Source organism: Chiloscyllium punctatum, chromosome 36 (assembly GCF_047496795.1).
Source record: "Chiloscyllium punctatum isolate Juve2018m chromosome 36, sChiPun1.3, whole genome shotgun sequence".
Classification (NCBI taxonomy): domain Eukaryota; kingdom Metazoa; phylum Chordata; class Chondrichthyes; order Orectolobiformes; family Hemiscylliidae; genus Chiloscyllium; species Chiloscyllium punctatum.
Genome location: NC_092774.1, coordinates 37,109,845 through 37,234,583, shown reverse-complemented (window position 1 = coordinate 37,234,583; position 124,739 = coordinate 37,109,845). Strand labels below are relative to the sequence as shown.

General features: G+C 46.6%; 28 non-coding genes across 28 annotated transcripts; all 28 read left to right on the top strand.

Moving 5' to 3' along the window:
• The first annotated feature begins 16,022 nt into the window (after positions 1 to 16,022).
• trnan-guu (transfer RNA asparagine (anticodon GUU)) lies at positions 16,023 to 16,096 on the top strand. Its single transcript has one exon. It is a non-coding gene; the product is annotated as a tRNA-Asn (tRNA).
• Positions 16,097 to 19,367: 3,271 nt separating this feature from the next.
• trnan-guu (transfer RNA asparagine (anticodon GUU)) lies at positions 19,368 to 19,441 on the top strand. Its single transcript has one exon. It is a non-coding gene; the product is annotated as a tRNA-Asn (tRNA).
• A 3,286-nt stretch (positions 19,442 to 22,727) lies between these two features.
• On the top strand, positions 22,728 to 22,801 carry trnan-guu (transfer RNA asparagine (anticodon GUU)). Its single transcript has one exon. It is a non-coding gene; the product is annotated as a tRNA-Asn (tRNA).
• A 3,271-nt stretch (positions 22,802 to 26,072) lies between these two features.
• On the top strand, positions 26,073 to 26,146 carry trnan-guu (transfer RNA asparagine (anticodon GUU)). The gene has a single exon. It is a non-coding gene; the product is annotated as a tRNA-Asn (tRNA).
• A 6,644-nt stretch (positions 26,147 to 32,790) lies between these two features.
• Positions 32,791 to 32,864, top strand: trnan-guu (transfer RNA asparagine (anticodon GUU)). The gene has a single exon. It is a non-coding gene; the product is annotated as a tRNA-Asn (tRNA).
• Positions 32,865 to 36,150: 3,286 nt separating this feature from the next.
• Positions 36,151 to 36,224, top strand: trnan-guu (transfer RNA asparagine (anticodon GUU)). The gene has a single exon. It is a non-coding gene; the product is annotated as a tRNA-Asn (tRNA).
• Positions 36,225 to 39,509: 3,285 nt separating this feature from the next.
• trnan-guu (transfer RNA asparagine (anticodon GUU)) lies at positions 39,510 to 39,583 on the top strand. Its single transcript has one exon. It is a non-coding gene; the product is annotated as a tRNA-Asn (tRNA).
• A 3,285-nt stretch (positions 39,584 to 42,868) lies between these two features.
• trnan-guu (transfer RNA asparagine (anticodon GUU)) lies at positions 42,869 to 42,942 on the top strand. The gene has a single exon. It is a non-coding gene; the product is annotated as a tRNA-Asn (tRNA).
• Positions 42,943 to 46,227: 3,285 nt separating this feature from the next.
• On the top strand, positions 46,228 to 46,301 carry trnan-guu (transfer RNA asparagine (anticodon GUU)). Its single transcript has one exon. It is a non-coding gene; the product is annotated as a tRNA-Asn (tRNA).
• A 3,286-nt stretch (positions 46,302 to 49,587) lies between these two features.
• trnan-guu (transfer RNA asparagine (anticodon GUU)) lies at positions 49,588 to 49,661 on the top strand. The gene has a single exon. It is a non-coding gene; the product is annotated as a tRNA-Asn (tRNA).
• A 3,285-nt stretch (positions 49,662 to 52,946) lies between these two features.
• Positions 52,947 to 53,020, top strand: trnan-guu (transfer RNA asparagine (anticodon GUU)). Its single transcript has one exon. It is a non-coding gene; the product is annotated as a tRNA-Asn (tRNA).
• Positions 53,021 to 56,306: 3,286 nt separating this feature from the next.
• Positions 56,307 to 56,380, top strand: trnan-guu (transfer RNA asparagine (anticodon GUU)). Its single transcript has one exon. It is a non-coding gene; the product is annotated as a tRNA-Asn (tRNA).
• Positions 56,381 to 59,665: 3,285 nt separating this feature from the next.
• On the top strand, positions 59,666 to 59,739 carry trnan-guu (transfer RNA asparagine (anticodon GUU)). The gene has a single exon. It is a non-coding gene; the product is annotated as a tRNA-Asn (tRNA).
• Positions 59,740 to 63,024: 3,285 nt separating this feature from the next.
• trnan-guu (transfer RNA asparagine (anticodon GUU)) lies at positions 63,025 to 63,098 on the top strand. Its single transcript has one exon. It is a non-coding gene; the product is annotated as a tRNA-Asn (tRNA).
• A 3,285-nt stretch (positions 63,099 to 66,383) lies between these two features.
• On the top strand, positions 66,384 to 66,457 carry trnan-guu (transfer RNA asparagine (anticodon GUU)). The gene has a single exon. It is a non-coding gene; the product is annotated as a tRNA-Asn (tRNA).
• Positions 66,458 to 69,742: 3,285 nt separating this feature from the next.
• trnan-guu (transfer RNA asparagine (anticodon GUU)) lies at positions 69,743 to 69,816 on the top strand. The gene has a single exon. It is a non-coding gene; the product is annotated as a tRNA-Asn (tRNA).
• A 3,285-nt stretch (positions 69,817 to 73,101) lies between these two features.
• Positions 73,102 to 73,175, top strand: trnan-guu (transfer RNA asparagine (anticodon GUU)). Its single transcript has one exon. It is a non-coding gene; the product is annotated as a tRNA-Asn (tRNA).
• A 3,285-nt stretch (positions 73,176 to 76,460) lies between these two features.
• trnan-guu (transfer RNA asparagine (anticodon GUU)) lies at positions 76,461 to 76,534 on the top strand. The gene has a single exon. It is a non-coding gene; the product is annotated as a tRNA-Asn (tRNA).
• A 3,285-nt stretch (positions 76,535 to 79,819) lies between these two features.
• Positions 79,820 to 79,893, top strand: trnan-guu (transfer RNA asparagine (anticodon GUU)). Its single transcript has one exon. It is a non-coding gene; the product is annotated as a tRNA-Asn (tRNA).
• A 3,285-nt stretch (positions 79,894 to 83,178) lies between these two features.
• trnan-guu (transfer RNA asparagine (anticodon GUU)) lies at positions 83,179 to 83,252 on the top strand. Its single transcript has one exon. It is a non-coding gene; the product is annotated as a tRNA-Asn (tRNA).
• Positions 83,253 to 86,537: 3,285 nt separating this feature from the next.
• Positions 86,538 to 86,611, top strand: trnan-guu (transfer RNA asparagine (anticodon GUU)). The gene has a single exon. It is a non-coding gene; the product is annotated as a tRNA-Asn (tRNA).
• A 3,285-nt stretch (positions 86,612 to 89,896) lies between these two features.
• Positions 89,897 to 89,970, top strand: trnan-guu (transfer RNA asparagine (anticodon GUU)). Its single transcript has one exon. It is a non-coding gene; the product is annotated as a tRNA-Asn (tRNA).
• A 3,285-nt stretch (positions 89,971 to 93,255) lies between these two features.
• On the top strand, positions 93,256 to 93,329 carry trnan-guu (transfer RNA asparagine (anticodon GUU)). Its single transcript has one exon. It is a non-coding gene; the product is annotated as a tRNA-Asn (tRNA).
• A 3,285-nt stretch (positions 93,330 to 96,614) lies between these two features.
• On the top strand, positions 96,615 to 96,688 carry trnan-guu (transfer RNA asparagine (anticodon GUU)). The gene has a single exon. It is a non-coding gene; the product is annotated as a tRNA-Asn (tRNA).
• A 3,285-nt stretch (positions 96,689 to 99,973) lies between these two features.
• trnan-guu (transfer RNA asparagine (anticodon GUU)) lies at positions 99,974 to 100,047 on the top strand. The gene has a single exon. It is a non-coding gene; the product is annotated as a tRNA-Asn (tRNA).
• Positions 100,048 to 103,333: 3,286 nt separating this feature from the next.
• On the top strand, positions 103,334 to 103,407 carry trnan-guu (transfer RNA asparagine (anticodon GUU)). The gene has a single exon. It is a non-coding gene; the product is annotated as a tRNA-Asn (tRNA).
• A 6,645-nt stretch (positions 103,408 to 110,052) lies between these two features.
• trnan-guu (transfer RNA asparagine (anticodon GUU)) lies at positions 110,053 to 110,126 on the top strand. The gene has a single exon. It is a non-coding gene; the product is annotated as a tRNA-Asn (tRNA).
• Positions 110,127 to 120,364: 10,238 nt separating this feature from the next.
• trnap-cgg (transfer RNA proline (anticodon CGG)) lies at positions 120,365 to 120,454 on the top strand. The gene is given in 2 exon segments: positions 120,365 to 120,400; positions 120,419 to 120,454. It is a non-coding gene; the product is annotated as a tRNA-Pro (tRNA).
• Positions 120,455 to 124,739: the final 4,285 nt, after the last annotated feature.

Genomic DNA, 124,739 nt, shown 5'->3' with positions numbered 1-124,739 from the left:
TTTGAGGCTATGAGCAAAGTGTTTGGAAATGAGACTAGAAGAGTGAGGTGCTTGAAATCGTGATCGAAATGAAGCAGGCACCTGAGGACAAGGGTGTTTCTTTTGCCAGTGAAAGATACTGCTTCACCAAGTTGGGCCTGTGGAAGGGAATCAGTGACGGTGATTATCTTTGGTTGTTCGCCTTGTGAATGAACCCATTGCTGCGCATGTCCGTGCTAACGTCAGAACTCTGCAGCATGGTGGCGTGAGATACGCACAGGGCCGGGGCCAATGGATGATGCATCTGACTCCACCTCCCTGTTTGAAATGCAGCTCACAGCTTCTTCACACACCCCAATTAATCTTTCTCATTGTCCTGTAGCCGGCATACGGTTTGAATTCCCGATCTGCGGGAATGAGAATCCTTTCACTGTCTCGCGTCAGTAAATGTCCCTGAGAACATCTGAGTCAACTCACAGCGCAGTCATATGAGGGGAAGCTGAAATAGCCCCACATGCTGCTCACGGGCACATTTTATTCTCCCCAACTCAACGCCTCAAACACTGCGGCTCCTGGGAGTGGAAAAGAAACAATCACCAAAACCCAGTCCAAGCTCTGTGAATCTTCAGAAAATCAGCAAACGTTCATCCCTTCGGATTTTCTATCCTGGGCTGACAGGGATGGGTTTTGTCACTCTTTTGTAGGACATTGCAAGTGGATGTTTTGCAAACATGCACTACAATGCAATCTGATTAATCAGGACCTGGATGTTTTCGGTCTTTGAATGTATGTGTTGTGCTCCAGAACTTTGCTGTTCACAGTTTATAATACTTATCTTCCCAGTCCCCTGTATCACTTGTCGAAAATGTTTAATTTGTGTCTTGTAATCCTTTCACTGTCTGCTAATGAGGATAGCGTTTCCGTGTTTTACCTAAATTATCTTGACCTTGCATACCTCAAGCCTCAAGCGAATTTCACGAGAAACCTTCTCCAGTTCAAAAGCCAACTGTTCATGATGGCTCTGTTCCTTGTCACGTGTCCAATTTCAGATCGATGTTGTTAATGTCCCTTCTACTCCTTCAGATCCAGGTTTCGCTCACAGGGCTAGAACAGAACTGTCACCAAATACATTTACCAATCTACGTTCATCCTATCGATTGTATTAGCATCATCAACACTTCTCATCAAAATAACTCGAGAGACTTTCATCACAATTTTCTGTGAACAGTCATACATTAGCTTTGCTGAATGAACCCCAAATTTCTTGAAGTGGCTCCTTATTTTCGGCCCTGATTATTAATCTCTCTACGCATGGGAATGGATCCTTCCCAGCCGCTCTATCTCTCATCAATGTGTGTAGTTCAATTCGATCTCCCATCAGCCTCCTCTGTCCTGATCAAATCCAGGGCAACAGGAACCGTTGGGGCTATGGCGCGGACAGGACAATCCCAATACTCACCTTTCCTGTTAGAACTATTCCATGAGAAAGTTTAGACCACAACTTTGGGCGTGTAGTTGTGGCCGAACACTTAAGGTGTTGGCGTAGAGATCCTTTGGGGCTCCCCGCCCAGGGTGGTAACCTGCTGGCTATGATTTCTTCGCTGGCGATTTTAAATGACTTCCTGTTGGTTGCATTATCGCTCAAACTTCACAAAACCCGTCTCAATAAAGACCCGTTTTCTCATGTCTGGGAATTGATTGCCATGCAGGAAACTCGGGTTCTGAACAAACAACGTACCAGACTCACAACGTCAGCTCTGTTTCCCTTTCCACAGATGCTGCTCGACCCGTTGGCTTTCTGCAGTATTCTCTGTGTTTATTAGGCACAAGTGCTGCTTTTCATTCAAGAACTTCAATCCCTGTCCTCTGGTAACTGACTCTGGTCAGTGGCAATTGGTTCTTCTGATCATTAAACTGTCCATTCCCACCGCTTCTTCCTCCATCGTGACCAACAGCCCCAGGAAATCTCCAGTTTTCCTTCTTTGCTCCAAAGCGAACATTCTCCACCTTGGGAATGTCTCCCCAAAATGGAAATTCCTCATCCCTGGACATGAGGCAAGGCGTACAATTGGAAGAGATTTTGGCAAAATATTGTCAGTTAGGAAATGGAAAAATGTTCAAATGTTCATGAAGCAACACAGAAATCCCAGTCTCCAGCTTTGTGAACCTTTAGAAACACTTTGCGAAGCGGATTTCGAGGAGAATGAAAGATGACCGGTCCGATTGAGCAGAGACAGTCCAGACACCGTCCCCTTGTTGACGAGGCCGGGAGGTTGACTCTGATGTTCTTGGCACATGAACTGATCTGAGACAATGAAAGAATTGTCGTTCCTGCACATCATGAATTCAAACCCCTTCTCCCCTGCGAGCCAACGAGAGAACTCGGAAACAGGCAAAACACTGAAAGGCTGGAAGGGCGACGGCCCCGGAGTAAGAAAGCTAGTTCCTCGTGACATGGATGTGTCTGCAGACTGTCCCCGGTATCTCCACAAGAGATCTCCCAGGCTTGATTATGGAAAAGTAAAACTGATAGACGACAACTGTAATTCTCGGCGGGGAGGCTGAATTATAAAATCACCAGGCGATGTGCAGCCCAAGTCAGCGCCTGTCTCTGTGGCGCAATTAGTCCGCGCGTTCGGCTGTTAACCGAAAGGTTGGTGGTTCGAGCCCACCCAGGGGCGGTGTGTTCGCTGCCCTTCTTTGGCTTCGAAGCTGTGCGCTTTTAATGGCGTCAGGAAAATTTTCCCCCAACGGAAATCTTCTCCACAAAGGGGTTTCTGAATTGAATTGATGTCTAACGGAAGGGACTGCGTTTGCTGAGAAGACGAGACCAAAAGAGAAACTAGGCAGGTTTGACAGTACCTGTCGGTGAAAACACAATTTTGAAATGTTGCCTCTGATTCTCTTTCCACAGATGTTGCCTGACCTGCTGAGTTCCTCCTGCAATTTCTAACTGAAAGTTCATTTCATCTTTTGGGGTGAAACACCGAAATATCTGCAAACACCATGTGCCGATATTTAACCCTTTCGAATCACTGTGAAGTGATTGGATTCAAACAAACTCTGCGATGATTCACTCTTTCTCAGCTCCATAGGCAGACAGGCCTGGGAAGTCAAGCTGTCAGTGTGGTTCTGTATTCGTGGGCCGAGTGGTTAATGCGATGTACATGAAATCCATTGCGGTTTCCCCTCGCAGGTGTGAACCCTGCCGAGTACAAAATGAGAAATGTCGTCGAAAAGAAAGGGAGCTTGCTCCCCGGCTTCTTCTTTAAGATTCAAATCAGTGGAGGGGGAAAAATATTTCACTCAAATTGGGACTGGTGGGAATCTGCAACCCACTGCCTGTTCGGGTGGAACAAGCAGATACCCGCAGAGCTTCTTTTGAGGCTATGAGCAAAGTGTTTGGAAATGAGACTAGAACAGTGAGGTGCTTGAAATCGTGATCGAAATGAAGCAGGCACCTGAGGACAAGGGTGTTTCTTTTGCCAGTGAAAGATACTGCTTCACCAAGTTGGGCCTGTGGAAGGGAATCAGTGACGGTGATTATCTTTGGTTGTTCGCCTTGTGAATGAACCCATTGCTGCGCATGTCCGTGCTAACGTCAGAACTCTGCAGCATGGTGGCGTGAGATACGCACAGGGCCGGGGCCAATGGATGATGCATCTGACTCCACCTCCCTGTTTGAAATGCAGCTCACAGCTTCTTCACACACCCCAATTAATCTTTCTCATTGTCCTGTAGCCGGCATACGGTTTGAATTCCCGATCTGCGGGAATGAGAATCCTTTCACTGTCTCGCGTCAGTAAATGTCCCTGAGAACATCTGAGTCAACTCACAGCGCAGTCATATGAGGGGAAGCTGAAATAGCCCCACATGCTGCTCACGGGCACATTTTATTCTCCCCAACTCAACGCCTCAAACACTGCGGCTCCTGGGAGTGGAAAAGAAACAATCACCAAAACCCAGTCCAAGCTCTGTGAATCTTCAGAAAATCAGCAAACGTTCATCCCTTCGGATTTTCTATCCTGGGCTGACAGGGATGGGTTTTGTCACTCTTTTGTAGGACATTGCAAGTGGATGTTTTGCAAACATGCACTACAATGCAATCTGATTAATCAGGACCTGGATGTTTTCGGTCTTTGAATGTATGTGTTGTGCTCCAGAACTTTGCTGTTCACAGTTTATAATACTTATCTTCCCAGTCCCCTGTATCACTTGTCGAAAATGTTTAATTTGTGTCTTGTAATCCTTTCACTGTCTGCTAATGAGGATAGCGTTTCCGTGTTTTACCTAAATTATCTTGACCTTGCATACCTCAAGCCTCAAGCGAATTTCACGAGAAACCTTCTCCAGTTCAAAAGCCAACTGTTCATGATGGCTCTGTTCCTTGTCACGTGTCCAATTTCAGATCGATGTTGTTAATGTCCCTTCTACTCCTTCAGATCCAGGTTTCGCTCACAGGGCTAGAACAGAACTGTCACCAAATACATTTACCAATCTACGTTCATCCTATCGATTGTATTAGCATCATCAACACTTCTCATCAAAATAACTCGAGAGACTTTCATCACAATTTTCTGTGAACAGTCATACATTAGCTTTGCTGAATGAACCCCAAATTTCTTGAAGTGGCTCCTTATTTTCGGCCCTGATTATTAATCTCTCTACGCATGGGAATGGATCCTTCCCAGCCGCTCTATCTCTCATCAATGTGTGTAGTTCAATTCGATCTCCCATCAGCCTCCTCTGTCCTGATCAAATCCAGGGCAACAGGAACCGTTGGGGCTATGGCGCGGACAGGACAATCCCAATACTCACCTTTCCTGTTAGAACTATTCCATGAGAAAGTTTAGACCACAACTTTGGGCGTGTAGTTGTGGCCGAACACTTAAGGTGTTGGCGTAGAGATCCTTTGGGGCTCCCCGCCCAGGGTGGTAACCTGCTGGCTATGATTTCTTCGCTGGCGATTTTAAATGACTTCCTGTTGGTTGCATTATCGCTCAAACTTCACAAAACCCGTCTCAATAAAGACCCGTTTTCTCATGTCTGGGAATTGATTGCCATGCAGGAAACTCGGGTTCTGAACAAACAACGTACCAGACTCACAACGTCAGCTCTGTTTCCCTTTCCACAGATGCTGCTCGACCCGTTGGCTTTCTGCAGTATTCTCTGTGTTTATTAGGCACAAGTGCTGCTTTTCATTCAAGAACTTCAATCCCTGTCCTCTGGTAACTGACTCTGGTCAGTGGCAATTGGTTCTTCTGATCATTAAACTGCCCATTCCCACCGCTTCTTCCTCCATCGTGACCAACAGCCCCAGGAAATCTCCAGTTTTCCTTCTTTGCTCCAAAGCGAACATTCTCCACCTTGGGAATGTCTCCCCAAAATGGAAATTCCTCATCCCTGGACATGAGGCAAGGCGTACAATTGGAAGAGATTTTGGCAAAATATTGTCAGTTAGGAAATGGAAAAATGTTCAAATGTTCATGAAGCAACACAGAAATCCCAGTCTCCAGCTTTGTGAACCTTTAGAAACACTTTGCGAAGCGGATTTCGAGGAGAATGAAAGATGACCGGTCCGATTGAGCAGAGACAGTCCAGACACCGTCCCCTTGTTGACGAGGCCGGGAGGTTGACTCTGATGTTCTTGGCACATGAACTGATCTGAGACAATGAAAGAATTGTCGTTCCTGCACATCATGAATTCAAACCCCTTCTCCCCTGCGAGCCAACGAGAGAACTCGGAAACAGGCAAAACACTGAAAGGCTGGAAGGGCGACGGCCCCGGAGTAAGAAAGCTAGTTCCTCGTGACATGGATGTGTCTGCAGACTGTCCCCGGTATCTCCACAAGAGATCTCCCAGGCTTGATTATGGAAAAGTAAAACTGATAGACGACAACTGTAATTCTCGGCGGGGAGGCTGAATTATAAAATCACCAGGCGATGTGCAGCCCAAGTCAGCGCCTGTCTCTGTGGCGCAATTAGTCCGCGCGTTCGGCTGTTAACCGAAAGGTTGGTGGTTCGAGCCCACCCAGGGGCGGTGTGTTCGCTGCCCTTCTTTGGCTTCGAAGCTGTGCGCTTTTAATGGCGTCAGGAAAATTTTCCCCCAACGGAAATCTTCTCCACAAAGGGGTTTCTGAATTGAATTGATGTCTAACGGAAGGGACTGCGTTTGCTGAGAAGACGAGACCAAAAGAGAAACTAGGCAGGTTTGACAGTACCTGTCGGTGAAAACACAATTTTGAAATGTTGCCTCTGATTCTCTTTCCACAGATGTTGCCTGACCTGCTGAGTTCCTCCTGCAATTTCTAACTGAAAGTTCATTTCATCTTTTGGGGTGAAACACCGAAATATCTGCAAACACCATGTGCCGATATTTAACCCTTTCGAATCACTGTGAAGTGATTGGATTCAAACAAACTCTGCGATGATTCACTCTTTCTCAGCTCCATAGGCAGACAGGCCTGGGAAGTCAAGCTGTCAGTGTGGTTCTGTATTCGTGGGCCGAGTGGTTAATGCGATGTACATGAAATCCATTGCGGTTTCCCCTCGCAGGTGTGAACCCTGCCGAGTACAAAATGAGAAATGTCGTCGAAAAGAAAGGGAGCTTGCTCCCCGGCTTCTTCTTTAAGATTCAAATCAGTGGAGGGGGAAAAATATTTCACTCAAATTGGGACTGGTGGGAATCTGCAACCCACTGCCTGTTCGGGTGGAGCAAGCCGATACCCGCAGAGCTTCTTTTGAGGCTATGAGCAAAGTGTTTGGAAATGAGACTAGAAGAGTGAGGTGCTTGAAATCGTGATCGAAATGAAGCAGGCACCTGAGGACAAGGGTGTTTCTTTTGCCAGTGAAAGATACTGCTTCACCAAGTTGGGCCTGTGGAAGGGAATCAGTGACGGTGATTATCTTTGGTTGTTCGCCTTGTGAATGAACCCATTGCTGCGCATGTCCGTGCTAACGTCAGAACTCTGCAGCATGGTGGCGTGAGATACGCACAGGGCCGGGGCCAATGGATGATGCATCTGACCCACCTCCCTGTTTGAAATGCAGCTCACAGCTTCTTCACACACCCCAATTAATCTTTCTCATTGTCCTGTAGCCGGCATACGGTTTGAATTCCCGATCTGCGGGAATGAGAATCCTTTCACTGTCTCGCGTCAGTAAATGTCCCTGAGAACATCTGAGTCAACTCACAGCGCAGTCATATGAGGGGAAGCTGAAATAGCCCCACATGCTGCTCACGGGCACATTTTATTCTCCCCAACTCAACGCCTCAAACACTGCGGCTCCTGGGAGTGGAAAAGAAACAATCACCAAAACCCAGTCCAAGCTCTGTGAATCTTCAGAAAATCAGCAAACGTTCATCCCTTCGGATTTTCTATCCTGGGCTGACAGGGATGGGTTTTGTCACTCTTTTGTAGGACATTGCAAGTGGATGTTTTGCAAACATGCACTACAATGCAATCTGATTAATCAGGACCTGGATGTTTTCGGTCTTTGAATGTATGTGTTGTGCTCCAGAACTTTGCTGTTCACAGTTTATAATACTTATCTTCCCAGTCCCCTGTATCACTTGTCGAAAATGTTTAATTTGTGTCTTGTAATCCTTTCACTGTCTGCTAATGAGGATAGCGTTTCCGTGTTTTACCTAAATTATCTTGACCTTGCATACCTCAAGCCTCAAGCGAATTTCACGAGAAACCTTCTCCAGTTCAAAAGCCAACTGTTCATGATGGCTCTGTTCCTTGTCACGTGTCCAATTTCAGATCGATGTTGTTAATGTCCCTTCTACTCCTTCAGATCCAGGTTTCGCTCACAGGGCTAGAACAGAACTGTCACCAAATACATTTACCAATCTACGTTCATCCTATCGATTGTATTAGCATCATCAACACTTCTCATCAAAATAACTCGAGAGACTTTCATCACAATTTTCTGTGAACAGTCATACATTAGCTTTGCTGAATGAACCCCAAATTTCTTGAAGTGGCTCCTTATTTTCGGCCCTGATTATTAATCTCTCTACGCATGGGAATGGATCCTTCCCAGCCGCTCTATCTCTCATCAATGTGTGTAGTTCAATTCGATCTCCCATCAGCCTCCTCTGTCCTGATCAAATCCAGGGCAACAGGAACCGTTGGGGCTATGGCGCGGACAGGACAATCCCAATACTCACCTTTCCTGTTAGAACTATTCCATGAGAAAGTTTAGACCACAACTTTGGGCGTGTAGTTGTGGCCGAACACTTAAGGTGTTGGCGTAGAGATCCTTTGGGGCTCCCCGCCCAGGGTGGTAACCTGCTGGCTATGATTTCTTCGCTGGCGATTTTAAATGACTTCCTGTTGGTTGCATTATCGCTCAAACTTCACAAAACCCGTCTCAATAAAGACCCGTTTTCTCATGTCTGGGAATTGATTGCCATGCAGGAAACTCGGGTTCTGAACAAACAACGTACCAGACTCACAACGTCAGCTCTGTTTCCCTTTCCACAGATGCTGCTCGACCCGTTGGCTTTCTGCAGTATTCTCTGTGTTTATTAGGCACAAGTGCTGCTTTTCATTCAAGAACTTCAATCCCTGTCCTCTGGTAACTGACTCTGGTCAGTGGCAATTGGTTCTTCTGATCATTAAACTGTCCATTCCCACCGCTTCTTCCTCCATCGTGACCAACAGCCCCAGGAAATCTCCAGTTTTCCTTCTTTGCTCCAAAGCGAACATTCTCCACCTTGGGAATGTCTCCCCAAAATGGAAATTCCTCATCCCTGGACATGAGGCAAGGCGTACAATTGGAAGAGATTTTGGCAAAATATTGTCAGTTAGGAAATGGAAAAATGTTCAAATGTTCATGAAGCAACACAGAAATCCCAGTCTCCAGCTTTGTGAACCTTTAGAAACACTTTGCGAAGCGGATTTCGAGGAGAATGAAAGATGACCGGTCCGATTGAGCAGAGACAGTCCAGACACCGTCCCCTTGTTGACGAGGCCGGGAGGTTGACTCTGATGTTCTTGGCACATGAACTGATCTGAGACAATGAAAGAATTGTCGTTCCTGCACATCATGAATTCAAACCCCTTCTCCCCTGCGAGCCAACGAGAGAACTCGGAAACAGGCAAAACACTGAAAGGCTGGAAGGGCGACGGCCCCGGAGTAAGAAAGCTAGTTCCTCGTGACATGGATGTGTCTGCAGACTGTCCCCGGTATCTCCACAAGAGATCTCCCAGGCTTGATTATGGAAAAGTAAAACTGATAGACGACAACTGTAATTCTCGGCGGGGAGGCTGAATTATAAAATCACCAGGCGATGTGCAGCCCAAGTCAGCGCCTGTCTCTGTGGCGCAATTAGTCCGCGCGTTCGGCTGTTAACCGAAAGGTTGGTGGTTCGAGCCCACCCAGGGGCGGTGTGTTCGCTGCCCTTCTTTGGCTTCGAAGCTGTGCGCTTTTAATGGCGTCAGGAAAATTTTCCCCCAACGGAAATCTTCTCCACAAAGGGGTTTCTGAATTGAATTGATGTCTAACGGAAGGGACTGCGTTTGCTGAGAAGACGAGACCAAAAGAGAAACTAGGCAGGTTTGACAGTACCTGTCGGTGAAAACACAATTTTGAAATGTTGCCTCTGATTCTCTTTCCACAGATGTTGCCTGACCTGCTGAGTTCCTCCTGCAATTTCTAACTGAAAGTTCATTTCATCTTTTGGGGTGAAACACCGAAATATCTGCAAACACCATGTGCCGATATTTAACCCTTTCGAATCACTGTGAAGTGATTGGATTCAAACAAACTCTGCGATGATTCACTCTTTCTCAGCTCCATAGGCAGACAGGCCTGGGAAGTCAAGCTGTCAGTGTGGTTCTGTATTCGTGGGCCGAGTGGTTAATGCGATGTACATGAAATCCATTGCGGTTTCCCCTCGCAGGTGTGAACCCTGCCGAGTACAAAATGAGAAATGTCGTCGAAAAGAAAGGGAGCTTGCTCCCCGGCTTCTTCTTTAAGATTCAAATCAGTGGAGGGGGAAAAATATTTCACTCAAATTGGGACTGGTGGGAATCTGCAACCCACTGCCTGTTCGGGTGGAACAAGCAGATACCCGCAGAGCTTCTTTTGAGGCTATGAGCAAAGTGTTTGGAAATGAGACTAGAACAGTGAGGTGCTTGAAATCGTGATCGAAATGAAGCAGGCACCTGAGGACAAGGGTGTTTCTTTTGCCAGTGAAAGATACTGCTTCACCAAGTTGGGCCTGTGGAAGGGAATCAGTGACGGTGATTATCTTTGGTTGTTCGCCTTGTGAATGAACCCATTGCTGCGCATGTCCGTGCTAACGTCAGAACTCTGCAGCATGGTGGCGTGAGATACGCACAGGGCCGGGGCCAATGGATGATGCATCTGACTCCACCTCCCTGTTTGAAATGCAGCTCACAGCTTCTTCACACACCCCAATTAATCTTTCTCATTGTCCTGTAGCCGGCATACGGTTTGAATTCCCGATCTGCGGGAATGAGAATCCTTTCACTGTCTCGCGTCAGTAAATGTCCCTGAGAACATCTGAGTCAACTCACAGCGCAGTCATATGAGGGGAAGCTGAAATAGCCCCACATGCTGCTCACGGGCACATTTTATTCTCCCCAACTCAACGCCTCAAACACTGCGGCTCCTGGGAGTGGAAAAGAAACAATCACCAAAACCCAGTCCAAGCTCTGTGAATCTTCAGAAAATCAGCAAACGTTCATCCCTTCGGATTTTCTATCCTGGGCTGACAGGGATGGGTTTTGTCACTCTTTTGTAGGACATTGCAAGTGGATGTTTTGCAAACATGCACTACAATGCAATCTGATTAATCAGGACCTGGATGTTTTCGGTCTTTGAATGTATGTGTTGTGCTCCAGAACTTTGCTGTTCACAGTTTATAATACTTATCTTCCCAGTCCCCTGTATCACTTGTCGAAAATGTTTAATTTGTGTCTTGTAATCCTTTCACTGTCTGCTAATGAGGATAGCGTTTCCGTGTTTTACCTAAATTATCTTGACCTTGCATACCTCAAGCCTCAAGCGAATTTCACGAGAAACCTTCTCCAGTTCAAAAGCCAACTGTTCATGATGGCTCTGTTCCTTGTCACGTGTCCAATTTCAGATCGATGTTGTTAATGTCCCTTCTACTCCTTCAGATCCAGGTTTCGCTCACAGGGCTAGAACAGAACTGTCACCAAATACATTTACCAATCTACGTTCATCCTATCGATTGTATTAGCATCATCAACACTTCTCATCAAAATAACTCGAGAGACTTTCATCACAATTTTCTGTGAACAGTCATACATTAGCTTTGCTGAATGAACCCCAAATTTCTTGAAGTGGCTCCTTATTTTCGGCCCTGATTATTAATCTCTCTACGCATGGGAATGGATCCTTCCCAGCCGCTCTATCTCTCATCAATGTGTGTAGTTCAATTCGATCTCCCATCAGCCTCCTCTGTCCTGATCAAATCCAGGGCAACAGGAACCGTTGGGGCTATGGCGCGGACAGGACAATCCCAATACTCACCTTTCCTGTTAGAACTATTCCATGAGAAAGTTTAGACCACAACTTTGGGCGTGTAGTTGTGGCCGAACACTTAAGGTGTTGGCGTAGAGATCCTTTGGGGCTCCCCGCCCAGGGTGGTAACCTGCTGGCTATGATTTCTTCGCTGGCGATTTTAAATGACTTCCTGTTGGTTGCATTATCGCTCAAACTTCACAAAACCCGTCTCAATAAAGACCCGTTTTCTCATGTCTGGGAATTGATTGCCATGCAGGAAACTCGGGTTCTGAACAAACAACGTACCAGACTCACAACGTCAGCTCTGTTTCCCTTTCCACAGATGCTGCTCGACCCGTTGGCTTTCTGCAGTATTCTCTGTGTTTATTAGGCACAAGTGCTGCTTTTCATTCAAGAACTTCAATCCCTGTCCTCTGGTAACTGACTCTGGTCAGTGGCAATTGGTTCTTCTGATCATTAAACTGCCCATTCCCACCGCTTCTTCCTCCATCGTGACCAACAGCCCCAGGAAATCTCCAGTTTTCCTTCTTTGCTCCAAAGCGAACATTCTCCACCTTGGGAATGTCTCCCCAAAATGGAAATTCCTCATCCCTGGACATGAGGCAAGGCGTACAATTGGAAGAGATTTTGGCAAAATATTGTCAGTTAGGAAATGGAAAAATGTTCAAATGTTCATGAAGCAACACAGAAATCCCAGTCTCCAGCTTTGTGAACCTTTAGAAACACTTTGCGAAGCGGATTTCGAGGAGAATGAAAGATGACCGGTCCGATTGAGCAGAGACAGTCCAGACACCGTCCCCTTGTTGACGAGGCCGGGAGGTTGACTCTGATGTTCTTGGCACATGAACTGATCTGAGACAATGAAAGAATTGTCGTTCCTGCACATCATGAATTCAAACCCCTTCTCCCCTGCGAGCCAACGAGAGAACTCGGGAACAGGCAAAACACTGAAAGGCTGGAAGGGCGACGGCCCCGGAGTAAGAAAGCTAGTTCCTCGTGACATGGATGTGTCTGCAGACTGTCCCCGGTATCTCCACAAGAGATCTCCCAGGCTTGATTATGGAAAAGTAAAACTGATAGACGACAACTGTAATTCTCGGCGGGGAGGCTGAATTATAAAATCACCAGGCGATGTGCAGCCCAAGTCAGCGCCTGTCTCTGTGGCGCAATTAGTCCGCGCGTTCGGCTGTTAACCGAAAGGTTGGTGGTTGGAGCCCACCCAGGGGCGGTGTGTTCGCTGCCCTTCTTTGGCTTCGAAGCTGTGCGCTTTTAATGGCGTCAGGAAAATTTTCCCCCAACGGAAATCTTCTCCACAAAGGGGTTTCTGAATTGAATTGATGTCTAACGGAAGGGACTGCGTTTGCTGAGAAGACGAGACCAAAAGAGAAACTAGGCAGGTTTGACAGTACCTGTCGGTGAAAACACAATTTTGAAATGTTGCCTCTGATTCTCTTTCCACAGATGTTGCCTGACCTGCTGGGTTCCTCCTGCAATTTCTAACTGAAAGTTCATTCCATCTTTTGGGGTGAAACACCGAAATATCTGCAAACACCATGTGCCGATATTTAACCCTTTCGAATCACTGTGAAGTGATTGGATTCAAACAAACTCTGCGATGATTCACTCTTTCTCAGCTCCATAGGCAGACAGGCCTGGGAAGTCAAGCTGTCAGTGTGGTTCTGTATTCGTGGGCCGAGTGGTTAATGCGATGTACATGAAATCCATTGCGGTTTCCCCTCGCAGGTGTGAACCCTGCCGAGTACAAAATGAGAAATGTCGTCGAAAAGAAAGGGAGCTTGCTCCCCGGCTTCTTCTTTAAGATTCAAATCAGTGGAGGGGGAAAAATATTTCACTCAAATTGGGACTGGTGGGAATCTGCAACCCACTGCCTGTTCGGGTGGAACAAGCAGATACCCGCAGAGCTTCTTTTGAGGCTATGAGCAAAGTGTTTGGAAATGAGACTAGAACAGTGAGGTGCTTGAAATCGTGATCGAAATGAAGCAGGCACCTGAGGACAAGGGTGTTTCTTTTGCCAGTGAAAGATACTGCTTCACCAAGTTGGGCCTGTGGAAGGGAATCAGTGACGGTGATTATCTTTGGTTGTTCGCCTTGTGAATGAACCCATTGCTGCGCATGTCCGTGCTAACGTCAGAACTCTGCAGCATGGTGGCGTGAGATACGCACAGGGCCGGGGCCAATGGATGATGCATCTGACTCCACCTCCCTGTTTGAAATGCAGCTCACAGCTTCTTCACACACCCCAATTAATCTTTCTCATTGTCCTGTAGCCGGCATACGGTTTGAATTCCCGATCTGCGGGAATGAGAATCCTTTCACTGTCTCGCGTCAGTAAATGTCCCTGAGAACATCTGAGTCAACTCACAGCGCAGTCATATGAGGGGAAGCTGAAATAGCCCCACATGCTGCTCACGGGCACATTTTATTCTCCCCAACTCAACGCCTCAAACACTGCGGCTCCTGGGAGTGGAAAAGAAACAATCACCAAAACCCAGTCCAAGCTCTGTGAATCTTCAGAAAATCAGCAAACGTTCATCCCTTCGGATTTTCTATCCTGGGCTGACAGGGATGGGTTTTGTCACTCTTTTGTAGGACATTGCAAGTGGATGTTTTGCAAACATGCACTACAATGCAATCTGATTAATCAGGACCTGGATGTTTTCGGTCTTTGAATGTATGTGTTGTGCTCCAGAACTTTGCTGTTCACAGTTTATAATACTTATCTTCCCAGTCCCCTGTATCACTTGTCGAAAATGTTTAATTTGTGTCTTGTAATCCTTTCACTGTCTGCTAATGAGGATAGCGTTTCCGTGTTTTACCTAAATTATCTTGACCTTGCATACCTCAAGCCTCAAGCGAATTTCACGAGAAACCTTCTCCAGTTCAAAAGCCAACTGTTCATGATGGCTCTGTTCCTTGTCACGTGTCCAATTTCAGATCGATGTTGTTAATGTCCCTTCTACTCCTTCAGATCCAGGTTTCGCTCACAGGGCTAGAACAGAACTGTCACCAAATACATTTACCAATCTACGTTCATCCTATCGATTGTATTAGCATCATCAACACTTCTCATCAAAATAACTCGAGAGACTTTCATCACAATTTTCTGTGAACAGTCATACATTAGCTTTGCTGAATGAACCCCAAATTTCTTGAAGTGGCTCCTTATTTTCGGCCCTGATTATTAATCTCTCTACGCATGGGAATGGATCCTTCCCAGCCGCTCTATCTCTCATCAATGTGTGTAGTTCAATTCGATCTCCCATCAGCCTCCTCTGTCCTGATCAAATCCAGGGCAACAGGAACCGTTGGGGCTATGGCGCGGACAGGACAATCCCAATACTCACCTTTCCTGTTAGAACTATTCCATGAGAAAGTTTAGACCACAACTTTGGGCGTGTAGTTGTGGCCGAACACTTAAGGTGTTGGCGTAGAGATCCTTTGGGGCTCCCCGCCCAGGGTGGTAACCTGCTGGCTATGATTTCTTCGCTGGCGATTTTAAATGACTTCCTGTTGGTTGCATTATCGCTCAAACTTCACAAAACCCGTCTCAATAAAGACCCGTTTTCTCATGTCTGGGAATTGATTGCCATGCAGGAAACTCGGGTTCTGAACAAACAACGTACCAGACTCACAACGTCAGCTCTGTTTCCCTTTCCACAGATGCTGCTCGACCCGTTGGCTTTCTGCAGTATTCTCTGTGTTTATTAGGCACAAGTGCTGCTTTTCATTCAAGAACTTCAATCCCTGTCCTCTGGTAACTGACTCTGGTCAGTGGCAATTGGTTCTTCTGATCATTAAACTGCCCATTCCCACCGCTTCTTCCTCCATCGTGACCAACAGCCCCAGGAAATCTCCAGTTTTCCTTCTTTGCTCCAAAGCGAACATTCTCCACCTTGGGAATGTCTCCCCAAAATGGAAATTCCTCATCCCTGGACATGAGGCAAGGCGTACAATTGGAAGAGATTTTGGCAAAATATTGTCAGTTAGGAAATGGAAAAATGTTCAAATGTTCATGAAGCAACACAGAAATCCCAGTCTCCAGCTTTGTGAACCTTTAGAAACACTTTGCGAAGCGGATTTCGAGGAGAATGAAAGATGACCGGTCCGATTGAGCAGAGACAGTCCAGACACCGTCCCCTTGTTGACGAGGCCGGGAGGTTGACTCTGATGTTCTTGGCACATGAACTGATCTGAGACAATGAAAGAATTGTCGTTCCTGCACATCATGAATTCAAACCCCTTCTCCCCTGCGAGCCAACGAGAGAACTCGGGAACAGGCAAAACACTGAAAGGCTGGAAGGGCGACGGCCCCGGAGTAAGAAAGCTAGTTCCTCGTGACATGGATGTGTCTGCAGACTGTCCCCGGTATCTCCACAAGAGATCTCCCAGGCTTGATTATGGAAAAGTAAAACTGATAGACGACAATTGTAATTCTCGGCGGGGAGGCTGAAGTATAAAATCACCAGGCGATGGTGCAGCCCAAGTCAGCGCCTGTCTCTGTGGCGCAATTGGTCAGCGCGTTCGGCTGTTCACCGAAAGGTTGGTGGTTCGAGCCCACCCAGGGGCGGTGTGTTCGCTGCCCTTCTTTGGCTTCGAAGCTGTGCGCTTTTAATTTTCCCCCAACGGAAATCTTCTCCACAAAGGGGTTTCTGAATTGAATTGATGTCTAACGGAAGGGACTGCGTTTGCTGAGAAGACGAGACCAAAAGAGAAACTCGGCAGGTTTGACAGTACCTGTCGGTGAAAACACAATTTTGAAATGTTGCCTCTGATTCTCTTTCCACAGATGTTGCCTGACCTGCTGAGTTCCTCCTGCAATTTCTAACTGAAAGTTCATTTCATCTTTTGGGGTGAAACACCGAAATATCTGCAAACACCATGTGCCGATATTTAACCCTTTCGAATCACTGTGAAGTGATTGGATTCAAACAAACTCTGCGATGATTCACTCTTTCTCAGCTCCATAGGCAGACAGGCCTGGGAAGTCAAGCTGTCAGTGTGGTTCTGTATTCGTGGGCCGAGTGGTTAATGCGATGTACATGAAATCCATTGCGGTTTCCCCTCGCAGGTGTGAACCCTGCCGAGTACAAAATGAGAAATGTCGTCGAAAAGAAAGGGAGCTTGCTCCCCGGCTTCTTCTTTAAGATTCAAATCAGTGGAGGGGGAAAAATATTTCACTCAAATTGGGACTGGTGGGAATCTGCAACCCACTGCCTGTTCGGGTGGAACAAGCAGATACCCGCAGAGCTTCTTTTGAGGCTATGAGCAAAGTGTTTGGAAATGAGACTAGAACAGTGAGGTGCTTGAAATCGTGATCGAAATGAAGCAGGCACCTGAGGACAAGGGTGTTTCTTTTGCCAGTGAAAGATACTGCTTCACCAAGTTGGGCCTGTGGAAGGGAATCAGTGACGGTGATTATCTTTGGTTGTTCGCCTTGTGAATGAACCCATTGCTGCGCATGTCCGTGCTAACGTCAGAACTCTGCAGCATGGTGGCGTGAGATACGCACAGGGCCGGGGCCAATGGATGATGCATCTGACCCACCTCCCTGTTTGAAATGCAGCTCACAGCTTCTTCACACACCCCAATTAATCTTTCTCATTGTCCTGTAGCCGGCATACGGTTTGAATTCCCGATCTGCGGGAATGAGAATCCTTTCACTGTCTCGCGTCAGTAAATGTCCCTGAGAACATCTGAGTCAACTCACAGCGCAGTCATATGAGGGGAAGCTGAAATAGCCCCACATGCTGCTCACGGGCACATTTTATTCTCCCCAACTCAACGCCTCAAACACTGCGGCTCCTGGGAGTGGAAAAGAAACAATCACCAAAACCCAGTCCAAGCTCTGTGAATCTTCAGAAAATCAGCAAACGTTCATCCCTTCGGATTTTCTATCCTGGGCTGACAGGGATGGGTTTTGTCACTCTTTTGTAGGACATTGCAAGTGGATGTTTTGCAAACATGCACTACAATGCAATCTGATTAATCAGGACCTGGATGTTTTCGGTCTTTGAATGTATGTGTTGTGCTCCAGAACTTTGCTGTTCACAGTTTATAATACTTATCTTCCCAGTCCCCTGTATCACTTGTCGAAAATGTTTAATTTGTGTCTTGTAATCCTTTCACTGTCTGCTAATGAGGATAGCGTTTCCGTGTTTTACCTAAATTATCTTGACCTTGCATACCTCAAGCCTCAAGCGAATTTCACGAGAAACCTTCTCCAGTTCAAAAGCCAACTGTTCATGATGGCTCTGTTCCTTGTCACGTGTCCAATTTCAGATCGATGTTGTTAATGTCCCTTCTACTCCTTCAGATCCAGGTTTCGCTCACAGGGCTAGAACAGAACTGTCACCAAATACATTTACCAATCTACGTTCATCCTATCGATTGTATTAGCATCATCAACACTTCTCATCAAAATAACTCGAGAGACTTTCATCACAATTTTCTGTGAACAGTCATACATTAGCTTTGCTGAATGAACCCCAAATTTCTTGAAGTGGCTCCTTATTTTCGGCCCTGATTATTAATCTCTCTACGCATGGGAATGGATCCTTCCCAGCCGCTCTATCTCTCATCAATGTGTGTAGTTCAATTCGATCTCCCATCAGCCTCCTCTGTCCTGATCAAATCCAGGGCAACAGGAACCGTTGGGGCTATGGCGCGGACAGGACAATCCCAATACTCACCTTTCCTGTTAGAACTATTCCATGAGAAAGTTTAGACCACAACTTTGGGCGTGTAGTTGTGGCCGAACACTTAAGGTGTTGGCGTAGAGATCCTTTGGGGCTCCCCGCCCAGGGTGGTAACCTGCTGGCTATGATTTCTTCGCTGGCGATTTTAAATGACTTCCTGTTGGTTGCATTATCGCTCAAACTTCACAAAACCCGTCTCAATAAAGACCCGTTTTCTCATGTCTGGGAATTGATTGCCATGCAGGAAACTCGGGTTCTGAACAAACAACGTACCAGACTCACAACGTCAGCTCTGTTTCCCTTTCCACAGATGCTGCTCGACCCGTTGGCTTTCTGCAGTATTCTCTGTGTTTATTAGGCACAAGTGCTGCTTTTCATTCAAGAACTTCAATCCCTGTCCTCTGGTAACTGACTCTGGTCAGTGGCAATTGGTTCTTCTGATCATTAAACTGCCCATTCCCACCGCTTCTTCCTCCATCGTGACCAACAGCCCCAGGAAATCTCCAGTTTTCCTTCTTTGCTCCAAAGCGAACATTCTCCACCTTGGGAATGTCTCCCCAAAATGGAAATTCCTCATCCCTGGACATGAGGCAAGGCGTACAATTGGAAGAGATTTTGGCAAAATATTGTCAGTTCGGAAATGGAAAAATGTTCAAATGTTCATGAAGCAACACAGAAATCCCAGTCTCCAGCTTTGTGAACCTTTAGAAACACTTTGCGAAGCGGATTTCGAGGAGAATGAAAGATGACCGGTCCGATTGAGCAGAGACAGTCCAGACACCGTCCCCTTGTTGACGAGGCCGGGAGGTTGACTCTGATGTTCTTGGCACATGAACTGATCTGAGACAATGAAAGAATTGTCGTTCCTGCACATCATGAATTCAAACCCCTTCTCCCCTGCGAGCCAACGAGAGAACTCGGGAACAGGCAAAACACTGAAAGGCTGGAAGGGCGACGGCCCCGGAGTAAGAAAGCTAGTTCCTCGTGACATGGATGTGTCTGCAGACTGTCCCCGGTATCTCCACAAGAGATCTCCCAGGCTTGATTATGGAAAAGTAAAACTGATAGACGACAATTGTAATTCTCGGCGGGGAGGCTGAAGTATAAAATCACCAGGCGATGGTGCAGCCCAAGTCAGCGCCTGTCTCTGTGGCGCAATTGGTCAGCGCGTTCGGCTGTTAACCGAAAGGTTGGTGGTTCGAGCCCACCCAGGGGCGGTGTGTTCGCTGCCCTTCTTTGGCTTCGAAGCTGTGCGCTTTTAATGGCGTCAGGAAAATTTTCCCCCAACGGAAATCTTCTCCACAAAGGGGTTTCTGAATTGAATTGATGTCTAACGGAAGGGACTGCGTTTGCTGAGAAGACGAGACCAAAAGAGAAACTAGGCAGGTTTGACAGTACCTGTCGGTGAAAACACAATTTTGAAATGTTGCCTCTGATTCTCTTTCCACAGATGTTGCCTGACCTGCTGAGTTCCTCCTGCAATTTCTAACTGAAAGTTCATTTCATCTTTTGGGGTGAAACACCGAAATATCTGCAAACACCATGTGCCGATATTTAACCCTTTCGAATCACTGTGAAGTGATTGGATTCAAACAAACTCTGCGATGATTCACTCTTTCTCAGCTCCATAGGCAGACAGGCCTGGGAAGTCAAGCTGTCAGTGTGGTTCTGTATTCGTGGGCCGAGTGGTTAATGCGATGTACATGAAATCCATTGCGGTTTCCCCTCGCAGGTGTGAACCCTGCCGAGTACAAAATGAGAAATGTCGTCGAAAAGAAAGGGAGCTTGCTCCCCGGCTTCTTCTTTAAGATTCAAATCAGTGGAGGGGGAAAAATATTTCACTCAAATTGGGACTGGTGGGAATCTGCAACCCACTGCCTGTTCGGGTGGAACAAGCAGATACCCGCAGAGCTTCTTTTGAGGCTATGAGCAAAGTGTTTGGAAATGAGACTAGAACAGTGAGGTGCTTGAAATCGTGATCGAAATGAAGCAGGCACCTGAGGACAAGGGTGTTTCTTTTGCCAGTGAAAGATACTGCTTCACCAAGTTGGGCCTGTGGAAGGGAATCAGTGACGGTGATTATCTTTGGTTGTTCGCCTTGTGAATGAACCCATTGCTGCGCATGTCCGTGCTAACGTCAGAACTCTGCAGCATGGTGGCGTGAGATACGCACAGGGCCGGGGCCAATGGATGATGCATCTGACTCCACCTCCCTGTTTGAAATGCAGCTCACAGCTTCTTCACACACCCCAATTAATCTTTCTCATTGTCCTGTAGCCGGCATACGGTTTGAATTCCCGATCTGCGGGAATGAGAATCCTTTCACTGTCTCGCGTCAGTAAATGTCCCTGAGAACATCTGAGTCAACTCACAGCGCAGTCATATGAGGGGAAGCTGAAATAGCCCCACATGCTGCTCACGGGCACATTTTATTCTCCCCAACTCAACGCCTCAAACACTGCGGCTCCTGGGAGTGGAAAAGAAACAATCACCAAAACCCAGTCCAAGCTCTGTGAATCTTCAGAAAATCAGCAAACGTTCATCCCTTCGGATTTTCTATCCTGGGCTGACAGGGATGGGTTTTGTCACTCTTTTGTAGGACATTGCAAGTGGATGTTTTGCAAACATGCACTACAATGCAATCTGATTAATCAGGACCTGGATGTTTTCGGTCTTTGAATGTATGTGTTGTGCTCCAGAACTTTGCTGTTCACAGTTTATAATACTTATCTTCCCAGTCCCCTGTATCACTTGTCGAAAATGTTTAATTTGTGTCTTGTAATCCTTTCACTGTCTGCTAATGAGGATAGCGTTTCCGTGTTTTACCTAAATTATCTTGACCTTGCATACCTCAAGCCTCAAGCGAATTTCACGAGAAACCTTCTCCAGTTCAAAAGCCAACTGTTCATGATGGCTCTGTTCCTTGTCACGTGTCCAATTTCAGATCGATGTTGTTAATGTCCCTTCTACTCCTTCAGATCCAGGTTTCGCTCACAGGGCTAGAACAGAACTGTCACCAAATACATTTACCAATCTACGTTCATCCTATCGATTGTATTAGCATCATCAACACTTCTCATCAAAATAACTCGAGAGACTTTCATCACAATTTTCTGTGAACAGTCATACATTAGCTTTGCTGAATGAACCCCAAATTTCTTGAAGTGGCTCCTTATTTTCGGCCCTGATTATTAATCTCTCTACGCATGGGAATGGATCCTTCCCAGCCGCTCTATCTCTCATCAATGTGTGTAGTTCAATTCGATCTCCCATCAGCCTCCTCTGTCCTGATCAAATCCAGGGCAACAGGAACCGTTGGGGCTATGGCGCGGACAGGACAATCCCAATACTCACCTTTCCTGTTAGAACTATTCCATGAGAAAGTTTAGACCACAACTTTGGGCGTGTAGTTGTGGCCGAACACTTAAGGTGTTGGCGTAGAGATCCTTTGGGGCTCCCCGCCCAGGGTGGTAACCTGCTGGCTATGATTTCTTCGCTGGCGATTTTAAATGACTTCCTGTTGGTTGCATTATCGCTCAAACTTCACAAAACCCGTCTCAATAAAGACCCGTTTTCTCATGTCTGGGAATTGATTGCCATGCAGGAAACTCGGGTTCTGAACAAACAACGTACCAGACTCACAACGTCAGCTCTGTTTCCCTTTCCACAGATGCTGCTCGACCCGTTGGCTTTCTGCAGTATTCTCTGTGTTTATTAGGCACAAGTGCTGCTTTTCATTCAAGAACTTCAATCCCTGTCCTCTGGTAACTGACTCTGGTCAGTGGCAATTGGTTCTTCTGATCATTAAACTGCCCATTCCCACCGTTTCTTCCTCCATCGTGACCAACAGCCCCAGGAAATCTCCAGTTTTCCTTCTTTGCTCCAAAGCGAACATTCTCCACCTTGGGAATGTCTCCCCAAAATGGAAATTCCTCATCCCTGGACATGAGGCAAGGCGTACAATTGGAAGAGATTTTGGCAAAATATTGTCAGTTAGGAAATGGAAAAATGTTCAAATGTTCATGAAGCAACACAGAAATCCCAGTCTCCAGCTTTGTGAACCTTTAGAAACACTTTGCGAAGCGGATTTCGAGGAGAATGAAAGATGACCGGTCCGATTGAGCAGAGACAGTCCAGACACCGTCCCCTTGTTGACGAGGCCGGGAGGTTGACTCTGATGTTCTTGGCACATGAACTGATCTGAGACAATGAAAGAATTGTCGTTCCTGCACATCATGAATTCAAACCCCTTCTCCCCTGCGAGCCAACGAGAGAACTCGGGAACAGGCAAAACACTGAAAGGCTGGAAGGGCGACGGCCCCGGAGTAAGAAAGCTAGTTCCTCGTGACATGGATGTGTCTGCAGACTGTCCCCGGTATCTCCACAAGAGATCTCCCAGGCTTGATTATGGAAAAGTAAAACTGATAGACGACAATTGTAATTCTCGGCGGGGAGGCTGAAGTATAAAATCACCAGGCGATGGTGCAGCCCAAGTCAGCGCCTGTCTCTGTGGCGCAATTGGTCAGCGCGTTCGGCTGTTAACCGAAAGGTTGGTGGTTCGAGCCCACCCAGGGGCGGTGTGTTCGCTGCCCTTCTTTGGCTTCGAAGCTGTGCGCTTTTAATTTTCCCCCAACGGAAATCTTCTCCACAAAGGGGTTTCTGAATTGAATTGATGTCTAACGGAAGGGACTGCGTTTGCTGAGAAGACGAGACCAAAAGAGAAACTCGGCAGGTTTGACAGTACCTGTGGGTGAAAACACAATTTTGAAATGTTGCCTCTGATTCTCTTTCCACAGATGTTGCCTGACCTGCTGAGTTCCTCCTGCAATTTCTAACTGAAAGTTCATTTCATCTTTTGGGGTGAAACACCGAAATATCTGCAAACACCATGTGCCGATATTTAACCCTTTCGAATCACTGTGAAGTGATTGGATTCAAACAAACTCTGCGATGATTCACTCTTTCTCAGCTCCATAGGCAGACAGGCCTGGGAAGTCAAGCTGTCAGTGTGGTTCTGTATTCGTGGGCCGAGTGGTTAATGCGATGTACATGAAATCCATTGCGGTTTCCCCTCGCAGGTGTGAACCCTGCCGAGTACAAAATGAGAAATGTCGTCGAAAAGAAAGGGAGCTTGCTCCCCGGCTTCTTCTTTAAGATTCAAATCAGTGGAGGGGGAAAAATATTTCACTCAAATTGGGACTGGTGGGAATCTGCAACCCACTGCCTGTTCGGGTGGAACAAGCAGATACCCGCAGAGCTTCTTTTGAGGCTATGAGCAAAGTGTTTGGAAATGAGACTAGAACAGTGAGGTGCTTGAAATCGTGATCGAAATGAAGCAGGCACCTGAGGACAAGGGTGTTTCTTTTGCCAGTGAAAGATACTGCTTCACCAAGTTGGGCCTGTGGAAGGGAATCAGTGACGGTGATTATCTTTGGTTGTTCGCCTTGTGAATGAACCCATTGCTGCGCATGTCCGTGCTAACGTCAGAACTCTGCAGCATGGTGGCGTGAGATACGCACAGGGCCGGGGCCAATGGATGATGCATCTGACCCACCTCCCTGTTTGAAATGCAGCTCACAGCTTCTTCACACACCCCAATTAATCTTTCTCATTGTCCTGTAGCCGGCATACGGTTTGAATTCCCGATCTGCGGGAATGAGAATCCTTTCACTGTCTCGCGTCAGTAAATGTCCCTGAGAACATCTGAGTCAACTCACAGCGCAGTCATATGAGGGGAAGCTGAAATAGCCCCACATGCTGCTCACGGGCACATTTTATTCTCCCCAACTCAACGCCTCAAACACTGCGGCTCCTGGGAGTGGAAAAGAAACAATCACCAAAACCCAGTCCAAGCTCTGTGAATCTTCAGAAAATCAGCAAACGTTCATCCCTTCGGATTTTCTATCCTGGGCTGACAGGGATGGGTTTTGTCACTCTTTTGTAGGACATTGCAAGTGGATGTTTTGCAAACATGCACTACAATGCAATCTGATTAATCAGGACCTGGATGTTTTCGGTCTTTGAATGTATGTGTTGTGCTCCAGAACTTTGCTGTTCACAGTTTATAATACTTATCTTCCCAGTCCCCTGTATCACTTGTCGAAAATGTTTAATTTGTGTCTTGTAATCCTTTCACTGTCTGCTAATGAGGATAGCGTTTCCGTGTTTTACCTAAATTATCTTGACCTTGCATACCTCAAGCCTCAAGCGAATTTCACGAGAAACCTTCTCCAGTTCAAAAGCCAACTGTTCATGATGGCTCTGTTCCTTGTCACGTGTCCAATTTCAGATCGATGTTGTTAATGTCCCTTCTACTCCTTCAGATCCAGGTTTCGCTCACAGGGCTAGAACAGAACTGTCACCAAATACATTTACCAATCTACGTTCATCCTATCGATTGTATTAGCATCATCAACACTTCTCATCAAAATAACTCGAGAGACTTTCATCACAATTTTCTGTGAACAGTCATACATTAGCTTTGCTGAATGAACCCCAAATTTCTTGAAGTGGCTCCTTATTTTCGGCCCTGATTATTAATCTCTCTACGCATGGGAATGGATCCTTCCCAGCCGCTCTATCTCTCATCAATGTGTGTAGTTCAATTCGATCTCCCATCAGCCTCCTCTGTCCTGATCAAATCCAGGGCAACAGGAACCGTTGGGGCTATGGCGCGGACAGGACAATCCCAATACTCACCTTTCCTGTTAGAACTATTCCATGAGAAAGTTTAGACCACAACTTTGGGCGTGTAGTTGTGGCCGAACACTTAAGGTGTTGGCGTAGAGATCCTTTGGGGCTCCCCGCCCAGGGTGGTAACCTGCTGGCTATGATTTCTTCGCTGGCGATTTTAAATGACTTCCTGTTGGTTGCATTATCGCTCAAACTTCACAAAACCCGTCTCAATAAAGACCCGTTTTCTCATGTCTGGGAATTGATTGCCATGCAGGAAACTCGGGTTCTGAACAAACAACGTACCAGACTCACAACGTCAGCTCTGTTTCCCTTTCCACAGATGCTGCTCGACCCGTTGGCTTTCTGCAGTATTCTCTGTGTTTATTAGGCACAAGTGCTGCTTTTCATTCAAGAACTTCAATCCCTGTCCTCTGGTAACTGACTCTGGTCAGTGGCAATTGGTTCTTCTGATCATTAAACTGCCCATTCCCACCGCTTCTTCCTCCATCGTGACCAACAGCCCCAGGAAATCTCCAGTTTTCCTTCTTTGCTCCAAAGCGAACATTCTCCACCTTGGGAATGTCTCCCCAAAATGGAAATTCCTCATCCCTGGACATGAGGCAAGGCGTACAATTGGAAGAGATTTTGGCAAAATATTGTCAGTTCGGAAATGGAAAAATGTTCAAATGTTCATGAAGCAACACAGAAATCCCAGTCTCCAGCTTTGTGAACCTTTAGAAACACTTTGCGAAGCGGATTTCGAGGAGAATGAAAGATGACCGGTCCGATTGAGCAGAGACAGTCCAGACACCGTCCCCTTGTTGACGAGGCCGGGAGGTTGACTCTGATGTTCTTGGCACATGAACTGATCTGAGACAATGAAAGAATTGTCGTTCCTGCACATCATGAATTCAAACCCCTTCTCCCCTGCGAGCCAACGAGAGAACTCGGGAACAGGCAAAACACTGAAAGGCTGGAAGGGCGACGGCCCCGGAGTAAGAAAGCTAGTTCCTCGTGACATGGATGTGTCTGCAGACTGTCCCCGGTATCTCCACAAGAGATCTCCCAGGCTTGATTATGGAAAAGTAAAACTGATAGACGACAATTGTAATTCTCGGCGGGGAGGCTGAAGTATAAAATCACCAGGCGATGGTGCAGCCCAAGTCAGCGCCTGTCTCTGTGGCGCAATTGGTCAGCGCGTTCGGCTGTTAACCGAAAGGTTGGTGGTTCGAGCCCACCCAGGGGCGGTGTGTTCGCTGCCCTTCTTTGGCTTCGAAGCTGTGCGCTTTTAATGGCGTCAGGAAAATTTTCCCCCAACGGAAATCTTCTCCACAAAGGGGTTTCTGAATTGAATTGATGTCTAACGGAAGGGACTGCGTTTGCTGAGAAGACGAGACCAAAAGAGAAACTAGGCAGGTTTGACAGTACCTGTCGGTGAAAACACAATTTTGAAATGTTGCCTCTGATTCTCTTTCCACAGATGTTGCCTGACCTGCTGAGTTCCTCCTGCAATTTCTAACTGAAAGTTCATTTCATCTTTTGGGGTGAAACACCGAAATATCTGCAAACACCATGTGCCGATATTTAACCCTTTCGAATCACTGTGAAGTGATTGGATTCAAACAAACTCTGCGATGATTCACTCTTTCTCAGCTCCATAGGCAGACAGGCCTGGGAAGTCAAGCTGTCAGTGTGGTTCTGTATTCGTGGGCCGAGTGGTTAATGCGATGTACATGAAATCCATTGCGGTTTCCCCTCGCAGGTGTGAACCCTGCCGAGTACAAAATGAGAAATGTCGTCGAAAAGAAAGGGAGCTTGCTCCCCGGCTTCTTCTTTAAGATTCAAATCAGTGGAGGGGGAAAAATATTTCACTCAAATTGGGACTGGTGGGAATCTGCAACCCACTGCCTGTTCGGGTGGAACAAGCAGATACCCGCAGAGCTTCTTTTGAGGCTATGAGCAAAGTGTTTGGAAATGAGACTAGAACAGTGAGGTGCTTGAAATCGTGATCGAAATGAAGCAGGCACCTGAGGACAAGGGTGTTTCTTTTGCCAGTGAAAGATACTGCTTCACCAAGTTGGGCCTGTGGAAGGGAATCAGTGACGGTGATTATCTTTGGTTGTTCGCCTTGTGAATGAACCCATTGCTGCGCATGTCCGTGCTAACGTCAGAACTCTGCAGCATGGTGGCGTGAAATACGCACAGGGCCGGGGCCAATGGATGATGCATCTGACTCCACCTCCCTGTTTGAAATGCAGCTCACAGCTTCTTCACACACCCCAATTAATCTTTCTCATTGTCCTGTAGCCGGCATACGGTTTGAATTCCCGATCTGCGGGAATGAGAATCCTTTCACTGTCTCGCGTCAGTAAATGTCCCTGAGAACATCTGAGTCAACTCACAGCGCAGTCATATGAGGGGAAGCTGAAATAGCCCCACATGCTGCTCACGGGCACATTTTATTCTCCCCAACTCAACGCCTCAAACACTGCGGCTCCTGGGAGTGGAAAAGAAACAATCACCAAAACCCAGTCCAAGCTCTGTGAATCTTCAGAAAATCAGCAAACCTTCATCCCTTCGGATTTTCTATCCTGGGCTGACAGGGATGGGTTTTGTCACTCTTTTGTAGGACATTGCAAGTGGATGTTTTGCAAACATGCACTACAATGCAATCTGATTAATCAGGACCTGGATGTTTTCGGTCTTTGAATGTATGTGTTGTGCTCCAGAACTTTGCTGTTCACAGTTTATAATACTTATCTTCCCAGTCCCCTGTATCACTTGTCGAAAATGTTTAATTTGTGTCTTGTAATCCTTTCACTGTCTGCTAATGAGGATAGCGTTTCCGTGTTTTACCTAAATTATCTTGACCTTGCATACCTCAAGCCTCAAGCGAATTTCACGAGAAACCTTCTCCAGTTCAAAAGCCAACTGTTCATGATGGCTCTGTTCCTTGTCACGTGTCCAATTTCAGATCGATGTTGTTAATGTCCCTTCTACTCCTTCAGATCCAGGTTTCGCTCACAGGGCTAGAACAGAACTGTCACCAAATACATTTACCAATCTACGTTCATCCTATCGATTGTATTAGCATCATCAACACTTCTCATCAAAATAACTCGAGAGACTTTCATCACAATTTTCTGTGAACAGTCATACATTAGCTTTGCTGAATGAACCCCAAATTTCTTGAAGTGGCTCCTTATTTTCGGCCCTGATTATTAATCTCTCTACGCATGGGAATGGATCCTTCCCAGCCGCTCTATCTCTCATCAATGTGTTTAGTTCAATTCGATCTCCCATCAGCCTCCTCTGTCCTGATCAAATCCAGGGCAACAGGAACCGTTGGGGCTATGGCGCGGACAGGACAATCCCAATACTCACCTTTCCTGTTAGAACTATTCCATGAGAAAGTTTAGACCACAACTTTGGGCGTGTAGTTGTGGCCGAACACTTAAGGTGTTGGCGTAGAGATCCTTTGGGGCTCCCCGCCCAGGGTGGTAACCTGCTGGCTATGATTTCTTCGCTGGCGATTTTAAATGACTTCCTGTTGGTTGCATTATCGCTCAAACTTCACAAAACCCGTCTCAATAAAGACCCGTTTTCTCATGTCTGGGAATTGATTGCCATGCAGGAAACTCGGGTTCTGAACAAACAACGTACCAGACTCACAACGTCAGCTCTGTTTCCCTTTCCACAGATGCTGCTCGACCCGTTGGCTTTCTGCAGTATTCTCTGTGTTTATTAGGCACAAGTGCTGCTTTTCATTCAAGAACTTCAATCCCTGTCCTCTGGTAACTGACTCTGGTCAGTGGCAATTGGTTCTTCTGATCATTAAACTGCCCATTCCCACCGTTTCTTCCTCCATCGTGACCAACAGCCCCAGGAAATCTCCAGTTTTCCTTCTTTGCTCCAAAGCGAACATTCTCCACCTTGGGAATGTCTCCCCAAAATGGAAATTCCTCATCCCTGGACATGAGGCAAGGCGTACAATTGGAAGAGATTTTGGCAAAATATTGTCAGTTAGGAAATGGAAAAATGTTCAAATGTTCATGAAGCAACACAGAAATCCCAGTCTCCAGCTTTGTGAACCTTTAGAAACACTTTGCGAAGCGGATTTCGAGGAGAATGAAAGATGACCGGTCCGATTGAGCAGAGACAGTCCAGACACCGTCCCCTTGTTGACGAGGCCGGGAGGTTGACTCTGATGTTCTTGGCACATGAACTGATCTGAGACAATGAAAGAATTGTCGTTCCTGCACATCATGAATTCAAACCCCTTCTCCCCTGCGAGCCAACGAGAGAACTCGGAAACAGGCAAAACACTGAAAGGCTGGAAGGGCGACGGCCCCGGAGTAAGATAGTTAGTTCCTCGTGACATGGATGTGTCTGCAGACTGTCCCCGGTATCTCCACAAGAGATCTCCCAGGCTTGATTATGGAAAAGTAAAACTGATAGACGACAACTGTAATTCTCGGCGGGGAGGCTGAATTACAAAATCACCAGGCGATGTGCAGCCCAAGTCAGCGCCTGTCTCTGTGGCGCAATTGGTCCCCGCGTTCGGCTGTTAACCGAAAGGTTGGTGGTTCGAGCCCACCCAGGGGCGGTGTGTTCGCTGCCCTTCTTTGGCTTCGAAGCTGTGCGCTTTTAATGGCGTCAGGAAAATTTTCCCCCAACGGAAATCTTCTCCACAAAGGGGTTTCTGAATTGAATTGATGTCTAACGGAAGGGACTGCGTTTGCTGAGAAGACGAGACCAAAAGAGAAACTAGGCAGGTTTGACAGTACCTGTCGGTGAAAACACAATTTTGAAATGTTGCCTCTGATTCTCTTTCCACAGATGTTGCCTGACCTGCTGAGTTCCTCCTGCAATTTCTAACTGAAAGTTCATTTCATCTTTTGGGGTGAAACACCGAAATATCTGCAAACACCATGTGCCGATATTTAACCCTTTCGAATCACTGTGAAGTGATTGGATTCAAACAAACTCTGCGATGATTCACTCTTTCTCAGCTCCATAGGCAGACAGGCCTGGGAAGTCAAGCTGTCAGTGTGGTTCTGTATTCGTGGGCCGAGTGGTTAATGCGATGTACATGAAATCCATTGCGGTTTCCCCTCGCAGGTGTGAACCCTGCCGAGTACAAAATGAGAAATGTCGTCGAAAAGAAAGGGAGCTTGCTCCCCGGCTTCTTCTTTAAGATTCAAATCAGTGGAGGGGGAAAAATATTTCACTCAAATTGGGACTGGTGGGAATCTGCAACCCACTGCCTGTTCGGGTGGAACAAGCAGATACCCGCAGAGCTTCTTTTGAGGCTATGAGCAAAGTGTTTGGAAATGAGACTAGAAGAGTGAGGTGCTTGAAATCGTGATCGAAATGAAGCAGGCACCTGAGGACAAGGGTGTTTCCTTTGCCAGTGAAAGATACTGCTTCACCAAGTTGGGCCTGTGGAAGGGAATCAGTGACGGTGATTATCTTTGGTTGTTCGCCTTGTGAATGAACCCATTGCTGCGCATGTCCGTGCTAACGTCAGAACTCTGCAGCATGGTGGCGTGAGATACGCACAGGGCCGGGGCCAATGGATGATGCATCTGACTCCACCTCCCTGTTTGAAATGCAGCTCACAGCTTCTTCACACACCCCAATTAATCTTTCTCATTGTCCTGTAGCCGGCATACGGTTTGAATTCCCGATCTGCGGGAATGAGAATCCTTTCACTGTCTCGCGTCAGTAAATGTCCCTGAGAACATCTGAGTCAACTCACAGCGCAGTCATATGAGGGGAAGCTGAAATAGCCCCACATGCTGCTCACGGGCACATTTTATTCTCCCCAACTCAACGCCTCAAACACTGCGGCTCCTGGGAGTGGAAAAGAAACAATCACCAAAACCCAGTCCAAGCTCTGTGAATCTTCAGAAAATCAGCAAACGTTCATCCCTTCGGATTTTCTATCCTGGGCTGACAGGGATGGGTTTTGTCACTCTTTTGTAGGACATTGCAAGTGGATGTTTTGCAAACATGCACTACAATGCAATCTGATTAATCAGGACCTGGATGTTTTCGGTCTTTGAATGTATGTGTTGTGCTCCAGAACTTTGCTGTTCACAGTTTATAATACTTATCTTCCCAGTCCCCTGTATCACTTGTCGAAAATGTTTAATTTGTGTCTTGTAATCCTTTCACTGTCTGCTAATGAGGATAGCGTTTCCGTGTTTTACCTAAATTATCTTGACCTTGCATACCTCAAGCCTCAAGCGAATTTCACGAGAAACCTTCTCCAGTTCAAAAGCCAACTGTTCATGATGGCTCTGTTCCTTGTCACGTGTCCAATTTCAGATCGATGTTGTTAATGTCCCTTCTACTCCTTCAGATCCAGGTTTCGCTCACAGGGCTAGAACAGAACTGTCACCAAATACATTTACCAATCTACGTTCATCCTATCGATTGTATTAGCATCATCAACACTTCTCATCAAAATAACTCGAGAGACTTTCATCACAATTTTCTGTGAACAGTCATACATTAGCTTTGCTGAATGAACCCCAAATTTCTTGAAGTGGCTCCTTATTTTCGGCCCTGATTATTAATCTCTCTACGCATGGGAATGGATCCTTCCCAGCCGCTCTATCTCTCATCAATGTGTGTAGTTCAATTCGATCTCCCATCAGCCTCCTCTGTCCTGATCAAATCCAGGGCAACAGGAACCGTTGGGGCTATGGCGCGGACAGGACAATCCCAATACTCACCTTTCCTGTTAGAACTATTCCATGAGAAAGTTTAGACCACAACTTTGGGCGTGTAGTTGTGGCCGAACACTTAAGGTGTTGGCGTAGAGATCCTTTGGGGCTCCCCGCCCAGGGTGGTAACCTGCTGGCTATGATTTCTTCGCTGGCGATTTTAAATGACTTCCTGTTGGTTGCATTATCGCTCAAACTTCACAAAACCCGTCTCAATAAAGACCCGTTTTCTCATGTCTGGGAATTGATTGCCATGCAGGAAACTCGGGTTCTGAACAAACAACGTACCAGACTCACAACGTCAGCTCTGTTTCCCTTTCCACAGATGCTGCTCGACCCGTTGGCTTTCTGCAGTATTCTCTGTGTTTATTAGGCACAAGTGCTGCTTTTCATTCAAGAACTTCAATCCCTGTCCTCTGGTAACTGACTCTGGTCAGTGGCAATTGGTTCTTCTGATCATTAAACTGCCCATTCCCACCGCTTCTTCCTCCATCGTGACCAACAGCCCCAGGAAATCTCCAGTTTTCCTTCTTTGCTCCAAAGCGAACATTCTCCACCTTGGGAATGTCTCCCCAAAATGGAAATTCCTCATCCCTGGACATGAGGCAAGGCGTACAATTGGAAGAGATTTTGGCAAAATATTGTCAGTTAGGAAATGGAAAAATGTTCAAATGTTCATGAAGCAACACAGAAATCCCAGTCTCCAGCTTTGTGAACCTTTAGAAACACTTTGCGAAGCGGATTTCGAGGAGAATGAAAGATGACCGGTCCGATTGAGCAGAGACTGTCCAGACACCGTCCCCTTGTTGACGAGGCCGGGAGGTTGACTCTGATGTTCTTGGCACATGAACTGATCTGAGACAATGAAAGAATTGTCGTTCCTGCACATCATGAATTCAAACCCCTTCTCCCCTGCGAGCCAACGAGAGAACTCGGAAACAGGCAAAACACTGAAAGGCTGGAAGGGCGACGGCCCCGGAGTAAGAAAGCTAGTTCCTCGTGACATGGATGTGTCTGCAGACTGTCCCCGGTATCTCCACAAGAGATCTCCCAGGCTTGATTATGGAAAAGTAAAACTGATAGACGACAACTGTAATTCTCGGCGGGGAGGCTGAATTACAAAATCACCAGGCGATGTGCAGCCCAAGTCAGCGCCTGTCTCTGTGGCGCAATTGGTCCGCGCGTTCGGCTGTTAACCGAAAGGTTGGTGGTTCGAGCCCACCCAGGGGCGGTGTGTTCGCTGCCCTTCTTTGGCTTCGAAGCTGTGCGCTTTTAATGGCGTCAGGAAAATTTTCCCCCAACGGAAATCTTCTCCACAAAGGGGTTTCTGAATTGAATTGATGTCTAACGGAAGGGACTGCGTTTGCTGAGAAGACGAGACCAAAAGAGAAACTAGGCAGGTTTGACAGTACCTGTCGGTGAAAACACAATTTTGAAATGTTGCCTCTGATTCTCTTTCCACAGATGTTGCCTGACCTGCTGAGTTCCTCCTGCAATTTCTAACTGAAAGTTCATTTCATCTTTTGGGGTGAAACACCGAAATATCTGCAAACACCATGTGCCGATATTTAACCCTTTCGAATCACTGTGAAGTGATTGGATTCAAACAAACTCTGCGATGATTCACTCTTTCTCAGCTCCATAGGCAGACAGGCCTGGGAAGTCAAGCTGTCAGTGTGGTTCTGTATTCGTGGGCCGAGTGGTTAATGCGATGTACATGAAATCCATTGCGGTTTCCCCTCGCAGGTGTGAACCCTGCCGAGTACAAAATGAGAAATGTCGTCGAAAAGAAAGGGAGCTTGCTCCCCGGCTTCTTCTTTAAGATTCAAATCAGTGGAGGGGGAAAAATATTTCACTCAAATTGGGACTGGTGGGAATCTGCAACCCACTGCCTGTTCGGGTGGAACAAGCAGATACCCGCAGAGCTTCTTTTGAGGCTATGAGCAAAGTGTTTGGAAATGAGACTAGAAGAGTGAGGTGCTTGAAATCGTGATCGAAATGAAGCAGGCACCTGAGGACAAGGGTGTTTCCTTTGCCAGTGAAAGATACTGCTTCACCAAGTTGGGCCTGTGGAAGGGAATCAGTGACGGTGATTATCTTTGGTTGTTCGCCTTGTGAATGAACCCATTGCTGCGCATGTCCGTGCTAACGTCAGAACTCTGCAGCATGGTGGCGTGAGATACGCACAGGGCCGGGGCCAATGGATGATGCATCTGACTCCACCTCCCTGTTTGAAATGCAGCTCACAGCTTCTTCACACACCCCAATTAATCTTTCTCATTGTCCTGTAGCCGGCATACGGTTTGAATTCCCGATCTGCGGGAATGAGAATCCTTTCACTGTCTCGCGTCAGTAAATGTCCCTGAGAACATCTGAGTCAACTCACAGCGCAGTCATATGAGGGGAAGCTGAAATAGCCCCACATGCTGCTCACGGACACATTTTATTCTCCCCAACTCAACGCCTCAAACACTGCGGCTCCTGGGAGTGGAAAAGAAACAATCACCAAAACCCAGTCCAAGCTCTGTGAATCTTCAGAAAATCAGCAAACCTTCATCCCTTCGGATTTTCTATCCTGGGCTGACAGGGATGGGTTTTGTCACTCTTTTGTAGGACATTGCAAGTGGATGTTTTGCAAACATGCACTACAATGCAATCTGATTAATCAGGACCTGGATGTTTTCGGTCTTTGAATGTATGTGTTGTGCTCCAGAACTTTGCTGTTCACAGTTTATAATACTTATCTTCCCAGTCCCCTGTATCACTTGTCGAAAATGTTTAATTTGTGTCTTGTAATCCTTTCACTGTCTGCTAATGAGGATAGCGTTTCCGTGTTTTACCTAAATTATCTTGACCTTGCATACCTCAAGCCTCAAGCGAATTTCACGAGAAACCTTCTCCAGTTCAAAAGCCAACTGTTCATGATGGCTCTGTTCCTTGTCACGTGTCCAATTTCAGATCGATGTTGTTAATGTCCCTTCTACTCCTTCAGATCCAGGTTTCGCTCACAGGGCTAGAACAGAACTGTCACCAAATACATTTACCAATCTACGTTCATCCTATCGATTGTATTAGCATCATCAACACTTCTCATCAAAATAACTCGAGAGACTTTCATCACAATTTTCTGTGAACAGTCATACATTAGCTTTGCTGAATGAACCCCAAATTTCTTGAAGTGGCTCCTTATTTTCGGCCCTGATTATTAATCTCTCTACGCATGGGAATGGATCCTTCCCAGCCGCTCTATCTCTCATCAATGTGTGTAGTTCAATTCGATCTCCCATCAGCCTCCTCTGTCCTGATCAAATCCAGGGCAACAGGAACCGTTGGGGCTATGGCGCGGACAGGACAATCCCAATACTCACCTTTCCTGTTAGAACTATTCCATGAGAAAGTTTAGACCACAACTTTGGGCGTGTAGTTGTGGCCGAACACTTAAGGTGTTGGCGTAGAGATCCTTTGGGGCTCCCCGCCCAGGGTGGTAACCTGCTGGCTATGATTTCTTCGCTAGCGATTTTAAATGACTTCCTGTTGGTTGCATTATCGCTCAAACTTCACAAAACCCGTCTCAATAAAGACCCGTTTTCTCATGTCTGGGAATTGATTGCCATGCAGGAAACTCGGGTTCTGAACAAACAACGTACCAGACTCACAACGTCAGCTCTGGTTCCCTTTCCACAGATGCTGCTCGACCCGTTGGCTTTCTGCAGTATTCTCTGTGTTTATTAGGCACAAGTGCTGCTTTTCATTCAAGAACTTCAATCCCTGTCCTCTGGTAACTGACTCTGGTCAGTGGCAATTGGTTCTTCTGATCATTAAACTGCCCATTCCCACCGCTTCTTCCTCCATCGTGACCAACAGCCCCAGGAAATCTCCAGTTTTCCTTCTTTGCTCCAAAGCGAACATTCTCCACCTTGGGAATGTCTCCCCAAAATGGAAATTCCTCATCCCTGGACATGAGGCAAGGCGTACAATTGGAAGAGATTTTGGCAAAATATTGTCAGTTCGGAAATGGAAAAATGTTCAAATGTTCATGAAGCAACACAGAAATCCCAGTCTCCAGCTTTGTGAACCTTTAGAAACACTTTGCGAAGCGGATTTCGAGGAGAATGAAAGATGACCGGTCCGATTGAGCAGAGACTGTCCAGACACCGTCCCCTTGTTGACGAGGCCGGGAGGTTGACTCTGATGTTCTTGGCACATGAACTGATCTGAGACAATGAAAGAATTGTCGTTCCTGCACATCATGAATTCAAACCCCTTCTCCCCTGCGAGCCAACGAGAGAACTCGGGAACAGGCAAAACACTGAAAGGCTGGAAGGGCGACGGCCCCGGAGTAAGAAAGCTAGTTCCTCGTGACATGGATGTGTCTGCAGACTGTCCCCGGTATCTCCACAAGAGATCTCCCAGGCTTGATTATGGAAAAGTAAAACTGATAGACGACAATTGTAATTCTCGGCGGGGAGGCTGAAGTATAAAATCACCAGGCGATGGTGCAGCCCAAGTCAGCGCCTGTCTCTGTGGCGCAATTGGTCAGCGCGTTCGGCTGTTAACCGAAAGGTTGGTGGTTCGAGCCCACCCAGGGGCGGTGTGTTCGCTGCCCTTCTTTGGCTTCGAAGCTGTGCGCTTTTAATGGCGTCAGGAAAATTTTCCCCCAACGGAAATCTTCTCCACAAAGGGGTTTCTGAATTGAATTGATGTCTAACGGAAGGGACTGCGTTTGCTGAGAAGACGAGACCAAAAGAGAAACTAGGCAGGTTTGACAGTACCTGTCGGTGAAAACACAATTTTGAAATGTTGCCTCTGATTCTCTTTCCACAGATGTTGCCTGACCTGCTGAGTTCCTCCTGCAATTTCTAACTGAAAGTTCATTTCATCTTTTGGGGTGAAACACCGAAATATCTGCAAACACCATGTGCCGATATTTAACCCTTTCGAATCACTGTGAAGTGATTGGATTCAAACAAACTCTGCGATGATTCACTCTTTCTCAGCTCCATAGGCAGACAGGCCTGGGAAGTCAAGCTGTCAGTGTGGTTCTGTATTCGTGGGCCGAGTGGTTAATGCGATGTACATGAAATCCATTGCGGTTTCCCCTCGCAGGTGTGAACCCTGCCGAGTACAAAATGAGAAATGTCGTCGAAAAGAAAGGGAGCTTGCTCCCCGGCTTCTTCTTTAAGATTCAAATCAGTGGAGGGGGAAAAATATTTCACTCAAATTGGGACTGGTGGGAATCTGCAACCCACTGCCTGTTCGGGTGGAACAAGCAGATACCCGCAGAGCTTCTTTTGAGGCTATGAGCAAAGTGTTTGGAAATGAGACTAGAACAGTGAGGTGCTTGAAATCGTGATCGAAATGAAGCAGGCACCTGAGGACAAGGGTGTTTCCTTTGCCAGTGAAAGATACTGCTTCACCAAGTTGGGCCTGTGGAAGGGAATCAGTGACGGTGATTATCTTTGGTTGTTCGCCTTGTGAATGAACCCATTGCTGCGCATGTCCGTGCTAACGTCAGAACTCTGCAGCATGGTGGCGTGAGATACGCACAGGGCCGGGGCCAATGGATGATGCATCTGACTCCACCTCCCTGTTTGAAATGCAGCTCACAGCTTCTTCACACACCCCAATTAATCTTTCTCATTGTCCTGTAGCCGGCATACGGTTTGAATTCCCGATCTGCGGGAATGAGAATCCTTTCACTGTCTCGCGTCAGTAAATGTCCCTGAGAACATCTGAGTCAACTCACAGCGCAGTCATATGAGGGGAAGCTGAAATAGCCCCACATGCTGCTCACGGGCACATTTTATTCTCCCCAACTCAACGCCTCAAACACTGCGGCTCCTGGGAGTGGAAAAGAAACAATCACCAAAACCCAGTCCAAGCTCTGTGAATCTTCAGAAAATCAGCAAACGTTCATCCCTTCGGATTTTCTATCCTGGGCTGACAGGGATGGGTTTTGTCACTCTTTTGTAGGACATTGCAAGTGGATGTTTTGCAAACATGCACTACAATGCAATCTGATTAATCAGGACCTGGATGTTTTCGGTCTTTGAATGTATGTGTTGTGCTCCAGAACTTTGCTGTTCACAGTTTATAATACTTATCTTCCCAGTCCCCTGTATCACTTGTCGAAAATGTTTAATTTGTGTCTTGTAATCCTTTCACTGTCTGCTAATGAGGATAGCGTTTCCGTGTTTTACCTAAATTATCTTGACCTTGCATACCTCAAGCCTCAAGCGAATTTCACGAGAAACCTTCTCCAGTTCAAAAGCCAACTGTTCATGATGGCTCTGTTCCTTGTCACGTGTCCAATTTCAGATCGATGTTGTTAATGTCCCTTCTACTCCTTCAGATCCAGGTTTCGCTCACAGGGCTAGAACAGAACTGTCACCAAATACATTTACCAATCTACGTTCATCCTATCGATTGTATTAGCATCATCAACACTTCTCATCAAAATAACTCGAGAGACTTTCATCACAATTTTCTGTGAACAGTCATACATTAGCTTTGCTGAATGAACCCCAAATTTCTTGAAGTGGCTCCTTATTTTCGGCCCTGATTATTAATCTCTCTACGCATGGGAATGGATCCTTCCCAGCCGCTCTATCTCTCATCAATGTGTTTAGTTCAATTCGATCTCCCATCAGCCTCCTCTGTCCTGATCAAATCCAGGGCAACAGGAACCGTTGGGGCTATGGCGCGGACAGGACAATCCCAATACTCACCTTTCCTGTTAGAACTATTCCATGAGAAAGTTTAGACCACAACTTTGGGCGTGTAGTTGTGGCCGAACACTTAAGGTGTTGGCGTAGAGATCCTTTGGGGCTCCCCGCCCAGGGTGGTAACCTGCTGGCTATGATTTCTTCGCTGGCGATTTTAAATGACTTCCTGTTGGTTGCATTATCGCTCAAACTTCACAAAACCCGTCTCAATAAAGACCCGTTTTCTCATGTCTGGGAATTGATTGCCATGCAGGAAACTCGGGTTCTGAACAAACAACGTACCAGACTCACAACGTCAGCTCTGTTTCCCTTTCCACAGATGCTGCTCGACCCGTTGGCTTTCTGCAGTATTCTCTGTGTTTATTAGGCACAAGTGCTGCTTTTCATTCAAGAACTTCAATCCCTGTCCTCTGGTAACTGACTCTGGTCAGTGGCAATTGGTTCTTCTGATCATTAAACTGCCCATTCCCACCGTTTCTTCCTCCATCGTGACCAACAGCCCCAGGAAATCTCCAGTTTTCCTTCTTTGCTCCAAAGCGAACATTCTCCACCTTGGGAATGTCTCCCCAAAATGGAAATTCCTCATCCCTGGACATGAGGCAAGGCGTACAATTGGAAGAGATTTTGGCAAAATATTGTCAGTTAGGAAATGGAAAAATGTTCAAATGTTCATGAAGCAACACAGAAATCCCAGTCTCCAGCTTTGTGAACCTTTAGAAACACTTTGCGAAGCGGATTTCGAGGAGAATGAAAGATGACCGGTCCGATTGAGCAGAGACTGTCCAGACACCGTCCCCTTGTTGACGAGGCCGGGAGGTTGACTCTGATGTTCTTGGCACATGAACTGATCTGAGACAATGAAAGAATTGTCGTTCCTGCACATCATGAATTCAAACCCCTTCTCCCCTGCGAGCCAACGAGAGAACTCGGAAACAGGCAAAACACTGAAAGGCTGGAAGGGCGACGGCCCCGGAGTAAGATAGTTAGTTCCTCGTGACATGGATGTGTCTGCAGACTGTCCCCGGTATCTCCACAAGAGATCTCCCAGGCTTGATTATGGAAAAGTAAAACTGATAGACGACAACTGTAATTCTCGGCGGGGAGGCTGAATTACAAAATCACCAGGCGATGTGCAGCCCAAGTCAGCGCCTGTCTCTGTGGCGCAATTGGTCCGCGCGTTCGGCTGTTAACCGAAAGGTTGGTGGTTCGAGCCCACCCAGGGGCGGTGTGTTCGCTGCCCTTCTTTGGCTTCGAAGCTGTGCGCTTTTAATGGCGTCAGGAAAATTTTCCCCCAACGGAAATCTTCTCCACAAAGGGGTTTCTGAATTGAATTGATGTCTAACGGAAGGGACTGCGTTTGCTGAGAAGACGAGACCAAAAGAGAAACTAGGCAGGTTTGACAGTACCTGTCGGTGAAAACACAATTTTGAAATGTTGCCTCTGATTCTCTTTCCACAGATGTTGCCTGACCTGCTGAGTTCCTCCTGCAATTTCTAACTGAAAGTTCATTTCATCTTTTGGGGTGAAACACCGAAATATCTGCAAACACCATGTGCCGATATTTAACCCTTTCGAATCACTGTGAAGTGATTGGATTCAAACAAACTCTGCGATGATTCACTCTTTCTCAGCTCCATAGGCAGACAGGCCTGGGAAGTCAAGCTGTCAGTGTGGTTCTGTATTCGTGGGCCGAGTGGTTAATGCGATGTACATGAAATCCATTGCGGTTTCCCCTCGCAGGTGTGAACCCTGCCGAGTACAAAATGAGAAATGTCGTCGAAAAGAAAGGGAGCTTGCTCCCCGGCTTCTTCTTTAAGATTCAAATCAGTGGAGGGGGAAAAATATTTCACTCAAATTGGGACTGGTGGGAATCTGCAACCCACTGCCTGTTCGGGTGGAACAAGCAGATACCCGCAGAGCTTCTTTTGAGGCTATGAGCAAAGTGTTTGGAAATGAGACTAGAAGAGTGAGGTGCTTGAAATCGTGATCGAAATGAAGCAGGCACCTGAGGACAAGGGTGTTTCCTTTGCCAGTGAAAGATACTGCTTCACCAAGTTGGGCCTGTGGAAGGGAATCAGTGACGGTGATTATCTTTGGTTGTTCGCCTTGTGAATGAACCCATTGCTGCGCATGTCCGTGCTAACGTCAGAACTCTGCAGCATGGTGGCGTGAGATACGCACAGGGCCGGGGCCAATGGATGATGCATCTGACTCCACCTCCCTGTTTGAAATGCAGCTCACAGCTTCTTCACACACCCCAATTAATCTTTCTCATTGTCCTGTAGCCGGCATACGGTTTGAATTCCCGATCTGCGGGAATGAGAATCCTTTCACTGTCTCGCGTCAGTAAATGTCCCTGAGAACATCTGAGTCAACTCACAGCGCAGTCATATGAGGGGAAGCTGAAATAGCCCCACATGCTGCTCACGGGCACATTTTATTCTCCCCAACTCAACGCCTCAAACACTGCGGCTCCTGGGAGTGGAAAAGAAACAATCACCAAAACCCAGTCCAAGCTCTGTGAATCTTCAGAAAATCAGCAAACCTTCATCCCTTCGGATTTTCTATCCTGGGCTGACAGGGATGGGTTTTGTCACTCTTTTGTAGGACATTGCAAGTGGATGTTTTGCAAAAATGCACTACAATGCAATCTGATTAATCAGGACCTGGATGTTTTCGGTCTTTGAATGTATGTGTTGTGCTCCAGAACTTTGCTGTTCACAGTTTATAATACTTATCTTCCCAGTCCCCTGTATCACTTGTCGAAAATGTTTAATTTGTGTCTTGTAATCCTTTCACTGTCTGCTAATGAGGATAGCGTTTCCGTGTTTTACCTAAATTATCTTGACCTTGCATACCTCAAGCCTCAAGCGAATTTCACGAGAAACCTTCTCCAGTTCAAAAGCCAACTGTTCATGATGGCTCTGTTCCTTGTCACGTGTCCAATTTCAGATCGATGTTGTTAATGTCCCTTCTACTCCTTCAGATCCAGGTTTCGCTCACAGGGCTAGAACAGAACTGTCACCAAATACATTTACCAATCTACGTTCATCCTATCGATTGTATTAGCATCATCAACACTTCTCATCAAAATAACTCGAGAGACTTTCATCACAATTTTCTGTGAACAGTCATACATTAGCTTTGCTGAATGAACCCCAAATTTCTTGAAGTGGCTCCTTATTTTCGGCCCTGATTATTAATCTCTCTACGCATGGGAATGGATCCTTCCCAGCCGCTCTATCTCTCATCAATGTGTGTAGTTCAATTCGATCTCCCATCAGCCTCCTCTGTCCTGATCAAATCCAGGGCAACAGGAACCGTTGGGGCTATGGCGCGGACAGGACAATCCCAATACTCACCTTTCCTGTTAGAACTATTCCATGAGAAAGTTTAGACCACAACTTTGGGCGTGTAGTTGTGGCCGAACACTTAAGGTGTTGGCGTAGAGATCCTTTGGGGCTCCCCGCCCAGGGTGGTAACCTGCTGGCTATGATTTCTTCGCTGGCGATTTTAAATGACTTCCTGTTGGTTGCATTATCGCTCAAACTTCACAAAACCCGTCTCAATAAAGACCCGTTTTCTCATGTCTGGGAATTGATTGCCATGCAGGAAACTCGGGTTCTGAACAAACAACGTACCAGACTCACAACGTCAGCTCTGTTTCCCTTTCCACAGATGCTGCTCGACCCGTTGGCTTTCTGCAGTATTCTCTGTGTTTATTAGGCACAAGTGCTGCTTTTCATTCAAGAACTTCAATCCCTGTCCTCTGGTAACTGACTCTGGTCAGTGGCAATTGGTTCTTCTGATCATTAAACTGCCCATTCCCACCGCTTCTTCCTCCATCGTGACCAACAGCCCCAGGAAATCTCCAGTTTTCCTTCTTTGCTCCAAAGCGAACATTCTCCACCTTGGGAATGTCTCCCCAAAATGGAAATTCCTCATCCCTGGACATGAGGCAAGGCGTACAATTGGAAGAGATTTTGGCAAAATATTGTCAGTTAGGAAATGGAAAAATGTTCAAATGTTCATGAAGCAACACAGAAATCCCAGTCTCCAGCTTTGTGAACCTTTAGAAACACTTTGCGAAGCGGATTTCGAGGAGAATGAAAGATGACCGGTCCGATTGAGCAGAGACTGTCCAGACACCGTCCCCTTGTTGACGAGGCCGGGAGGTTGACTCTGATGTTCTTGGCACATGAACTGATTTGAGACAATGAAAGAATTGTCGTTCCTGCACATCATGAATTCAAACCCCTTCTCCCCTGCGAGCCAACGAGAGAACTCGGAAACAGGCAAAACACTGAAAGGCTGGAAGGGCGACGGCCCCGGAGTAAGAAAGCTAGTTCCTCGTGACATGGATGTGTCTGCAGACTGTCCCCGGTATCTCCACAAGAGATCTCCCAGGCTTGATTATGGAAAAGTAAAACTGATAGACGACAACTGTAATTCTCGGCGGGGAGGCTGAATTACAAAATCACCAGGCGATGTGCAGCCCAAGTCAGCGCCTGTCTCTGTGGCGCAATTGGTCCGCGCGTTCGGCTGTTAACCGAAAGGTTGGTGGTTCGAGCCCACCCAGGGGCGGTGTGTTCGCTGCCCTTCTTTGGCTTCGAAGCTGTGCGCTTTTAATGGCGTCAGGAAAATTTTCCCCCAACGGAAATCTTCTCCACAAAGGGGTTTCTGAATTGAATTGATGTCTAACGGAAGGGACTGCGTTTGCTGAGAAGACGAGACCAAAAGAGAAACTAGGCAGGTTTGACAGTACCTGTCGGTGAAAACACAATTTTGAAATGTTGCCTCTGATTCTCTTTCCACAGATGTTGCCTGACCTGCTGAGTTCCTCCTGCAATTTCTAACTGAAAGTTCATTTCATCTTTTGGGGTGAAACACCGAAATATCTGCAAACACCATGTGCCGATATTTAACCCTTTCGAATCACTGTGAAGTGATTGGATTCAAACAAACTCTGCGATGATTCACTCTTTCTCAGCTCCATAGGCAGACAGGCCTGGGAAGTCAAGCTGTCAGTGTGGTTCTGTATTCGTGGGCCGAGTGGTTAATGCGATGTACATGAAATCCATTGCGGTTTCCCCTCGCAGGTGTGAACCCTGCCGAGTACAAAATGAGAAATGTCGTCGAAAAGAAAGGGAGCTTGCTCCCCGGCTTCTTCTTTAAGATTCAAATCAGTGGAGGGGGAAAAATATTTCACTCAAATTGGGACTGGTGGGAATCTGCAACCCACTGCCTGTTCGGGTGGAACAAGCAGATACCCGCAGAGCTTCTTTTGAGGCTATGAGCAAAGTGTTTGGAAATGAGACTAGAAGAGTGAGGTGCTTGAAATCGTGATCGAAATGAAGCAGGCACCTGAGGACAAGGGTGTTTCCTTTGCCAGTGAAAGATACTGCTTCACCAAGTTGGGCCTGTGGAAGGGAATCAGTGACGGTGATTATCTTTGGTTGTTCGCCTTGTGAATGAACCCATTGCTGCGCATGTCCGTGCTAACGTCAGAACTCTGCAGCATGGTGGCGTGAGATACGCACAGGGCCGGGGCCAATGGATGATGCATCTGACTCCACCTCCCTGTTTGAAATGCAGCTCACAGCTTCTTCACACACCCCAATTAATCTTTCTCATTGTCCTGTAGCCGGCATACGGTTTGAATTCCCGATCTGCGGGAATGAGAATCCTTTCACTGTCTCGCGTCAGTAAATGTCCCTGAGAACATCTGAGTCAACTCACAGCGCAGTCATATGAGGGGAAGCTGAAATAGCCCCACATGCTGCTCACGGGCACATTTTATTCTCCCCAACTCAACGCCTCAAACACTGCGGCTCCTGGGAGTGGAAAAGAAACAATCACCAAAACCCAGTCCAAGCTCTGTGAATCTTCAGAAAATCAGCAAACCTTCATCCCTTCGGATTTTCTATCCTGGGCTGACAGGGATGGGTTTTGTCACTCTTTTGTAGGACATTGCAAGTGGATGTTTTGCAAACATGCACTACAATGCAATCTGATTAATCAGGACCTGGATGTTTTCGGTCTTTGAATGTATGTGTTGTGCTCCAGAACTTTGCTGTTCACAGTTTATAATACTTATCTTCCCAGTCCCCTGTATCACTTGTCGAAAATGTTTAATTTGTGTCTTGTAATCCTTTCACTGTCTGCTAATGAGGATAGCGTTTCCGTGTTTTACCTAAATTATCTTGACCTTGCATACCTCAAGCCTCAAGCGAATTTCACGAGAAACCTTCTCCAGTTCAAAAGCCAACTGTTCATGATGGCTCTGTTCCTTGTCACGTGTCCAATTTCAGATCGATGTTGTTAATGTCCCTTCTACTCCTTCAGATCCAGGTTTCGCTCACAGGGCTAGAACAGAACTGTCACCAAATACATTTACCAATCTACGTTCATCCTATCGATTGTATTAGCATCATCAACACTTCTCATCAAAATAACTCGAGAGACTTTCATCACAATTTTCTGTGAACAGTCATACATTAGCTTTGCTGAATGAACCCCAAATTTCTTGAAGTGGCTCCTTATTTTCGGCCCTGATTATTAATCTCTCTACGCATGGGAATGGATCCTTCCCAGCCGCTCTATCTCTCATCAATGTGTGTAGTTCAATTCGATCTCCCATCAGCCTCCTCTGTCCTGATCAAATCCAGGGCAACAGGAACCGTTGGGGCTATGGCGCGGACAGGACAATCCCAATACTCACCTTTCCTGTTAGAACTATTCCATGAGAAAGTTTAGACCACAACTTTGGGCGTGTAGTTGTGGCCGAACACTTAAGGTGTTGGCATAGAGATCCTTTGGGGCTCCCCGCCCAGGGTGGTAACCTGCTGGCTATGATTTCTTCGCTAGCGATTTTAAATGACTTCCTGTTGGTTGCATTATCGCTCAAACTTCACAAAACCCGTCTCAATAAAGACCCGTTTTCTCATGTCTGGGAATTGATTGCCATGCAGGAAACTCGGGTTCTGAACAAACAACGTACCAGACTCACAACGTCAGCTCTGGTTCCCTTTCCACAGATGCTGCTCGACCCGTTGGCTTTCTGCAGTATTCTCTGTGTTTATTAGGCACAAGTGCTGCTTTTCATTCAAGAACTTCAATCCCTGTCCTCTGGTAACTGACTCTGGTCAGTGGCAATTGGTTCTTCTGATCATTAAACTGCCCATTCCCACCGCTTCTTCCTCCATCGTGACCAACAGCCCCAGGAAATCTCCAGTTTTCCTTCTTTGCTCCAAAGCGAACATTCTCCACCTTGGGAATGTCTCCCCAAAATGGAAATTCCTCATCCCTGGACATGAGGCAAGGCGTACAATTGGAAGAGATTTTGGCAAAATATTGTCAGTTCGGAAATGGAAAAATGTTCAAATGTTCATGAAGCAACACAGAAATCCCAGTCTCCAGCTTTGTGAACCTTTAGAAACACTTTGCGAAGCAGATTTCGAGGAGAATGAAAGATGACCGGTCCGATTGAGCAGAGACTGTCCAGACACCGTCCCCTTGTTGACGAGGCCGGGAGGTTGACTCTGATGTTCTTGGCACATGAACTGATCTGAGACAATGAAAGAATTGTCGTTCCTGCACATCATGAATTCAAACCCCTTCTCCCCTGCGAGCCAACGAGAGAACTCGGGAACAGGCAAAACACTGAAAGGCTGGAAGGGCGACGGCCCCGGAGTAAGAAAGCTAGTTCCTCGTGACATGGATGTGTCTGCAGACTGTCCCCGGTATCTCCACAAGAGATCTCCCAGGCTTGATTATGGAAAAGTAAAACTGATAGACGACAACTGTAATTCTCGGCGGGGAGGCTGAATTACAAAATCACCAGGCGATGTGCAGCCCAAGTCAGCGCCTGTCTCTGTGGCGCAATTGGTCCGCGCGTTCGGCTGTTAACCGAAAGGTTGGTGGTTCGAGCCCACCCAGGGGCGGTGTGTTCGCTGCCCTTCTTTGGCTTCGAAGCTGTGCGCTTTTAATGGCGTCAGGAAAATTTTCCCCCAACGGAAATCTTCTCCACAAAGGGGTTTCTGAATTGAATTGATGTCTAACGGAAGGGACTGCGTTTGCTGAGAAGACGAGACCAAAAGAGAAACTAGGCAGGTTTGACAGTACCTGTCGGTGAAAACACAATTTTGAAATGTTGCCTCTGATTCTCTTTCCACAGATGTTGCCTGACCTGCTGAGTTCCTCCTGCAATTTCTAACTGAAAGTTCATTTCATCTTTTGGGGTGAAACACCGAAATATCTGCAAACACCATGTGCCGATATTTAACCCTTTCGAATCACTGTGAAGTGATTGGATTCAAACAAACTCTGCGATGATTCACTCTTTCTCAGCTCCATAGGCAGACAGGCCTGGGAAGTCAAGCTGTCAGTGTGGTTCTGTATTCGTGGGCCGAGTGGTTAATGCGATGTACATGAAATCCATTGCGGTTTCCCCTCGCAGGTGTGAACCCTGCCGAGTACAAAATGAGAAATGTCGTCGAAAAGAAAGGGAGCTTGCTCCCCGGCTTCTTCTTTAAGATTCAAATCAGTGGAGGGGGAAAAATATTTCACTCAAATTGGGACTGGTGGGAATCTGCAACCCACTGCCTGTTCGGGTGGAACAAGCAGATACCCGCAGAGCTTCTTTTGAGGCTATGAGCAAAGTGTTTGGAAATGAGACTAGAAGAGTGAGGTGCTTGAAATCGTGATCGAAATGAAGCAGGCACCTGAGGACAAGGGTGTTTCCTTTGCCAGTGAAAGATACTGCTTCACCAAGTTGGGCCTGTGGAAGGGAATCAGTGACGGTGATTATCTTTGGTTGTTCGCCTTGTGAATGAACCCATTGCTGCGCATGTCCGTGCTAACGTCAGAACTCTGCAGCATGGTGGCGTGAGATACGCACAGGGCCGGGGCCAATGGATGATGCATCTGACTCCACCTCCCTGTTTGAAATGCAGCTCACAGCTTCTTCACACACCCCAATTAATCTTTCTCATTGTCCTGTAGCCGGCATACGGTTTGAATTCCCGATCTGCGGGAATGAGAATCCTTTCACTGTCTCGCGTCAGTAAATGTCCCTGAGAACATCTGAGTCAACTCACAGCGCAGTCATATGAGGGGAAGCTGAAATAGCCCCACATGCTGCTCACGGGCACATTTTATTCTCCCCAACTCAACGCCTCAAACACTGCGGCTCCTGGGAGTGGAAAAGAAACAATCACCAAAACCCAGTCCAAGCTCTGTGAATCTTCAGAAAATCAGCAAACCTTCATCCCTTCGGATTTTCTATCCTGGGCTGACAGGGATGGGTTTTGTCACTCTTTTGTAGGACATTGCAAGTGGATGTTTTGCAAACATGCACTACAATGCAATCTGATTAATCAGGACCTGGATGTTTTCGGTCTTTGAATGTATGTGTTGTGCTCCAGAACTTTGCTGTTCACAGTTTATAATACTTATCTTCCCAGTCCCCTGTATCACTTGTCGAAAATGTTTAATTTGTGTCTTGTAATCCTTTCACTGTCTGCTAATGAGGATAGCGTTTCCGTGTTTTACCTAAATTATCTTGACCTTGCATACCTCAAGCCTCAAGCGAATTTCACGAGAAACCTTCTCCAGTTCAAAAGCCAACTGTTCATGATGGCTCTGTTCCTTGTCACGTGTCCAATTTCAGATCGATGTTGTTAATGTCCCTTCTACTCCTTCAGATCCAGGTTTCGCTCACAGGGCTAGAACAGAACTGTCACCAAATACATTTACCAATCTACGTTCATCCTATCGATTGTATTAGCATCATCAACACTTCTCATCAAAATAACTCGAGAGACTTTCATCACAATTTTCTGTGAACAGTCATACATTAGCTTTGCTGAATGAACCCCAAATTTCTTGAAGTGGCTCCTTATTTTCGGCCCTGATTATTAATCTCTCTACGCATGGGAATGGATCCTTCCCAGCCGCTCTATCTCTCATCAATGTGTGTAGTTCAATTCGATCTCCCATCAGCCTCCTCTGTCCTGATCAAATCCAGGGCAACAGGAACCGTTGGGGCTATGGCGCGGACAGGACAATCCCAATACTCACCTTTCCTGTTAGAACTATTCCATGAGAAAGTTTAGACCACAACTTTGGGCGTGTAGTTGTGGCCGAACACTTAAGGTGTTGGCATAGAGATCCTTTGGGGCTCCCCGCCCAGGGTGGTAACCTGCTGGCTATGATTTCTTCGCTAGCGATTTTAAATGACTTCCTGTTGGTTGCATTATCGCTCAAACTTCACAAAACCCGTCTCAATAAAGACCCGTTTTCTCATGTCTGGGAATTGATTGCCATGCAGGAAACTCGGGTTCTGAACAAACAACGTACCAGACTCACAACGTCAGCTCTGGTTCCCTTTCCACAGATGCTGCTCGACCCGTTGGCTTTCTGCAGTATTCTCTGTGTTTATTAGGCACAAGTGCTGCTTTTCATTCAAGAACTTCAATCCCTGTCCTCTGGTAACTGACTCTGGTCAGTGGCAATTGGTTCTTCTGATCATTAAACTGCCCATTCCCACCGCTTCTTCCTCCATCGTGACCAACAGCCCCAGGAAATCTCCAGTTTTCCTTCTTTGCTCCAAAGCGAACATTCTCCACCTTGGGAATGTCTCCCCAAAATGGAAATTCCTCATCCCTGGACATGAGGCAAGGCGTACAATTGGAAGAGATTTTGGCAAAATATTGTCAGTTCGGAAATGGAAAAATGTTCAAATGTTCATGAAGCAACACAGAAATCCCAGTCTCCAGCTTTGTGAACCTTTAGAAACACTTTGCGAAGCAGATTTCGAGGAGAATGAAAGATGACCGGTCCGATTGAGCAGAGACTGTCCAGACACCGTCCCCTTGTTGACGAGGCCGGGAGGTTGACTCTGATGTTCTTGGCACATGAACTGATCTGAGACAATGAAAGAATTGTCGTTCCTGCACATCATGAATTCAAACCCCTTCTCCCCTGCGAGCCAACGAGAGAACTCGGGAACAGGCAAAACACTGAAAGGCTGGAAGGGCGACGGCCCCGGAGTAAGAAAGCTAGTTCCTCGTGACATGGATGTGTCTGCAGACTGTCCCCGGTATCTCCACAAGAGATCTCCCAGGCTTGATTATGGAAAAGTAAAACTGATAGACGACAATTGTAATTCTCGGCGGGGTGGCTGAAGTATAAAATCACCAGGCGATGGTGCAGCCCAAGTCAGCGCCTGTCTCTGTGGCGCAATTGGTCAGCGCGTTCGGCTGTTAACCGAAAGGTTGGTGGTTCGAGCCCACCCAGGGGCGGTGTGTTCGCTGCCCTTCTTTGGCTTCGAAGCTGTGCGCTTTTAATGGCGTCAGGAAAATTTTCCCCCAACGGAAATCTTCTCCACAAAGGGGTTTCTGAATTGAATTGATGTCTAACGGAAGGGACTGCGTTTGCTGAGAAGACGAGACCAAAAGAGAAACTAGGCAGGTTTGACAGTACCTGTCGGTGAAAACACAATTTTGAAATGTTGCCTCTGATTCTCTTTCCACAGATGTTGCCTGACCTGCTGAGTTCCTCCTGCAATTTCTAACTGAAAGTTCATTTCATCTTTTGGGGTGAAACACCGAAATATCTGCAAACACCATGTGCCGATATTTAACCCTTTCGAATCACTGTGAAGTGATTGGATTCAAACAAACTCTGCGATGATTCACTCTTTCTCAGCTCCATAGGCAGACAGGCCTGGGAAGTCAAGCTGTCAGTGTGGTTCTGTATTCGTGGGCCGAGTGGTTAATGCGATGTACATGAAATCCATTGCGGTTTCCCCTCGCAGGTGTGAACCCTGCCGAGTACAAAATGAGAAATGTCGTCGAAAAGAAAGGGAGCTTGCTCCCCGGCTTCTTCTTTAAGATTCAAATCAGTGGAGGGGGAAAAATATTTCACTCAAATTGGGACTGGTGGGAATCTGCAACCCACTGCCTGTTCGGGTGGAACAAGCAGATACCCGCAGAGCTTCTTTTGAGGCTATGAGCAAAGTGTTTGGAAATGAGACTAGAACAGTGAGGTGCTTGAAATCGTGATCGAAATGAAGCAGGCACCTGAGGACAAGGGTGTTTCTTTTGCCAGTGAAAGATACTGCTTCACCAAGTTGGGCCTGTGGAAGGGAATCAGTGACGGTGATTATCTTTGGTTGTTCGCCTTGTGAATGAACCCATTGCTGCGCATGTCCGTGCTAACGTCAGAACTCTGCAGCATGGTGGCGTGAGATACGCACAGGGCCGGGGCCAATGGATGATGCATCTGACTCCACCTCCCTGTTTGAAATGCAGCTCACAGCTTCTTCACACACCCCAATTAATCTTTCTCATTGTCCTGTAGCCGGCATACGGTTTGAATTCCCGATCTGCGGGAATGAGAATCCTTTCACTGTCTCGCGTCAGTAAATGTCCCTGAGAACATCTGAGTCAACTCACAGCGCAGTCATATGAGGGGAAGCTGAAATAGCCCCACATGCTGCTCACGGGCACATTTTATTCTCCCCAACTCAACGCCTCAAACACTGCGGCTCCTGGGAGTGGAAAAGAAACAATCACCAAAACCCAGTCCAAGCTCTGTGAATCTTCAGAAAATCAGCAAACGTTCATCCCTTCGGATTTTCTATCCTGGGCTGACAGGGATGGGTTTTGTCACTCTTTTGTAGGACATTGCAAGTGGATGTTTTGCAAACATGCACTACAATGCAATCTGATTAATCAGGACCTGGATGTTTTCGGTCTTTGAATGTATGTGTTGTGCTCCAGAACTTTGCTGTTCACAGTTTATAATACTTATCTTCCCAGTCCCCTGTATCACTTGTCGAAAATGTTTAATTTGTGTCTTGTAATCCTTTCACTGTCTGCTAATGAGGATAGCGTTTCCGTGTTTTACCTAAATTATCTTGACCTTGCATACCTCAAGCCTCAAGCGAATTTCACGAGAAACCTTCTCCAGTTCAAAAGCCAACTGTTCATGATGGCTCTGTTCCTTGTCACGTGTCCAATTTCAGATCGATGTTGTTAATGTCCCTTCTACTCCTTCAGATCCAGGTTTCGCTCACAGGGCTAGAACAGAACTGTCACCAAATACATTTACCAATCTACGTTCATCCTATCGATTGTATTAGCATCATCAACACTTCTCATCAAAATAACTCGAGAGACTTTCATCACAATTTTCTGTGAACAGTCATACATTAGCTTTGCTGAATGAACCCCAAATTTCTTGAAGTGGCTCCTTATTTTCGGCCCTGATTATTAATCTCTCTACGCATGGGAATGGATCCTTCCCAGCCGCTCTATCTCTCATCAATGTGTTTAGTTCAATTCGATCTCCCATCAGCCTCCTCTGTCCTGATCAAATCCAGGGCAACAGGAACCGTTGGGGCTATGGCGCGGACAGGACAATCCCAATACTCACCTTTCCTGTTAGAACTATTCCATGAGAAAGTTTAGACCACAACTTTGGGCGTGTAGTTGTGGCCGAACACTTAAGGTGTTGGCGTAGAGATCCTTTGGGGCTCCCCGCCCAGGGTGGTAACCTGCTGGCTATGATTTCTTCGCTGGCGATTTTAAATGACTTCCTGTTGGTTGCATTATCGCTCAAACTTCACAAAACCCGTCTCAATAAAGACCCGTTTTCTCATGTCTGGGAATTGATTGCCATGCAGGAAACTCGGGTTCTGAACAAACAACGTACCAGACTCACAACGTCAGCTCTGTTTCCCTTTCCACAGATGCTGCTCGACCCGTTGGCTTTCTGCAGTATTCTCTGTGTTTATTAGGCACAAGTGCTGCTTTTCATTCAAGAACTTCAATCCCTGTCCTCTGGTAACTGACTCTGGTCAGTGGCAATTGGTTCTTCTGATCATTAAACTGCCCATTCCCACCGTTTCTTCCTCCATCGTGACCAACAGCCCCAGGAAATCTCCAGTTTTCCTTCTTTGCTCCAAAGCGAACATTCTCCACCTTGGGAATGTCTCCCCAAAATGGAAATTCCTCATCCCTGGACATGAGGCAAGGCGTACAATTGGAAGAGATTTTGGCAAAATATTGTCAGTTAGGAAATGGAAAAATGTTCAAATGTTCATGAAGCAACACAGAAATCCCAGTCTCCAGCTTTGTGAACCTTTAGAAACACTTTGCGAAGCGGATTTCGAGGAGAATGAAAGATGACCGGTCCGATTGAGCAGAGACTGTCCAGACACCGTCCCCTTGTTGACGAGGCCGGGAGGTTGACTCTGATGTTCTTGGCACATGAACTGATCTGAGACAATGAAAGAATTGTCGTTCCTGCACATCATGAATTCAAACCCCTTCTCCCCTGCGAGCCAACGAGAGAACTCGGAAACAGGCAAAACACTGAAAGGCTGGAAGGGCGACGGCCCCGGAGTAAGATAGTTAGTTCCTCGTGACATGGATGTGTCTGCAGACTGTCCCCGGTATCTCCACAAGAGATCTCCCAGGCTTGATTATGGAAAAGTAAAACTGATAGACGACAACTGTAATTCTCGGCGGGGAGGCTGAATTACAAAATCACCAGGCGATGTGCAGCCCAAGTCAGCGCCTGTCTCTGTGGCGCAATTGGTCCGCGCGTTCGGCTGTTAACCGAAAGGTTGGTGGTTCGAGCCCACCCAGGGGCGGTGTGTTCGCTGCCCTTCTTTGGCTTCGAAGCTGTGCGCTTTTAATGGCGTCAGGAAAATTTTCCCCCAACGGAAATCTTCTCCACAAAGGGGTTTCTGAATTGAATTGATGTCTAACGGAAGGGACTGCGTTTGCTGAGAAGACGAGACCAAAAGAGAAACTAGGCAGGTTTGACAGTACCTGTCGGTGAAAACACAATTTTGAAATGTTGCCTCTGATTCTCTTTCCACAGATGTTGCCTGACCTGCTGAGTTCCTCCTGCAATTTCTAACTGAAAGTTCATTTCATCTTTTGGGGTGAAACACCGAAATATCTGCAAACACCATGTGCCGATATTTAACCCTTTCGAATCACTGTGAAGTGATTGGATTCAAACAAACTCTGCGATGATTCACTCTTTCTCAGCTCCATAGGCAGACAGGCCTGGGAAGTCAAGCTGTCAGTGTGGTTCTGTATTCGTGGGCCGAGTGGTTAATGCGATGTACATGAAATCCATTGCGGTTTCCCCTCGCAGGTGTGAACCCTGCCGAGTACAAAATGAGAAATGTCGTCGAAAAGAAAGGGAGCTTGCTCCCCGGCTTCTTCTTTAAGATTCAAATCAGTGGAGGGGGAAAAATATTTCACTCAAATTGGGACTGGTGGGAATCTGCAACCCACTGCCTGTTCGGGTGGAACAAGCAGATACCCGCAGAGCTTCTTTTGAGGCTATGAGCAAAGTGTTTGGAAATGAGACTAGAAGAGTGAGGTGCTTGAAATCGTGATCGAAATGAAGCAGGCACCTGAGGACAAGGGTGTTTCCTTTGCCAGTGAAAGATACTGCTTCACCAAGTTGGGCCTGTGGAAGGGAATCAGTGACGGTGATTATCTTTGGTTGTTCGCCTTGTGAATGAACCCATTGCTGCGCATGTCCGTGCGAACGTCAGAACTCTGCAGCATGGTGGCGTGAGATACGCACAGGGCCGGGGCCAATGGATGATGCATCTGACTCCACCTCCCTGTTTGAAATGCAGCTCACAGCTTCTTCACACACCCCAATTAATCTTTCTCATTGTCCTGTAGCCGGCATACGGTTTGAATTCCCGATCTGCGGGAATGAGAATCCTTTCACTGTCTCGCGTCAGTAAATGTCCCTGAGAACATCTGAGTCAACTCACAGCGCAGTCATATGAGGGGAAGCTGAAATAGCCCCACATGCTGCTCACGGGCACATTTTATTCTCCCCAACTCAACGCCTCAAACACTGCGGCTCCTGGGAGTGGAAAAGAAACAATCACCAAAACCCAGTCCAAGCTCTGTGAATCTTCAGAAAATCAGCAAACCTTCATCCCTTCGGATTTTCTATCCTGGGCTGACAGGGATGGGTTTTGTCACTCTTTTGTAGGACATTGCAAGTGGATGTTTTGCAAACATGCACTACAATGCAATCTGATTAATCAGGACCTGGATGTTTTCGGTCTTTGAATGTATGTGTTGTGCTCCAGAACTTTGCTGTTCACAGTTTATAATACTTATCTTCCCAGTCCCCTGTATCACTTGTCGAAAATGTTTAATTTGTGTCTTGTAATCCTTTCACTGTCTGCTAATGAGGATAGCGTTTCCGTGTTTTACCTAAATTATCTTGACCTTGCATACCTCAAGCCTCAAGCGAATTTCACGAGAAACCTTCTCCAGTTCAAAAGCCAACTGTTCATGATGGCTCTGTTCCTTGTCACGTGTCCAATTTCAGATCGATGTTGTTAATGTCCCTTCTACTCCTTCAGATCCAGGTTTCGCTCACAGGGCTAGAACAGAACTGTCACCAAATACATTTACCAATCTACGTTCATCCTATCGATTGTATTAGCATCATCAACACTTCTCATCAAAATAACTCGAGAGACTTTCATCACAATTTTCTGTGAACAGTCATACATTAGCTTTGCTGAATGAACCCCAAATTTCTTGAAGTGGCTCCTTATTTTCGGCCCTGATTATTAATCTCTCTACGCATGGGAATGGATCCTTCCCAGCCGCTCTATCTCTCATCAATGTGTGTAGTTCAATTCGATCTCCCATCAGCCTCCTCTGTCCTGATCAAATCCAGGGCAACAGGAACCGTTGGGGCTATGGCGCGGACAGGACAATCCCAATACTCACCTTTCCTGTTAGAACTATTCCATGAGAAAGTTTAGACCACAACTTTGGGCGTGTAGTTGTGGCCGAACACTTAAGGTGTTGGCATAGAGATCCTTTGGGGCTCCCCGCCCAGGGTGGTAACCTGCTGGCTATGATTTCTTCGCTAGCGATTTTAAATGACTTCCTGTTGGTTGCATTATCGCTCAAACTTCACAAAACCCGTCTCAATAAAGACCCGTTTTCTCATGTCTGGGAATTGATTGCCATGCAGGAAACTCGGGTTCTGAACAAACAACGTACCAGACTCACAACGTCAGCTCTGGTTCCCTTTCCACAGATGCTGCTCGACCCGTTGGCTTTCTGCAGTATTCTCTGTGTTTATTAGGCACAAGTGCTGCTTTTCATTCAAGAACTTCAATCCCTGTCCTCTGGTAACTGACTCTGGTCAGTGGCAATTGGTTCTTCTGATCATTAAACTGCCCATTCCCACCGCTTCTTCCTCCATCGTGACCAACAGCCCCAGGAAATCTCCAGTTTTCCTTCTTTGCTCCAAAGCGAACATTCTCCACCTTGGGAATGTCTCCCCAAAATGGAAATTCCTCATCCCTGGACATGAGGCAAGGCGTACAATTGGAAGAGATTTTGGCAAAATATTGTCAGTTCGGAAATGGAAAAATGTTCAAATGTTCATGAAGCAACACAGAAATCCCAGTCTCCAGCTTTGTGAACCTTTAGAAACACTTTGCGAAGCGGATTTCGAGGAGAATGAAAGATGACCGGTCCGATTGAGCAGAGACTGTCCAGACACCGTCCCCTTGTTGACGAGGCCGGGAGGTTGACTCTGATGTTCTTGGCACATGAACTGATCTGAGACAATGAAAGAATTGTCGTTCCTGCACATCATGAATTCAAACCCCTTCTCCCCTGCGAGCCAACGAGAGAACTCGGGAACAGGCAAAACACTGAAAGGCTGGAAGGGCGACGGCCCCGGAGTAAGAAAGCTAGTTCCTCGTGACATGGATGTGTCTGCAGACTGTCCCCGGTATCTCCACAAGAGATCTCCCAGGCTTGATTATGGAAAAGTAAAACTGATAGACGACAATTGTAATTCTCGGCGGGGAGGCTGAAGTATAAAATCACCAGGCGATGGTGCAGCCCAAGTCAGCGCCTGTCTCTGTGGCGCAATTGGTCAGCGCGTTCGGCTGTTAACCGAAAGGTTGGTGGTTCGAGCCCACCCAGGGGCGGTGTGTTCGCTGCCCTTCTTTGGCTTCGAAGCTGTGCGCTTTTAATGGCGTCAGGAAAATTTTCCCCCAACGGAAATCTTCTCCACAAAGGGGTTTCTGAATTGAATTGATGTCTAACGGAAGGGACTGCGTTTGCTGAGAAGACGAGACCAAAAGAGAAACTAGGCAGGTTTGACAGTACCTGTCGGTGAAAACACAATTTTGAAATGTTGCCTCTGATTCTCTTTCCACAGATGTTGCCTGACCTGCTGAGTTCCTCCTGCAATTTCTAACTGAAAGTTCATTTCATCTTTTGGGGTGAAACACCGAAATATCTGCAAACACCATGTGCCGATATTTAACCCTTTCGAATCACTGTGAAGTGATTGGATTCAAACAAACTCTGCGATGATTCACTCTTTCTCAGCTCCATAGGCAGACAGGCCTGGGAAGTCAAGCTGTCAGTGTGGTTCTGTATTCGTGGGCCGAGTGGTTAATGCGATGTACATGAAATCCATTGCGGTTTCCCCTCGCAGGTGTGAACCCTGCCGAGTACAAAATGAGAAATGTCGTCGAAAAGAAAGGGAGCTTGCTCCCCGGCTTCTTCTTTAAGATTCAAATCAGTGGAGGGGGAAAAATATTTCACTCAAATTGGGACTGGTGGGAATCTGCAACCCACTGCCTGTTCGGGTGGAACAAGCAGATACCCGCAGAGCTTCTTTTGAGGCTATGAGCAAAGTGTTTGGAAATGAGACTAGAACAGTGAGGTGCTTGAAATCGTGATCGAAATGAAGCAGGCACCTGAGGACAAGGGTGTTTCTTTTGCCAGTGAAAGATACTGCTTCACCAAGTTGGGCCTGTGGAAGGGAATCAGTGACGGTGATTATCTTTGGTTGTTCGCCTTGTGAATGAACCCATTGCTGCGCATGTCCGTGCTAACGTCAGAACTCTGCAGCATGGTGGCGTGAGATACGCACAGGGCCGGGGCCAATGGATGATGCATCTGACTCCACCTCCCTGTTTGAAATGCAGCTCACAGCTTCTTCACACACCCCAATTAATCTTTCTCATTGTCCTGTAGCCGGCATACGGTTTGAATTCCCGATCTGCGGGAATGAGAATCCTTTCACTGTCTCGCGTCAGTAAATGTCCCTGAGAACATCTGAGTCAACTCACAGCGCAGTCATATGAGGGGAAGCTGAAATAGCCCCACATGCTGCTCACGGGCACATTTTATTCTCCCCAACTCAACGCCTCAAACACTGCGGCTCCTGGGAGTGGAAAAGAAACAATCACCAAAACCCAGTCCAAGCTCTGTGAATCTTCAGAAAATCAGCAAACGTTCATCCCTTCGGATTTTCTATCCTGGGCTGACAGGGATGGGTTTTGTCACTCTTTTGTAGGACATTGCAAGTGGATGTTTTGCAAACATGCACTACAATGCAATCTGATTAATCAGGACCTGGATGTTTTCGGTCTTTGAATGTATGTGTTGTGCTCCAGAACTTTGCTGTTCACAGTTTATAATACTTATCTTCCCAGTCCCCTGTATCACTTGTCGAAAATGTTTAATTTGTGTCTTGTAATCCTTTCACTGTCTGCTAATGAGGATAGCGTTTCCGTGTTTTACCTAAATTATCTTGACCTTGCATACCTCAAGCCTCAAGCGAATTTCACGAGAAACCTTCTCCAGTTCAAAAGCCAACTGTTCATGATGGCTCTGTTCCTTGTCACGTGTCCAATTTCAGATCGATGTTGTTAATGTCCCTTCTACTCCTTCAGATCCAGGTTTCGCTCACAGGGCTAGAACAGAACTGTCACCAAATACATTTACCAATCTACGTTCATCCTATCGATTGTATTAGCATCATCAACACTTCTCATCAAAATAACTCGAGAGACTTTCATCACAATTTTCTGTGAACAGTCATACATTAGCTTTGCTGAATGAACCCCAAATTTCTTGAAGTGGCTCCTTATTTTCGGCCCTGATTATTAATCTCTCTACGCATGGGAATGGATCCTTCCCAGCCGCTCTATCTCTCATCAATGTGTTTAGTTCAATTCGATCTCCCATCAGCCTCCTCTGTCCTGATCAAATCCAGGGCAACAGGAACCGTTGGGGCTATGGCGCGGACAGGACAATCCCAATACTCACCTTTCCTGTTAGAACTATTCCATGAGAAAGTTTAGACCACAACTTTGGGCGTGTAGTTGTGGCCGAACACTTAAGGTGTTGGCGTAGAGATCCTTTGGGGCTCCCCGCCCAGGGTGGTAACCTGCTGGCTATGATTTCTTCGCTGGCGATTTTAAATGACTTCCTGTTGGTTGCATTATCGCTCAAACTTCACAAAACCCGTCTCAATAAAGACCCGTTTTCTCATGTCTGGGAATTGATTGCCATGCAGGAAACTCGGGTTCTGAACAAACAACGTACCAGACTCACAACGTCAGCTCTGTTTCCCTTTCCACAGATGCTGCTCGACCCGTTGGCTTTCTGCAGTATTCTCTGTGTTTATTAGGCACAAGTGCTGCTTTTCATTCAAGAACTTCAATCCCTGTCCTCTGGTAACTGACTCTGGTCAGTGGCAATTGGTTCTTCTGATCATTAAACTGCCCATTCCCACCGCTTCTTCCTCCATCGTGACCAACAGCCCCAGGAAATCTCCAGTTTTCCTTCTTTGCTCCAAAGCGAACATTCTCCACCTTGGGAATGTCTCCCCAAAATGGAAATTCCTCATCCCTGGACATGAGGCAAGGCGTACAATTGGAAGAGATTTTGGCAAAATATTGTCAGTTAGGAAATGGAAAAATGTTCAAATGTTCATGAAGCAACACAGAAATCCCAGTCTCCAGCTTTGTGAACCTTTAGAAACACTTTGCGAAGCGGATTTCGAGGAGAATGAAAGATGACCGGTCCGATTGAGCAGAGACTGTCCAGACACCGTCCCCTTGTTGACGAGGCCGGGAGGTTGACTCTGATGTTCTTGGCACATGAACTGATTTGAGACAATGAAAGAATTGTCGTTCCTGCACATCATGAATTCAAACCCCTTCTCCCCTGCGAGCCAACGAGAGAACTCGGAAACAGGCAAAACACTGAAAGGCTGGAAGGGCGACGGCCCCGGAGTAAGAAAGCTAGTTCCTCGTGACATGGATGTGTCTGCAGACTGTCCCCGGTATCTCCACAAGAGATCTCCCAGGCTTGATTATGGAAAAGTAAAACTGATAGACGACAACTGTAATTCTCGGCGGGGAGGCTGAATTACAAAATCACCAGGCGATGTGCAGCCCAAGTCAGCGCCTGTCTCTGTGGCGCAATTGGTCCGCGCGTTCGGCTGTTAACCGAAAGGTTGGTGGTTCGAGCCCACCCAGGGGCGGTGTGTTCGCTGCCCTTCTTTGGCTTCGAAGCTGTGCGCTTTTAATGGCGTCAGGAAAATTTTCCCCCAACGGAAATCTTCTCCACAAAGGGGTTTCTGAATTGAATTGATGTCTAACGGAAGGGACTGCGTTTGCTGAGAAGACGAGACCAAAAGAGAAACTAGGCAGGTTTGACAGTACCTGTCGGTGAAAACACAATTTTGAAATGTTGCCTCTGATTCTCTTTCCACAGATGTTGCCTGACCTGCTGAGTTCCTCCTGCAATTTCTAACTGAAAGTTCATTTCATCTTTTGGGGTGAAACACCGAAATATCTGCAAACACCATGTGCCGATATTTAACCCTTTCGAATCACTGTGAAGTGATTGGATTCAAACAAACTCTGCGATGATTCACTCTTTCTCAGCTCCATAGGCAGACAGGCCTGGGAAGTCAAGCTGTCAGTGTGGTTCTGTATTCGTGGGCCGAGTGGTTAATGCGATGTACATGAAATCCATTGCGGTTTCCCCTCGCAGGTGTGAACCCTGCCGAGTACAAAATGAGAAATGTCGTCGAAAAGAAAGGGAGCTTGCTCCCCGGCTTCTTCTTTAAGATTCAAATCAGTGGAGGGGGAAAAATATTTCACTCAAATTGGGACTGGTGGGAATCTGCAACCCACTGCCTGTTCGGGTGGAACAAGCAGATACCCGCAGAGCTTCTTTTGAGGCTATGAGCAAAGTGTTTGGAAATGAGACTAGAAGAGTGAGGTGCTTGAAATCGTGATCGAAATGAAGCAGGCACCTGAGGACAAGGGTGTTTCCTTTGCCAGTGAAAGATACTGCTTCACCAAGTTGGGCCTGTGGAAGGGAATCAGTGACGGTGATTATCTTTGGTTGTTCGCCTTGTGAATGAACCCATTGCTGCGCATGTCCGTGCTAACGTCAGAACTCTGCAGCATGGTGGCGTGAGATACGCACAGGGCCGGGGCCAATGGATGATGCATCTGACTCCACCTCCCTGTTTGAAATGCAGCTCACAGCTTCTTCACACACCCCAATTAATCTTTCTCATTGTCCTGTAGCCGGCATACGGTTTGAATTCCCGATCTGCGGGAATGAGAATCCTTTCACTGTCTCGCGTCAGTAAATGTCCCTGAGAACATCTGAGTCAACTCACAGCGCAGTCATATGAGGGGAAGCTGAAATAGCCCCACATGCTGCTCACGGGCACATTTTATTCTCCCCAACTCAACGCCTCAAACACTGCGGCTCCTGGGAGTGGAAAAGAAACAATCACCAAAACCCAGTCCAAGCTCTGTGAATCTTCAGAAAATCAGCAAACCTTCATCCCTTCGGATTTTCTATCCTGGGCTGACAGGGATGGGTTTTGTCACTCTTTTGTAGGACATTGCAAGTGGATGTTTTGCAAACATGCACTACAATGCAATCTGATTAATCAGGACCTGGATGTTTTCGGTCTTTGAATGTATGTGTTGTGCTCCAGAACTTTGCTGTTCACAGTTTATAATACTTATCTTCCCAGTCCCCTGTATCACTTGTCGAAAATGTTTAATTTGTGTCTTGTAATCCTTTCACTGTCTGCTAATGAGGATAGCGTTTCCGTGTTTTACCTAAATTATCTTGACCTTGCATACCTCAAGCCTCAAGCGAATTTCACGAGAAACCTTCTCCAGTTCAAAAGCCAACTGTTCATGATGGCTCTGTTCCTTGTCACGTGTCCAATTTCAGATCGATGTTGTTAATGTCCCTTCTACTCCTTCAGATCCAGGTTTCGCTCACAGGGCTAGAACAGAACTGTCACCAAATACATTTACCAATCTACGTTCATCCTATCGATTGTATTAGCATCATCAACACTTCTCATCAAAATAACTCGAGAGACTTTCATCACAATTTTCTGTGAACAGTCATACATTAGCTTTGCTGAATGAACCCCAAATTTCTTGAAGTGGCTCCTTATTTTCGGCCCTGATTATTAATCTCTCTACGCATGGGAATGGATCCTTCCCAGCCGCTCTATCTCTCATCAATGTGTGTAGTTCAATTCGATCTCCCATCAGCCTCCTCTGTCCTGATCAAATCCAGGGCAACAGGAACCGTTGGGGCTATGGCGCGGACAGGACAATCCCAATACTCACCTTTCCTGTTAGAACTATTCCATGAGAAAGTTTAGACCACAACTTTGGGCGTGTAGTTGTGGCCGAACACTTAAGGTGTTGGCGTAGAGATCCTTTGGGGCTCCCCGCCCAGGGTGGTAACCTGCTGGCTATGATTTCTTCGCTGGCGATTTTAAATGACTTCCTGTTGGTTGCATTATCGCTCAAACTTCACAAAACCCGTCTCAATAAAGACCCGTTTTCTCATGTCTGGGAATTGATTGCCATGCAGGAAACTCGGGTTCTGAACAAACAACGTACCAGACTCACAACGTCAGCTCTGTTTCCCTTTCCACAGATGCTGCTCGACCCGTTGGCTTTCTGCAGTATTCTCTGTGTTTATTAGGCACAAGTGCTGCTTTTCATTCAAGAACTTCAATCCCTGTCCTCTGGTAACTGACTCTGGTCAGTGGCAATTGGTTCTTCTGATCATTAAACTGCCCATTCCCACCGCTTCTTCCTCCATCGTGACCAACAGCCCCAGGAAATCTCCAGTTTTCCTTCTTTGCTCCAAAGCGAACATTCTCCACCTTGGGAATGTCTCCCCAAAATGGAAATTCCTCATCCCTGGACATGAGGCAAGGCGTACAATTGGAAGAGATTTTGGCAAAATATTGTCAGTTAGGAAATGGAAAAATGTTCAAATGTTCATGAAGCAACACAGAAATCCCAGTCTCCAGCTTTGTGAACCTTTAGAAACACTTTGCGAAGCGGATTTCGAGGAGAATGAAAGATGACCGGTCCGATTGAGCAGAGACTGTCCAGACACCGTCCCCTTGTTGACGAGGCCGGGAGGTTGACTCTGATGTTCTTGGCACATGAACTGATCTGAGACAATGAAAGAATTGTCGTTCCTGCACATCATGAATTCAAACCCCTTCTCCCCTGCGAGCCAACGAGAGAACTCGGAAACAGGCAAAACACTGAAAGGCTGGAAGGGCGACGGCCCCGGAGTAAGAAAGCTAGTTCCTCGTGACATGGATGTGTCTGCAGACTGTCCCCGGTATCTTCACAAGAGATCTCCCAGGCTTGATTATGGAAAAGTAAAACTGATAGACGACAACTGTAATTCTCGGCGGGGAGGCTGAATTACAAAATCACCAGGCGATGTGCAGCCTAAGTCAGCGCCTGTCTCTGTGGCGCAATTGGTCAGCGCGTTCGGCTGTTAACCGAAAGGTTGGTGGTTCGAGCCCACCCAGGGGCGGTGTGTTCGCTGCCCTTCTTTGGCTTCGAAGCTGTGCGCTTTTAATGGCGTCAGGAAAATTTTCCCCCAACGGAAATCTTCTCCACAAAGGGGTTTCTGAATTGAATTGATGTCTAACGGAAGGGACTGCGTTTGCTGAGAAGACGAGACCAAAAGAGAAACTAGGCAGGTTTGACAGTACCTGTCGGTGAAAACACAATTTTGAAATGTTGCCTCTGATTCTCTTTCCACAGATGTTGCCTGACCTGCTGAGTTCCTCCTGCAATTTCTAACTGAAAGTTCATTTCATCTTTTGGGGTGAAACACCGAAATATCTGCAAACACCATGTGCCGATATTTAACCCTTTCGAATCACTGTGAAGTGATTGGATTCAAACAAACTCTGCGATGATTCACTCTTTCTCAGCTCCATAGGCAGACAGGCCTGGGAAGTCAAGCTGTCAGTGTGGTTCTGTATTCGTGGGCCGAGTGGTTAATGCGATGTACATGAAATCCATTGCGGTTTCCCCTCGCAGGTGTGAACCCTGCCGAGTACAAAATGAGAAATGTCGTCGAAAAGAAAGGGAGCTTGCTCCCCGGCTTCTTCTTTAAGATTCAAATCAGTGGAGAGGGAAAAATATTTCACTCAAATTGGGACTGGTGGGAATCTGCAACCCACTGCCTGTTCGGGTGGAACAAGCAGATACCCGCAGAGCTTCTTTTGAGGCTATGAGCAAAGTGTTTGGAAATGAGACTAGAAGAGTGAGGTGCTTGAAATCGTGATCGAAATGAAGCAGGCACCTGAGGACAAGGGTGTTTCCTTTGCCAGTGAAAGATACTGCTTCACCAAGTTGGGCCTGTGGAAGGGAATCAGTGACGGTGATTATCTTTGGTTGTTCGCCTTGTGAATGAACCCATTGCTGCGCATGTCCGTGCTAACGTCAGAACTCTGCAGCATGGTGGCGTGAGATACGCACAGGGCCGGGGCCAATGGATGATGCATCTGACTCCACCTCCCTGTTTGAAATGCAGCTCACAGCTTCTTCACACACCCCAATTAATCTTTCTCATTGTCCTGTAGCCGGCATACGGTTTGAATTCCCGATCTGCGGGAATGAGAATCCTTTCACTGTCTCGCGTCAGTAAATGTCCCTGAGAACATCTGAGTCAACTCACAGCGCAGTCATATGAGGGGAAGCTGAAATAGCCCCACATGCTGCTCACGGACACATTTTATTCTCCCCAACTCAACGCCTCAAACACTGCGGCTCCTGGGAGTGGAAAAGAAACAATCACCAAAACCCAGTCCAAGCTCTGTGAATCTTCAGAAAATCAGCAAACGTTCATCCCTTCGGATTTTCTATCCTGGGCTGACAGGGATGGGTTTTGTCACTCTTTTGTAGGACATTGCAAGTGGATGTTTTGCAAACATGCACTACAATGCAATCTGATTAATCAGGACCTGGATGTTTTCGGTCTTTGAATGTATGTGTTGTGCTCCAGAACTTTGCTGTTCACAGTTTATAATACTTATCTTCCCAGTCCCCTGTATCACTTGTCGAAAATGTTTAATTTGTGTCTTGTAATCCTTTCACTGTCTGCTAATGAGGATAGCGTTTCCGTGTTTTACCTAAATTATCTTGACCTTGCATACCTCAAGCCTCAAGCGAATTTCACGAGAAACCTTCTCCAGTTCAAAAGCCAACTGTTCATGATGGCTCTGTTCCTTGTCACGTGTCCAATTTCAGATCGATGTTGTTAATGTCCCTTCTACTCCTTCAGATCCAGGTTTCGCTCACAGGGCTAGAACAGAACTGTCACCAAATACATTTACCAATCTACGTTCATCCTATCGATTGTATTAGCATCATCAACACTTCTCATCAAAATAACTCGAGAGACTTTCATCACAATTTTCTGTGAACAGTCATACATTAGCTTTGCTGAATGAACCCCAAATTTCTTGAAGTGGCTCCTTATTTTCGGCCCTGATTATTAATCTCTCTACGCATGGGAATGGATCCTTCCCAGCCGCTCTATCTCTCATCAATGTGTGTAGTTCAATTCGATCTCCCATCAGCCTCCTCTGTCCTGATCAAATCCAGGGCAACAGGAACCGTTGGGGCTATGGCGCGGACAGGACAATCCCAATACTCACCTTTCCTGTTAGAACTATTCCATGAGAAAGTTTAGACCACAACTTTGGGCGTGTAGTTGTGGCCGAACACTTAAGGTGTTGGCGTAGAGATCCTTTGGGGCTCCCCGCCCAGGGTGGTAACCTGCTGGCTATGATTTCTTCGCTGGCGATTTTAAATGACTTCCTGTTGGTTGCATTATCGCTCAAACTTCACAAAACCCGTCTCAATAAAGACCCGTTTTCTCATGTCTGGGAATTGATTGCCATGCAGGAAACTCGGGTTCTGAACAAACAACGTACCAGACTCACAACGTCAGCTCTGTTTCCCTTTCCACAGATGCTGCTCGACCCGTTGGCTTTCTGCAGTATTCTCTGTGTTTATTAGGCACAAGTGCTGCTTTTCATTCAAGAACTTCAATCCCTGTCCTCTGGTAACTGACTCTGGTCAGTGGCAATTGGTTCTTCTGATCATTAAACTGCCCATTCCCACCGTTTCTTCCTCCATCGTGACCAACAGCCCCAGGAAATCTCCAGTTTTCCTTCTTTGCTCCAAAGCGAACATTCTCCACCTTGGGAATGTCTCCCCAAAATGGAAATTCCTCATCCCTGGACATGAGGCAAGGCGTACAATTGGAAGAGATTTTGGCAAAATATTGTCAGTTAGGAAATGGAAAAATGTTCAAATGTTCATGAAGCAACACAGAAATCCCAGTCTCCAGCTTTGTGAACCTTTAGAAACACTTTGCGAAGCGGATTTCGAGGAGAATGAAAGATGACCGGTCCGATTGAGCAGAGACTGTCCAGACACCGTCCCCTTGTTGACGAGGCCGGGAGGTTGACTCTGATGTTCTTGGCACATGAACTGATCTGAGACAATGAAAGAATTGTCGTTCCTGCACATCATGAATTCAAACCCCTTCTCCCCTGCGAGCCAACGAGAGAACTCGGAAACAGGCAAAACACTGAAAGGCTGGAAGGGCGACGGCCCCGGAGTAAGATAGTTAGTTCCTCGTGACATGGATGTGTCTGCAGACTGTCCCCGGTATCTCCACAAGAGATCTCCCAGGCTTGATTATGGAAAAGTAAAACTGATAGACGACAACTGTAATTCTCGGCGGGGAGGCTGAATTACAAAATCACCAGGCGATGTGCAGCCCAAGTCAGCGCCTGTCTCTGTGGCGCAATTGGTCAGCGCGTTCGGCTGTTAACCGAAAGGTTGGTGGTTCGAGCCCACCCAGGGGCGGTGTGTTCGCTGCCCTTCTTTGGCTTCGAAGCTGTGCGCTTTTAATGGCGTCAGGAAAATTTTCCCCCAACGGAAATCTTCTCCACAAAGGGGTTTCTGAATTGAATTGATGTCTAACGGAAGGGACTGCGTTTGCTGAGAAGACGAGACCAAAAGAGAAACTAGGCAGGTTTGACAGTACCTGTCGGTGAAAACACAATTTTGAAATGTTGCCTCTGATTCTCTTTCCACAGATGTTGCCTGACCTGCTGAGTTCCTCCTGCAATTTCTAACTGAAAGTTCATTTCATCTTTTGGGGTGAAACACCGAAATATCTGCAAACACCATGTGCCGATATTTAACCCTTTCGAATCACTGTGAAGTGATTGGATTCAAACAAACTCTGCGATGATTCACTCTTTCTCAGCTCCATAGGCAGACAGGCCTGGGAAGTCAAGCTGTCAGTGTGGTTCTGTATTCGTGGGCCGAGTGGTTAATGCGATGTACATGAAATCCATTGCGGTTTCCCCTCGCAGGTGTGAACCCTGCCGAGTACAAAATGAGAAATGTCGTCGAAAAGAAAGGGAGCTTGCTCCCCGGCTTCTTCTTTAAGATTCAAATCAGTGGAGGGGGAAAAATATTTCACTCAAATTGGGACTGGTGGGAATCTGCAACCCACTGCCTGTTCGGGTGGAACAAGCAGATACCCGCAGAGCTTCTTTTGAGGCTATGAGCAAAGTGTTTGGAAATGAGACTAGAAGAGTGAGGTGCTTGAAATCGTGATCGAAATGAAGCAGGCACCTGAGGACAAGGGTGTTTCCTTTGCCAGTGAAAGATACTGCTTCACCAAGTTGGGCCTGTGGAAGGGAATCAGTGACGGTGATTATCTTTGGTTGTTCGCCTTGTGAATGAACCCATTGCTGCGCATGTCCGTGCTAACGTCAGAACTCTGCAGCATGGTGGCGTGAGATACGCACAGGGCCGGGGCCAATGGATGATGCATCTGACTCCACCTCCCTGTTTGAAATGCAGCTCACAGCTTCTTCACACACCCCAATTAATCTTTCTCATTGTCCTGTAGCCGGCATACGGTTTGAATTCCCGATCTGCGGGAATGAGAATCCTTTCACTGTCTCGCGTCAGTAAATGTCCCTGAGAACATCTGAGTCAACTCACAGCGCAGTCATATGAGGGGAAGCTGAAATAGCCCCACATGCTGCTCACGGGCACATTTTATTCTCCCCAACTCAACGCCTCAAACACTGCGGCTCCTGGGAGTGGAAAAGAAACAATCACCAAAACCCAGTCCAAGCTCTGTGAATCTTCAGAAAATCAGCAAACCTTCATCCCTTCGGATTTTCTATCCTGGGCTGACAGGGATGGGTTTTGTCACTCTTTTGTAGGACATTGCAAGTGGATGTTTTGCAAAAATGCACTACAATGCAATCTGATTAATCAGGACCTGGATGTTTTCGGTCTTTGAATGTATGTGTTGTGCTCCAGAACTTTGCTGTTCACAGTTTATAATACTTATCTTCCCAGTCCCCTGTATCACTTGTCGAAAATGTTTAATTTGTGTCTTGTAATCCTTTCACTGTCTGCTAATGAGGATAGCGTTTCCGTGTTTTACCTAAATTATCTTGACCTTGCATACCTCAAGCCTCAAGCGAATTTCACGAGAAACCTTCTCCAGTTCAAAAGCCAACTGTTCATGATGGCTCTGTTCCTTGTCACGTGTCCAATTTCAGATCGATGTTGTTAATGTCCCTTCTACTCCTTCAGATCCAGGTTTCGCTCACAGGGCTAGAACAGAACTGTCACCAAATACATTTACCAATCTACGTTCATCCTATCGATTGTATTAGCATCATCAACACTTCTCATCAAAATAACTCGAGAGACTTTCATCACAATTTTCTGTGAACAGTCATACATTAGCTTTGCTGAATGAACCCCAAATTTCTTGAAGTGGCTCCTTATTTTCGGCCCTGATTATTAATCTCTCTACGCATGGGAATGGATCCTTCCCAGCCGCTCTATCTCTCATCAATGTGTGTAGTTCAATTCGATCTCCCATCAGCCTCCTCTGTCCTGATCAAATCCAGGGCAACAGGAACCGTTGGGGCTATGGCGCGGACAGGACAATCCCAATACTCACCTTTCCTGTTAGAACTATTCCATGAGAAAGTTTAGACCACAACTTTGGGCGTGTAGTTGTGGCCGAACACTTAAGGTGTTGGCGTAGAGATCCTTTGGGGCTCCCCGCCCAGGGTGGTAACCTGCTGGCTATGATTTCTTCGCTGGCGATTTTAAATGACTTCCTGTTGGTTGCATTATCGCTCAAACTTCACAAAACCCGTCTCAATAAAGACCCGTTTTCTCATGTCTGGGAATTGATTGCCATGCAGGAAACTCGGGTTCTGAACAAACAACGTACCAGACTCACAACGTCAGCTCTGTTTCCCTTTCCACAGATGCTGCTCGACCCGTTGGCTTTCTGCAGTATTCTCTGTGTTTATTAGGCACAAGTGCTGCTTTTCATTCAAGAACTTCAATCCCTGTCCTCTGGTAACTGACTCTGGTCAGTGGCAATTGGTTCTTCTGATCATTAAACTGCCCATTCCCACCGCTTCTTCCTCCATCGTGACCAACAGCCCCAGGAAATCTCCAGTTTTCCTTCTTTGCTCCAAAGCGAACATTCTCCACCTTGGGAATGTCTCCCCAAAATGGAAATTCCTCATCCCTGGACATGAGGCAAGGCGTACAATTGGAAGAGATTTTGGCAAAATATTGTCAGTTAGGAAATGGAAAAATGTTCAAATGTTCATGAAGCAACACAGAAATCCCAGTCTCCAGCTTTGTGAACCTTTAGAAACACTTTGCGAAGCGGATTTCGAGGAGAATGAAAGATGACCGGTCCGATTGAGCAGAGACTGTCCAGACACCGTCCCCTTGTTGACGAGGCCGGGAGGTTGACTCTGATGTTCTTGGCACATGAACTGATCTGAGACAATGAAAGAATTGTCGTTCCTGCACATCATGAATTCAAACCCCTTCTCCCCTGCGAGCCAACGAGAGAACTCGGAAACAGGCAAAACACTGAAAGGCTGGAAGGGCGACGGCCCCGGAGTAAGAAAGCTAGTTCCTCGTGACATGGATGTGTCTGCAGACTGTCCCCGGTATCTCCACAAGAGATCTCCCAGGCTTGATTATGGAAAAGTAAAACTGATAGACGACAACTGTAATTCTCGGCGGGGAGGCTGAATTACAAAATCACCAGGCGATGTGCAGCCCAAGTCAGCGCCTGTCTCTGTGGCGCAATTGGTCCGCGCGTTCGGCTGTTAACCGAAAGGTTGGTGGTTCGAGCCCACCCAGGGGCGGTGTGTTCGCTGCCCTTCTTTGGCTTCGAAGCTGTGCGCTTTTAATGGCGTCAGGAAAATTTTCCCCCAACGGAAATCTTCTCCACAAAGGGGTTTCTGAATTGAATTGATGTCTAACGGAAGGGACTGCGTTTGCTGAGAAGACGAGACCAAAAGAGAAACTAGGCAGGTTTGACAGTACCTGTCGGTGAAAACACAATTTTGAAATGTTGCCTCTGATTCTCTTTCCACAGATGTTGCCTGACCTGCTGAGTTCCTCCTGCAATTTCTAACTGAAAGTTCATTTCATCTTTTGGGGTGAAACACCGAAATATCTGCAAACACCATGTGCCGATATTTAACCCTTTCGAATCACTGTGAAGTGATTGGATTCAAACAAACTCTGCGATGATTCACTCTTTCTCAGCTCCATAGGCAGACAGGCCTGGGAAGTCAAGCTGTCAGTGTGGTTCTGTATTCGTGGGCCGAGTGGTTAATGCGATGTACATGAAATCCATTGCGGTTTCCCCTCGCAGGTGTGAACCCTGCCGAGTACAAAATGAGAAATGTCGTCGAAAAGAAAGGGAGCTTGCTCCCCGGCTTCTTCTTTAAGATTCAAATCAGTGGAGGGGGAAAAATATTTCACTCAAATTGGGACTGGTGGGAATCTGCAACCCACTGCCTGTTCGGGTGGAACAAGCAGATACCCGCAGAGCTTCTTTTGAGGCTATGAGCAAAGTGTTTGGAAATGAGACTAGAAGAGTGAGGTGCTTGAAATCGTGATCGAAATGAAGCAGGCACCTGAGGACAAGGGTGTTTCCTTTGCCAGTGAAAGATACTGCTTCACCAAGTTGGGCCTGTGGAAGGGAATCAGTGACGGTGATTATCTTTGGTTGTTCGCCTTGTGAATGAACCCATTGCTGCGCATGTCCGTGCTAACGTCAGAACTCTGCAGCATGGTGGCGTGAGATACGCACAGGGCCGGGGCCAATGGATGATGCATCTGACTCCACCTCCCTGTTTGAAATGCAGCTCACAGCTTCTTCACACACCCCAATTAATCTTTCTCATTGTCCTGTAGCCGGCATACGGTTTGAATTCCCGATCTGCGGGAATGAGAATCCTTTCACTGTCTCGCGTCAGTAAATGTCCCTGAGAACATCTGAGTCAACTCACAGCGCAGTCATATGAGGGGAAGCTGAAATAGCCCCACATGCTGCTCACGGGCACATTTTATTCTCCCCAACTCAACGCCTCAAACACTGCGGCTCCTGGGAGTGGAAAAGAAACAATCACCAAAACCCAGTCCAAGCTCTGTGAATCTTCAGAAAATCAGCAAACCTTCATCCCTTCGGATTTTCTATCCTGGGCTGACAGGGATGGGTTTTGTCACTCTTTTGTAGGACATTGCAAGTGGATGTTTTGCAAAAATGCACTACAATGCAATCTGATTAATCAGGACCTGGATGTTTTCGGTCTTTGAATGTATGTGTTGTGCTCCAGAACTTTGCTGTTCACAGTTTATAATACTTATCTTCCCAGTCCCCTGTATCACTTGTCGAAAATGTTTAATTTGTGTCTTGTAATCCTTTCACTGTCTGCTAATGAGGATAGCGTTTCCGTGTTTTACCTAAATTATCTTGACCTTGCATACCTCAAGCCTCAAGCGAATTTCACGAGAAACCTTCTCCAGTTCAAAAGCCAACTGTTCATGATGGCTCTGTTCCTTGTCACGTGTCCAATTTCAGATCGATGTTGTTAATGTCCCTTCTACTCCTTCAGATCCAGGTTTCGCTCACAGGGCTAGAACAGAACTGTCACCAAATACATTTACCAATCTACGTTCATCCTATCGATTGTATTAGCATCATCAACACTTCTCATCAAAATAACTCGAGAGACTTTCATCACAATTTTCTGTGAACAGTCATACATTAGCTTTGCTGAATGAACCCCAAATTTCTTGAAGTGGCTCCTTATTTTCGGCCCTGATTATTAATCTCTCTACGCATGGGAATGGATCCTTCCCAGCCGCTCTATCTCTCATCAATGTGTGTAGTTCAATTCGATCTCCCATCAGCCTCCTCTGTCCTGATCAAATCCAGGGCAACAGGAACCGTTGGGGCTATGGCGCGGACAGGACAATCCCAATACTCACCTTTCCTGTTAGAACTATTCCATGAGAAAGTTTAGACCACAACTTTGGGCGTGTAGTTGTGGCCGAACACTTAAGGTGTTGGCGTAGAGATCCTTTGGGGCTCCCCGCCCAGGGTGGTAACCTGCTGGCTATGATTTCTTCGCTGGCGATTTTAAATGACTTCCTGTTGGTTGCATTATCGCTCAAACTTCACAAAACCCGTCTCAATAAAGACCCGTTTTCTCATGTCTGGGAATTGATTGCCATGCAGGAAACTCGGGTTCTGAACAAACAACGTACCAGACTCACAACGTCAGCTCTGTTTCCCTTTCCACAGATGCTGCTCGACCCGTTGGCTTTCTGCAGTATTCTCTGTGTTTATTAGGCACAAGTGCTGCTTTTCATTCAAGAACTTCAATCCCTGTCCTCTGGTAACTGACTCTGGTCAGTGGCAATTGGTTCTTCTGATCATTAAACTGCCCATTCCCACCGCTTCTTCCTCCATCGTGACCAACAGCCCCAGGAAATCTCCAGTTTTCCTTCTTTGCTCCAAAGCGAACATTCTCCACCTTGGGAATGTCTCCCCAAAATGGAAATTCCTCATCCCTGGACATGAGGCAAGGCGTACAATTGGAAGAGATTTTGGCAAAATATTGTCAGTTAGGAAATGGAAAAATGTTCAAATGTTCATGAAGCAACACAGAAATCCCAGTCTCCAGCTTTGTGAACCTTTAGAAACACTTTGCGAAGCGGATTTCGAGGAGAATGAAAGATGACCGGTCCGATTGAGCAGAGACTGTCCAGACACCGTCCCCTTGTTGACGAGGCCGGGAGGTTGACTCTGATGTTCTTGGCACATGAACTGATCTGAGACAATGAAAGAATTGTCGTTCCTGCACATCATGAATTCAAACCCCTTCTCCCCTGCGAGCCAACGAGAGAACTCGGAAACAGGCAAAACACTGAAAGGCTGGAAGGGCGACGGCCCCGGAGTAAGAAAGCTAGTTCCTCGTGACATGGATGTGTCTGCAGACTGTCCCCGGTATCTCCACAAGAGATCTCCCAGGCTTGATTATGGAAAAGTAAAACTGATAGACGACAACTGTAATTCTCGGCGGGGAGGCTGAATTACAAAATCACCAGGCGATGTGCAGCCCAAGTCAGCGCCTGTCTCTGTGGCGCAATTGGTCCGCGCGTTCGGCTGTTAACCGAAAGGTTGGTGGTTCGAGCCCACCCAGGGGCGGTGTGTTCGCTGCCCTTCTTTGGCTTCGAAGCTGTGCGCTTTTAATGGCGTCAGGAAAATTTTCCCCCAACGGAAATCTTCTCCACAAAGGGGTTTCTGAATTGAATTGATGTCTAACGGAAGGGACTGCGTTTGCTGAGAAGACGAGACCAAAAGAGAAACTAGGCAGGTTTGACAGTACCTGTCGGTGAAAACACAATTTTGAAATGTTGCCTCTGATTCTCTTTCCACAGATGTTGCCTGACCTGCTGAGTTCCTCCTGCAATTTCTAACTGAAAGTTCATTTCATCTTTTGGGGTGAAACACCGAAATATCTGCAAACACCATGTGCCGATATTTAACCCTTTCGAATCACTGTGAAGTGATTGGATTCAAACAAACTCTGCGATGATTCACTCTTTCTCAGCTCCATAGGCAGACAGGCCTGGGAAGTCAAGCTGTCAGTGTGGTTCTGTATTCGTGGGCCGAGTGGTTAATGCGATGTACATGAAATCCATTGCGGTTTCCCCTCGCAGGTGTGAACCCTGCCGAGTACAAAATGAGAAATGTCGTCGAAAAGAAAGGGAGCTTGCTCCCCGGCTTCTTCTTTAAGATTCAAATCAGTGGAGGGGGAAAAATATTTCACTCAAATTGGGACTGGTGGGAATCTGCAACCCACTGCCTGTTCGGGTGGAACAAGCAGATACCCGCAGAGCTTCTTTTGAGGCTATGAGCAAAGTGTTTGGAAATGAGACTAGAAGAGTGAGGTGCTTGAAATCGTGATCGAAATGAAGCAGGCACCTGAGGACAAGGGTGTTTCCTTTGCCAGTGAAAGATACTGCTTCACCAAGTTGGGCCTGTGGAAGGGAATCAGTGACGGTGATTATCTTTGGTTGTTCGCCTTGTGAATGAACCCATTGCTGCGCATGTCCGTGCTAACGTCAGAACTCTGCAGCATGGTGGCGTGAGATACGCACAGGGCCGGGGCCAATGGATGATGCATCTGACTCCACCTCCCTGTTTGAAATGCAGCTCACAGCTTCTTCACACACCCCAATTAATCTTTCTCATTGTCCTGTAGCCGGCATACGGTTTGAATTCCCGATCTGCGGGAATGAGAATCCTTTCACTGTCTCGCGTCAGTAAATGTCCCTGAGAACATCTGAGTCAACTCACAGCGCAGTCATATGAGGGGAAGCTGAAATAGCCCCACATGCTGCTCACGGGCACATTTTATTCTCCCCAACTCAACGCCTCAAACACTGCGGCTCCTGGGAGTGGAAAAGAAACAATCACCAAAACCCAGTCCAAGCTCTGTGAATCTTCAGAAAATCAGCAAACCTTCATCCCTTCGGATTTTCTATCCTGGGCTGACAGGGATGGGTTTTGTCACTCTTTTGTAGGACATTGCAAGTGGATGTTTTGCAAAAATGCACTACAATGCAATCTGATTAATCAGGACCTGGATGTTTTCGGTCTTTGAATGTATGTGTTGTGCTCCAGAACTTTGCTGTTCACAGTTTATAATACTTATCTTCCCAGTCCCCTGTATCACTTGTCGAAAATGTTTAATTTGTGTCTTGTAATCCTTTCACTGTCTGCTAATGAGGATAGCGTTTCCGTGTTTTACCTAAATTATCTTGACCTTGCATACCTCAAGCCTCAAGCGAATTTCACGAGAAACCTTCTCCAGTTCAAAAGCCAACTGTTCATGATGGCTCTGTTCCTTGTCACGTGTCCAATTTCAGATCGATGTTGTTAATGTCCCTTCTACTCCTTCAGATCCAGGTTTCGCTCACAGGGCTAGAACAGAACTGTCACCAAATACATTTACCAATCTACGTTCATCCTATCGATTGTATTAGCATCATCAACACTTCTCATCAAAATAACTCGAGAGACTTTCATCACAATTTTCTGTGAACAGTCATACATTAGCTTTGCTGAATGAACCCCAAATTTCTTGAAGTGGCTCCTTATTTTCGGCCCTGATTATTAATCTCTCTACGCATGGGAATGGATCCTTCCCAGCCGCTCTATCTCTCATCAATGTGTGTAGTTCAATTCGATCTCCCATCAGCCTCCTCTGTCCTGATCAAATCCAGGGCAACAGGAACCGTTGGGGCTATGGCGCGGACAGGACAATCCCAATACTCACCTTTCCTGTTAGAACTATTCCATGAGAAAGTTTAGACCACAACTTTGGGCGTGTAGTTGTGGCCGAACACTTAAGGTGTTGGCGTAGAGATCCTTTGGGGCTCCCCGCCCAGGGTGGTAACCTGCTGGCTATGATTTCTTCGCTGGCGATTTTAAATGACTTCCTGTTGGTTGCATTATCGCTCAAACTTCACAAAACCCGTCTCAATAAAGACCCGTTTTCTCATGTCTGGGAATTGATTGCCATGCAGGAAACTCGGGTTCTGAACAAACAACGTACCAGACTCACAACGTCAGCTCTGTTTCCCTTTCCACAGATGCTGCTCGACCCGTTGGCTTTCTGCAGTATTCTCTGTGTTTATTAGGCACAAGTGCTGCTTTTCATTCAAGAACTTCAATCCCTGTCCTCTGGTAACTGACTCTGGTCAGTGGCAATTGGTTCTTCTGATCATTAAACTGCCCATTCCCACCGTTTCTTCCTCCATCGTGACCAACAGCCCCAGGAAATCTCCAGTTTTCCTTCTTTGCTCCAAAGCGAACATTCTCCACCTTGGGAATGTCTCCCCAAAATGGAAATTCCTCATCCCTGGACATGAGGCAAGGCGTACAATTGGAAGAGATTTTGGCAAAATATTGTCAGTTAGGAAATGGAAAAATGTTCAAATGTTCATGAAGCAACACAGAAATCCCAGTCTCCAGCTTTGTGAACCTTTAGAAACACTTTGCGAAGCGGATTTCGAGGAGAATGAAAGATGACCGGTCCGATTGAGCAGAGACTGTCCAGACACCGTCCCCTTGTTGACGAGGCCGGGAGGTTGACTCTGATGTTCTTGGCACATGAACTGATCTGAGACAATGAAAGAATTGTCGTTCCTGCACATCATGAATTCAAACCCCTTCTCCCCTGCGAGCCAACGAGAGAACTCGGAAACAGGCAAAACACTGAAAGGCTGGAAGGGCGACGGCCCCGGAGTAAGATAGTTAGTTCCTCGTGACATGGATGTGTCTGCAGACTGTCCCCGGTATCTCCACAAGAGATCTCCCAGGCTTGATTATGGAAAAGTAAAACTGATAGACGACAATTGTAATTCTCGGCGGGGAGGCTGAATTACAAAATCACCAGGCGATGTGCAGCCCAAGTCAGCGCCTGTCTCTGTGGCGCAATTGGTCCGCGCGTTCGGCTGTTAACCGAAAGGTTGGTGGTTCGAGCCCACCCAGGGGCGGTGTGTTCGCTGCCCTTCTTTGGCTTCGAAGCTGTGCGCTTTTAATGGCGTCAGGAAAATTTTCCCCCAACGGAAATCTTCTCCACAAAGGGGTTTCTGAATTGAATTGATGTCTAACGGAAGGGACTGCGTTTGCTGAGAAGACGAGACCAAAAGAGAAACTAGGCAGGTTTGACAGTACCTGTCGGTGAAAACACAATTTTGAAATGTTGCCTCTGATTCTCTTTCCACAGATGTTGCCTGACCTGCTGAGTTCCTCCTGCAATTTCTAACTGAAAGTTCATTTCATCTTTTGGGGTGAAACACCGAAATATCTGCAAACACCATGTGCCGATATTTAACCCTTTCGAATCACTGTGAAGTGATTGGATTCAAACAAACTCTGCGATGATTCACTCTTTCTCAGCTCCATAGGCAGACAGGCCTGGGAAGTCAAGCTGTCAGTGTGGTTCTGTATTCGTGGGCCGAGTGGTTAATGCGATGTACATGAAATCCATTGCGGTTTCCCCTCGCAGGTGTGAACCCTGCCGAGTACAAAATGAGAAATGTCGTCGAAAAGAAAGGGAGCTTGCTCCCCGGCTTCTTCTTTAAGATTCAAATCAGTGGAGGGGGAAAAATATTTCACTCAAATTGGGACTGGTGGGAATCTGCAACCCACTGCCTGTTCGGGTGGAACAAGCAGATACCCGCAGAGCTTCTTTTGAGGCTATGAGCAAAGTGTTTGGAAATGAGACTAGAAGAGTGAGGTGCTTGAAATCGTGATCGAAATGAAGCAGGCACCTGAGGACAAGGGTGTTTCCTTTGCCAGTGAAAGATACTGCTTCACCAAGTTGGGCCTGTGGAAGGGAATCAGTGACGGTGATTATCTTTGGTTGTTCGCCTTGTGAATGAACCCATTGCTGCGCATGTCCGTGCTAACGTCAGAACTCTGCAGCATGGTGGCGTGAGATACGCACAGGGCCGGGGCCAATGGATGATGCATCTGACTCCACCTCCCTGTTTGAAATGCAGCTCACAGCTTCTTCACACACCCCAATTAATCTTTCTCATTGTCCTGTAGCCGGCATACGGTTTGAATTCCCGATCTGCGGGAATGAGAATCCTTTCACTGTCTCGCGTCAGTAAATGTCCCTGAGAACATCTGAGTCAACTCACAGCGCAGTCATATGAGGGGAAGCTGAAATAGCCCCACATGCTGCTCACGGACACATTTTATTCTCCCCAACTCAACGCCTCAAACACTGCGGCTCCTGGGAGTGGAAAAGAAACAATCACCAAAACCCAGTCCAAGCTCTGTGAATCTTCAGAAAATCAGCAAACCTTCATCCCTTCGGATTTTCTATCCTGGGCTGACAGGGATGGGTTTTGTCACTCTTTTGTAGGACATTGCAAGTGGATGTTTTGCAAAAATGCACTACAATGCAATCTGATTAATCAGGACCTGGATGTTTTCGGTCTTTGAATGTATGTGTTGTGCTCCAGAACTTTGCTGTTCACAGTTTATAATACTTATCTTCCCAGTCCCCTGTATCACTTGTCGAAAATGTTTAATTTGTGTCTTGTAATCCTTTCACTGTCTGCTAATGAGGATAGCGTTTCCGTGTTTTACCTAAATTATCTTGACCTTGCATACCTCAAGCCTCAAGCGAATTTCACGAGAAACCTTCTCCAGTTCAAAAGCCAACTGTTCATGATGGCTCTGTTCCTTGTCACGTGTCCAATTTCAGATCGATGTTGTTAATGTCCCTTCTACTCCTTCAGATCCAGGTTTCGCTCACAGGGCTAGAACAGAACTGTCACCAAATACATTTACCAATCTACGTTCATCCTATCGATTGTATTAGCATCATCAACACTTCTCATCAAAATAACTCGAGAGACTTTCATCACAATTTTCTGTGAACAGTCATACATTAGCTTTGCTGAATGAACCCCAAATTTCTTGAAGTGGCTCCTTATTTTCGGCCCTGATTATTAATCTCTCTACGCATGGGAATGGATCCTTCCCAGCCGCTCTATCTCTCATCAATGTGTGTAGTTCAATTCGATCTCCCATCAGCCTCCTCTGTCCTGATCAAATCCAGGGCAACAGGAACCGTTGGGGCTATGGCGCGGACAGGACAATCCCAATACTCACCTTTCCTGTTAGAACTATTCCATGAGAAAGTTTAGACCACAACTTTGGGCGTGTAGTTGTGGCCGAACACTTAAGGTGTTGGCGTAGAGATCCTTTGGGGCTCCCCGCCCAGGGTGGTAACCTGCTGGCTATGATTTCTTCGCTGGCGATTTTAAATGACTTCCTGTTGGTTGCATTATCGCTCAAACTTCACAAAACCCGTCTCAATAAAGACCCGTTTTCTCATGTCTGGGAATTGATTGCCATGCAGGAAACTCGGGTTCTGAACAAACAACGTACCAGACTCACAACGTCAGCTCTGTTTCCCTTTCCACAGATGCTGCTCGACCCGTTGGCTTTCTGCAGTATTCTCTGTGTTTATTAGGCACAAGTGCTGCTTTTCATTCAAGAACTTCAATCCCTGTCCTCTGGTAACTGACTCTGGTCAGTGGCAATTGGTTCTTCTGATCATTAAACTGCCCATTCCCACCGCTTCTTCCTCCATCGTGACCAACAGCCCCAGGAAATCTCCAGTTTTCCTTCTTTGCTCCAAAGCGAACATTCTCCACCTTGGGAATGTCTCCCCAAAATGGAAATTCCTCATCCCTGGACATGAGGCAAGGCGTACAATTGGAAGAGATTTTGGCAAAATATTGTCAGTTAGGAAATGGAAAAATGTTCAAATGTTCATGAAGCAACACAGAAATCCCAGTCTCCAGCTTTGTGAACCTTTAGAAACACTTTGCGAAGCGGATTTCGAGGAGAATGAAAGATGACCGGTCCGATTGAGCAGAGACTGTCCAGACACCGTCCCCTTGTTGACGAGGCCGGGAGGTTGACTCTGATGTTCTTGGCACATGAACTGATCTGAGACAATGAAAGAATTGTCGTTCCTGCACATCATGAATTCAAACCCCTTCTCCCCTGCGAGCCAACGAGAGAACTCGGAAACAGGCAAAACACTGAAAGGCTGGAAGGGCGACGGCCCCGGAGTAAGAAAGCTAGTTCCTCGTGACATGGATGTGTCTGCAGACTGTCCCCGGTATCTCCACAAGAGATCTCCCAGGCTTGATTATGGAAAAGTAAAACTGATAGACGACAACTGTAATTCTCGGCGGGGAGGCTGAATTACAAAATCACCAGGCGATGTGCAGCCCAAGTCAGCGCCTGTCTCTGTGGCGCAATTGGTCCGCGCGTTCGGCTGTTAACCGAAAGGTTGGTGGTTCGAGCCCACCCAGGGGCGGTGTGTTCGCTGCCCTTCTTTGGCTTCGAAGCTGTGCGCTTTTAATGGCGTCAGGAAAATTTTCCCCCAACGGAAATCTTCTCCACAAAGGGGTTTCTGAATTGAATTGATGTCTAACGGAAGGGACTGCGTTTGCTGAGAAGACGAGACCAAAAGAGAAACTAGGCAGGTTTGACAGTACCTGTCGGTGAAAACACAATTTTGAAATGTTGCCTCTGATTCTCTTTCCACAGATGTTGCCTGACCTGCTGAGTTCCTCCTGCAATTTCTAACTGAAAGTTCATTTCATCTTTTGGGGTGAAACACCGAAATATCTGCAAACACCATGTGCCGATATTTAACCCTTTCGAATCACTGTGAAGTGATTGGATTCAAACAAACTCTGCGATGATTCACTCTTTCTCAGCTCCATAGGCAGACAGGCCTGGGAAGTCAAGCTGTCAGTGTGGTTCTGTATTCGTGGGCCGAGTGGTTAATGCGATGTACATGAAATCCATTGCGGTTTCCCCTCGCAGGTGTGAACCCTGCCGAGTACAAAATGAGAAATGTCGTCGAAAAGAAAGGGAGCTTGCTCCCCGGCTTCTTCTTTAAGATTCAAATCAGTGGAGGGGGAAAAATATTTCACTCAAATTGGGACTGGTGGGAATCTGCAACCCACTGCCTGTTCGGGTGGAACAAGCAGATACCCGCAGAGCTTCTTTTGAGGCTATGAGCAAAGTGTTTGGAAATGAGACTAGAAGAGTGAGGTGCTTGAAATCGTGATCGAAATGAAGCAGGCACCTGAGGACAAGGGTGTTTCCTTTGCCAGTGAAAGATACTGCTTCACCAAGTTGGGCCTGTGGAAGGGAATCAGTGACGGTGATTATCTTTGGTTGTTCGCCTTGTGAATGAACCCATTGCTGCGCATGTCCGTGCTAACGTCAGAACTCTGCAGCATGGTGGCGTGAGATACGCACAGGGCCGGGGCCAATGGATGATGCATCTGACTCCACCTCCCTGTTTGAAATGCAGCTCACAGCTTCTTCACACACCCCAATTAATCTTTCTCATTGTCCTGTAGCCGGCATACGGTTTGAATTCCCGATCTGCGGGAATGAGAATCCTTTCACTGTCTCGCGTCAGTAAATGTCCCTGAGAACATCTGAGTCAACTCACAGCGCAGTCATATGAGGGGAAGCTGAAATAGCCCCACATGCTGCTCACGGACACATTTTATTCTCCCCAACTCAACGCCTCAAACACTGCGGCTCCTGGGAGTGGAAAAGAAACAATCACCAAAACCCAGTCCAAGCTCTGTGAATCTTCAGAAAATCAGCAAACGTTCATCCCTTCGGATTTTCTATCCTGGGCTGACAGGGATGGGTTTTGTCACTCTTTTGTAGGACATTGCAAGTGGATGTTTTGCAAACATGCACTACAATGCAATCTGATTAATCAGGACCTGGATGTTTTCGGTCTTTGAATGTATGTGTTGTGCTCCAGATCTTTGCTGTTCACAGTTTATAATACTTATCTTCCCAGTCCCCTGTATCACTTGTCGAAAATGTTTAATTTGTGTCTTGTAATCCTTTCACTGTCTGCTAATGAGGATAGCGTTTCCGTGTTTTACCTAAATTATCTTGACCTTGCATACCTCAAGCCTCAAGCGAATTTCACGAGAAACCTTCTCCAGTTCAAAAGCCAACTGTTCATGATGGCTCTGTTCCTTGTCACGTGTCCAATTTCAGATCGATGTTGTTAATGTCCCTTCTACTCCTTCAGATCCAGGTTTCGCTCACAGGGCTAGAACAGAACTGTCACCAAATACATTTACCAATCTACGTTCATCCTATCGATTGTATTAGCATCATCAACACTTCTCATCAAAATAACTCGAGAGACTTTCATCACAATTTTCTGTGAACAGTCATACATTAGCTTTGCTGAATGAACCCCAAATTTCTTGAAGTGGCTCCTTATTTTCGGCCCTGATTATTAATCTCTCTACGCATGGGAATGGATCCTTCCCAGCCGCTCTATCTCTCATCAATGTGTTTAGTTCAATTCGATCTCCCATCAGCCTCCTCTGTCCTGATCAAATCCAGGGCAACAGGAACCGTTGGGGCTATGGCGCGGACAGGACAATCCCAATACTCACCTTTCCTGTTAGAACTATTCCATGAGAAAGTTTAGACCACAACTTTGGGCGTGTAGTTGTGGCCGAACACTTAAGGTGTTGGCGTAGAGATCCTTTGGGGCTCCCCGCCCAGGGTGGTAACCTGCTGGCTATGATTTCTTCGCTGGCGATTTTAAATGACTTCCTGTTGGTTGCATTATCGCTCAAACTTCACAAAACCCGTCTCAATAAAGACCCGTTTTCTCATGTCTGGGAATTGATTGCCATGCAGGAAACTCGGGTTCTGAACAAACAACGTACCAGACTCACAACGTCAGCTCTGTTTCCCTTTCCACAGATGCTGCTCGACCCGTTGGCTTTCTGCAGTATTCTCTGTGTTTATTAGGCACAAGTGCTGCTTTTCATTCAAGAACTTCAATCCCTGTCCTCTGGTAACTGACTCTGGTCAGTGGCAATTGGTTCTTCTGATCATTAAACTGCCCATTCCCACCGTTTCTTCCTCCATCGTGACCAACAGCCCCAGGAAATCTCCAGTTTTCCTTCTTTGCTCCAAAGCGAACATTCTCCACCTTGGGAATGTCTCCCCAAAATGGAAATTCCTCATCCCTGGACATGAGGCAAGGCGTACAATTGGAAGAGATTTTGGCAAAATATTGTCAGTTAGGAAATGGAAAAATGTTCAAATGTTCATGAAGCAACACAGAAATCCCAGTCTCCAGCTTTGTGAACCTTTAGAAACACTTTGCGAAGCGGATTTCGAGGAGAATGAAAGATGACCGGTCCGATTGAGCAGAGACTGTCCAGACACCGTCCCCTTGTTGACGAGGCCGGGAGGTTGACTCTGATGTTCTTGGCACATGAACTGATCTGAGACAATGAAAGAATTGTCGTTCCTGCACATCATGAATTCAAACCCCTTCTCCCCTGCGAGCCAACGAGAGAACTCGGAAACAGGCAAAACACTGAAAGGCTGGAAGGGCGACGGCCCCGGAGTAAGATAGTTAGTTCCTCGTGACATGGATGTGTCTGCAGACTGTCCCCGGTATCTCCACAAGAGATCTCCCAGGCTTGATTATGGAAAAGTAAAACTGATAGACGACAACTGTAATTCTCGGCGGGGAGGCTGAATTACAAAATCACCAGGCGATGTGCAGCCCAAGTCAGCGCCTGTCTCTGTGGCGCAATTGGTCCGCGCGTTCGGCTGTTAACCGAAAGGTTGGTGGTTCGAGCCCACCCAGGGGCGGTGTGTTCGCTGCCCTTCTTTGGCTTCGAAGCTGTGCGCTTTTAATGGCGTCAGGAAAATTTTCCCCCAACGGAAATCTTCTCCACAAAGGGGTTTCTGAATTGAATTGATGTCTAACGGAAGGGACTGCGTTTGCTGAGAAGACGAGACCAAAAGAGAAACTAGGCAGGTTTGACAGTACCTGTCGGTGAAAACACAATTTTGAAATGTTGCCTCTGATTCTCTTTCCACAGATGTTGCCTGACCTGCTGAGTTCCTCCTGCAATTTCTAACTGAAAGTTCATTTCATCTTTTGGGGTGAAACACCGAAATATCTGCAAACACCATGTGCCGATATTTAACCCTTTCGAATCACTGTGAAGTGATTGGATTCAAACAAACTCTGCGATGATTCACTCTTTCTCAGCTCCATAGGCAGACAGGCCTGGGAAGTCAAGCTGTCAGTGTGGTTCTGTATTCGTGGGCCGAGTGGTTAATGCGATGTACATGAAATCCATTGCGGTTTCCCCTCGCAGGTGTGAACCCTGCCGAGTACAAAATGAGAAATGTCGTCGAAAAGAAAGGGAGCTTGCTCCCCGGCTTCTTCTTTAAGATTCAAATCAGTGGAGGGGGAAAAATATTTCACTCAAATTGGGACTGGTGGGAATCTGCAACCCACTGCCTGTTCGGGTGGAACAAGCAGATACCCGCAGAGCTTCTTTTGAGGCTATGAGCAAAGTGTTTGGAAATGAGACTAGAAGAGTGAGGTGCTTGAAATCGTGATCGAAATGAAGCAGGCACCTGAGGACAAGGGTGTTTCCTTTGCCAGTGAAAGATACTGCTTCACCAAGTTGGGCCTGTGGAAGGGAATCAGTGACGGTGATTATCTTTGGTTGTTCGCCTTGTGAATGAACCCATTGCTGCGCATGTCCGTGCTAACGTCAGAACTCTGCAGCATGGTGGCGTGAGATACGCACAGGGCCGGGGCCAATGGATGATGCATCTGACTCCACCTCCCTGTTTGAAATGCAGCTCACAGCTTCTTCACACACCCCAATTAATCTTTCTCATTGTCCTGTAGCCGGCATACGGTTTGAATTCCCGATCTGCGGGAATGAGAATCCTTTCACTGTCTCGCGTCAGTAAATGTCCCTGAGAACATCTGAGTCAACTCACAGCGCAGTCATATGAGGGGAAGCTGAAATAGCCCCACATGCTGCTCACGGGCACATTTTATTCTCCCCAACTCAACGCCTCAAACACTGCGGCTCCTGGGAGTGGAAAAGAAACAATCACCAAAACCCAGTCCAAGCTCTGTGAATCTTCAGAAAATCAGCAAACCTTCATCCCTTCGGATTTTCTATCCTGGGCTGACAGGGATGGGTTTTGTCACTCTTTTGTAGGACATTGCAAGTGGATGTTTTGCAAAAATGCACTACAATGCAATCTGATTAATCAGGACCTGGATGTTTTCGGTCTTTGAATGTATGTGTTGTGCTCCAGAACTTTGCTGTTCACAGTTTATAATACTTATCTTCCCAGTCCCCTGTATCACTTGTCGAAAATGTTTAATTTGTGTCTTGTAATCCTTTCACTGTCTGCTAATGAGGATAGCGTTTCCGTGTTTTACCTAAATTATCTTGACCTTGCATACCTCAAGCCTCAAGCGAATTTCACGAGAAACCTTCTCCAGTTCAAAAGCCAACTGTTCATGATGGCTCTGTTCCTTGTCACGTGTCCAATTTCAGATCGATGTTGTTAATGTCCCTTCTACTCCTTCAGATCCAGGTTTCGCTCACAGGGCTAGAACAGAACTGTCACCAAATACATTTACCAATCTACGTTCATCCTATCGATTGTATTAGCATCATCAACACTTCTCATCAAAATAACTCGAGAGACTTTCATCACAATTTTCTGTGAACAGTCATACATTAGCTTTGCTGAATGAACCCCAAATTTCTTGAAGTGGCTCCTTATTTTCGGCCCTGATTATTAATCTCTCTACGCATGGGAATGGATCCTTCCCAGCCGCTCTATCTCTCATCAATGTGTGTAGTTCAATTCGATCTCCCATCAGCCTCCTCTGTCCTGATCAAATCCAGGGCAACAGGAACCGTTGGGGCTATGGCGCGGACAGGACAATCCCAATACTCACCTTTCCTGTTAGAACTATTCCATGAGAAAGTTTAGACCACAACTTTGGGCGTGTAGTTGTGGCCGAACACTTAAGGTGTTGGCGTAGAGATCCTTTGGGGCTCCCCGCCCAGGGTGGTAACCTGCTGGCTATGATTTCTTCGCTGGCGATTTTAAATGACTTCCTGTTGGTTGCATTATCGCTCAAACTTCACAAAACCCGTCTCAATAAAGACCCGTTTTCTCATGTCTGGGAATTGATTGCCATGCAGGAAACTCGGGTTCTGAACAAACAACGTACCAGACTCACAACGTCAGCTCTGTTTCCCTTTCCACAGATGCTGCTCGACCCGTTGGCTTTCTGCAGTATTCTCTGTGTTTATTAGGCACAAGTGCTGCTTTTCATTCAAGAACTTCAATCCCTGTCCTCTGGTAACTGACTCTGGTCAGTGGCAATTGGTTCTTCTGATCATTAAACTGCCCATTCCCACCGTTTCTTCCTCCATCGTGACCAACAGCCCCAGGAAATCTCCAGTTTTCCTTCTTTGCTCCAAAGCGAACATTCTCCACCTTGGGAATGTCTCCCCAAAATGGAAATTCCTCATCCCTGGACATGAGGCAAGGCGTACAATTGGAAGAGATTTTGGCAAAATATTGTCAGTTAGGAAATGGAAAAATGTTCAAATGTTCATGAAGCAACACAGAAATCCCAGTCTCCAGCTTTGTGAACCTTTAGAAACACTTTGCGAAGCGGATTTCGAGGAGAATGAAAGATGACCGGTCCGATTGAGCAGAGACTGTCCAGACACCGTCCCCTTGTTGACGAGGCCGGGAGGTTGACTCTGATGTTCTTGGCACATGAACTGATCTGAGACAATGAAAGAATTGTCGTTCCTGCACATCATGAATTCAAACCCCTTCTCCCCTGCGAGCCAACGAGAGAACTCGGAAACAGGCAAAACACTGAAAGGCTGGAAGGGCGACGGCCCCGGAGTAAGATAGTTAGTTCCTCGTGACATGGATGTGTCTGCAGACTGTCCCCGGTATCTCCACAAGAGATCTCCCAGGCTTGATTATGGAAAAGTAAAACTGATAGACGACAACTGTAATTCTCGGCGGGGAGGCTGAATTACAAAATCACCAGGCGATGTGCAGCCCAAGTCAGCGCCTGTCTCTGTGGCGCAATTGGTCCGCGCGTTCGGCTGTTAACCGAAAGGTTGGTGGTTCGAGCCCACCCAGGGGCGGTGTGTTCGCTGCCCTTCTTTGGCTTCGAAGCTGTGCGCTTTTAATGGCGTCAGGAAAATTTTCCCCCAACGGAAATCTTCTCCACAAAGGGGTTTCTGAATTGAATTGATGTCTAACGGAAGGGACTGCGTTTGCTGAGAAGACGAGACCAAAAGAGAAACTAGGCAGGTTTGACAGTACCTGTCGGTGAAAACACAATTTTGAAATGTTGCCTCTGATTCTCTTTCCACAGATGTTGCCTGACCTGCTGAGTTCCTCCTGCAATTTCTAACTGAAAGTTCATTTCATCTTTTGGGGTGAAACACCGAAATATCTGCAAACACCATGTGCCGATATTTAACCCTTTCGAATCACTGTGAAGTGATTGGATTCAAACAAACTCTGCGATGATTCACTCTTTCTCAGCTCCATAGGCAGACAGGCCTGGGAAGTCAAGCTGTCAGTGTGGTTCTGTATTCGTGGGCCGAGTGGTTAATGCGATGTACATGAAATCCATTGCGGTTTCCCCTCGCAGGTGTGAACCCTGCCGAGTACAAAATGAGAAATGTCGTCGAAAAGAAAGGGAGCTTGCTCCCCGGCTTCTTCTTTAAGATTCAAATCAGTGGAGGGGGAAAAATATTTCACTCAAATTGGGACTGGTGGGAATCTGCAACCCACTGCCTGTTCGGGTGGAACAAGCAGATACCCGCAGAGCTTCTTTTGAGGCTATGAGCAAAGTGTTTGGAAATGAGACTAGAAGAGTGAGGTGCTTGAAATCGTGATCGAAATGAAGCAGGCACCTGAGGACAAGGGTGTTTCCTTTGCCAGTGAAAGATACTGCTTCACCAAGTTGGGCCTGTGGAAGGGAATCAGTGACGGTGATTATCTTTGGTTGTTCGCCTTGTGAATGAACCCATTGCTGCGCATGTCCGTGCTAACGTCAGAACTCTGCAGCATGGTGGCGTGAGATACGCACAGGGCCGGGGCCAATGGATGATGCATCTGACTCCACCTCCCTGTTTGAAATGCAGCTCACAGCTTCTTCACACACCCCAATTAATCTTTCTCATTGTCCTGTAGCCGGCATACGGTTTGAATTCCCGATCTGCGGGAATGAGAATCCTTTCACTGTCTCGCGTCAGTAAATGTCCCTGAGAACATCTGAGTCAACTCACAGCGCAGTCATATGAGGGGAAGCTGAAATAGCCCCACATGCTGCTCACGGACACATTTTATTCTCCCCAACTCAACGCCTCAAACACTGCGGCTCCTGGGAGTGGAAAAGAAACAATCACCAAAACCCAGTCCAAGCTCTGTGAATCTTCAGAAAATCAGCAAACCTTCATCCCTTCGGATTTTCTATCCTGGGCTGACAGGGATGGGTTTTGTCACTCTTTTGTAGGACATTGCAAGTGGATGTTTTGCAAAAATGCACTACAATGCAATCTGATTAATCAGGACCTGGATGTTTTCGGTCTTTGAATGTATGTGTTGTGCTCCAGAACTTTGCTGTTCACAGTTTATAATACTTATCTTCCCAGTCCCCTGTATCACTTGTCGAAAATGTTTAATTTGTGTCTTGTAATCCTTTCACTGTCTGCTAATGAGGATAGCGTTTCCGTGTTTTACCTAAATTATCTTGACCTTGCATACCTCAAGCCTCAAGCGAATTTCACGAGAAACCTTCTCCAGTTCAAAAGCCAACTGTTCATGATGGCTCTGTTCCTTGTCACGTGTCCAATTTCAGATCGATGTTGTTAATGTCCCTTCTACTCCTTCAGATCCAGGTTTCGCTCACAGGGCTAGAACAGAACTGTCACCAAATACATTTACCAATCTACGTTCATCCTATCGATTGTATTAGCATCATCAACACTTCTCATCAAAATAACTCGAGAGACTTTCATCACAATTTTCTGTGAACAGTCATACATTAGCTTTGCTGAATGAACCCCAAATTTCTTGAAGTGGCTCCTTATTTTCGGCCCTGATTATTAATCTCTCTACGCATGGGAATGGATCCTTCCCAGCCGCTCTATCTCTCATCAATGTGTGTAGTTCAATTCGATCTCCCATCAGCCTCCTCTGTCCTGATCAAATCCAGGGCAACAGGAACCGTTGGGGCTATGGCGCGGACAGGACAATCCCAATACTCACCTTTCCTGTTAGAACTATTCCATGAGAAAGTTTAGACCACAACTTTGGGCGTGTAGTTGTGGCCGAACACTTAAGGTGTTGGCGTAGAGATCCTTTGGGGCTCCCCGCCCAGGGTGGTAACCTGCTGGCTATGATTTCTTCGCTGGCGATTTTAAATGACTTCCTGTTGGTTGCATTATCGCTCAAACTTCACAAAACCCGTCTCAATAAAGACCCGTTTTCTCATGTCTGGGAATTGATTGCCATGCAGGAAACTCGGGTTCTGAACAAACAACGTACCAGACTCACAACGTCAGCTCTGTTTCCCTTTCCACAGATGCTGCTCGACCCGTTGGCTTTCTGCAGTATTCTCTGTGTTTATTAGGCACAAGTGCTGCTTTTCATTCAAGAACTTCAATCCCTGTCCTCTGGTAACTGACTCTGGTCAGTGGCAATTGGTTCTTCTGATCATTAAACTGCCCATTCCCACCGCTTCTTCCTCCATCGTGACCAACAGCCCCAGGAAATCTCCAGTTTTCCTTCTTTGCTCCAAAGCGAACATTCTCCACCTTGGGAATGTCTCCCCAAAATGGAAATTCCTCATCCCTGGACATGAGGCAAGGCGTACAATTGGAAGAGATTTTGGCAAAATATTGTCAGTTAGGAAATGGAAAAATGTTCAAATGTTCATGAAGCAACACAGAAATCCCAGTCTCCAGCTTTGTGAACCTTTAGAAACACTTTGCGAAGCGGATTTCGAGGAGAATGAAAGATGACCGGTCCGATTGAGCAGAGACTGTCCAGACACCGTCCCCTTGTTGACGAGGCCGGGAGGTTGACTCTGATGTTCTTGGCACATGAACTGATCTGAGACAATGAAAGAATTGTCGTTCCTGCACATCATGAATTCAAACCCCTTCTCCCCTGCGAGCCAACGAGAGAACTCGGAAACAGGCAAAACACTGAAAGGCTGGAAGGGCGACGGCCCCGGAGTAAGAAAGCTAGTTCCTCGTGACATGGATGTGTCTGCAGACTGTCCCCGGTATCTCCACAAGAGATCTCCCAGGCTTGATTATGGAAAAGTAAAACTGATAGACGACAACTGTAATTCTCGGCGGGGAGGCTGAATTACAAAATCACCAGGCGATGTGCAGCCCAAGTCAGCGCCTGTCTCTGTGGCGCAATTGGTCCGCGCGTTCGGCTGTTAACCGAAAGGTTGGTGGTTCGAGCCCACCCAGGGGCGGTGTGTTCGCTGCCCTTCTTTGGCTTCGAAGCTGTGCGCTTTTAATGGCGTCAGGAAAATTTTCCCCCAACGGAAATCTTCTCCACAAAGGGGTTTCTGAATTGAATTGATGTCTAACGGAAGGGACTGCGTTTGCTGAGAAGACGAGACCAAAAGAGAAACTAGGCAGGTTTGACAGTACCTGTCGGTGAAAACACAATTTTGAAATGTTGCCTCTGATTCTCTTTCCACAGATGTTGCCTGACCTGCTGAGTTCCTCCTGCAATTTCTAACTGAAAGTTCATTTCATCTTTTGGGGTGAAACACCGAAATATCTGCAAACACCATGTGCCGATATTTAACCCTTTCGAATCACTGTGAAGTGATTGGATTCAAACAAACTCTGCGATGATTCACTCTTTCTCAGCTCCATAGGCAGACAGGCCTGGGAAGTCAAGCTGTCAGTGTGGTTCTGTATTCGTGGGCCGAGTGGTTAATGCGATGTACATGAAATCCATTGCGGTTTCCCCTCGCAGGTGTGAACCCTGCCGAGTACAAAATGAGAAATGTCGTCGAAAAGAAAGGGAGCTTGCTCCCCGGCTTCTTCTTTAAGATTCAAATCAGTGGAGGGGGAAAAATATTTCACTCAAATTGGGACTGGTGGGAATCTGCAACCCACTGCCTGTTCGGGTGGAACAAGCAGATACCCGCAGAGCTTCTTTTGAGGCTATGAGCAAAGTGTTTGGAAATGAGACTAGAAGAGTGAGGTGCTTGAAATCGTGATCGAAATGAAGCAGGCACCTGAGGACAAGGGTGTTTCCTTTGCCAGTGAAAGATACTGCTTCACCAAGTTGGGCCTGTGGAAGGGAATCAGTGACGGTGATTATCTTTGGTTGTTCGCCTTGTGAATGAACCCATTGCTGCGCATGTCCGTGCTAACGTCAGAACTCTGCAGCATGGTGGCGTGAGATACGCACAGGGCCGGGGCCAATGGATGATGCATCTGACTCCACCTCCCTGTTTGAAATGCAGCTCACAGCTTCTTCACACACCCCAATTAATCTTTCTCATTGTCCTGTAGCCGGCATACGGTTTGAATTCCCGATCTGCGGGAATGAGAATCCTTTCACTGTCTCGCGTCAGTAAATGTCCCTGAGAACATCTGAGTCAACTCACAGCGCAGTCATATGAGGGGAAGCTGAAATAGCCCCACATGCTGCTCACGGACACATTTTATTCTCCCCAACTCAACGCCTCAAACACTGCGGCTCCTGGGAGTGGAAAAGAAACAATCACCAAAACCCAGTCCAAGCTCTGTGAATCTTCAGAAAATCAGCAAACCTTCATCCCTTCGGATTTTCTATCCTGGGCTGACAGGGATGGGTTTTGTCACTCTTTTGTAGGACATTGCAAGTGGATGTTTTGCAAAAATGCACTACAATGCAATCTGATTAATCAGGACCTGGATGTTTTCGGTCTTTGAATGTATGTGTTGTGCTCCAGAACTTTGCTGTTCACAGTTTATAATACTTATCTTCCCAGTCCCCTGTATCACTTGTCGAAAATGTTTAATTTGTGTCTTGTAATCCTTTCACTGTCTGCTAATGAGGATAGCGTTTCCGTGTTTTACCTAAATTATCTTGACCTTGCATACCTCAAGCCTCAAGCGAATTTCACGAGAAACCTTCTCCAGTTCAAAAGCCAACTGTTCATGATGGCTCTGTTCCTTGTCACGTGTCCAATTTCAGATCGATGTTGTTAATGTCCCTTCTACTCCTTCAGATCCAGGTTTCGCTCACAGGGCTAGAACAGAACTGTCACCAAATACATTTACCAATCTACGTTCATCCTATCGATTGTATTAGCATCATCAACACTTCTCATCAAAATAACTCGAGAGACTTTCATCACAATTTTCTGTGAACAGTCATACATTAGCTTTGCTGAATGAACCCCAAATTTCTTGAAGTGGCTCCTTATTTTCGGCCCTGATTATTAATCTCTCTACGCATGGGAATGGATCCTTCCCAGCCGCTCTATCTCTCATCAATGTGTGTAGTTCAATTCGATCTCCCATCAGCCTCCTCTGTCCTGATCAAATCCAGGGCAACAGGAACCGTTGGGGCTATGGCGCGGACAGGACAATCCCAATACTCACCTTTCCTGTTAGAACTATTCCATGAGAAAGTTTAGACCACAACTTTGGGCGTGTAGTTGTGGCCGAACACTTAAGGTGTTGGCGTAGAGATCCTTTGGGGCTCCCCGCCCAGGGTGGTAACCTGCTGGCTATGATTTCTTCGCTGGCGATTTTAAATGACTTCCTGTTGGTTGCATTATCGCTCAAACTTCACAAAACCCGTCTCAATAAAGACCCGTTTTCTCATGTCTGGGAATTGATTGCCATGCAGGAAACTCGGGTTCTGAACAAACAACGTACCAGACTCACAACGTCAGCTCTGTTTCCCTTTCCACAGATGCTGCTCGACCCGTTGGCTTTCTGCAGTATTCTCTGTGTTTATTAGGCACAAGTGCTGCTTTTCATTCAAGAACTTCAATCCCTGTCCTCTGGTAACTGACTCTGGTCAGTGGCAATTGGTTCTTCTGATCATTAAACTGCCCATTCCCACCGCTTCTTCCTCCATCGTGACCAACAGCCCCAGGAAATCTCCAGTTTTCCTTCTTTGCTCCAAAGCGAACATTCTCCACCTTGGGAATGTCTCCCCAAAATGGAAATTCCTCATCCCTGGACATGAGGCAAGGCGTACAATTGGAAGAGATTTTGGCAAAATATTGTCAGTTAGGAAATGGAAAAATGTTCAAATGTTCATGAAGCAACACAGAAATCCCAGTCTCCAGCTTTGTGAACCTTTAGAAACACTTTGCGAAGCGGATTTCGAGGAGAATGAAAGATGACCGGTCCGATTGAGCAGAGACTGTCCAGACACCGTCCCCTTGTTGACGAGGCCGGGAGGTTGACTCTGATGTTCTTGGCACATGAACTGATCTGAGACAATGAAAGAATTGTCGTTCCTGCACATCATGAATTCAAACCCCTTCTCCCCTGCGAGCCAACGAGAGAACTCGGAAACAGGCAAAACACTGAAAGGCTGGAAGGGCGACGGCCCCGGAGTAAGAAAGCTAGTTCCTCGTGACATGGATGTGTCTGCAGACTGTCCCCGGTATCTCCACAAGAGATCTCCCAGGCTTGATTATGGAAAAGTAAAACTGATAGACGACAACTGTAATTCTCGGCGGGGAGGCTGAATTACAAAATCACCAGGCGATGTGCAGCCCAAGTCAGCGCCTGTCTCTGTGGCGCAATTGGTCCGCGCGTTCGGCTGTTAACCGAAAGGTTGGTGGTTCGAGCCCACCCAGGGGCGGTGTGTTCGCTGCCCTTCTTTGGCTTCGAAGCTGTGCGCTTTTAATGGCGTCAGGAAAATTTTCCCCCAACGGAAATCTTCTCCACAAAGGGGTTTCTGAATTGAATTGATGTCTAACGGAAGGGACTGCGTTTGCTGAGAAGACGAGACCAAAAGAGAAACTAGGCAGGTTTGACAGTACCTGTCGGTGAAAACACAATTTTGAAATGTTGCCTCTGATTCTCTTTCCACAGATGTTGCCTGACCTGCTGAGTTCCTCCTGCAATTTCTAACTGAAAGTTCATTTCATCTTTTGGGGTGAAACACCGAAATATCTGCAAACACCATGTGCCGATATTTAACCCTTTCGAATCACTGTGAAGTGATTGGATTCAAACAAACTCTGCGATGATTCACTCTTTCTCAGCTCCATAGGCAGACAGGCCTGGGAAGTCAAGCTGTCAGTGTGGTTCTGTATTCGTGGGCCGAGTGGTTAATGCGATGTACATGAAATCCATTGCGGTTTCCCCTCGCAGGTGTGAACCCTGCCGAGTACAAAATGAGAAATGTCGTCGAAAAGAAAGGGAGCTTGCTCCCCGGCTTCTTCTTTAAGATTCAAATCAGTGGAGGGGGAAAAATATTTCACTCAAATTGGGACTGGTGGGAATCTGCAACCCACTGCCTGTTCGGGTGGAACAAGCAGATACCCGCAGAGCTTCTTTTGAGGCTATGAGCAAAGTGTTTGGAAATGAGACTAGAAGAGTGAGGTGCTTGAAATCGTGATCGAAATGAAGCAGGCACCTGAGGACAAGGGTGTTTCCTTTGCCAGTGAAAGATACTGCTTCACCAAGTTGGGCCTGTGGAAGGGAATCAGTGACGGTGATTATCTTTGGTTGTTCGCCTTGTGAATGAACCCATTGCTGCGCATGTCCGTGCTAACGTCAGAACTCTGCAGCATGGTGGCGTGAGATACGCACAGGGCCGGGGCCAATGGATGATGCATCTGACTCCACCTCCCTGTTTGAAATGCAGCTCACAGCTTCTTCACACACCCCAATTAATCTTTCTCATTGTCCTGTAGCCGGCATACGGTTTGAATTCCCGATCTGCGGGAATGAGAATCCTTTCACTGTCTCGCGTCAGTAAATGTCCCTGAGAACATCTGAGTCAACTCACAGCGCAGTCATATGAGGGGAAGCTGAAATAGCCCCACATGCTGCTCACGGACACATTTTATTCTCCCCAACTCAACGCCTCAAACACTGCGGCTCCTGGGAGTGGAAAAGAAACAATCACCAAAACCCAGTCCAAGCTCTGTGAATCTTCAGAAAATCAGCAAACGTTCATCCCTTCGGATTTTCTATCCTGGGCTGACAGGGATGGGTTTTGTCACTCTTTTGTAGGACATTGCAAGTGGATGTTTTGCAAACATGCACTACAATGCAATCTGATTAATCAGGACCTGGATGTTTTCGGTCTTTGAATGTATGTGTTGTGCTCCAGATCTTTGCTGTTCACAGTTTATAATACTTATCTTCCCAGTCCCCTGTATCACTTGTCGAAAATGTTTAATTTGTGTCTTGTAATCCTTTCACTGTCTGCTAATGAGGATAGCGTTTCCGTGTTTTACCTAAATTATCTTGACCTTGCATACCTCAAGCCTCAAGCGAATTTCACGAGAAACCTTCTCCAGTTCAAAAGCCAACTGTTCATGATGGCTCTGTTCCTTGTCACGTGTCCAATTTCAGATCGATGTTGTTAATGTCCCTTCTACTCCTTCAGATCCAGGTTTCGCTCACAGGGCTAGAACAGAACTGTCACCAAATACATTTACCAATCTACGTTCATCCTATCGATTGTATTAGCATCATCAACACTTCTCATCAAAATAACTCGAGAGACTTTCATCACAATTTTCTGTGAACAGTCATACATTAGCTTTGCTGAATGAACCCCAAATTTCTTGAAGTGGCTCCTTATTTTCGGCCCTGATTATTAATCTCTCTACGCATGGGAATGGATCCTTCCCAGCCGCTCTATCTCTCATCAATGTGTTTAGTTCAATTCGATCTCCCATCAGCCTCCTCTGTCCTGATCAAATCCAGGGCAACAGGAACCGTTGGGGCTATGGCGCGGACAGGACAATCCCAATACTCACCTTTCCTGTTAGAACTATTCCATGAGAAAGTTTAGACCACAACTTTGGGCGTGTAGTTGTGGCCGAACACTTAAGGTGTTGGCGTAGAGATCCTTTGGGGCTCCCCGCCCAGGGTGGTAACCTGCTGGCTATGATTTCTTCGCTGGCGATTTTAAATGACTTCCTGTTGGTTGCATTATCGCTCAAACTTCACAAAACCCGTCTCAATAAAGACCCGTTTTCTCATGTCTGGGAATTGATTGCCATGCAGGAAACTCGGGTTCTGAACAAACAACGTACCAGACTCACAACGTCAGCTCTGTTTCCCTTTCCACAGATGCTGCTCGACCCGTTGGCTTTCTGCAGTATTCTCTGTGTTTATTAGGCACAAGTGCTGCTTTTCATTCAAGAACTTCAATCCCTGTCCTCTGGTAACTGACTCTGGTCAGTGGCAATTGGTTCTTCTGATCATTAAACTGCCCATTCCCACCGTTTCTTCCTCCATCGTGACCAACAGCCCCAGGAAATCTCCAGTTTTCCTTCTTTGCTCCAAAGCGAACATTCTCCACCTTGGGAATGTCTCCCCAAAATGGAAATTCCTCATCCCTGGACATGAGGCAAGGCGTACAATTGGAAGAGATTTTGGCAAAATATTGTCAGTTAGGAAATGGAAAAATGTTCAAATGTTCATGAAGCAACACAGAAATCCCAGTCTCCAGCTTTGTGAACCTTTAGAAACACTTTGCGAAGCGGATTTCGAGGAGAATGAAAGATGACCGGTCCGATTGAGCAGAGACTGTCCAGACACCGTCCCCTTGTTGACGAGGCCGGGAGGTTGACTCTGATGTTCTTGGCACATGAACTGATCTGAGACAATGAAAGAATTGTCGTTCCTGCACATCATGAATTCAAACCCCTTCTCCCCTGCGAGCCAACGAGAGAACTCGGAAACAGGCAAAACACTGAAAGGCTGGAAGGGCGACGGCCCCGGAGTAAGATAGTTAGTTCCTCGTGACATGGATGTGTCTGCAGACTGTCCCCGGTATCTCCACAAGAGATCTCCCAGGCTTGATTATGGAAAAGTAAAACTGATAGACGACAACTGTAATTCTCGGCGGGGAGGCTGAATTACAAAATCACCAGGCGATGTGCAGCCCAAGTCAGCGCCTGTCTCTGTGGCGCAATTGGTCCGCGCGTTCGGCTGTTAACCGAAAGGTTGGTGGTTCGAGCCCACCCAGGGGCGGTGTGTTCGCTGCCCTTCTTTGGCTTCGAAGCTGTGCGCTTTTAATGGCGTCAGGAAAATTTTCCCCCAACGGAAATCTTCTCCACAAAGGGGTTTCTGAATTGAATTGATGTCTAACGGAAGGGACTGCGTTTGCTGAGAAGACGAGACCAAAAGAGAAACTAGGCAGGTTTGACAGTACCTGTCGGTGAAAACACAATTTTGAAATGTTGCCTCTGATTCTCTTTCCACAGATGTTGCCTGACCTGCTGAGTTCCTCCTGCAATTTCTAACTGAAAGTTCATTTCATCTTTTGGGGTGAAACACCGAAATATCTGCAAACACCATGTGCCGATATTTAACCCTTTCGAATCACTGTGAAGTGATTGGATTCAAACAAACTCTGCGATGATTCACTCTTTCTCAGCTCCATAGGCAGACAGGCCTGGGAAGTCAAGCTGTCAGTGTGGTTCTGTATTCGTGGGCCGAGTGGTTAATGCGATGTACATGAAATCCATTGCGGTTTCCCCTCGCAGGTGTGAACCCTGCCGAGTACAAAATGAGAAATGTCGTCGAAAAGAAAGGGAGCTTGCTCCCCGGCTTCTTCTTTAAGATTCAAATCAGTGGAGGGGGAAAAATATTTCACTCAAATTGGGACTGGTGGGAATCTGCAACCCACTGCCTGTTCGGGTGGAACAAGCAGATACCCGCAGAGCTTCTTTTGAGGCTATGAGCAAAGTGTTTGGAAATGAGACTAGAAGAGTGAGGTGCTTGAAATCGTGATCGAAATGAAGCAGGCACCTGAGGACAAGGGTGTTTCCTTTGCCAGTGAAAGATACTGCTTCACCAAGTTGGGCCTGTGGAAGGGAATCAGTGACGGTGATTATCTTTGGTTGTTCGCCTTGTGAATGAACCCATTGCTGCGCATGTCCGTGCTAACGTCAGAACTCTGCAGCATGGTGGCGTGAGATACGCACAGGGCCGGGGCCAATGGATGATGCATCTGACTCCACCTCCCTGTTTGAAATGCAGCTCACAGCTTCTTCACACACCCCAATTAATCTTTCTCATTGTCCTGTAGCCGGCATACGGTTTGAATTCCCGATCTGCGGGAATGAGAATCCTTTCACTGTCTCGCGTCAGTAAATGTCCCTGAGAACATCTGAGTCAACTCACAGCGCAGTCATATGAGGGGAAGCTGAAATAGCCCCACATGCTGCTCACGGACACATTTTATTCTCCCCAACTCAACGCCTCAAACACTGCGGCTCCTGGGAGTGGAAAAGAAACAATCACCAAAACCCAGTCCAAGCTCTGTGAATCTTCAGAAAATCAGCAAACGTTCATCCCTTCGGATTTTCTATCCTGGGCTGACAGGGATGGGTTTTGTCACTCTTTTGTAGGACATTGCAAGTGGATGTTTTGCAAACATGCACTACAATGCAATCTGATTAATCAGGACCTGGATGTTTTCGGTCTTTGAATGTATGTGTTGTGCTCCAGAACTTTGCTGTTCACAGTTTATAATACTTATCTTCCCAGTCCCCTGTATCACTTGTCGAAAATGTTTAATTTGTGTCTTGTAATCCTTTCACTGTCTGCTAATGAGGATAGCGTTTCCGTGTTTTACCTAAATTATCTTGACCTTGCATACCTCAAGCCTCAAGCGAATTTCACGAGAAACCTTCTCCAGTTCAAAAGCCAACTGTTCATGATGGCTCTGTTCCTTGTCACGTGTCCAATTTCAGATCGATGTTGTTAATGTCCCTTCTACTCCTTCAGATCCAGGTTTCGCTCACAGGGCTAGAACAGAACTGTCACCAAATACATTTACCAATCTACGTTCATCCTATCGATTGTATTAGCATCATCAACACTTCTCATCAAAATAACTCGAGAGACTTTCATCACAATTTTCTGTGAACAGTCATACATTAGCTTTGCTGAATGAACCCCAAATTTCTTGAAGTGGCTCCTTATTTTCGGCCCTGATTATTAATCTCTCTACGCATGGGAATGGATCCTTCCCAGCCGCTCTATCTCTCATCAATGTGTGTAGTTCAATTCGATCTCCCATCAGCCTCCTCTGTCCTGATCAAATCCAGGGCAACAGGAACCGTTGGGGCTATGGCGCGGACAGGACAATCCCAATACTCACCTTTCCTGTTAGAACTATTCCATGAGAAAGTTTAGACCACAACTTTGGGCGTGTAGTTGTGGCCGAACACTTAAGGTGTTGGCGTAGAGATCCTTTGGGGCTCCCCGCCCAGGGTGGTAACCTGCTGGCTATGATTTCTTCGCTGGCGATTTTAAATGACTTCCTGTTGGTTGCATTATCGCTCAAACTTCACAAAACCCGTCTCAATAAAGACCCGTTTTCTCATGTCTGGGAATTGATTGCCATGCAGGAAACTCGGGTTCTGAACAAACAACGTACCAGACTCACAACGTCAGCTCTGTTTCCCTTTCCACAGATGCTGCTCGACCCGTTGGCTTTCTGCAGTATTCTCTGTGTTTATTAGGCACAAGTGCTGCTTTTCATTCAAGAACTTCAATCCCTGTCCTCTGGTAACTGACTCTGGTCAGTGGCAATTGGTTCTTCTGATCATTAAACTGCCCATTCCCACCGTTTCTTCCTCCATCGTGACCAACAGCCCCAGGAAATCTCCAGTTTTCCTTCTTTGCTCCAAAGCGAACATTCTCCACCTTGGGAATGTCTCCCCAAAATGGAAATTCCTCATCCCTGGACATGAGGCAAGGCGTACAATTGGAAGAGATTTTGGCAAAATATTGTCAGTTAGGAAATGGAAAAATGTTCAAATGTTCATGAAGCAACACAGAAATCCCAGTCTCCAGCTTTGTGAACCTTTAGAAACACTTTGCGAAGCGGATTTCGAGGAGAATGAAAGATGACCGGTCCGATTGAGCAGAGACTGTCCAGACACCGTCCCCTTGTTGACGAGGCCGGGAGGTTGACTCTGATGTTCTTGGCACATGAACTGATCTGAGACAATGAAAGAATTGTCGTTCCTGCACATCATGAATTCAAACCCCTTCTCCCCTGCGAGCCAACGAGAGAACTCGGAAACAGGCAAAACACTGAAAGGCTGGAAGGGCGACGGCCCCGGAGTAAGATAGTTAGTTCCTCGTGACATGGATGTGTCTGCAGACTGTCCCCGGTATCTCCACAAGAGATCTCCCAGGCTTGATTATGGAAAAGTAAAACTGATAGACGACAACTGTAATTCTCGGCGGGGAGGCTGAATTACAAAATCACCAGGCGATGTGCAGCCCAAGTCGGCGCCTGTCTCTGTGGCGCAATTGGTCCGCGCGTTCGGCTGTTAACCGAAAGGTTGGTGGTTCAAGCCCACCCAGGGGCGGTGTGTTCGCTGCCCTTCTTTGGCTTCGAAGCTGTGCGCTTTTAATGGCGTCAGGAAAATTTTCCCCCAACGGAAATCTTCTCCACAAAGGGGTTTCTGAATTGAATTGATGTCTAACGGAAGGGACTGCGTTTGCTGAGAAGACGAGACCAAAAGAGAAACTAGGCAGGTTTGACAGTACCTGTCGGTGAAAACACAATTTTGAAATGTTGCCTCTGATTCTCTTTCCACAGATGTTGCCTGACCTGCTGAGTTCCTCCTGCAATTTCTAACTGAAAGTTCATTTCATCTTTTGGGGTGAAACACCGAAATATCTGCAAACACCATGTGCCGATATTTAACCCTTTCGAATCACTGTGAAGTGATTGGATTCAAACAAACTCTGCGATGATTCACTCTTTCTCAGCTCCATAGGCAGACAGGCCTGGGAAGTCAAGCTGTCAGTGTGGTTCTGTATTCGTGGGCCGAGTGGTTAATGCGATGTACATGAAATCCATTGCGGTTTCCCCTCGCAGGTGTGAACCCTGCCGAGTACAAAATGAGAAATGTCGTCGAAAAGAAAGGGAGCTTGCTCCCCGGCTTCTTCTTTAAGATTCAAATCAGTGGAGGGGGAAAAATATTTCACTCAAATTGGGACTGGTGGGAATCTGCAACCCACTGCCTGTTCGGGTGGAACAAGCAGATACCCGCAGAGCTTCTTTTGAGGCTATGAGCAAAGTGTTTGGAAATGAGACTAGAAGAGTGAGGTGCTTGAAATCGTGATCGAAATGAAGCAGGCACCTGAGGACAAGGGTGTTTCCTTTGCCAGTGAAAGATACTGCTTCACCAAGTTGGGCCTGTGGAAGGGAATCAGTGACGGTGATTATCTTTGGTTGTTCGCCTTGTGAATGAACCCATTGCTGCGCATGTCCGTGCTAACGTCAGAACTCTGCAGCATGGTGGCGTGAGATACGCACAGGGCCGGGGCCAATGGATGATGCATCTGACTCCACCTCCCTGTTTGAAATGCAGCTCACAGCTTCTTCACACACCCCAATTAATCTTTCTCATTGTCCTGTAGCCGGCATACGGTTTGAATTCCCGATCTGCGGGAATGAGAATCCTTTCACTGTCTCGCGTCAGTAAATGTCCCTGAGAACATCTGAGTCAACTCACAGCGCAGTCATATGAGGGGAAGCTGAAATAGCCCCACATGCTGCTCACGGGCACATTTTATTCTCCCCAACTCAACGCCTCAAACACTGCGGCTCCTGGGAGTGGAAAAGAAACAATCACCAAAACCCAGTCCAAGCTCTGTGAATCTTCAGAAAATCAGCAAACCTTCATCCCTTCGGATTTTCTATCCTGGGCTGACAGGGATGGGTTTTGTCACTCTTTTGTAGGACATTGCAAGTGGATGTTTTGCAAACATGCACTACAATGCAATCTGATTAATCAGGACCTGGATGTTTTCGGTCTTTGAATGTATGTGTTGTGCTCCAGAACTTTGCTGTTCACAGTTTATAATACTTATCTTCCCAGTCCCCTGTATCACTTGTCGAAAATGTTTAATTTGTGTCTTGTAATCCTTTCACTGTCTGCTAATGAGGATAGCGTTTCCGTGTTTTACCTAAATTATCTTGACCTTGCATACCTCAAGCCTCAAGCGAATTTCACGAGAAACCTTCTCCAGTTCAAAAGCCAACTGTTCATGATGGCTCTGTTCCTTGTCACGTGTCCAATTTCAGATCGATGTTGTTAATGTCCCTTCTACTCCTTCAGATCCAGGTTTCGCTCACAGGGCTAGAACAGAACTGTCACCAAATACATTTACCAATCTACGTTCATCCTATCGATTGTATTAGCATCATCAACACTTCTCATCAAAATAACTCGAGAGACTTTCATCACAATTTTCTGTGAACAGTCATACATTAGCTTTGCTGAATGAACCCCAAATTTCTTGAAGTGGCTCCTTATTTTCGGCCCTGATTATTAATCTCTCTACGCATGGGAATGGATCCTTCCCAGCCGCTCTATCTCTCATCAATGTGTGTAGTTCAATTCGATCTCCCATCAGCCTCCTCTGTCCTGATCAAATCCAGGGCAACAGGAACCGTTGGGGCTATGGCGCGGACAGGACAATCCCAATACTCACCGTTCCTGTTAGAACTATTCCATGAGAAAGTTTAGACCACAACTTTGGGCGTGTAGTTGTGGCCGAACACTTAAGGTGTTGGCGTAGAGATCCTTTGGGGCTCCCCGCCCAGGGTGGTAACCTGCTGGCTATGATTTCTTCGCTGGCGATTTTAAATGACTTCCTGTTGGTTGCATTATCGCTCAAACTTCACAAAACCCGTCTCAATAAAGACCCGTTTTCTCATGTCTGGGAATTGATTGCCATGCAGGAAACTCGGGTTCTGAACAAACAACGTACCAGACTCACAACGTCAGCTCTGTTTCCCTTTCCACAGATGCTGCTCGACCCGTTGGCTTTCTGCAGTATTCTCTGTGTTTATTAGGCACAAGTGCTGCTTTTCAGTCAAGAACTTCAATCCCTGTCCTCTGGTAACTGACTCTGGTCAGTGGCAATTGGTTCTTCTGATCATTAAACTGCCCATTCCCACCGCTTCTTCCTCCATCGTGACCAACAGCCCCAGGAAATCTCCAGTTTTCCTTCTTTGCTCCAAAGCGAACATTCTCCATCTTGGGAATGTCTCCCCAAAATGGAAATTCCTCATCCCTGGACATGAGGCAAGGCGTACAATTGGAAGAGATTTTGGCAAAATATTGTCAGTTAGGAAATGGAAAAATGTTCAAATGTTCATGAAGCAACACAGAAATCCCAGTCTCCAGCTTTGTGAACCTTTAGAAACACTTTGCGAAGCGGATTTCGAGGAGAATGAAAGATGACCGGTCCGATTGAGCAGAGACTGTCCAGACACCGTCCCCTTGTTGACGAGGCCGGGAGGTTGACTCTGATGTTCTTGGCACATGAACTGATCTGAGACAATGAAAGAATTGTCGTTCCTGCACATCATGAATTCAAACCCCTTCTCCCCTGCGAGCCAACGAGAGAACTCGGGAACAGGCAAAACACTGAAAGGCTGGAAGGGCGACGGCCCCGGAGTAAGAAAGCTAGTTCCTCGTGACATGGATGTGTCTGCAGACTGTCCCCGGTATCTCCACAAGAGATCTCCCAGGCTTGATTATGGAAAAGTAAAACTGATAGACGACAATTGTAATTCTCGGCGGGGAGGCTGAATTATAAAATCACCAGGCGATGGTGCAGCCCAAGTCAGCGCCTGTCTCTGTGGCGCAATTGGTCAGCGCGTTCGGCTGTTAACCGAAAGGTTGGTTGTTCGAGCCCACCCAGGGGCGGTGTGTTCGCTGCCCTTCTTTGGCTTCGAAGCTGTGCGCTTTTAATGGCGTCAGGAAAATTTTCCCCCAACGGAAATCTTCTCCACAAAGGGGTTTCTGAATTGAATTGATGTCTAACGGAAGGGACTGCGTTTGCTGAGAAGACGAGACCAAAAGAGAAACTAGGCAGGTTTGACAGTACCTGTCGGTGAAAACACAATTTTGAAATGTTGCCTCTGATTCTCTTTCCACAGATGTTGCCTGATCTGCTGAGTTCCTCCTGCAATTTCTAACTGAAAGTTCATTTCATCTTTTGGGGTGAAACACTGAAATATCTGCAAACACCATGTGCCGATATTTAACCCTTTCGAATCACTGTGAAGTGATTGGATTCAAACAAACTCTGCGATGATTCACTCTTTCTCAGCTCCATAGGCAGACAGGCCTGGGAAGTCAAGCTGTCAGTGTGGTTCTGTATTCGTGGGCCGAGTGGTTAATGCGATGTACATGAAATCCATTGCGGTTTCCCCTCGCAGGTGTGAACCCTGCCGAGTACAAAATGAGAAATGTCGTCGAAAAGAAAGGGAGCTTGCTCCCCGGCTTCTTCTTTAAGATTCAAATCAGTGGAGGGGGAAAAATATTTCACTCAAATTGGGACTGGTGGGAATCTGCAACCCACTGCCTGTTCGGGTGGAACAAGCAGATACCCGCAGAGCTTCTTTTGAGGCTATGAGCAAAGTGTTTGGAAATGAGACTAGAACAGTGAGGTGCTTGAAATCGTGATCGAAATGAAGCAGGCACCTGAGGACAAGGGTGTTTCCTTTGCCGGTGAAAGATACTGCTTCACCAAGTTGGGCCTGTGGAAGGGAATCAGTGACGGTGATTATCTTTGGTTGTTCGCCTTGTGAATGAACCCATTGCTGCGCATGTCCGTGCTAACGTCAGAACTCTGCAGCATGGTGGCGTGAGATACGCACAGGGCCGGGGCCAATGGATGATGCATCTGACTCCACCTCCCTGTTTGAAATGCAGCTCACAGCTTCTTCACACACCCCAATTAATCTTTCTCATTGTCCTGTAGCCGGCATACGGTTTGAATTCCCGATCTGCGGGAATGAGAATCCTTTCACTGTCTCGCGTCAGTAAATGTCCCTGAGAACATCTGAGTCAACTCACAGCGCAGTCATATGAGGGGAAGCTGAAATAGCCCCACATGCTGCTCACGGGCACATTTTATTCTCCCCAACTCAACGCCTCAAACACTGCGGCTCCTGGGAGTGGAAAAGAAACAATCACCAAAACCCAGTCCAAGCTCTGTGAATCTTCAGAAAATCAGCAAACCTTCATCCCTTCGGATTTTCTATCCTGGGCTGACAGGGATGGGTTTTGTCACTCTTTTGTAGGACATTGCAAGTGGATGTTTTGCAAACATGCACTACAATGCAATCTGATTAATCAGGACCTGGATGTTTTCGGTCTTTGAATGTATGTGTTGTGCTCCAGAACTTTGCTGTTCACAGTTTATAATACTTATCTTCCCAGTCCCCTGTATCACTTGTCGAAAATGTTTAATTTGTGTCTTGTAATCCTTTCACTGTCTGCTAATGAGGATAGCGTTTCCGTGTTTTACCTAAATTATCTTGACCTTGCATACCTCAAGCCTCAAGCGAATTTCACGAGAAACCTTCTCCAGTTCAAAAGCCAACTGTTCATGATGGCTCTGTTCCTTGTCACGTGTCCAATTTCAGATCGATGTTGTTAATGTCCCTTCTACTCCTTCAGATCCAGGTTTCGCTCACAGGGCTAGAACAGAACTGTCACCAAATACATTTACCAATCTACGTTCATCCTATCGATTGTATTAGCATCATCAACACTTCTCATCAAAATAACTCGAGAGACTTTCATCACAATTTTCTGTGAACAGTCATACATTAGCTTTGCTGAATGAACCCCAAATTTCTTGAAGTGGCTCCTTATTTTCGGCCCTGATTATTAATCTCTCTACGCATGGGAATGGATCCTTCCCAGCCGCTCTATCTCTCATCAATGTGTGTAGTTCAATTCGATCTCCCATCAGCCTCCTCTGTCCTGATCAAATCCAGGGCAACAGGAACCGTTGGGGCTATGGCGCGGACAGGACAATCCCAATACTCACCTTTCCTGTTAGAACTATTCCATGAGAAAGTTTAGACCACAACTTTGGGCGTGTAGTTGTGGCCGAACACTTAAGGTGTTGGCGTAGAGATCCTTTGGGGCTCCCCGCCCAGGGTGGTAACCTGCTGGCTATGATTTCTTCGCTGGCGATTTTAAATGACTTCCTGTTGGTTGCATTATCGCTCAAACTTCACAAAACCCGTCTCAATAAAGACCCGTTTTCTCATGTCTGGGAATTGATTGCCATGCAGGAAACTCGGGTTCTGAACAAACAACGTACCAGACTCACAACGTCAGCTCTGTTTCCCTTTCCACAGATGCTGCTCGACCCGTTGGCTTTCTGCAGTATTCTCTGTGTTTATTAGGCACAAGTGCTGCTTTTCATTCAAGAACTTCAATCCCTGTCCTCTGGTAACTGACTCTGGTCAGTGGCAATTGGTTCTTCTGATCATTAAACTGCCCATTCCCACCGCTTCTTCCTCCATCGTGACCAACAGCCCCAGGAAATCTCCAGTTTTCCTTCTTTGCTCCAAAGCGAACATTCTCCACCTTGGGAATGTCTCCCCAAAATGGAAATTCCTCATCCCTGGACATGAGGCAAGGCGTACAATTGGAAGAGATTTTGGCAAAATATTGTCAGTTAGGAAATGGAAAAATGTTCAAATGTTCATGAAGCAACACAGAAATCCCAGTCTCCAGCTTTGTGAACCTTTAGAAACACTTTGCGAAGCGGATTTCGAGGAGAATGAAAGATGACCGGTCCGATTGAGCAGAGACTGTCCAGACACCGTCCCCTTGTTGACGAGGCCGGGAGGTTGACTCTGATGTTCTTGGCACATGAACTGATCTGAGACAATGAAAGAATTGTCGTTCCTGCACATCATGAATTCAAACCCCTTCTCCCCTGCGAGCCAACGAGAGAACTCGGGAACAGGCAAAACACTGAAAGGCTGGAAGGGCGACGGCCCCGGAGTAAGAAAGCTAGTTCCTCGTGACATGGATGTGTCTGCAGACTGTCCCCGGTATCTCCACAAGAGATCTCCCAGGCTTGATTATGGAAAAGTAAAACTGATAGACGACAACTGTAATTCTCGGCGGGGAGGCTGAATTATAAAATCACCAGGCGATGTGCAGCCCAAGTCAGCGCCTGTCTCTGTGGCGCAATTAGTCCGCGCGTTCGGCTGTTAACCGAAAGGTTGGTGGTTCGAGCCCACCCAGGGGCGGTGTGTTCGCTGCCCTTCTTTGGCTTCGAAGCTGTGCGCTTTTAATGGCGTCAGGAAAATTTTCCCCCAACGGAAATCTTCTCCACAAAGGGGTTTCTGAATTGAATTGATGTCTAACGGAAGGGACTGCGTTTGCTGAGAAGACGAGACCAAAAGAGAAACTAGGCAGGTTTGACAGTACCTGTCGGTGAAAACACAATTTTGAAATGTTGCCTCTGATTCTCTTTCCACAGATGTTGCCTGACCTGCTGAGTTCCTCCTGCAATTTCTAACTGAAAGTTCATTTCATCTTTTGGGGTGAAACACCGAAATATCTGCAAACACCATGTGCCGATATTTAACCCTTTCGAATCACTGTGAAGTGATTGGATTCAAACAAACTCTGCGATGATTCACTCTTTCTCAGCTCCATAGGCAGACAGGCCTGGGAAGTCAAGCTGTCAGTGTGGTTCTGTATTCGTGGGCCGAGTGGTTAATGCGATGTACATGAAATCCATTGCGGTTTCCCCTCGCAGGTGTGAACCCTGCCGAGTACAAAATGAGAAATGTCGTCGAAAAGAAAGGGAGCTTGCTCCCCGGCTTCTTCTTTAAGATTCAAATCAGTGGAGGGGGAAAAATATTTCACTCAAATTGGGACTGGTGGGAATCTGCAACCCACTGCCTGTTCGGGTGGAACAAGCAGATACCCGCAGAGCTTCTTTTGAGGCTATGAGCAAAGTGTTTGGAAATGAGACTAGAAGAGTGAGGTGCTTGAAATCGTGATCGAAATGAAGCAGGCACCTGAGGACAAGGGTGTTTCCTTTGCCAGTGAAAGATACTGCTTCACCAAGTTGGGCCTGTGGAAGGGAATCAGTGACGGTGATTATCTTTGGTTGTTCGCCTTGTGAATGAACCCATTGCTGCGCATGTCCGTGCTAACGTCAGAACTCTGCAGCATGGTGGCGTGAGATACGCACAGGGCCGGGGCCAATGGATGATGCATCTGACTCCACCTCCCTGTTTGAAATGCAGCTCACAGCTTCTTCACACACCCCAATTAATCTTTCTCATTGTCCTGTAGCCGGCATACGGTTTGAATTCCCGATCTGCGGGAATGAGAATCCTTTCACTGTCTCGCGTCAGTAAATGTCCCTGAGAACATCTGAGTCAACTCACAGCGCAGTCATATGAGGGGAAGCTGAAATAGCCCCACATGCTGCTCACGGGCACATTTTATTCTCCCCAACTCAACGCCTCAAACACTGCGGCTCCTGGGAGTGGAAAAGAAACAATCACCAAAACCCAGTCCAAGCTCTGTGAATCTTCAGAAAATCAGCAAACCTTCATCCCTTCGGATTTTCTATCCTGGGCTGACAGGGATGGGTTTTGTCACTCTTTTGTAGGACATTGCAAGTGGATGTTTTGCAAACATGCACTACAATGCAATCTGATTAATCAGGACCTGGATGTTTTCGGTCTTTGAATGTATGTGTTGTGCTCCAGAACTTTGCTGTTCACAGTTTATAATACTTATCTTCCCAGTCCCCTGTATCACTTGTCGAAAATGTTTAATTTGTGTCTTGTAATCCTTTCACTGTCTGCTAATGAGGATAGCGTTTCCGTGTTTTACCTAAATTATCTTGACCTTGCATACCTCAAGCCTCAAGCGAATTTCACGAGAAACCTTCTCCAGTTCAAAAGCCAACTGTTCATGATGGCTCTGTTCCTTGTCACGTGTCCAATTTCAGATCGATGTTGTTAATGTCCCTTCTACTCCTTCAGATCCAGGTTTCGCTCACAGGGCTAGAACAGAACTGTCACCAAATACATTTACCAATCTACGTTCATCCTATCGATTGTATTAGCATCATCAACACTTCTCATCAAAATAACTCGAGAGACTTTCATCACAATTTTCTGTGAACAGTCATACATTAGCTTTGCTGAATGAACCCCAAATTTCTTGAAGTGGCTCCTTATTTTCGGCCCTGATTATTAATCTCTCTACGCATGGGAATGGATCCTTCCCAGCCGCTCTATCTCTCATCAATGTGTGTAGTTCAATTCGATCTCCCATCAGCCTCCTCTGTCCTGATCAAATCCAGGGCAACAGGAACCGTTGGGGCTATGGCGCGGACAGGACAATCCCAATACTCACCGTTCCTGTTAGAACTATTCCATGAGAAAGTTTAGACCACAACTTTGGGCGTGTAGTTGTGGCCGAACACTTAAGGTGTTGGCGTAGAGATCCTTTGGGGCTCCCCGCCCAGGGTGGTAACCTGCTGGCTATGATTTCTTCGCTGGCGATTTTAAATGACTTCCTGTTGGTTGCATTATCGCTCAAACTTCACAAAACCCGTCTCAATAAAGACCCGTTTTCTCATGTCTGGGAATTGATTGCCATGCAGGAAACTCGGGTTCTGAACAAACAACGTACCAGACTCACAACGTCAGCTCTGTTTCCCTTTCCACAGATGCTGCTCGACCCGTTGGCTTTCTGCAGTATTCTCTGTGTTTATTAGGCACAAGTGCTGCTTTTCAGTCAAGAACTTCAATCCCTGTCCTCTGGTAACTGACTCTGGTCAGTGGCAATTGGTTCTTCTGATCATTAAACTGCCCATTCCCACCGCTTCTTCCTCCATCGTGACCAACAGCCCCAGGAAATCTCCAGTTTTCCTTCTTTGCTCCAAAGCGAACATTCTCCATCTTGGGAATGTCTCCCCAAAATGGAAATTCCTCATCCCTGGACATGAGGCAAGGCGTACAATTGGAAGAGATTTTGGCAAAATATTGTCAGTTAGGAAATGGAAAAATGTTCAAATGTTCATGAAGCAACACAGAAATCCCAGTCTCCAGCTTTGTGAACCTTTAGAAACACTTTGCGAAGCGGATTTCGAGGAGAATGAAAGATGACCGGTCCGATTGAGCAGAGACAGTCCAGACACCGTCCCCTTGTTGACGAGGCCGGGAGGTTGACTCTGATGTTCTTGGCACATGAACTGATCTGAGACAATGAAAGAATTGTCGTTCCTGCACATCATGAATTCAAACCCCTTCTCCCCTGCGAGCCAACGAGAGAACTCGGGAACAGGCAAAACACTGAAAGGCTGGAAGGGCGACGGCCCCGGAGTAAGAAAGCTAGTTCCTCGTGACATGGATGTGTCTGCAGACTGTCCCCGGTATCTCCACAAGAGATCTCCCAGGCTTGATTATGGAAAAGTAAAACTGATAGACGACAATTGTAATTCTCGGCGGGGAGGCTGAATTATAAAATCACCAGGCGATGGTGCAGCCCAAGTCAGCGCCTGTCTCTGTGGCGCAATTGGTCAGCGCGTTCGGCTGTTAACCGAAAGGTTGGTTGTTCGAGCCCACCCAGGGGCGGTGTGTTCGCTGCCCTTCTTTGGCTTCGAAGCTGTGCGCTTTTAATGGCGTCAGGAAAATTTTCCCCCAACGGAAATCTTCTCCACAAAGGGGTTTCTGAATTGAATTGATGTCTAACGGAAGGGACTGCGTTTGCTGAGAAGACGAGACCAAAAGAGAAACTAGGCAGGTTTGACAGTACCTGTCGGTGAAAACACAATTTTGAAATGTTGCCTCTGATTCTCTTTCCACAGATGTTGCCTGACCTGCTGAGTTCCTCCTGCAATTTCTAACTGAAAGTTCATTTCATCTTTTGGGGTGAAACACTGAAATATCTGCAAACACCATGTGCCGATATTTAACCCTTTCGAATCACTGTGAAGTGATTGGATTCAAACAAACTCTGCGATGATTCACTCTTTCTCAGCTCCATAGGCAGACAGGCCTGGGAAGTCAAGCTGTCAGTGTGGTTCTGTATTCGTGGGCCGAGTGGTTAATGCGATGTACATGAAATCCATTGCGGTTTCCCCTCGCAGGTGTGAACCCTGCCGAGTACAAAATGAGAAATGTCGTCGAAAAGAAAGGGAGCTTGCTCCCCGGCTTCTTCTTTAAGATTCAAATCAGTGGAGGGGGAAAAATATTTCACTCAAATTGGGACTGGTGGGAATCTGCAACCCACTGCCTGTTCGGGTGGAACAAGCAGATACCCGCAGAGCTTCTTTTGAGGCTATGAGCAAAGTGTTTGGAAATGAGACTAGAACAGTGAGGTGCTTGAAATCGTGATCGAAATGAAGCAGGCACCTGAGGACAAGGGTGTTTCCTTTGCCGGTGAAAGATACTGCTTCACCAAGTTGGGCCTGTGGAAGGGAATCAGTGACGGTGATTATCTTTGGTTGTTCGCCTTGTGAATGAACCCATTGCTGCGCATGTCCGTGCTAACGTCAGAACTCTGCAGCATGGTGGCGTGAGATACGCACAGGGCCGGGGCCAATGGATGATGCATCTGACTCCACCTCCCTGTTTGAAATGCAGCTCACAGCTTCTTCACACACCCCAATTAATCTTTCTCATTGTCCTGTAGCCGGCATACGGTTTGAATTCCCGATCTGCGGGAATGAGAATCCTTTCACTGTCTCGCGTCAGTAAATGTCCCTGAGAACATCTGAGTCAACTCACAGCGCAGTCATATGAGGGGAAGCTGAAATAGCCCCACATGCTGCTCACGGGCACATTTTATTCTCCCCAACTCAACGCCTCAAACACTGCGGCTCCTGGGAGTGGAAAAGAAACAATCACCAAAACCCAGTCCAAGCTCTGTGAATCTTCAGAAAATCAGCAAACGTTCATCCCTTCGGATTTTCTATCCTGGGCTGACAGGGATGGGTTTTGTCACTCTTTTGTAGGACATTGCAAGTGGATGTTTTGCAAACATGCACTACAATGCAATCTGATTAATCAGGACCTGGATGTTTTCGGTCTTTGAATGTATGTGTTGTGCTCCAGAACTTTGCTGTTCACAGTTTATAATACTTATCTTCCCAGTCCCCTGTATCACTTGTCGAAAATGTTTAATTTGTGTCTTGTAATCCTTTCACTGTCTGCTAATGAGGATAGCGTTTCCGTGTTTTACCTAAATTATCTTGACCTTGCATACCTCAAGCCTCAAGCGAATTTCACGAGAAACCTTCTCCAGTTCAAAAGCCAACTGTTCATGATGGCTCTGTTCCTTGTCACGTGTCCAATTTCAGATCGATGTTGTTAATGTCCCTTCTACTCCTTCAGATCCAGGTTTCGCTCACAGGGCTAGAACAGAACTGTCACCAAATACATTTACCAATCTACGTTCATCCTATCGATTGTATTAGCATCATCAACACTTCTCATCAAAATAACTCGAGAGACTTTCATCACAATTTTCTGTGAACAGTCATACATTAGCTTTGCTGAATGAACCCCAAATTTCTTGAAGTGGCTCCTTATTTTCGGCCCTGATTATTAATCTCTCTACGCATGGGAATGGATCCTTCCCAGCCGCTCTATCTCTCATCAATGTGTGTAGTTCAATTCGATCTCCCATCAGCCTCCTCTGTCCTGATCAAATCCAGGGCAACAGGAACCGTTGGGGCTATGGCGCGGACAGGACAATCCCAATACTCACCTTTCCTGTTAGAACTATTCCATGAGAAAGTTTAGACCACAACTTTGGGCGTGTAGTTGTGGCCGAACACTTAAGGTGTTGGCGTAGAGATCCTTTGGGGCTCCCCGCCCAGGGTGGTAACCTGCTGGCTATGATTTCTTCGCTGGCGATTTTAAATGACTTCCTGTTGGTTGCATTATCGCTCAAACTTCACAAAACCCGTCTCAATAAAGACCCGTTTTCTCATGTCTGGGAATTGATTGCCATGCAGGAAACTCGGGTTCTGAACAAACAACGTACCAGACTCACAACGTCAGCTCTGTTTCCCTTTCCACAGATGCTGCTCGACCCGTTGGCTTTCTGCAGTATTCTCTGTGTTTATTAGGCACAAGTGCTGCTTTTCATTCAAGAACTTCAATCCCTGTCCTCTGGTAACTGACTCTGGTCAGTGGCAATTGGTTCTTCTGATCATTAAACTGCCCATTCCCACCGCTTCTTCCTCCATCGTGACCAACAGCCCCAGGAAATCTCCAGTTTTCCTTCTTTGCTCCAAAGCGAACATTCTCCACCTTGGGAATGTCTCCCCAAAATGGAAATTCCTCATCCCTGGACATGAGGCAAGGCGTACAATTGGAAGAGATTTTGGCAAAATATTGTCAGTTAGGAAATGGAAAAATGTTCAAATGTTCATGAAGCAACACAGAAATCCCAGTCTCCAGCTTTGTGAACCTTTAGAAACACTTTGCGAAGCGGATTTCGAGGAGAATGAAAGATGACCGGTCCGATTGAGCAGAGACTGTCCAGACACCGTCCCCTTGTTGACGAGGCCGGGAGGTTGACTCTGATGTTCTTGGCACATGAACTGATCTGAGACAATGAAAGAATTGTCGTTCCTGCACATCATGAATTCAAACCCCTTCTCCCCTGCGAGCCAACGAGAGAACTCGGGAACAGGCAAAACACTGAAAGGCTGGAAGGGCGACGGCCCCGGAGTAAGAAAGCTAGTTCCTCGTGACATGGATGTGTCTGCAGACTGTCCCCGGTATCTCCACAAGAGATCTCCCAGGCTTGATTATGGAAAAGTAAAACTGATAGACGACAACTGTAATTCTCGGCGGGGAGGCTGAATTATAAAATCACCAGGCGATGTGCAGCCCCAGTCAGCGCCTGTCTCTGTGGCGCAATTAGTCCGCGCGTTCGGCTGTTAACCGAAAGGTTGGTGGTTCGAGCCCACCCAGGGGCGGTGTGTTCGCTGCCCTTCTTTGGCTTCGAAGCTGTGCGCTTTTAATGGCGTCAGGAAAATTTTCCCCCAACGGAAATCTTCTCCACAAAGGGGTTTCTGAATTGAATTGATGTCTAACGGAAGGGACTGCGTTTGCTGAGAAGACGAGACCAAAAGAGAAACTAGGCAGGTTTGACAGTACCTGTCGGTGAAAACACAATTTTGAAATGTTGCCTCTGATTCTCTTTCCACAGATGTTGCCTGACCTGCTGGGTTCCTCCTGCAATTTCTAACTGAAAGTTCATTCCATCTTTTGGGGTGAAACACCGAAATATCTGCAAACACCATGTGCCGATATTTAACCCTTTCGAATCACTGTGAAGTGATTGGATTCAAACAAACTCTGCGATGATTCACTCTTTCTCAGCTCCATAGGCAGACAGGCCTGGGAAGTCAAGCTGTCAGTGTGGTTCTGTATTCGTGGGCCGAGTGGTTAATGCGATGTACATGAAATCCATTGCGGTTTCCCCTCGCAGGTGTGAACCCTGCCGAGTACAAAATGAGAAATGTCGTCGAAAAGAAAGGGAGCTTGCTCCCCGGCTTCTTCTTTAAGATTCAAATCAGTGGAGGGGGAAAAATATTTCACTCAAATTGGGACTGGTGGGAATCTGCAACCCACTGCCTGTTCGGGTGGAACAAGCAGATACCCGCAGAGCTTCTTTTGAGGCTATGAGCAAAGTGTTTGGAAATGAGACTAGAAGAGTGAGGTGCTTGAAATCGTGATCGAAATGAAGCAGGCACCTGAGGACAAGGGTGTTTCCTTTGCCAGTGAAAGATACTGCTTCACCAAGTTGGGCCTGTGGAAGGGAATCAGTGACGGTGATTATCTTTGGTTGTTCGCCTTGTGAATGAACCCATTGCTGCGCATGTCCGTGCTAACGTCAGAACTCTGCAGCATGGTGGCGTGAGATACGCACAGGGCCGGGGCCAATGGATGATGCATCTGACTCCACCTCCCTGTTTGAAATGCAGCTCACAGCTTCTTCACACACCCCAATTAATCGTTCTCATTGTCCTGTAGCCGGCATACGGTTTGAATTCCCGATCTGCGGGAATGAGAATCCTTTCACTGTCTCGCGTCAGTAAATGTCCCTGAGAACATCTGAGTCAACTCACAGCGCAGTCATATGAGGGGAAGCTGAAATAGCCCCACATGCTGCTCACGGGCACATTTTATTCTCCCCAACTCAACGCCTCAAACACTGCGGCTCCTGGGAGTGGAAAAGAAACAATCACCAAAACCCAGTCCAAGCTCTGTGAATCTTCAGAAAATCAGCAAACGTTCATCCCTTCGGATTTTCTATCCTGGGCTGACAGGGATGGGTTTTGTCACTCTTTTGTAGGACATTGCAAGTGGATGTTTTGCAAACATGCACTACAATGCAATCTGATTAATCAGGACCTGGATGTTTTCGGTCTTTGAATGTATGTGTTGTGCTCCAGAACTTTGCTGTTCACAGTTTATAATACTTATCTTCCCAGTCCCCTGTATCACTTGTCGAAAATGTTTAATTTGTGTCTTGTAATCCTTTCACTGTCTGCTAATGAGGATAGCGTTTCCGTGTTTTACCTAAATTATCTTGACCTTGCATACCTCAAGCCTCAAGCGAATTTCACGAGAAACCTTCTCCAGTTCAAAAGCCAACTGTTCATGATGGCTCTGTTTCTTGTCACGTGTCCAATTTCAGATCGATGTTGTTAATGTCCCTTCTACTCCTTCAGATCCAGGTTTCGCTCACAGGGCTAGAACAGAACTGTCACCAAATACATTTACCAATCTACGTTCATCCTATCGATTGTATTAGCATCATCAACACTTCTCATCAAAATAACTCGAGAGACTTTCATCACAATTTTCTGTGAACAGTCATACATTAGCTTTGCTGAATGAACCCCAAATTTCTTGAAGTGGCTCCTTATTTTCGGCCCTGATTATTAATCTCTCTACGCATGGGAATGGATCCTTCCCAGCCGCTCTATCTCTCATCAATGTGTGTAGTTCAATTCGATCTCCCATCAGCCTCCTCTGTCCTGATCAAATCCAGGGCAACAGGAACCGTTGGGGCTATGGCGCGGACAGGACAATCCCAATACTCACCGTTCCTGTTAGAACTATTCCATGAGAAAGTTTAGACCACAACTTTGGGCGTGTAGTTGTGGCCGAACACTTAAGGTGTTGGCGTAGAGATCCTTTGGGGCTCCCCGCCCAGGGTGGTAACCTGCTGGCTATGATTTCTTCGCTGGCGATTTTAAATGACTTCCTGTTGGTTGCATTATCGCTCAAACTTCACAAAACCCGTCTCAATAAAGACCCGTTTTCTCATGTCTGGGAATTGATTGCCATGCAGGAAACTCGGGTTCTGAACAAACAACGTACCAGACTCACAACGTCAGCTCTGTTTCCCTTTCCACAGATGCTGCTCGACCCGTTGGCTTTCTGCAGTATTCTCTGTGTTTATTAGGCACAAGTGCTGCTTTTCATTCAAGAACTTCAATCCCTGTCCTCTGGTAACTGACTCTGGTCAGTGGCAATTGGTTCTTCTGATCATTAAACTGCCCATTCCCACCGCTTCTTCTCCCATCATGACCAACAGAGCCAGGAAATCTCCAGTTATCCTTCTTTGCTCCAAAGCGAACATTCTCCACCTTGGGAATGTCTCCCCAAAATGGAAATTCCTCATCCCTGGACATGAGGCAAGGCGTACAATTGGGAAGAAATTTTGGCAAAATATTGTCAGTTAGGAAATGGAAAAATGTTCAAATGTTCATGAAGCAACACAGAAATCCCAGTCTCCAGCTTTGTGAACCTTTAGAAACACTTTGCGAAGCGGATTTAGAGGAGAATGAAAGATGACCGGTCCGATTGAGCAGAGACAGTCCAGACACCGTCCCCTTGTTGACGAGGCCGGGAGGTTGACTCTGATGTTCTCGGCACATGAACTGATCTGAGACGTTGAAAGAATTGTCGTTACTGCACATCAGGAATTCAAACTCCTTCTCGCCTCCGAGCCAATGAGAGAACTCGGGAACAGGCAAAACGCTGAAAGGCTGGAAGGGCGACGGCCCCGGAGTAAGAAAGCTAGTTCCTCGTGACATGGATGTGTCTGCAGAGAGTGGGATCAGACTGTCCTCAGTGTCTCCACAGTAAATGTCCCAGACTTTATTTGTGATAATTAAGACTGATAGACCACAATTGTAATTTTAGGCGGGGCAGGCTGAATTTTGAATTCACTAATAGCCTCCCCTAAGCGATGGCCTTTTGTCGTTGCTTGTCTCTGTGGCGCAATTGGCCAGCGCATTCGGCTGTTAACTGAAAAGTTGGTTCTTCGAGCCCACCCAGTGGCGGTGTGTTGGTTGCTCCTCCTTGGCTTGGGTTGTGTGCTTTTAATGGGGTCTATCAAACAATTTCCAGAACAGTTGCTTCTCATTCTGTCTCCTTGCTTCCGTTTGTCCCGTCTCCAGGAACCGGGCCCTCTCTACTGGCAGAAAATTAAACCGTTTTCTTTCGAAACTTTTCTCTGACACCTGAGTGACCAGTGACAAGCATTGCCCTCCTCAACAGAGAACAGGAGAAGACCACGCAGACCTCCACGAGTGTGTCATCTCAATTGTGCACATTGGGTCAGTATATCAATGTGAAATATTTATGTCGAAGTGTTTTGGGAAGCAGATGAGTAGGCGAGGTGCAGAACAGAGCGCCCTTATACGGAAAGCTGCTAAAGAGGACTTTGCGTGAATAGGAGAGATGGTTTCCCTTCTGGGTGATGCTCCCATCACGCACCCGCAGACATTCCCACATTCTGTTTTTCGAACTGCGATTTCGCTCAAAAGCACATAATTTCAACACTCACAAAATTCAAACTTTAACAAATTGCTCATCGATGTACTTTGCGGACACCTGGAAAAAGTTCTTCCAAACGTACCTGGGGAATTTCGGTCTGAGGGCTCTTGAACTTTAAGTAGAAGGAAGTTTGCCTCGAGGCTGCATAATATGGAGATGTGTTCCCCATGTTAACTGATAGTGGTTGACCATCCCAGTGCTTCCTAATGCAGAGTTGCCCTGACCCACAGGGAGGTTTCTTTGATAAACTCTCCCGGGGCTTCCAGCCGCACCGTGACGTCATAGGGCGAGCCCCCGGTGATGGCCTGCAGCTGCTGTGACGCAATAATGATGCTGGCCCCGGAACATGAATACAAATTAGTTCATGAGTCACGTGGTACTGAATTATTGGATGGAATGTTCTTTCAACTTCACGGATTTATATGTGAGAGGAGGTAAGTGGGCAGGGCTTACACCTCGGGTCCACTCTTCCTTCACTCTCAACACCCCACACCCACCTCCCATTGTCCCAAGGCACTTTATCCTCTAACCGCCGAATGTGTAACACCTGCCCATTTACCTGCTCCCTCCTGAATATCACAGGGCTCGAACATACCCGCCAGGTGAAGCAGCACTTTACCTGCACATTTGCCACAACCTAGTCTCCTGCATTCGCTGCTCACAGTGTGGTTTCCCCAAAGTAGCATGAAGCATAAACTGGGTGACTGTTTCGCAGAACATCTCAATTCTGCCCGCAAAAAAGGCCCTGAGCTTCGGGTTGCCCGCCACTTTAACATGCCACCCTGTTCCCTGGCCAACATCTCTGTCTCAGGCATGCAGCAGTGTTCCAGCAAAGCTCAGCTCCAGATGGAAGAACAATGCTTCATTTTCCACTTGAAGACCCTACATGCCCCCTGTCTTCAATATCGAGTTCCATGACTTTAGGGCCTGAAATCCGCCATGTCCTATTCTCTCCTATTAACGTAACGTCGTCTTTAGCAGCTTACCCGTCAAAGGGTGCTCTGTTCTGCACCTCGCCTTCTCATCTGCTTCCCAAAAAACTCAACATGAATATTTCACATTGATATACTGGCCCAATGTGCACAGTTGAGGTGACACACTCGTGGAGGTCTGCGTGGTTTTCTCCTGTTCTCTGTTGAGGAGGGCAATGCTTGTGGTCATGTTCAGATGCGCAGATTTACACGGAAAAGGCAAGAGAATGATACGAATTGAGACACGCGTTTACTTACGGTGTAGAACCAGCAGAGCGAAGGTGGGCCGCATGGCCTCCATCTACGCTGTGACATATGTTATGATTCAGAGTTAAATCACAGTTCGATCAACAGAATGTGGGAATTTAGAAAACAGTTCATATTCACACAGCCTCCATACGTCTGCGAAACACCATATAACACGACAGCAGTGGAGATCTTTGACACCAGTCTCGAACTTGCCTGTCACACGCCAGACGAAAGGGTGAAGGGATCTATGGAAAACACTCCGTGCGGGAAAGTGGAGTGGCGCAGCGGGAGGGTGCTGGGTTCATGTCCCTCGATCAAAACTGTCGTCTGCTATTGCTTTCCTTTGTAACGGTACTCTGTTCTATATCTTGCCTTTGCCTCTGCTTCCCAAATCTTCGAGCATCTGAGCTGAATATGTCACTAAACACGGGCCCAATTTACACAATTGAGGGGAAGTGCTTGTGGAGATTTGAGTTGCTTTCCGCCGGTCTGCTCTGAACTGAATCCTAACACCTCTTCTCTGAAATGGGAATGAGCTGGTGAAGTTGAAACAATTCGAATTCGAATCCCTACAGTGTGGAAACAGGCCCTCCTGCTCAACAAGTCCGTATCAACCCTCCGAAGAGTAACCCGCCCAGACCCGACATTTACTTCTGACTGATGCCCCCAACCTCCCGACCTCTGGGCACTATGGGGCAGTTTAACATGGTCAGTCCACCTAACCTGCACATCTTTCGACTGTGGAAGGAAACCGGAGCACCGCAGGAAACCCACGCAGACACGGGGAGATTGAACAAACTCCACACAAACAAGCCGCACACGGGTAGGATCGAATTCAGGTCCCGTTATGAGACAGCAGGGTTAACCACTGAGCCACAAAGCCACATTATTTGCGGTCGTATTCATTCCCTGCAATAATTCCCCACTCCGGTTCAGACGTGAATGACAGGACGATCAGCATTTCGAAAGCAGCATCACCACACAGACACAGTTCCCATGATGAGGACACATATCACCGATTGGGAATCATCTCGGAGAGATACAAGTGACAGAGAGTCACATGGAAATGATGGACTGAACGGCTTCAGGCTGCGGCGGAATGACGTCACACGTTGATGCCGTCCCTCTCCCTGTCTCTGGGACAGAGCGGCTGAGGGAGAAACAATGGCTCATTTTCAACTTCATCTGGGACAGTTGGGGCTCAGATGTTCACTGCTGCCCGTTCTCAGCAAAGAAACAGACGCCCGTGTTAGAAAAGTCTTTCTGCAGGATTGCTGTGTGAAGACGAATTCTGAACACCGAGCAGGCTGCACACAAATACACTCATATGGATATACCTGAGGGAACAGTTTCCGGTGTCCATTTCTCTCTGTCCCGCCATCACAGCATCTTTCTGTCTCTTTGATTACAGACCTTTGTAATGTAGTTAAAACTTGCCCATTTCCTATGCATTAGTGGAACTGACGTCTCCCATCCAAAGTGATTGCGAGAGAGCAGAAGAGCGAAGGGGCTCTGCCCTCCCCCAGAACAGTTTGCAATTAGAAACAATATGGTTTAATTATCCGCCAGTGGAGAGAGTCCAGTTACTGGGAACGGGACAAACAGCAGCGTCCTGGGCGCAGGGAGACGGAATGAGAAGCAAATGTTGTGGAATCTCTTTGCTGTTTGCGATTCTTGGTGCAACTCAAACGTATTTCACACTGAGCAAGTCTCAGCTGATTCAGGGGAGGGCGCTTGGAGCGTCCGGGGTCAGGGTAGCTCGCGCCGTGCTGGGCCTGTGGCTCGTTGGTCTAGTGGTATGATTCTCGTTTCGGGCCTTCAGTTGGGTGAATTTGCGAGAGATCCCGGGTTCGAATCCCGGACGAGCCCTCGTTTCTTAAGTTGCCTTGTGCAGAAACGCCGGGGTGATTTTCTCAAAAAGCACATTTATTAAACGAGATTGTGCTGCCTGAAGTCGGGATGAGGTCGAGCTCCCATTCCAGCGAACAGGATAAAAGGAAACACTTGCTCAAAGTCAAAACAATCATTGCACATAGTTCGCCCGCGCAGTCCGACTCTGAATGAATCCTCCAGCTGCATTATTGCTCAATTGTGAGCGTGAAATTTCAGGAAGCGGGGAAGTGAAGTGATTGCAGACAGCGCTGAACAGGTTGACGTGAATGGTGCCGTGTATGAGGATTGTCAGCAATGAAGGTAGATTGGAAAGTTGGGACAGTTCTCCTAGGAGAACAGGAGGTTGAAAGCTGGCCTGATTGACGTTTTTCAAGTCATGAGGGTCTAGACACAGGAATAATGGAGTGCAAATGCTCCCACGCCTGAAAGGATCGACAACGATTCAGCAGAGTTTTAAAATCACGAGGAAAAGAAGTAAAAGTGACATTAGGAAGAACGTTTTCGTCCAGGGAGTGATCAGGGTCAGTAGGTGACGCAAACTTCAAACAATTATGGTCCTGAACCCATAGGACAGACGGATGGGAGTGGAAGACAAGAAGAAAGAGAGACACAGAGTGAGCGAGAAAAGGGAGAAAAGTCAGAAAAACAGAAGTTAAGGAAAAACATAGAGAGACTGAGGAAGGGATACAATTCCAGTGGGTCCCAGCTTTCTCTGTGGTTTCATACACTCCCTCTCAACCAGGAGAGACAGGCCCTGCTCCGAGAATCTACGTCAGTCTGGCTGGTTCAGGGACGGTGTTTCGCACACTTGCTTTCATTTTTCACACCATTGAGTGTTGGAGTTGGGACGTCATGTTGAGGTTGTACAGGATGTTGATGAGGCCACTTTTAGTTTCTGTTCATTAATATGTAAATCCCAGAACTACTTTTAAGGTACATTCTCCAGATTTTATAAAAAGAGGTGACATCTCAGCTCAGTCAATGTATTAAAGGTGTGAGGTTTGATTCTGTCTGTATCCCAATCTTGAGTTAGACTGGTTGTATTTTCAAAGTAGGGATTTATAAAATATGACATGGCTTCACTGCCTGCAGATTGCACACTCTTTGAGGAAAACTGAATGTATCTGCAAATATAATTCTGAAAATCCAAATTCACCCCAAAGACTTGTGTGTGCATAAGAGAGTGCGTGTTTGTATGCTTGGTAAAGTGTCATAATTTGGAGATGTCGGTGTTGGACTGGGCTGTACAAGGTTAAAAATCACACAACACCAGGTTATAGTCCAATAGGTTTAATTGGAAGCACTAGCTTTTGGAGCGCTGTTCCATCATCAGGTGGTTGTGGAGGACACAATTGTAAGGCACAGAATTTAGAGCAAAAATTTAAAGTGTGATGTAACTAAAATTGTACATAGGAAAATACCTTGATTGTTTGTTGAGTCTTTCATCTGTTCATAAACCATGAGAGTTTCACTTCTTTCATATGTAAATAGAGTCATAGAGATGTACAGCATGGAAACAGACGCTTCGGTCCAACCTGTCCATGCTGACCAGATATCCCACCCCAATCTAATCCCACCTGCCAGCACCCTGCCCATATCCTTCCAAACCCTTCCTGTTCATATACCCATCCAAATGCCTCTTAAATGTTCTCAGGTTAACTGTAACAATTTGTGTTAGCTAACATCAAATGTTACAGTTAACCTGAAAAGTAACTTATGTAAATCACAAAACTTCTTAAAATTTACATCTGAAAAATGTGAAACTATCATGGTATTCGAACAGATGAAAGATTCAACAAACAATCAAGGTATTTTTTAATGTATAATTTCAGCTTCATCACACTGTAAACGTTTGTTATAAATTCTGTGTCTTATAACTGTGTCCTCCACAACCACCTGATGAAGGAGCGGTGCTCCGAACGCTAATGCTTCCAATTAAACCTGTTGGACTATAACCTGGTGTTGTGTGATTTTTAACTTGGTAAAGTGTAAGTGTGATGGAGTGTAAGGCTGTGAAAGGCTGTGAAAGGCTGTATTTGTGTGTGTCCCTGAGAGAGACCGTGTGGATAAAAGCGAGAGGTTGCATTTTGGTAAAACAAACAAGGGCAAGACTTGTACAGTAAATGGTAGGGCCCTGGGTCTTGTTGTAGAACAGAGACCTGTTTTGGGGGTGGGGGTGGAGGGGAAGTTTCAGGTACATAGTTCTTTGAAAGTTTCATCACTGGTAGACAGGGTAGTTAAGGTGGTGTTTAGCACACTTGCTTTCATTTTTCACACCATTGAGTGTTGGAGTTGGGACGTCATGTTGAGGTTGTACAGGATGTTGATGAGGCCAATTTTAGTGTACTGAGTACAGTCCTGGTCGTCCTGTTATAGGCAGAATACTATTGGAGAGGGTTTGGAAAAGCTTTTCCAGGATGTTGCCAGGATTGGAGTGTTCAGGTTACATGGAGAGGCTTGGACCTTTTTCACTGGAGCGTAGGAGGTTGAGGGTAACCTTGTAGAAATTTATAAAATCATGAAGGTTGTAGGTAAAGTGATTAGCAAATGTCTATTCCTTAGAGAAGGAGAATTAAAAACTAGGGGACTTTTTTTAAGGTGAGAGGAGAGAGATTTCAAAAGGAACCTGAGGGATAACGTTTTTACACAGACGTTAGTTTGTGAGTGAATGAACTTCCAGAAGTGATAGACGCAAGTATAGTTACAACATTTAAAAAACATTTGGATGGTGTAATGAAGGTGTAGGTGTGTAGTGTACCTTTTGACAGCGAGGAAACGAGCAAGGACTGACTGAAAGCACAAAGCGTGCTGAACAATTTAAAAATGTAACGTTTGGTTGAAACAAATAGCTGGAGTTGTGTTGCCATGGAACAAAAACAAATTCCAATTCGGCCAATCAGTTTAAAGTATGCCCCTGATACCAAATTCCTATCGAACTTGAATTTTACAGTTTGGAATGACACCAAACCAATGAAATGATCTGATGTTTTCGGGTATAAAACCAGACATTTTGAACAGTTAGAGGGGAAACAGCAAAGACAACCAAGCAAGCCGTTAATAGCATTTTAAGTGTGGAACCACCAGCTTTTGTGGGAGGAGTGCATTCCTCAGAAACATTTTGGAGGAATACTGTATAACTGTGAGACTGAAAACAGTTTTCCCACTGAACGTTAAACAGACACTGAGAATGTAAAACATTATAAATTGAACTTGCCAACATGAACCAAACTTTGCAGAGAAAGGAAATTTCCTGGGACGGAAGAGGTTGATAGCAGTCAATAATTGTCAGATTATTTGATGAAGATAACAGCTGATATGGGGTGATTACTGGGGATCCCAGAAGATTTGTATAGAACGTAAAAAATCTTTAATTAGGTTTGAAACATTGTTTTGTGTTTTGATTGATAAGGTTTATCTAAAGGAAGAAATATGCTAACTTTAAAAAAAATCAAGGTTAAGGAGGGACAGATTGATTGTTTGAGGACAGATAAAAAGACATTTATTGACATTGAGGTGGGAGTAGAGCTCAGAGTGATACAATTCTAAAATTTCACTCTGTGAATGAATGGAAAACTGATTAAAGATTGGCTCCTGGTCTTATACTTCACCAATTAAAATTGCTGGTTTGACAACTCTTGTAATTATAGAATCCCTACAGTGTGGGAGCAGGCCATTCGGCCCATCGAGTCCACACTGACCCTCCGAAAAGCATCCCACCCCATAACACATCTCTGCACACTGTGGGGCAATTTAGCACGGCCAATCCACCCTAACCTGCCCATCTTTGCGACCATGGGCGGAACCTGGAGCACTGAAAGGAGGGCAAAGGAATGTGCAAATCCCACACCAACAGTCGCCAGATGGTGGGATCGAATCCGGTTCCTTGCAGTGTGAGGCAACAGCGCTAACCACTGAACCAGCGAAACGGCTGATTTGTAAAACATTGAGAATAGCTAAAATGTTGTATTTAGAAACATCAATAACGTCTGAAAGCATATTCAATTGCTTTAAAAAAAACTGCAGACATCTTTCTGAAACTTGCAGTTAAGCCACAGTTGAGAACAGGCTGTGAGGGAGGAATGACCTATTCCTAGTCTTGTGAAATTGGTTCAGAATATGTAGAAATAGAGTCATAGAATTGCAGAGCACAGAAACAAACCTTTTGGTCCATGCCGACCACATATCTGAAATAAATCTAGTGGTCTGTATGCCAGTATTTGGCTCATCTCTCTCAACCCTTCCTATTCATATACAGGCCTTT